The 144,179-nt window shown below is 40.9% G+C and overlaps 1 protein-coding gene across 7 annotated transcripts; it reads left to right on the top strand.

The window, feature by feature from the left end:
• Positions 1–27,057: 27,057 nt before the first annotated feature.
• LRRC8D (leucine rich repeat containing 8 VRAC subunit D) lies at positions 27,058–141,920 on the top strand. 7 transcript variants are annotated; one of them, XM_019028458.4, is made up of 3 exons: positions 27,072–27,174; positions 49,587–49,731; positions 138,987–141,920. In XM_019028458.4, the coding sequence occupies exon 3, from the start codon at positions 138,989–138,991 to the stop codon at positions 141,563–141,565; it is 2,577 nt and encodes an 858-aa protein (XP_018884003.1). In that variant the 5' UTR covers positions 27,072–27,174; positions 49,587–49,731; positions 138,987–138,988; the 3' UTR covers positions 141,566–141,920. The 7 variants fall into 7 exon arrangements, with proteins under 7 accessions (XP_063553201.1, XP_018884003.1, XP_018884066.1 ...); XM_019028521.4 differs by lacking the exon at positions 27,072–27,174 and adding an exon at positions 27,476–27,611; XM_055351932.2 differs by lacking the exon at positions 27,072–27,174 and adding an exon at positions 27,948–28,069.
• Positions 141,921–144,179: the final 2,259 nt, after the last annotated feature.

The following is a 144,179-nucleotide window of genomic DNA, read 5'->3' as shown; positions in this document are numbered from 1 at the left end:
GCCTATTGTCCCAGCACTTTGGGAGGCCGAGGCCGAGAAGGGTGGATCACTTAAAATCAGGAGTTCAAAACCAACCTGGGCAACATGGTAAGACCCCATCTCTACTGAAAAAACAAAAAAATTGGCCGAGTGTGGTGGTGGGTGCCTGTAATCCCAGTTACTCAGGAGGCTGAGGCAGGAGAATCACTTGAACCCAGGAGGCGGAAGTTGCAGTGAGCCAAGATCACACCACTGCACTCCAGCCTGGGTGACAGAGAGAGACTCCATCTCAAAAAAAAGAAAAAGAAAAAAAAATATATATAGGACTATTAGTCGGCTATAATAAAATATGTGAATCCTGCCATTTGCAACAACATGGATGAAATTGAAGGACATTATGCTAACTGAAATAAAAGAGACACAGATATACAAATACTCTATGATCTCATTTATATGTGGAATCTAAAAAATTTGAACTCATAGAGGCAGGGAATAGAATGGTAGCTACCAGGGGCTGGGCAGGGGCAGGTGGGGAGATGTTGATTAAAGAGTACAAATTTTTAGACATAAGATGAATAAGTGCTGGGTTTCTAATTTACAGCATGGTTATTATAGTTAATAATACTGTATTATTCACTTGAAATTTGCTAAATGAGTGGACCTTAAGTGTCTTCACCACACACACACACACACACACACACACACACACACACAGTGGTAACTAAGTGTGGTGATAGATGTGTTCATTAATTTGACAGTTGTAATCATTATACAATGTATACATATGTCAAGTCATCATGTTGCATACCTTGAACATATACAATTTTTGTCAATTATACAATTTGTAAAGATGGGGGTAAAAACCTAGCTAAGTCACTCCCAATTCCTGACCTACAGAAACTGTGCTATAATAAATTTTTGTTGTTTTAAGCCACTAAACTTTGGGTTAATTCATTATACAGCAAGAGATACCTCATACACTTTTTGAATGTGTTTGGCAGGTGACCTGATACAGAGCCTACTAGAAATGTTACATGCTAGAAATGTTGACCTACCTCACCTGGTGAATGGGTTAGTTCCATAGAAAATTTAGTTTATGCTGCCTAATTTTCTATAGGATTAGAGGTAATAATACCTATAAACATATCTCTTCTTAATGAATTTTGTGTATGTTATTTTTGTGGATAAGGGTGGGGATAGGTAATCTCACCGTGTATTACCCCAGAATCCAGACAAAAGAGACAAGTTGGCATCAAGTTATACAATTGATTTACATTTTAATTTTTTCTGATATTTAGGTGAAATTAAGTTGTAAGTGTAGAAGCCAATTCTTTCATTAATCATTTAAACAGCTGTTCAATGCACGTGACTAGTACCTGGTATAGTTTCTAGAAATCGTGGTAGAAGTCATGGACTCCTCCCTCTCCCTCAGTCAAAATCCAGCCAGTCACTGAGTCCTGTAAAGAGTAACTCCGGAATGCACAAGGAATTCCTCCTGCAGTGTGAGGCCCAGGCTTTCCTGGCAAGGTCTCAGGGAAGGCGCTGCCACGTTGCTTTTTCAGGGGGATGGAGTAGCACTTTCACTTGGGGCTCAAAGAGCACTTGAGCTGAGCACACCCCTTCCTGAAACAGTTACCATGATTTCGAACCCCCAAATCAGACCCTATTTTGGGGGGTGGGGGGTGGGGATGGAGTCTCACTCTGTTGCCAGGCTGGAGTGCAGTGGTGCTGTCTCAGCTTACTGCAAACTCCGCCTCCCAGATTCAAACAATTCTGCCTCAGCTTCCCAAGTAGCTGGGACTACAAGTGCGCACCACCACGCCCGGCTAATTTTTTGTATTTTTAGTAGAGACAGGGTTTCACCATGTTGGCTAGGATGGTCTGGATCTCCTCATCTCGTGATCTGCCCACCTCAGCCTCCCAAAGTGCTGGGATTACAGGTGTGAGCCACCGCACCCAGCCCATATTTTAATGTTCTGAAAAGTCCAGGACCCAGGAAGGAACATCATCAAAGAGAAATGGGCTGACCTGGCCGCTAGCATCCCAGTGACCAGTCATTCATCCTCTAGATATTCCATAAGTGTCTGCTATGTGCCAGACCTGGCCCAAGGTACTGAGCGAAAGGCCCAGTTCCTACCCTGGGCTCTTACAGTCTAACTGTCAGCGCTGCTTCCCACACCCCCAGGGCTCCCTCAGCTTCTCCCCACACCCCCCTGCAAGTTGGCAGGTGGAGGCAAGATTCCACCTGTCCTTTCCCTTCACCTCCTGGAGAGGGCTTTTGAGTACAGCTGGGGCAGGGGAGGTCAGGATGGTGGGCTCACTGGGAAACTGGATGACAAGGAGTATCACTCTCTGCTATGTCAAATAGCTGCAGAAGAACTCAGACTGACATGTTTTCTTTTATTATTATTATTATACTTTAAGTTCTAGGGTACATGTGCACAATGTGCAGGTTTGCTACATATGTATACATGTGCCATGTTGGTTTGCTGCACCCATTAACTCATCATTTACATTAGGTATTTCTCCTAATGCTATCCCTCCCCCATACCCCCACCCCACGACAGGCCCCGGTGTGTGATGTTCCCCACCCTATGTCCAAGTGTTCTCATTGTTCAATTCCCACCTATGAGTGAGAACATGCAGTGTTTGGTTTTCTGTCCTTGTGATAGTTTGCTCAGAATGATGGTTTCCAGCTTCACCCATCTCCCTACAAAGGACATGAACTCATCCTTGTTTATGCCTGCATAGTATTCCATGGTGTATATGTGCCACATTTTCTTAATCCAGTCTATCATTGATGGACATTTGAGTTGGTTCTAAGTCTTTGCTATTGTGAATAGTGCTGCAATAAACATACATGTGCATGTGTCTTTATAGCAGCATGATTTATAATCCTCTGGGTATATACCAGTAATGGGATCGCTGGGTCAAATGGTATTTCTAGTTCTAGATCCTTGAGGAATTGCCACACTGTCTTCTACAATGGTTGAACTAGTTTACACTCCCACCAACAGTGTAAAAGTATTCCTATTTCTCCACATCCTCTCCAGCACCTGTTGTTTCCTGACTTTTTAATGATCACCGTTCTAACTGGTATGAGATGGTATCTCATTGTGGTTTTGATTTGCATTTCTCTGATGGCCAGTGATGATGAGCATTTTTTCATGTGTCTGTTGGCTGCATAAATGTCTTCTTTTGAGAAGTGTCTGTTCGTATCCTTTGCCCACTTGTTGATGGGGTTGTTTGATTTTTTCTTGCAAATTTGTTTAAGTTCTTTGTAGATTCTGGATATTAGCCCTTTGTCAGATGGGTAGATTGCGAAAATTTTCTCCCATTCTGTAGGTTGCCTGTTCACTCTGATGGTAGTTTCTTTTGCTGTGCAGAAGCTCTTTAGTTTAATTAGATCCCATTTGTCAATTTTGGCTTTTGTTGCCATTGCTTATGGTGTTTTAGACATGAAGTCTTTGCCCATGGCTATGTCCTGAATGGTATTGCCTAGGTTTTCTTCTAGGCTTTTTATGGTTTTAGGTCTAACATTTAAGTCAGACAGATATGTTTTCAAACACGCAAGGAGCTTAGGGAACAAGAACTACATTTTCATTTTGTATCCAAAACAAATGTTTTGATATCCCAAATGCTGTAACAGTACCATAGTCCCAGAGAGTCCTGGGCTGGCCTCTGGAGACCTGTGTGCCATGCAGTGTGCACCGAGTACATAGGCCAGCTCAGATGGCAACTTGGTCTTTAATGCAGATGAAGCCAGGGTCCCCTACTGGTTACAAATTGGCCTTATTTTTCTTAAAGAGTATTTATCTGCTAAGACAATGCAAACCAATATTGGGATCCATTTTACAAAAGAGGTTTAGGGAAGTTTTTAGGGGAAAAGCTGTTTATCATTGTTTCCATTTGGGGATAACACTCCCTACCTCATTGGTTTGTCCCTGCTCTCCAATATCCTCGTACTGGGTTGAATAGCATCCCCCTCAAAATTCATGTCCTCCCAGGCTTCAGAATGTGATTTGTTTGGAAATACGGTCTTTGTAGATAGAATTAGTTAAGGTGACATCATACTGGATTAGGGTGGGCCCTAAATCCAATGACTGGCATTGTTAAAAGAAGGCCATGTGGACCAGGCACGATGGCTCATACCTGTAACCTCAGCACTTTGGGAGGCCAAGACAGGCAGATCACTTGAGGCCAGGAGTTCAAGATCAGCCTGGCCAATATGGTGAAACCCTGTCTGTACTAAAAATACAAAAAAATTAGCCGGGCGTGGTGGCACCCACCTGTGGTCCCAGCTACTTGAAAGGCTGACATGGAAGAATCCCCTGGGCCTGGGAGGTTGAGGCTGCAGTGAGATCGCACCACTGCACTCCAGCCTGGGCAACAAGAGTGAAACTCTGTCTCAAAAAAAAAAAAAAATTCACTTACTATACTACTAGATGCTGTGGTCAATGTCGATGTGCTATGGACATGATCCAAGACCTCGCGGAGATCACCTTTTAGTAGGGCGGGCAAACATTAATTACAAAGCAAGTGTAGCATTGCTACTATGGGAAGTACTGCTGCAGGACATTAACATGGGATTTCGACTGTGCTTTGGCTGAGGACACAAGACGGTAGTTGGCAAGTGCTCCCTTATCCCAGAGTGAATTACTAGCTCAGCTGTACAGGCCTTGCAAAGGAGGCTGTGAACTGATTTTGAGACCTTAGCTGACTGTCCTCTCCAGCCTAGGAAGGAGGTTGGAGTTTCTGAGAGGAAGGCTAGAAACACAGAAGGAGGATTTGATGGGTGGACAGTGTGTGGTTCACCCCACCTCCCTACAATGAAGAAGAGGCCATGGGCCTGCAGGAGACCTTCTGGAGCCATTGATTGTGTCACTGGAGGTGGAGTTTTGATTGGCATCTGTTTTGTGACTGGGAAATCTAAAGGCCAGGAGTCTGACTGAAGCTGCCCATGGCAACAGTGCAGAGGGTACAATTTGGGAAGTTTACTCCCCTGACAACAGGTCAGAGGTGCATTTTGCCATGAAACTGAAGTTCAGACATCCAAAGGATGAGCTGTGAGTTGACCAGGAGGCTCCTTAAAGGGGCTTTGCCCCAAAGGGCCACTTTTAAAGTTATCCCAACAGAAAGCATTAAATCCTTGAGAACAGGGGCTTCAGGGGAAGATTCAAATGGGCACCTGATCCCCTCTGAGATTTGGGTGAGGGATCACCCGAATCAGGGAAGTACAGGTGAGAGATCCCGGAAGCAGGGTCGCCAAAGAATCTCAGAGCAGCCCATGGGAGGATTCGGAACACCTGCCAGCCCAAAGAGCACAGAGCGCAAGCACCCAGCAGAAGATTTTCAGCCCCTTATCCTACCTCCCCTCTAACCCTGCAGGAGTCAGAAGTTGTACCTGGTGGCGGAACGGGTGTGGAGGTGGAAGGAGAAACTGGAGCAGTAGAGAGAGAAGCTGACCACATCCCCATTTCCTACTGCAGGTTTCCTGCCCACAACGGGCCAACATTGAATGATTCATAGTTTTTATTATTCCTCCAGACTGGACACAATTAACGACCAAGAGCTAAAGTGACAGAGCACTTTTCATGACCAGATAATCTATGGTGGCTGCTAGAGGAAACTGTCCCCTCAGGGTGGTTTACCGGGGTAATCATGGGAAAAAATAAATTTGTTTTATGACTGGGCTCTTCAAATTCTACACTTTCAATTACACCATGAAAGGGAGGCACGTGGCGCTGTAAGTGCATATGACAGAGGGTCTGACCTGAAAGGAGGAGGTGAGGGGAACACAGACAGGGCCTCGGGTAGTGGGGAATCTTGAAAGATTGCAGCAGCAGCAGCAAAGGGGGTGTGAAGAGCAAATAAGGAGAAGGGGTAAGAATTGAGTTCAGGGTGGGCTTTCTGAATTACCCTATGGGAGATGGAATGGTTTGGGGTGACTTTCAGGTAGAGACCATGGTCATACAAAGTGGTATGTGGGTGAAAGTGAGAAGAAGGTGAACTGGAGAGGGAGAACTAAAGAGGCCGGGGGTGGGGGCCACTCATGAGATGTGAACTCTAGCCAGGATGATGGCAGGGCTGGAGACAGACAGGAGGGCTGTGACTGTAGTCATCAATGAGCAGGGAGGAGCAGATCGGGAAGTCTGCATGAACCACAAAGGAACAGGGCTTCACAGACATGACCAAGAGTTGGGAAGACAGGAGATTCAGATGGCTCAGTGGAAGGGTTTGGGAAAGAGGAAGTGAGTGGGAAACTGGGAGGAGGAGAGGGAGCACCACGTTTTGATGGGGTTAGATCATGAAGTGGGGGTTACAGCTGTAGGTCAACCAATGAATATAGGAATGTGAGGAGAGATGATTGAGTCCCTGATGGTATTCTACAGCCTTGCTGCTCAAAGGGTGGTCTGAGGACCAGCAGCATCAACATCACCTGAGAACTTGATGTCAGGCCCCACTGTGGACAAATGGGATCTGATTCCGCATATGACAAGCCACTTAAGTAGTTCTGCGCTAGAGTTTGACAAACAATCCTGGGAGGAACACTGTGAGGTTACCATTTGTAGCTGGATATTCCTTATTTTTTAGTCCATAGGAGGCTGTTTCCTGGCCTCCTGGTGCAACATCTATAGGAAAATTGATTTTAGGAGGCATTACAAATAAGCCATTTGGCACATGGCCACTTACAGGCTGCTGTGATGGTTTCGGTTTTGGGTTTTGTTTTGTTTTGTTTTTGAGACGAAATCTCGCTCTGTCACTCAGGCTTGAGGGCAGTGGCGTGATCTCAGCACAGTGCAACCTCCGCCTCCTGGGTTCAAGCGATTCTCCCACCTCAGCCTCCCAAGTAACTGGGATTACAGGTGCCTACCACCATGCCTGGCTGATTTTTGTATTTTTAGTAAGAGACAGGATTTCACCATGTTGGCCAGGCTGGTCTTGAACTCCTGACCTCAGGTGATCTGCCCATCTCAGCCTCCCAAGGTGCTGAGATTACAGGCATGTGCCACCATGCCCAGCCCTGCTGTGATGGTTTTTAGAGACTGATCTATGGCCCAGTCTGTGGATGCTGTTTGGTGGGGATACTGTAGCTGAGTGGAATTGAAGTCAGTTTCACATATGAACAGAGTAAATGATTGGAGGGAGTAGGCAAAGATAAAGCCCCCATGTATCTCCCCATCAGCTTGCTTGCTTTAGGCCTGACATCCCACATCTCCCACTCCTGTAGCCAACTCCATAGGTATTTACTGGATGTGCACCAAGGGCCAGGCAGGCACTCTTAAACATCCCCTTCAATTTCCACAGCCTTTGCATAAACCAGCTCACATTTTAATTTTTATTCTCATAACCACCTTTTGAAGGTAGAAGATACTTTCTCTATTTACAGTCCTGGAGGATTTACCCTAAATCACAGAGCTGATCAGTGGCTGAGATGGGATTTGAATCTAGATTCTCTAACTTCAGCGGATTTCTGCAGAAAAGGCAGGTTTGTTTATGAAGGGGCTTATTATTTATGTCATAGATACTAGAGTTTGGTGGGCCTTGACCTGTTATAAAGTGTTTGGTTTCCTAATTACATAAGCAAGAGGATTTAAAATGCAGAAAGAGGCCCTTTCAGTGACAATCTCCTTTCTGGTCCTCTCTGACCCACCTCATGGGATATCACAAAGCAAGAAGCACGTCAGAAAGCAGAGAGGCCCATTTCGATGAGCTTGTTTGGGACAATGTGCAAAGAGGCCCTGATACCCTTTGTGGAGAGGGAGCACTTAGGAAAGCTTGGACATGACTTTTCTGCTTCCTCACCTGGTGGAGTGGCGGCTTGGCAGCTGCATGGCTGTAAAACACCACTGTCTGGTCACTCTGCTTCTAATTGAACGCACATCACACTAAACATATTGCTTGCAGGAGTCTTAATTTTAAAAACAAGGGAAATGTGGGAGGAATGAGCCGGCTTGTTCCATCACTTTCCAACTCTCTGCACCTGTTCTTCCACATGATTCTCATTGTCCTCCTCGAGGGACTCCTGTGTAGTCAGGGAGACCAGGCTAGGAAGGAAGTGGAGGGAGGCCCAGAGCTTCTTTTGTCTGTATTGTTTGGCAATCTGAGCTATCCCTTTCTGTTACACAGCTTGAACATGAGAGTTGTTTTTCAAAAGCCAGGGGAAATAGCACTGGACTATTGATATGGAAGTACCTCTGTTGATATGGAAGTACCTCTCCCATCAGCCCTCTAAATGCTTTTGAGATAAAGTGCCAGCTAGCTCCCATGGGGCATTTGCCTCAGTTGCTTACACAAGTCTAACAGAGATGGAAGGGATGGCTGTGAAATCAAAGTGAACAAGCCTATTTAAATCTTCATTACTCAGTCCCAGCAGCACCTACCAGAGCCCACAGTGCTAGCAATGGGCTCAGAGCATCTCACTGGGCTTCCAGCTGTGTTTTGTTTTTATTTTTAAATTATATGATGTGATGCCCTTAACCAGAGTTGAGGACCCAGTGACAAGGAGAGGCTGTCCTGCCACCGGTCCTAATGTTTAGTCTTCACTTGGCAGAGCACAGGGGCCTATGCTGGGTAAGCTGGTGCCAGATCTGTGAGCACCGTGGTCCAGCAGACAGAGAATTCCAAATCCAGAGAATCTAGATATAGGGAGCTTTTTGTATAATCACCCTGTTTTTGTAGCACTGGCCTCTTAAATCAATTAGGATATTGAATTTCCGAGTTGGCTATTTAAGTACATTACCAGAAAAACCTCTAAACAAAGCATGTACCTTAACCTGCCATTCTTACACAGTCTGAGGCCTTCTGATGATTTTCCCATTAACATAACACATTCCTAGAATTAAGGACATGAGATAAACAGCAGGTCTAAAAAGAATTCCAGGCCCGGCACAGTGACTCATGCCTGTAATCCCAGAGATCCGGGAGGCCAAAGCAGGAGGATGGCTTGAGGCCAAGAGTTTGAGACCAGCCTGGGAAACATAGCAAGACCCCATCTCTACAAAAAATTTTAAAAATCACCCTGCTATACAGATGCATACCTGTAGTCCCAGATACTCAGGAGGCAGAAGCAAGAGGATAGCTTGAACCCAGGAACTAGAGGCTACAGTGAGCTATGAATGTGCCACTGCACTCCAGCGTCGGTGCTGGAGCAAGACCTTGTTCCTAAATAAATAAATAAAATTCCACAAAAGGTTCTAGGAATGAGGTTTTGATTAAATGAAAAATCATTTAACTTTTTTCCTTAGCTACTTTACCCATTAAGAGCTAGAATAAAATTGATTAGAGAAAAATAATAGCACCCATATATTGATCTCTTACTATGTGCCACGCCGTGTGTTAAGCCCTTTCATATATTTCTTATTTAATCGCCACAACGTCGACTTCTCTTCCTGTTAATGGAAATATGGCTTAGATTTACCTAAATTTACAGAAGCCACTAACTGGTGGGACTAGGAATAAAACTCACATAAGTCTGTGTTTAAAGCCCTTAATTTCCGTGCATCATTTGTAAAAAGATGACTGGAAGGGGTCTTTATTTTATTTTGAGACAGAGTCTCGCTCTGTCACCCAGGCTGGAGTACAATGGCATGATCTCGGCTCACTGCAACCTCTGCCTCCCCAGCTCAAGCAATTCTCCTGCCTCAGCCTCCTCAGCAGCTGGAACTACAGGCATGTGCCACCATGCCCAACTAATTTTTGTATATTTAGTAGAGACAGGGTTTCACCATGTTGGCCAGGATGGTCTTGAACTCCTGACCTCAGCTGATCTGCCCGCCTCAGCATCCCAGAGTGCTGGGATTATCACAGGCATGAGCCACTGCAGTCGGCCAAGGTCTTTATTTTTGAAGCTTGCATTTTCTATAGCACTTTGTAATTTTCAAAGTATTTTGTGAACAGTATCTTTTTTTGAATCTCTTAATAATTCTGTGAATAAGGCCAAAAAGGCCTTTTTCCCATTTTGCAGATGAGGAAACTAAGGCCCAGACAGGTTAAATGATTGACCAAGTTTCCAGAACTAGTAAATATTGGAACACCAATAAAAATGTAGACCTTCTGACTCCTGTCCCAGTGTGAGATCCGTTCCTCTCACCACCTCTGCATATAAGCAAAGAACCATGTGCTGGAAGAGACCTGAGTGATCATGGAGTCTACAGATCTTATTTTTAATTTTCAGAAACTAAGATCCAGAATGGGGGCATTCCTTAACCAAGGTCACACAACTAGCCAATAACAGAACTGGCCCCAGAAATCAGACTCTCAATATTTGCCACTCTTTCAAAAAAAAAAAAGAAGAAGAAGAAGAAGAAATTTGTAAGCAAAATCATCATCATTAAAAAACATTTGAGGGAAACATTTTGCCAGTTGCTTTGGAAGCGTGAAAGAGGAAGCTTCAGGATGAAGCATCATCGTTGGTTCCTGAGTTCTATCCTCAACCTGCACAGTATTTACCAAAAGATTTTGTTTCAAGAATAAATTTGCTCATCAGTCATTAATATTATGCCTGTAAAGTCATAAAGTAATTTTTCCTCGGTGTTGATGTGTAACTTGCTATTAAAGATGTTTTTATGTAGGCTACAAGAGCGTTCAAAGGACAGTGTGCCTCGCATTAGAAACTTGAACTGTGCAGAGACGGAATGAGTCATTACAGCATCTGACACTAGAGGACGCTCCGTGAGAAGGCTGGCTACACAAACAGGAAGCCGTCTGGAGCAGCTGGAGACCCAAAAGGGAAGCCAAGAAGAGAAGAAATGAACAGTAAAAAGATACAGTAGTATCAATGGATCCGATGTCACAAGCCACAGGATGGGCAATGAAAATGGCTGTGTCTGTGTGTGTCTCTGTATTTTGGTTTTGGTTTTGTTTTTGTTTTAATATAGCCTTAGTCCAGAATAGGTTTTTCATGTGGATACCATTAAATCCTCACAACCTTGAAAAGTAGGTATTATTAATCTCCACTTTATAGGTTAAGAAATCAAGGTTCAGTGAAATTAAGTGATGTGCCCAGGGTCATAAATGCAAACGTAGTGTACTATTAACTCCTACCAATAGCATTTTCAAAGCAATAAGGCTTTGATTACTGAAGAATCTGTAATAACATCCTATTGTCTAATAAAATGCCTTTCAATTGCAGAATTCCTTAGAATTTCTTTAGTTAAAACTGTTATTCCAAAATAAATAAATAAATAATAAACTGTTATTCCACAACCTTGTCCTTCCATTTTAGCCAGCACAGTAATTTTTTTTTTGTCCATAAATATTTCATTCTGGGTTCTCTTAAGTGACTTTATTCCAACCTCACTTACTAGAAACATCCTCTTTTCTTCCTCCTCCTCTGAGACCACCTAACCTTCATGCCATAGGGTCTGCATTGACACCTCCTGTGGCCCTTACACCTCTCCTCTCTGATCCTGACTGTAGGGACTTCTTGAACCATAGTAGGTGCCAGATAAATACTGGCTGACAATGGTTCTCAAACCTTAATAGGCATCAGAATCACCAAGGGTGCTTGTCAAACTTGGAGATATTCAGAACTTACCCTAAGAAATTATGATCCTCAAAGTCTAGGATAGTATCCCTGCATATTTAACAAGCATCTTGTCTGATTCTGACATAGGTAGTCTGTGAACCTCATCTTGGCAAAATACTTCTTGTTGCATTCTTCTAATGATATGATTTGCCGTTTGTTACTACTACTTGAAACATTTTCTCAAGCTGCCACACTTCCATACATTTTGTTTCTGAAGGGTGGAAGCTCTTAGAGGGCAGAGACCTCATTTTCTGTTCTTTCCTATTCCTCCCTTTCATAGCCATCAGATCCCCACTGTGTTGGCAGTTCCCAGGCACTTCTCTTCACCTACACCATAAATCTCTCCCCATGCCCTTTACCTGTGTAGCTCCCACCCCACTTCATGGCTCAGTCTGGATGGCTCCAAGTGATCTTATTGCTCAAGTCCAGGAATGCACTGCTGCTACATGTTCCCAAGGCACCCTCCACCTCTCCCACCAGGGCATGACACACGATGCACACGTCTTTGCCTTCCCTTAGAAACTTTATTCCAACCTCACCCACTAGATACTTGCTGTACCCTCTTTGTGAGGACAGGACTTTTGGTTTTCTTATCCCAACTCTAGGAACAGAGTTCCTAGACATTATCTTATCCCAACTCTAGGAACAGAGTTCCTAGACATTATCTTATCCCAACTCTAGGAATAGAGTTCCTAGACATTATCTTATCCCAACTCTAAGAACAGAGCCTGATATTGGATAAGCCCTTAATGATTGTTTATAGATAAGTGAATGAACAAACTGAGAAGAATGATTAAAAAAGAGAGAAATGCAGGAGAAGAAACACTTTAAAAATTACCTTATTTCATAAAGGGCATGTGAAGTGTGGGGACAATGCCTTTGGGGTCAGAATGGGGCACCCAGGGATGGCCAAGGGGAGCTGAGGAGCCCTGTTTACTTCACTAACTTCATTTTTCCTGTGAATCTAATACAGCTCGACTTAATACATATTTACTGGGAGTCTTTGATGTGAAAGCCACTACGCTGGACACTGGGGAGTCAAAAATGTGTTAAGACACAGTCCCTGAACTTGAGGGTATGATAATTTAAAGTGAAACCATTTTGTGATCTATATGCCAGTGCGTTTAACTATTAATAGGAAACAAGAGATGACGCTATTCTGCTCGGAGGACAGTTCAAATGATTCTGGGTCTTATAATTGCTACATGATGTAAGGTGAGTCTTAAGAAGCAATGAAGCACAACGGAGAAAAAAAAGCCAGGCTTTAAAGACCCACGAACCCATGTTTAATCCTGTAGCTCCCTCCTCTTACTAGTTATGCTACCAGCAGCCTGGGCTGCCTGTGTAACGTAGGTCTAATAATAATAACACCACTTCTGGCACATATTAGCAGTGGTAAGCATGATTTAGCACTGTGCAAGGCACTCTGCTAAGCACTTTCCATGCGTTATCATATTTAATCCTCTCAGCTATCTAAGTGCCACTTTTATTCACATTTTATTACTGAGGAAACTGGCTTTCATAGACTGAAGGTTTGTGAACCCCCAAAATTCGTATGTTGAAGCTCTAACCCCTGCTGTGGCTGTATTTGCGGATGGGACCTCAAAGGACATATTTAAGGTTAAATGAGGTCATAAGAGTGGGGCCCTGAACAAATAGGTTTAGTGTCCTTATTAGAAGAGATACCAGAAGGCCAGGCACAGTGGCACACACCTATAATCCCAGCACTTTGGGAGGCTGAGGTGGGAGGATCACCTGAGCCCAGGAGTTTGAGACCAGCCTGGACACTATAGTGAGACCTCGTCTCTACAAAAAATTTAAAAATTAGTTGGGTGTGATGGTGCAACTGTAGTCCCACCTCCTCGAGAGGCTGGGGTGGGAGGATTGCTTGAGCCTGGGAGTAGAGATTGCAGAGTCATGATTGTGCCACTCACTCCAATCTGGGAGACAGGGCAAGACCCTGTCTCAAAAACAAAAAAAGAGACCCAGGGAAAACTCTCTCTCTTCACCCCCTCCCCTCCAAGAAAGAACATGTGAGGTTTTTGCACCAAAGAAAGGCCTCATGAAGACACAGTGAGAAGGCAGCCAGGTGCAACTTAAAGACAGACCGCTCACCAGACACCCAGACACCAACCCTGCTGACATCTTGATCCTAGACTTCCAGTCTTCAGAACTATGAGAAAATAAATTTCTGTTGTTCAAACCACCCTGTTTATGGTATTCTGTTATGGCAGCCCGAGTTGACTAATACAGCTCAGAGAGGTTAAGTAATTTGCCTAAAGTGACCCAGATATCAAATAGTACAGTCAGGATTTGAACCTGAACCTGGCTGATTAATAAATTAGATAGTGTAGGTAAAATTCCTGCATGGTGCTGGCAAATAATAATCCCTTAATAAATGGTTTATAATATTCATATTGCACTCCAGAAGTCAGGCCCACAGAATTATTGCTGTTAGTTAGGGTGAGTTACTAGGAGGACGGCTCAGCAAGAGAGCAAGGAGGGCTAGGCTCCAGAGCCTGTGGCATGAGCCAGACACAAGAAAAGAGACACCTCAGCCACCACCAGTGCTTGTGCAACTCCTCCTGCACTGAGCTTCCTTGGACTCAGGAGCTATCACCCAGATCTGTGGAACCCTAACATCATAGGGTTACAAAGGCCTCACACTCACAGGTCACCCAGGTCCACAATCTGGTGCCTGCATACCCCTACCACATCTCTGCCAAGTGACAGCTGCTGCTTTAATCTCTCACCTGATGGCCTCTCAGTATGGTTCTCAGGCAGGGAAGGTGGGGGATAGAGCCCAAGTCCCTGGATGACACTTTCAAGATCTTCTAAGTCAACCCCATGTGTTCCACATGGCCTGCTTGGAGGAGGAATAGCAGGGACTTAACCTAGGGAGAGGCTGGAGCTTTTCCTTCCCTCCTATAGAATGAGTCATTCCTTCCCAACCCACTTTTCTCATTGTCCTTCCAGGAGGCAGTGAAAAGGTTCACATATTTGGAAATCCAAATTAACACTGATGCAAAGAAAAGGGCCCCTAAGTCACTGGGAACCGGTGTGGTCGGCATCACCACGGAGACCTGGGAGGCGGTTGTCAGAGGAGAGCTGGCTCAGATGTCAGAGATGCACAAACTTGCATATGCTCAGTCCACAAGCAACACCCCCGTAGCTGGCATCTAAACCCTTGGTAAAGCTCTTGGCTACAGAGTGCTCGTTGATGACTACATTTCATCTCCAAGGCTCTCCTTGACTTTCCTTTCATTGACACAAGGTAATGCGGCTTGAAGCCTCCTACTTTAGCTTTCAGCACAGGGCGTCATTAGTGAGGGGTAATGCTGTATTCACATGCTGGTTACCTGTTTGTCTTGTCTTCTCTTTTCTGACAACACACAGCAGGCAAGGCCTTATCATCCTTTGAAGAGTAAGGACAGCTATCTTCTTCAAAGGGCTGGAGTCTCAAAATGAGATGGTCCTTTAGATTTTTCAGTCCCAACTCTTTCATGAAATTGTACCAAGATCCTGATTTCCTAAGCAGACATGGGTCAGGAACTTCATTATTGCCCTTTAATAGATTATATGTTAGTAGGTGCTTGATAAAATCCACATTGAACAGGACCTGAATGTGAGTCCATCCTTGGAGCCACTGCTCTGCCCCTGAAGCTTTCTCTGTCCTAGCCCTTCAGCTTTCCCTTCCTGCTGGAGTTCTGCCACTCTGCAGGGCTATGAAATTCAACTGTGAAAACATCTCTCCAGACCTCTTCATCAGTTCTTCCGAACAACTCTAAGCCTCTAATACTTGTGCTTAGACTATTTTTAACTTCTCCTTTCTTTTAAAAAATTACACCAGAGGAGCTTAATGAGCCCTACTTAACTTTTCGTAGAAAAAGAAAATTTGCAGACATTAACCAATAAGTGCGACTGAACACCATGGTTAGCTGGCACGCCTCTGAAAACCTGCCTTCTCCCTGTGCAATACAATAGTTTATTTTTGGACAGCAGCCTCCACACAACATCATGAACACACAACACTGGGGTTTATAATGAACTTAAAAGAAAGTGAAGATTTATGTGAGAGGTTTAGAGGAGGAACTCAGAGTTGCAGAGGGCAGGGTGTGGGAAGGAGGGACGAGTTCCTGGGCAATGAGAAGTCCTGGCTGCCCAAAGCTGCTTCCAGCATGTTGCACCTCCAGATTCTTTATCTTTGCTTTGAATCAGCCAGGAGTATGAATGATATGAAGCAAGTGGGAGAAAATAAGCAAGATTTCAGATTTTTGTTCATTATCATGTAAAACTAACACACACATAGACACACATACACCACCACCACCACCACGAAAATCAGCAACTAGCCAAACAAAAAAGAGCTTGAGCTCTTACAAAGAATAAAGCACTGTGGCAATAAACATTTTCATCATTCATCCATCCAAACTCAAGAGTCCCTTTGGGTCAAAGTTGATTCTAGGGAAAGGTTCTCAGCTGTCCTGCAAGGCAAGAGGTCCAAGTCACAAATTACAGGACTGCCCCCATTCATGTCATAGCAGTTAGGACATGACCATTTGCCCTCTGGATTTTAGCTGAAGTATCATGGAGGTCTTTCCAGGCATGAAAGTAAAGCCCTGTTCTTAATAGTGCTCGTACCCAACCGTGCTGGTTGTTCCAAAGTCGCCTGATTATGTTCCCTATTATCACTATGACCTTCTAAATTGGGGCTCAGCCATGCCTTTACCTAATGGGGTTACAATAAACCGTCTCTGACCTGGGGTTTGTGAACGCAGTGTGAGGCATGCAAACACAGCCTTATTTAAGTGCTACTGGTGTGTCTAAGGTCTGGGGACCAGAGAGGGAGGAAGTTAGACTTCAGCAGAGGAAGACCTTCCTCTCTGGATAATTAGCCCATTCTCTCTGAACAGTGTTAGTGTTATAATGTCCCATTCTTTAGAATTTTTCTTTAGAATCCATATTATTTCAAGCATTCCATGATAACTCAGAAGATAAAAGTGCTTTCTCAAAGCAGGACAAAGTACTGTCTGGCTGTGTTGGCTAAAAGAAAAGATTTTTAAGATGCTAAGAAATAAAGGAGAAATTTGTACATGACAGGAATAATTTTTAAGTTTATTACCATAACAAATTACTTGTGATCAAAATGAGTGTGAAGTATTTATTCATGATGTATACAACTTTGATTAATTAATCAAAAGGAGACAGGATAAGAAGAGCAATTCTTTTGAGTTGCCACTCAAGTCTAGTGCTCATAATGAAAAAGGCAAAGAGTTTCATGTTTAGACTCTTGATGAGAGGTTAAAAAGTCAACAAACCTCCATCAAAAAAAGCAATTTTCTGAGTTCTTTACTTGCATGTTTGCTAGTGAGGCAAAAGCAGCCAAGGCTTTTGTTTTATGCACAGTGTAAACTGAAATTGTGTAATCCTAATTCAATGGCTCATTGAATTTAGGTTTAGAATGGGCCTCATTGCTTGTCCCATGCTACCTGATAGAATGGAGATGAAGACAAGCTCTGTGCCGGTGCTCATACTGTTCCCTCTGTTGGTAGAACCTTCCCTGTTTTATCTGCTAGGTGAACTTCTGTTCATCTTTTGGGACCCAGCAAAAAACACCATCTCCTCTCTGAAGGTTCCCTTGATGTACCCAAGGTGAAGTATAATCTTTCTATCTGAATTTCTGTCTCGCCTCACAGACTGTGGGCTCATAAAGATGCAAGAATATGCTTTATTGATATGTGCATTTCGAGCACAATGGTTGGCTCACAGTAACCAAGTACTCAATAAAGGTTATTATTGATCATGTATATAAATAAATGCTTTTTGAAGGCATGCATATATGGCAATGACAAGGAGAACAAATAACAAAAAGAATCGAACATAGGCATTATTTCATAAATTAATAATCACTGATTCATCACTGTGCAAGGCAGTGGGGGAGACTGAAGAAACTTAAGACAGAGTCTAGGTCCTAGTTGGGAGAGTTAAATGAAACCTACATGAAATAGCAGGGAACACAAAAAGCAATATGTGATTGCATCTTACAGTTAATGGTTCAGAGTAGTGAGGGTAGGTGTCAGAGCTTTGAGTTCTACCCCTCTCCAAGAGGATTACCCCAATCCAATGTTTACCACTCAAACAGCTGTCAGAATCCTTTTCTGGGTTGTTCCTTACCCTACTTTGCACTTTGTTCTGGATGGTAAAAGGTGCTGGAAATCTAGGCATTTCTGTGAAATCTCCTGATTACTAAATATCAGCAACTAATTTTAAAAATCTTAGAACACTGTGTAGTGAAAACACATTTGTAGGCTTTGGGTCTACAGCTTGTCAGCCAGGTGTCACACAAGAAGAGAAGAAAGACTAACATAGTTAACTCATAAAACTCTTACTCCATTTAAAGAGAAGAAAGATCAGATTTTAGGAGATAGGTAAATGTTACTGAGGAAAGTGTCAGGAGAACTATCTGTTGATATGCTGGAGATAAACTTCCAGGGGATATAATAGAGGCTCAGGAATGGGAGGTAGCTGGTCAACTAGTCTCAAGAATGGATGATTTAGACTCATAGTCTCAGCTCCCTGTATGAGTAAGGATTTTCTCAAGAAATGGATCTAATAGTGTATTTATATAGACAGATATGTAAAAGAGGATTTATGATGGGAATTGGCTCATGTGATTACGGAGGCTAAGCAGTCCCACGATCTGCAAACTGGAGAACTGGGCAAACCAGCGGTGTAATTCAGTCTGAGGCCAGAGAACTGAGAACCAGGGGAGCCAATGGCATAATTCTCAGTCTGAGGCTGCAGGCCTGACATCCTAGGGGGGCCATTAGTGCAAGGCCGGGAGTCTGAAGGCCTGAGAGCCTGGAGTTCTGATGTCCAAGGACAGGAGAAGATGGCTGTCCCAGCTCCAGGAAGGAATTTGAATTTGCATTTCCTTTGCCTTTTTGTTCTATCTGGACTCTCAACTGATTGGATGGTGCTGGCTTTCATTGGTTGAAGATGGATCTTCCTTACTCAGTCCACTGATTCAAATGCCGGTGTCTGCTGGAAACACCCTCAGACATACCCAGAAATAATGCCTTACCAGCAATCTGGGTATCTCTTAACCTAATCAAATTGACACTTAAATGTAAGCATCACAACTCCGCTTTGGCTTAGGTTCCCTGCCTGAGCTGAGCAAGGGCACCAACTTCGAGAATGATCAGCAACAGGAGACAGGACTGCTGCCTTCTTCTGTGCGTCTGTGTTGCCCAAGGAGCCACTCACGTTAGGATAACACTGACTTTTAGTTCCGTGGCTACAACCTCTCAGTACGAACTTTATTTTCAAATCATCTCCAGGTTTTGCTGCTTTGAGAAGCTGTCAGGTGAAATTTCAAACAATGCTCAGATATATTAATCTTTTGAAGCCAGAATGCTAGAATTTCACTCATGAGTAAGAAAACCCCACAAGCTGGCTTCTCTCTTCCTGTTCCTACATTCCTCTCTCCAGCGCAGACACTGCTCAGCCTCATCTTGACATTTAAGGTTTCTGGCTGTGCTCATCTTCTCTTCCCACAGACAAGAGCTATGAGGAGACATACTAACAAAGTAATTTCCATGTGGATTTCTAAACATTCAACTCACCATTTAGAAACAGCAATTACTCTTCCTCTTTTCAAGTGACCATACAAATCAGTTTGCTTTGGGAGCTTTTTAATTTTTTAAGAATTGCTCAATTATTTTCTTATGGTGATTTTCTTGAGGATTTTTTTTTTTTTTTTTTTTTTGCCATTTCAACTTTCAATTAGAAAAACTTAGATTCCCACTTGCTATTTTATGTCACATCTGTGTTCTTTTATTCTCACTTAAACCTTTTATTTTAGCCAATTAGGATACACAGCAGCCTTACTGCACATGACAGTTTTAAAATAAATAATATGTTACAGGAAAATGAATGTTTAATCTGCTCTTATTCTTTTCACTATTGTGTTACTTTGTTTAAATGTTTTCCTTAATTAGAATATAATTTAGGACTTTGGAATTACTATTTAGCAATTTTGTTTATTTGTTAAGTCAGATCAGATTGTTTTTCCTTATAAGAGATTAGCAAAAATTAACTGGGCGTGGTGGCTCACGCCTGTAATCCCAGCACTTTGGGAGGCCGAGGGGGGTGGATCACCTGAGGTCAGGAGTTCGAGACCAGCCTGACCAACATGGAGAAACCCCATCTCTACCAAAAATACAAAATTAGCTGGGCATGGTGGCACATGCCTGTAATCCCAGCTACTCGGGAGGCAGAGGCAGGAGAATCTCTTGAACCCGGGGAGGCAAAGGTTGTGGTGAGCTGAGATTGCGCTATTGCATTCCAGCCTGGGCAATGAGAGTGAAACTCCATCTCAAAAAAAAAAAAAAAAAGAGATTAGCAAAAATGGTAATGTTTTCCACTAAGTTTCATCTCCTGCCGTGTAAACTACTAGGTGTTGTTTTAGTAATAGGTATGTATGATTTGGAAACTCTGAATATGAATGCCTTTTTTCAATTAACAAAACTCAGAGAACAGCATGATGTGGAAAAATCTCTTCCTGGGAAAAATTTTCTCCTGCATTTACTATTGATTAGAAATCTGAAATAAATTCATTAATTCATTATAAAATAATTATTCAGTGCGTACTATGTGCCAGACACTATTCTAAATACATGTGGGCAAAATAGATAAAATTTCCTATCCGCAAAAAGCTTATATTCTAGCAGGAAGAGATAGATAATAAACAAAAAATATAATAAGCCAGTGATAAGTGCCCAAGGGAAAGTAATGAAGCAGGGTGATGGGAACGGAAGCAGGCAGGGAGTGGATTCCAATTTTAGATATGGTTGTCTGGGTATGCTTCTCTGAGTGACGTTTGGGTATGTGGTACATAGATCATGTAAGAACCTCACAAGTCACCGTAACGACTTTGGCTTTACTCTGAGTAAAATGGGGAGTGATCACAGGGTTTGGGCAAAGGAGTGAGACAATCAAACATATGTTAAAATGATCACTCTGGCTGCTGCTGAGAATGGACTGTGGGGAGGAACAGGATAGAAGCAGAACTACATAGACTAATTAGATGACTAATGAGTTAATCAAGGAGAGAGATGATGGTGGATGGGACCAAGGTGGTAGCCATGGAAGTGCATGGTTAGAAAGGAGAGCCAACAGAATTTCCTATTTCAATATGAGTTGCATGAGATAAAGAGTCAAGGATAACTTGGGGCTTTTAGTCCAGGCAACTGGAAGAATGGAATTGCCATTTAGTAAGGGGGTAAAGCTGTGTGGGATGCACAAGTTTTGGGGAGAAATCAGGAGTTCAGTTTTGAACATGTGGAGTTTGAGGTGTCTATTAGACGTGAAAGTAGGAAACCCGACTAGGCAGTCAGAAACACAAGCTGGAGCTCAGGAAAGAGGACTGAGTAAGAGACATAAATGCAAAGTTGTTGGCATAGAAGGGGAATTCAAAGCTATATAACTGGATGAACTGATTGAAGGGAGTGAGTTTGGTGTCCTGAAAGGCAAGATAAGTCCACTTGAAGAGGCAGTAGTATTCAGTGGTGTCCAGTGCTGCTGAGAGGTCAAGTAAGGACCAAGAATTGTTGACTGTATTTAGCAGTGTGGAAGTCATTGTTTTCCTTGGCAAGATCAGTTTTACTGATGCTTTGGGAGTAAAACCCTGATTCAATTAAGTTTAAGATGGGGGTGGGGGATGAATTGGAGACAATGAGTAGAGACAATTATTTTGAGATCCATTCATAGTAGAAGCAGGCAGGAAGGTGGAGTATATGGGTACAAATTCATAGGCAGTTGAATTTGGTATATTTTCTTTTTTTACAGTTTATTGAAGGGAACACTTATTTCATGGTTACCTATTAAGATGCACCCACTCACTTAGATAGATAACCCTAATTTTACCACTCTCTCCGAATACATTTTTTATTTTTATTTAAATAGAGAAGGGGGTCTTGCTATGTTGACCAGTCTGGTCTCAAACTCCTAGCCTCAAGCGATCCTCCCATCTCAGCCTCTCAAAGTGCTGGGATTACAGGAGTGAGCCACCACACCCAGCCCTATGAATCCATTTTAGAAGGCGTAGATCCACTTCTTTCTTCTTTTTGTGGTTAAGACATGTACCCTTAGTTTTTCTAGTTTCAATTTCGCCATATTATTTCTAACTATAGCAGTCTGGCAATTTCCCTTCCTCTTTGGACTTGATGTTGTGTCATACTTGCGGAGGGTTATCCCCCACATCCCGTCCAGCTCCATTTCCTCCACAGTGCTTCTGCCCTTTCAACCTGCTCATTGCTAGTCTAGTCATTTCAATTTCCTTAGCTGTGAGGAATGGAGACAGTTTGCCTCTTTAGCTACCTATAAGGCTAAGAGTTTAAGCCTGGGCAACATAGTGAGGCCCTGTCTCTACAAAATTTTTTGTTTTAAAATAGCTGGGCATGATGGTGCATGCTGTGGTCCTAGCTCTTGGGAGGCTGAGGTGGGAGGATTGCTTGAGCCAAGAGGTTTAGGCTACAGAGAGTGGTGATGGTGCCACTGCACTCCAGGCTGGGTGACAGGGCAAGAACCTGTCTCGGAAAACAAACAAACAAACAAACAGAAAACAACCCGCAAGAGTTTAAATAAGTCTGAGAAGTGAAATGGGCTTAACCCATATAAAGAAAGTTTGAAATGGGTCTAACCCATATAAAGAACAGAAAGAACATTAAAGTAGTAGGTAGCGCAGGGGAGGAAAGAAAATGAGAAAACATTTGTTTTACCATTTACTTAGGCTGAACTCCTACCATGTAATTTTAAACCATCATATGTATTGAATTCCTGTCTTTTGAAAATAAAGTGCTCTAGATATCGCATATTATGTTAGTTATGTTATTAAGAGACACACTAGATTAAGAAATTTGATCACACTTATAATATGTGGTTGTACTTAGGTAATATTTACTGAGCAATGCCTATTAAGCACTTGGCTAAGCCCTTTCCACATATTATGTCATTTAACTCTTTCCCTCATAATCAACTGAGGTATGTATTAGTATTCCCATTTCAGAGATGAGGAAACTGAGAGAGGTGAGAGAGAGGCTCAAATAATTTGAAACTCTTCAGCATTACTACCACTTTCAAGCAAATATACTGTACATTTATTTGTGTGTGACTATGCAGGTATATCCATATTTAGCCCCTCCCACCAGGGCTATTTTTCATTTTCCAACGAATTCATCATGACATTACTCATAAGCCACCTCAGTGCATTTGAGATCAATTTATAAAGTTTGATTGCTGCACAATTTTTCAAAAACATGTTTACAGATTATTGAAACCCATATTGCCTACCATATGTTAGGCACTCTGCTAGGTGATAAAATGGAAGAATGCAAAATCACTCCTCCAAGGAGCTCAGATTCTTCTTTTGTAGGAAAGTCAATTATTCATTCCCTCATTCAAAAGTATTATTGAGTGTCTTGGAGCATGCTATAGTTTAGATAAGAACAAATCAAGTTAGAATCATCATACTTGGTAAGAGGAGATGCACAAATAATGCCCTTTATCTTACATGGTCCTTTTAGGCAGTACTGTGATTAAGTGCTTGGACCTCTAGAGCCAGGCCACCTGACTTAAAAAGGTAGCTCTGTCAGTTAAAGGCTATGTGGTATTGAGCTAGTCACAGAGCCTCTTTAAAGCCTTCTGTTTCCCATCTATTAGATGAGGATAGTATCTCATAGGGCTGCTGTGAAGACTTAAGGTATGTGTAAAGTATTTGGAAGAGGACCTACGTAAGTATTAGTTGTTATTGTTGATACAGATTTACCATGTGCTGAAACAGTTGCCAATTCTCATAACAAGTAGCAAAGGATAGTAAGTGCTCTATTAAGTTTCTGTTGAACAGAACTTCCTAGAAGCCGTGTGTTTCTCTGTAGATATGTCTAGAGTAGCCTCAGATTCCTTTTCCATCATATTTCTTCATTCTGAACCCAACATCAAATCAGTTATTGTCCTTTGCTGCCTCCGTTCTGTTTTTTTTGTGGAAAAGGGGAAACTGATGGGCTGATATTTTTGTTTCTGTTTTTACATCATAGATAATCACAGTTATTTTTCATTACTTATCATTGGTAGACTTCTTACTAGTTTGATCCATGCTATAGTCTGAATATTGTGTCCCCCGCCCCTCCATTTTATATGTTGAAATCCTAACCCCTAAACTGATGGTATTAGGAGGTCGTTCCTTTGGGAGGCGATTAGGTCATGATGGCAGAGTCTTCATGAATGGGATTAGTGGCCTTAAAAAGGAGGCCTGAGAGAGACCCTCACTCCTTCCACTATATGAAGACACAGCAAGAAGTCACCCTCTCTGAACTAGAAAGAAGACACACACACACAGACGTGGAATCTGCTGTTGCCTTGAACTTCCTAGCCCCCAGACTATAGGAAATAATTTTTTTTTTTTGAGACAGAGCCTCACTGTCACCCAGGCTGGAGTGCACTGGCATGATCTTGGCTGATTGCAACCTCCACCTCCTGGGTTCAAGTGATTCTCCTGCCTCAGCCTCCCGAGTAGCTGGGATTACAGGTGCCTGCCACCACTCATAGCTCATTTTTTTATTTTTAGTAGAGACAGGGTCCCACCATATTGGCCAGGCTGGTCTCGAACTCCTGACCTCAGGTGATCCTCCAGCCTAGGTCTCCCAAAGTGCTGGGATTACAGGCATAAGCCACCATGCCCAGCCAATTTCTGTTGCTTATAAGCCACCCAGCTTATGGTATTTTGTTATAATAGCCTGAATATACTTTAAAACAATCCTTTAAATTTTTAAAATTATTATTCTGATTATCAGAGTAATATGTGCTCAATATAAAAACAATTCAAACATACAGAACTTGATGAAAGGCCCTAGTAATTCCACACCCAGAGATAATCACCATTAACAGCTTGTTATACGCTTCCAGACTTCTTCTGAAGCATACATTTAATAACATGTATATCTTAATGCAAAAAAGTACAAAAAAATGGAATCATACTATTCATATTGTTCTGCAGCCTCCTTTTTTTTTTCACTTATAGATTTTGGACATCCTTCCATGTAGGTACAAATAGACCTAGCTTATTTTTGTTAATGGCTGCTTATGGTTTCCTTCTACAGATCTAGCAAAATTTGCTTAAACAGTTTCCTACTGGGACTTTATTATTTGATTTTTACACCATTACATGTTCCCACTATTACAAACAATGTTGCAATAAGACACGTATATATATATTTTTTGTACATGTGTAAATATTTCTGACATAATTTTTGCACAAATATGCTTAAAGCACAAACTCTTAGACATGGACTTACCTATTCAAAGGGAACACACCTATTTATCAAAAATTTCCAAATTGTCCTCCAAAGGGGTTTGTCCAATTTCCTCTTACTTTTACAGTGTGTGAGAGTGTCTATTTCTCCACATTTGACTGTTTTCTGAATATCACTTTTTTCTTTTCTCAATTTATACCAATCTTAAAATCATGTTTTTCAAGTCTAGAATCACAATTTAAAACCCAGGGAAGATCAAAAGAACAAAGTACAGAAGATTGGTTTTTTTGGTTTTTTGGTTTTGAGACGGAGTCTCACTCTGTCGCCCAGGCTGGAGTGTGGTGGCACCATCTCAGCTCACTGCAACCTCCGCCTCCCGGGTTCAAGCGATTCTCCTGCCTCAGGCTCCTGAGTAGCTTGGATTACAGGTGCGTGCCAACATGCCCAGCTAATTTTTGTGTCTTTAGTAGAGACGGGTTTTCACCATGTTGGTCAGGCTGGTCTCTAACTCCTGACCTCGTGATCCTCTTGCCTCGGCCTCCCAAGGTACCGGGACTACAGGCGTGAGCCACTGCACCCGGCCTATAATTTTTTTTTTTTTTTTTTTTTTTTACAAACAGCAAAACATTCCATATTCATTATAATAGTGGGCTGTTTTCAATAAAAATATCACACCACTAGTTGTTAAGTTTTAAAAGACCTCTCATCTCTTAGATCAGCAAATCTGACACTGATTAGATCACTTACACACACTCCCTGCCCACACACCTCCTTCTTGGCAGTGTGTGGAACAGGAGTGGCTGCTGGCAAGGAGGGTCGGGGAAGGAAAGTGAGAGCAAAAGGGCCGAGGGCTCAGAATCTGGTGTCATCTTGTAACGGGTCTCGGGCAGTCCCTTGAGTGTATTCTGGACCTCTCTGTTCATGTTCCTGTTTGGGCTGTTCTTCTTCACGTCCAATGCCTGAGGGCCAAGTGCTCACCATCCAAGGGTCAATTCTATCAGCTCCTCTCTGAATCCTTTTCTGAAACCCTGGACAATCATTCTCTTTAATGTCTCACTGTCTCTGAACCGACACCTTCCTGAGTACCTGTAACATTTGTGCAGCATGCTTATTAAGAATATTTAGATGCTGGGTAAACGTTGATTGAACATTTGCTGACATGGAGAGATATTGGTAGAAGACAGATTAGACTTCCGATGGTTTACAGAAACACATGGATTCAGATAAAAGAAGATATGAAAGCACTGGGTTGAACCACATATTTTATTACAACCAAATAACTCCAAATATCTCGCCTTAATTTATTTATTGGCCCCTGCCTCTGCTCACCCACAAAAAAGACTGCAAATGAACCCCGATCCTACAACAACAACAAAAAACGGTGACATTATCGGGCTGCAAAACCCTCTTAGCATAGAATAATCTTTTCATCTGCCTCTTTCAGATGTAACATATTTTTGACGAAAAGAATGGGATGAAAACGGCGGGCTCAGATTAAAAACAAGAACCGACTTTCCAATACGGCTTCAATTGCAGACGGAACACATGAAGCTGAGAAACTCTCCATGCCAAGTAGTAGTTGTGTGTGCCCCAAAGCTCAGATAAGTACTTCTCCTTAGAGTTGGAAGGCGCTTAAGTGACTTTTTAACGTAATTCAACTCCCCACCCCCAGCGCCAAGTCTTAATATCAGAGTTTTAGTCGACGGGACAGCCTCCTTCGCCCAGGACGGGTGAAGGCTCCTGACCATGCCTCGCAGCTAACTGGCAGCTGCGCCTGCCCGGCACCGAGCCCTGCCCAGGTGGACGCTTGCGAGAGCATTACGGCGATGGTTATGTAGGCTGCCGTTCTTCCCCTCCCAAGCACCTGCTCCGCATCTAGCAGTCGCTCGCCGCCAGTCTCCAACCCCGGGTCCCCTCCCTCGCCACACAGACCCCGTCCGGTCAGGCGCTGCAGGGCCACCGGAGAAAGCGCTCGCAATCACATGGAGGCCCGGGCCCGCCCCATTGGCTGCGGCCGGGCCAGTCGCGGCGCTCGCCGGCTGCGGTTGGTCCCAGAGCTGCAGCGCCTGCACGGGCCCGGAGTCCATGTTACGCTTTGTCTAATTCCCCTCGTTACAGAGTCATGTGCTGCTGCTCCCGTCGCCGCTGCTGCCGCTGCCGCCGCCCGTGGTGCCCCGGCTCCTCCGCCGCGCTTCGAGGTGGCAGCCGCGGGCGGGGCCGTGGGAGCAGGGTCCAGGGCGCAGCGCGCCTTCGCCGCCCCGGCGCGTCCCGGTGCAGCCGCCGCCCGCCGCGGGTGATGCCGCCACCTCCGGCCTCAGCATAAGCCGTGGCTTGGCGGCCGAGCTGCACCCCAAGGTTGGTGCGCACCTCTCCCGGCAGGGGCCGGGGGCTGCGAGGGAAGGCGACGCGCAGGTGGAGCCGCGCCGAGCCGGAGCGCGCAACCCTGGCGCAGGCGCCGCGGCCCGAGCTGCGGTTGCGGCCGGGAACTCATTCGGGGACGTCCGGGGGTCGGGAGGAGGTGGCGGCGAGCGGAGTGGGCTCCCGTTTGCTGCCGCCAGGGCCTGGGAGATTGTTCCGCTTTCTGCAGTCTGAGCGTCGGCCGCTTCGGCCCCGGGCGGCCGGCCCTGCGGGAGGGGAGTGCGGCTGCCTGGCTCCTGGACCCCTCGCGCGCGCTCCCTTCTCTCGCCTCCCTCCGCCCTATCGGAAAGGCGGGGAGAGCCGGTTTCGGCTCTGCTGGTTCCTCCCGGAGGTGGGTGTTTGGTGTCTGGCCTTGCTGGCCCGGCGTCCAAAAGGTGAGCCCTTTAACTTCTCCAGAATCGCCTCCTCTCCGCTTCCTTCCTGTGCAGGGTGGGCTGCGCTGGGAGCCCGGCGGACGGGGGCGGGGAGGTGAAGGCCCGCGCCCCGCCCCCCGCGCCTGTGGGAGGGAGCTGGGGGCCCGCAGGTGCACCCAGCCGGCCGCGGGCCATCTCCGGGTTGGGTACCGGTATAATCCGCTTCTAGCTTGTTTGGAGGCGTGGGCTCTTGGGAGCGGGACTTCTGCTCAAATCCTGTCCAGGGGCTTGAAAAGGAGGAGAGTTGGGGGTGGTTGCCGGGAGGACCAGCACCTCCAGTTACTGGAGGGTTGATAGGGGCCTTCTCCTTTCCGTCCCCCTTTACTAGGGGGTATCCCTTGCAGATAAATGAGATTTTTTGATTTCTTAAAAAGCCAGCTGCAGTGAAGAAGAACTGCTGCAGGTCGAGGGGAAGAGAGGTAGGTCCTTGCTGGAGAGGGAGAGGTGGGCTGTGAGGTTCCAGGAGCACGCAGTTGGGGTGTGTGTGGCCGAAAGTATGGAGGTAGGGTTGTGGGAAAGAAACAGCCGAGATGAGAGGGAGGGCGCACTCAGGATGTAGGCGGAGAGATGGGGAATAGGTACTGGGGAGTCCTAGCGGAATGTGGGGCCCAGCTGGAGCCGCTTGGCTTATATTTGGCTCCTCGTTGCCTCGCAGATTTCCTGCTCTTGGATCTTGAAAAATATTTTTTTGTTGGACAAAGAAAACTCTGAGGACATATTTTGGAAGAGCTGATTTCTGGAAACTTTCCTTGGCAGCTTTGATAGTAAAATTCCGTACAGGCAGCGTTTATTGAGCACCTATTACGTGGTTTGTACCGGACTTTGGAAGAGTCTGGACAGGCAGGGAATCCCCGTTTGCAGTAATGATGAGGGCTGTCTACCTTATAAACAAACAAGGGGCCCCTCCCAGTGCCAAGAATGAGAGTGATCAGACCTTCCTCGCCATAGCATCTGGGACCTCTGCTTCTTACAGACCTGTGGGAAGAACCCTGCACCATATCCTGTTAATGGGGTCTTCAGGCAGCATTTATTTTTGCAGTCCAAAAATAGTGACCAAACACCTACTGTCAGCTAGGCGAGAGTTGGGGTTCTTGCTTCATCTGTCTTGACACCAACTAACTAAATCCCTGTTAAAATCCAAGTGCAAGATGGGGAAGAATCTGAGATGAAAATTAGGTAGTTAAAACAGGGGTCACGAAAAGTTGATTTGGGGTGTTTGGTCTCTGTAGGTTACTTATAGAGCCCCCCATAAAATGATTAGGTAATCTATGGAGCCAGGGAAAAATTCCAAAATCTTGAATTGGCACAGTTTATTTATATAGTTGAACACTATGTTAGATTTGTCTCGTTTTTATTGAGGGTGTATGTGTGCGTGTTGATTAAAACCTAACAGATTAGAAGGTTGGAGAGGAAACTGTCCTTAGATGACCCAGCCTTCCATTACCATGTGGAGCAGCATATGATGCAACAGTTAAAGTATTGAGCCATATTCATATCATTTTCTCCCTGCTGTGTTTTCCAGCATTTAAAAAACGTGGTCAAAACTTGGCCCTTTTTTTCTCAAAATCGCTAAAGTTTAATGGAAAGAAAAAAGAAAAAAACTAGGCCCCTTTTCCCTTAATTTTTATATTATGCAGCATTTTTAAAAATTAATTTTAGAAAATTCTGATGTGTTTGTCATGTCCAAATAGTTAAATTGTTTTGGTAGCTATAGTTTGGAAATTAGATTGCGAACTGATTCTGTTCTCAGTACTGTAGACAAAATAGCTATTAAAGTCAAAAGTTTGTCAAAATTTTGTAATCATGATTATTATGTTGTTGAAGTGGTAGCTTGTAAGAGATTTCAGTTATTTTTAATTGGAGCTGGTGTTTGACATTCTAAGAAACACCAGTTAATATTTGTTGAGTGCCAACAGGAAGCAGAGAACTGGAGTGGGTGCTGTGGGATCTTAACAAGGCAGGAGAGGATTCTCGTAGTAATTGCAGAGAGCAGATAAGACAGGCACACATGAGGATGCCAGCAGAAGCAGACAGTTACAGTTGTCTAAGAATCCAGGGTGTGTGGAACCAGATAAAAGTGTATGAAGTATGCTGAGGGAGGAGTGGAAATCTGAATTGACTTTTGACAGTGGTCAGGGATGTGGAACAGAATATACGACTAATAAAGGAGGGCAGAGGGAACCTAGTTAGTGAAAAACTTCACCACAAGTCAGTGGTGTTAATCATTTGCCTCAAGACCAGTGGCTCTCAGAAGTAGGCAATTTTGCTTCTCAGCAGACATTGAGGAATGTCGGAGACATTTATGGTTATCATAGCGAGGCGGCAGGTGCTGCTGTCATCTAGTGGCTAGAGGACAGGGATGATACATAAGCATCCTACTGTGCACAGGACATCAACCCCCTTCCTCCTAAACAAAGAATGATCCTGTCCAAAATGGCGATAGTGCCTGCCCTTAGATCTCAGAATAGGTCTTGAAGGGAGGTGGAAACCCTGTCCTTAGATCTCAGAATAGGTCTTGAAGGGAGGTGGTTCTTGACATGGGAGGAGTAATAACATTGAGCTTAGGAAGCTGATGTAGGAGACTTTTGTGCTCAGGTCTGATGTGATTAGGGTCTGGGCAAATCCTTATTGAAAGAAAGGGGCAGTTTGGAGGGAGATCATAGCAGATGAGCACAGTATGATAGTGGAGTAAGTTGGGAATCATAGAAATCAGAATTGGCATTTTAGAGGGGCCCTATCCAATTTATTTATTTTAGTAAATTCTTACCCTTTTTAGGTAACTTTTGTTTAACCCCAGGAACCGTGAACTTCTCCTGAAGACAGGTTATTACACCTTTGGACTGTTTGTTGTATTTTTACTTGAGCTGAAGACTGTCTCCTTGAATTTTTTTTCCCAATGATTTTCTTCTTTTGGAGCTGCCTACTCTCTTTGAATGCACCAAGACAATATGATGTCCCCTTACCCCCAGTTGACTTTGCTGATGCAAACTAGTCCCAATTCTTTTCACAGTCTTTTATTGGGATGTGGTTTCTCGATGTCTTCTCAGTTTATCGGCATCTCACATGGAGAATCTGGAATTGAATATGTAATTGAGATGTGATCTGGCCAACAGAGAGTACGGTAAGACAGCTGTTTGCTGAGACCTAAGCATAAATGTCTACTTACTGCACCTTAAGCTTACAACTGCCTATGATTTTCTTAGGCAGTGCCGAGCACAAACTTCTTTATTAGATAATCATGTTTTGGATAGTCAAAACCCCCAGATACTTGCTCTGTGAGCTGCTGCATCCTGTATTTCTTGGGCAGATTTTTTTGGAGAAGTTTTTTTTGTTGTTGTTGTTCTCAATGTTATCCTATTTATTTTGATCCAGTCTTCTAGCCTTTGACATTTTTGAATTTGTCTTCTAATTATATCAGAGAGGAATGGAGGATGACTTTGTTGAAAACTGGAGTCAGTTAGTACTATGTAAAACTCAGTAGTTTGGGGGCTCTGTTGGTCCTATATGAGAGCTGAGATCACTGAGTGATGGAAGTGAGTTCTAGGGCTAATTAGCCCTTATTTTGGGGGCTTCTGAGAAATCTAAATGCCAAGCCACATGGCATTTAGCTCTTGAAATGTTTGCACCTGGGGTACCATTTTGAAATTGTTCGAGTCTGTTGCAAGCTTCTGAAATCTGAATTCCTTCCTCTGGGTCTTTGTAGTTCTGTTTATGTATCTGGAAGAGAGTTTGTAATGTTTTGTGCAAATCTGAAGCTTGCAGGGTTAGAGTTGCTTTTGAAATTTGTGAGAAGGTAGGATAACTGGCAAAAATCAACTATGGACTTGTTTCCCACTCAGGCTAAGCTTTGTTTTCTTTTTTGCTAATATGCCTCAAATATTTAGTGACAGCCTTATATTTAGGGAAGGAGAGAGGATTGAGGTTTAGAAGCAAACCTTTTTCTCAGAGCTTGGCTTTAACTTGCCGTTGATGTAAGTTCATACTTAACTTGAATTTTACAGTCTTCACTGAAAAGACATTAGGAAATTACCATTCCCAGATGTCTTCTGAAGCTGGCAGGTAAGAAATCCCAGGTACCTTAGTGCCAAGTTCTCCGAATACTCTAGATCTATCCAATGAACTAGATTTAATAAATTACTTGATTTGGGTGGTAGCTGTCTCACAGTGTTGAAGGAGAGCTAGAGGAAAATTTCAAATCTCATGGCCAAATGTGTGTGACCTCTTTGTGATGAGTGTCCATTGTGCCCCAATCCTTTGTTAGTGTGTTGGCTGTCCAGATGATGCAGTCTACTTGGTTTCCCTTCTTTACCAGTCCACGTGGGAAACCTCTTTATATCCTCTGGAGATGAAGGATATTCCAATGAAAAGAAGGGATGCCTTTTGAATATTTGAAATTTCTTGAGGGGAAAAGTGTTGCTGTCCTTTTATATCTTCAAAGGCTGTGTCGAAGTTGGAGTCTTAGAATTAAGGATGCAGTTGTGTCACTTTGAATAGAAAGAATATTATAGCTGGAAGGGATCAACCCTTAAATTTTATTTTATTTTATTTTATTTTTTTAGACGGAGTCTCGCTCTGTCGCCCAGTCTGGAGTGCAGTGGCGCGATCTCGGCTCACTGCAAGCTCCGCCTCCCGGATTCATGCCATTCTCCTGCCTCAGCCTCCCGAGTAGCTGGGACTACAGGCACCCGCCACTGCACGCAGCTAATTTTTTGTATTTTTAGTAGAGATGGGGTTTCACCATGGTCTCAATCTCCTGACCTCATGATCCGCCCGCCTCGGCCTCCCAAAGTGCTGGGATTACAGGCGTGAGCCACTGCGCCTGGCTACCCTTAAATTTTATAGTTGAGCGTATCCAGGCACAGGGAGGTGATGTGCTTAGTGTAAGTTTACACATGTAGTGACAGAGTAGGCATTAGAATCTGTCTGCCTTAAAGACCACAATAAAGGCTAAGGATCAGGATTTCTTCTCTGCTTAGAGGTGTGTAAACAGTGGGGTCCCTCGGGTCTTATTTACATAATTGATCTAAAAGAAGGAACACACGGTGGAATTTCTAGGTTTGCAGATGACAGCTTTTCTGGATTATGAAATGTCTAACCACTGGGGATTTGCTCCAGGGAAACCACACTAGGATGTATTAGTCATCAGAAGATTTGCAGGTGAGTTTCTTGTGGGCAAATAGGTGGTTGGGTATTAAGGGGAAATTACAGAATTTTCATAGGATGGTGTTTTGTTGGATAAACTCAGGGAAGGGCTCTGAAAATACCTTCATGTTGTTGTCCTGACTTGCTGTTGCAGAAAAACAAAAACCATGAAATGCTAGGCTTCATCAAAAAGATTTTGGGGCTGGGCATGATGGCTCAGGCCTGTAATCCCAGCAGTTTGGGAGGCCGAGGTGGGCGGATCACCTAAGGTCAGGAATTCGAGACCAGCCTGGCCAACCTGGTGAAACCCCGTCTCTACTAAAAATAAAAAAATTAGCCAGATGTGGTGGTGGTGCCTGTAATCCCAGCTACTAGGGAAGTTGAGGCAGGAGAATCACTTGAACTCAAGAGGCGGAGTTTGCAGTGAGCTGAGATCGCGCCATTGCACTCCAGCCTGGGCAACAGAGACTCTGTCTCAAAAAAAAAAAAAAAAAAAGATTTTGGGGAAAAAAAAACAAAATATAGTCTTAATTGAGTTTTCACTGTGTTTTTTCCCCCAAATTCGTGGGCACCTAACCTTCAGAAAGACACTAGAGCTGGAATGACCATTGTAATGATACCTAGAATGTTTGGACATTGCTGCTAGAATGTAAGCTTCATGAGGACAGGGTCCTTGCTCATCTGTTTCTTTGATAAAAGTATTAAGATTTCTAGCACCTGGAAAGAGTCATCTGAGAGGAGATGGCATGGAGGCCTATGAAACCACAAGGATAGGGCCATAGGCAGCCTTGATAGTTCACTTTATTCTAATAAGCCCAAGCGTGCTATTTTAATTGCCTCCTTGTCTTCCTGCTCCGGTAGTCTGTCAGTGTGGTGAGGGTAGGGATTTATCTCTCTTGTTCTCTACTGATTTTCTAGTGCCTTGCACATGGCAGGCCCTCTATTAGTATTTGTCACCCAGAGGAATGAATGAAGAGGTATACCTTAAAGCTTTACAAGATATAAATTCAGGATGAATGCCATGAAATATGGTTTTTCTCAACCCTGGCTGGCATCAGAATCAGTCTGGGGAATATTTTTTAAATACATATATTCAGACCCTTCCCCATGCCTATTGAATCAGAATCTCTGGATATGGAGTTTAGTTTTGAAGACAGCCCTTCCTGCCTCCAGGTAATTCTAATGTGCAGCTCAGCTCAGAACCACCATCTTAGTAGTTGTGCACGAAGGCTGGGTACTGACTGAAGACACCTTCAAATGGGTTTGAAACATTTGTGGCCAGCAAGCCCATCATTGGTTATTAAGACAAAAGAGAAGCTTTAAGGATATGTCAGTCTTCTTGGAAGGTATAGTGACCCAAACAGCACATGGTCCACCATGGCCCTTGTGCCTCCATGAGATAGTGCATCCTGGGCTGGATGGATGATGGGACCAACTCCCAGTCCGTCCTTGAGCAGTCATTTCCAGAGTGGGTCCCTGATGACAGTTTCACCAGCCCATGAAAAAATGAGAAGAGTGAAGACAATGCAACAAGCTTTTCTGTTCCAACTTTAGTGCTAAGTTTATTCAATTATAAGAGTCTGGTTTTTTGTTTTGTTTTTCTTTTTGTTTTGTTTAATCTTGGGTTGTCCTTCCTACTGGAGGGTTGGCTTGTTTTTTCATTTTATGAAAGGATGATGATGGTTTTTTGGTGTCATTTATAGGTCCAGCTTTAAGCTGGCAATTTTGTGATAGTCTTTCTTTTGACATTTTACTGGCCTGTGAAATCAAAAGTCTGGGAACTACCACTCCTCTGAGGTTTTCAAGGTGTGTGTGTCTACCCCTTGACACCTCCTATTGGGGAACGCTCATAAATATGGTGTTAGGTTCCATTACAAGCATTTTTTTTTCTTAAAACATTTTTTTCTTTCCTCTTATGCTTGCTGGTAATAGTTAGGAACATTGCCAGAGAAAGCTTCACTTCCCCAACAATGCATAAATCCCATTGCTACATCTTAGCATCGACAGATAGCCAGCACTGCAACGAGTTCTACAGAACGAGGAGAAGAAAGGATGTACAAGAAGACATCTTTTTCTCTGATGGTCATTGGCCGCCAGAAAGCTGTGTCTCAAAATCTCTCATGCTATAGGGATAGGACAGAACTCTTCAGATTGGGTATTAGATGCCGTCAGTCAAAATTCTCTTCACTGATTGCTTACAACCCAATTTTAAGAAATATTAGAAAATGAAAATGCTTGGAAAAATGGTCCCCATGATGCTTGCAATGGCACTCTACTGAGTAGGCTTTTAAAATCAGTGTATTCTCAGATATGGCTGCTTTTTTGTTTTCGTATTTAACTTAGCTGGTTAAGAAGTACTTGGACAATGTATGGAACACCTAAAGTTATTAATAATAACAGCTATTAGGCACTTAATGATTGTCCAAACCTATGCCCTGGAATTTACATGCATTCTCATATAATCCTCAAAACAATTCTGAGTGAAAGATAGACTTATTCCCACTCTACAGATGAGGTCATAAGGCTGGAGAGGTTATGTAATTTGCAACAACGTCAGATAGAAGTGGCGGAGGTGGAATTTGAAACCAGACTCATTTTATACCAGACTTTTGTATTTTAAACCAGACTTTTTAATATTTTATAATATATACCTATTCTCTTATCTACTGTACCCTTTCTCATTTCTGCACATTTCTTTGTATTTATTTTATAATACCTAGTAGTATTTCTGTTACATGAAAAAGAGAATCAGGTTTTGAGGTGTAAAGGTACCTGATAACTCCTCTGGTTCGTGCTGTGTGTTTGAAGAGTAGAGCCATAGCGGCATCCCGGCATTTAGGCTTCCAGGCCAGTGCTCTTGTCACCCCAAGTTGGTCTCAGAAGTATGAGCCTGTTGGTAAAACTACTTAAATGAAAATTTATCCTGGAATTGAGAGGGTAACTTTAAATCACTTAATTATTCTGGTGTTTTCTCTAGCCCTGTTCTCTTTTGTCACCCATATTGATGATAGAATGCCACTTGTAAAGTACATCTTAAGCACCCTCCTGCTAGTTAGATCTCAGCCAGAATAACTACTGTACATAAACAAATCATGTAAAGATATACCTAGTATTTGCTAAGGTGTTATGTCTTAGCTGAAAAAATGCTGTAACAAATGTTTGCTGAATAAATGCCATAAATATATTCAATATAAAAAAACTATATCCTCAAAGTAAATGAATGAATAAATAAATATCCATGTATCTACATCATATTCATAGGCTGTTTCATTTGTGCCTTTATTTTTTAAATACAAGAAAATTATACTTCATTATACTCAAGTATAATCTCTTTGCTGGAGTGAATTTATTCTGTTCAAGTTTTACTTTAACTATTGAATTATTTATCTTAACATTTAGCCAGTAATAAAGTACAAATTGGGAACTGGGCTGCAGTTTTATACATCTTGCACAAAACACCCCCTTCCTACAAACACACACACTCAGAGACAGAGAGAGATGCACTTGTTCTTTAACTTAGCTCTTTTAAGATATTTTTCAGTTCCAAAATAGTTTCTCTTTCACCTGTTCTAAATTCTTTTCCTTATAACTTATTTATACCTGCTAAGTTCTGTACCAAGCAGAAATTAGATCTGTATAATTTCTGTGCTAATCAGAGTTGGATACTAGCAGTAGCCTGGGGGTCTTGAGCAAATAGTGTGCCTCAGAGATGATTTGTGGCAGCAGGCACTCGCCCTCAGGGTGGGGTCATCAGGAGTGGGAGGCCCATCAGAAGTGGGCCTGTTGAGCAGTGCATTGTTGCCGCGTGGGAATGTGGGCCGGTGTTGCCAGATCTTCTGATTTTTCACTGTAAGCCAGAAATCTGGATTATTGTGTAAAATCTGATTTTAAAGGTTGGCTAATTCAGCATTTTAGAACTTCCTGTAAACCAAACAAAATAGCTTTGTGGGCTGGAAACCGCCTCTTTAGGCCCTTAGAGATAGCCCTTTAGTGGCCAGATAAATGGAAGCATAGGGTTTGAATAAAAAGCACAATACACTTTTTTTTTTTTTTTTTTTTTGAGATGGAGTCTCACTCTGTGGCCCAGGCTGGAGTGCAGTGCTGTGATCTTGGCTCACTGCAACCTCCGCCTCCCGGGTTCAAGCGATTCTCCTACCTCAGCCTCCTGAGTAGCTGGGATTACAGGTGCGCACCACCACACCCAGCTAATTTTTGTATTTTTAGGAGAGAGGGGGTTTAGCCATGTTGGCCAGGCTGGTCTCGAACTCCTAACCTCATGTAATCTGCCTGCCTCAGCCTCCCAAAGTGCTGGGATTACAGGCATGAGCCACCACGCCTGGCCCGAAATACACTTTTAAACATTAATTTAAATTGACATGAATTGAAACTTGATTTCATCCTTTTCTCTCCCAACCCCAGACACAAAGCAGAGCAAAGCAAACCGCAAGCCCCGTGCTTTTAATGATAACAATTTCTGACCTTTAAATGTGGTGTATTACATCTGGAGTGGTTGCATTTGAACAGGTTGTCTGGCCTGAGGAGGAATAGGTTTAGGGAGAAATAGGTAGAGTATGAATATAAAAGGGGAGAGGACCGGTGGGACACACACAGAGAGAGAAGGAAGGGTAAGAGCCACTTGGAGTTGAGTAAAGAGATCATCTACCCCAGGAGATAGGGGAAGATTTGTTCATATCTTAAAATTGATTTGGGGTAAATGGGGAAGAAAGAGGAAGAAAGAAAAAATGTCAATGTTTAGAAATAGTGCAGAATCTATGTTGGCAGGGGGCGAAGAGTGCTATTATTTTGCAATTCCTAGTGTATCATGTTAATGTGTACGGTGGCTTCTCCAAAAGGGGAATTGGAATGAAAAGGAAGGAAAAGAGTTTATGTCAGAAAGAAGACTAGGGAGTGAGATAAAGAAGAGGGGTCCAGAGAACAGCTGATAGCAAAAAGTAAACCAAGAATGCTGGAAAATGTTTGCATAGGGGAAAGTTGGCTATGTTAGAGTACAAAGCATCATTTTTTCCCCCCACCCAAACTACGACATTGAGGGGGTATACACAGCAGTCCCTAGGAAAAAGATGGTTTGGAACACCAGCTTGTTTTGCTTTTGAAGGGCCAGCCTCCAGGGTCCCTTTGTGTGAAGCAGTGTCAGCAGGGCTGCGTCTGCCCTGTCAGGGCACACTACCGGGAGGATATTGTCTACTGGGTTTTAGCCCCTCTCCACCATCTGGGTATCCTGGTGCAGGACAGGACCTCAGACCTTTACTGTGACCCCAATAGTGCTCCTGTCTTTAGTTTTATTTGCTTTTCTGGGGAAAATCTAACATCGTTTGTGTAATTTGTTGTACATACACCCTCTTTGAAAGAGAAGAGAGTAATAATTTGAACAGATTTCTGCTACTAGCAGAATCCTAGTCTGAGAGGATTTTTAAAAGCGTTTTGCTCTTAATCATCCCAAGTGTATAGTACCTTGTTCCTGGAATTTCAGCATTTTCTGTGGGGCGGGGAACAACGTCTTTTGATCATCTGCAGGTTTTATTCCAGTCCTGGGGCTATCATCCCTGTGTGATCTGAATTATGTCTTTCTAGACTGGAATAACTTTAAATTTCTAATACTTTGGTTGCTTTTTAGAATAAATTCATTTTAAAATGTCCCCTTCTATTTGTTACTTTAGTGCAGTAAGGATCTTTATGGATTTCTTTTCCCCCTTGTGGAAACCATTTGTAGTATTGAGAGAATGGGTTCAGGTTTTCTTGCACTGTTGGGAAGAACAAAAATTCTTCAAATTCCACTGCTCGGCCTTCTAGGGACTCTACTCTACAGATGGAAATCCTGGAAGATCCTATCAGGAAGTGAAACTTGTAAGTAATGTTTGTGCTCGTTTGGGGCATTATGCATTAACAAGTTGTACAAGAAGTCTTCTTTAACCTTCTTATAAAATACACTTAAAAAAGAATCCAGTCCTAGTGACGAATCTGGAAATAAGACTAGGAAACACTTCACCATGTGCCAGGCACTGTTTGCAGCACTTTACATATATTAGCTCATTTACTTCTGACAACAGCCCCATTTTGTAGCAGAGGAAACCAAGGCTGGGTTCTCTAGTCTGGCTGCTCCTCCCAATCACCATGAGCAGCCAGGGTCATTACAGGAAGTGGCAGAACTGTGATTTGAACCCAAGCTGCGATGGCTTCAGGATCTGTGCTTTTTAGGACTCCTTCATTGCCCCTTGAACTCTCTCACAACAATGACGAACATAAATTTGCTTTAGAAACTTCTTTTGCCTTCCACATTACCTCAGTCTTAAAGTCAGCATCAGAGTTTGGTTAAAAAAAGAAATAAAATTATATTCCTTCCCTGATACTGCCTCCCCAAGCCAAATGAACAAATGAAATCATGGAGACAGTTTTCCATCTAGGAGCAGAAACCTGACTAAAGGATCTTCCTGGAACACCGTACTAAAACGCTGGACTGATCATTACAAAGGCTGTGGTTGGAGCCTTGTTGCTGTGACAACCGGCATCCTTGGCACCAGACTTGTTTTTAACAGCACAAAACGCATCTTGTTTTACCTTTACCTTTGCAACTGGTAGATTTGGTGAGCTTCTGAGAGCACTTTTTAAATTGCTTTTTGCAACCTATTTGGAGGCAGTGGGAAGGACCTAGGATTTGGAGCTTAAAAGACTTGAGTTCTAGTCCCAGCACTCTCTTTTGTGGACTCGTGTGACCTTGGGTTTCATCTCCTGTAAATGGGGGAGGGGACAGTAACAACACTAGGATTGGTTTGGTGAGGATAAGAAGCTATTATATATGACAGTATTTTATTCACAATAGCCATGTGTGTCAGGCAGTGAGCTGACCAGCAAGTCCTTTGTGAGTCTTGGAATGCATTTTCCATGGGTGGGTGGTGAGGTAGGTGGTTGGGGAAGGTTTGTGTTGATCTGAACCCCTTTTCTTTCCTGTTCTCTCCTTACCTGTATTCCAGTGTGAATGATAGTGTGGGTGTCAACTCAGTTTTTGGCCCAAATTCCTTTTCCTTGGTTTTCCCCCCTCCTACTTTGGGCTCTCTTCCAGTTTGCCTACAAAGTGCTATTTGTTGCAAGGGTGAAGCAGGCAATTCTCTGGGCAGCGACACTGTGGCTGCAGGCAGTTACTGTAGTTCAAAGCAAACAGCCAAGCTAGAGTAGGAGGGACACTGACAGGGCTTGTTCATTAGAATTTTGAACATTAATTTTTGAAGGAAAGAAAGGGGAGTACAAATAGAATAGGAATAGAAATATTATGAAATTTTCTTTATAACAGAACAAAATTGGGTCAGGAGAAAGGACTTTAAGAAATCACTTAACATTTATCATTACTTTGAAAGCAAATGCCTTTTTTGAGTAAAAGCAAATGCTTTTTGAGCATTTACTTTGTCTGCAGTGCACTCTAGTGGGATGGGAAACGAAAGTTAGCACTAAATATTAACAACGGCTATCATGTTAGTGCATTTCAGGTAGTCCACAGTGGGCCACTTTTCTGTTTTATTCTTATATCAGCCATGAAGGTTGGTGTCATTGGTGTTCCATTTCAAAGATTACAAAACTGAGGCTCAGTGTGTTTAAATAACCCACTCAAGGATACAGTGCTAGTAACTAGCAGGGAGAGCTAAACTTCGACCTAGGTCTCTTTCTCATCCACAATATGAAAGATGAGTAAGATATGCCCCTGCTTTGAAGATAAGACCTGCATGTAAACAGTTTAGTACAATTCAGCACAGTTTGCAGTGTATGTTGTAATTCTTGTGAGAGCTACATTTTTTGGACATTTGCTCAGAAGGAGAGACTGATTTTGACTGGAAAGATCAGGGGAGGTCTCACAAGGAAAAATACCTTGAATAGGGCCTTGAAGGATGACAAAGATGGTGACAGGTAGAGAATTGATGGGAGAGCTGAGGGAACGTTGGAGCAGCAAAGCATGGAGTTGTAGAAGTACAGAATGTGTTTGGGGAATGCTGCTGGAATGGAGTGAGGGATGGAGGAGGAAAGGAAGCCAGAGAAGTAGTTTGGGACAGATTACAGAGGGCCTAGAGTGTCCTGCTGAGGAATTTAGACTTCACTTGGTTGCCTTTGAATAAAGGTTGTTCCATTGAAGGTTCTTGAGAAGGGAAATAATTTTGCCTTGATCTCTGCCTTCAGCAATTCTGGTGGTAGCATGGGCTTTCGCCAACTAGGCTGCATCTAAGGATCACTTGGGAGTTTCCTAAATGTGCAGATTCCAGGAGCACCCCTCCACCTCCATGATTTCAATGGTTCACATCTTGGGTAGGGCCTGGGAAAGTGTGTTTTGAAGGCTCTGCAGGTGGTTCTGAGGGCAGCCTGGTGAGGGAAGGGTTCTAGAGGGCATTGGGGCATTCTAGAGAAAGGTCTGAGCTGAAGCTAATTTTGAGTTTGTCATTGTATGGATGATTTTTTAAACCATGGGAGGGGGCCAGTCATCAAACTTTGTGGAAGTTCTGTCTGTGTAGGTTCTATGGTTTGCTTTTTGTCCTCTGTAAGTATTAAACAGTAATCTCTCAGAGCATTGTCATTTGGCTGAAATTTTTCACATGTATTTCCTGTTCAAATCTAGAATGTGGGATGGCTCTAATCCTTATGCCCCTGTGCTAGATTTCTCCTTTTTTGTTGCTGTTTCTTTTAGAAGGCAGAGGAATATATGGGATTTTATTGTGGGCTGTGCCTGTCTTCAATGACAATCTCTTGGAGAGCATGAGCTCTGTAGTTTACTGCCTAGGTTTTTACTCTGCCTTTCTAGCCATGGGAACATGGGAAAGTTACTTAACTTACTATAAAATGAAGATATAACAATATTTACCTCCTAGGGTTAGTTGTGAGGATAGTTTATATAAAATGCTTAGAACAGTTCCTGGCACATAGTTAACACTCACGTGTTAGCTGCTGTTGCTGTTATTATTGTCATTAATTCTGCAGATACCCAAAGGTATTCCTTGCCTGCATTGCTCACATATTGAGGGCTTCACCTTAAGAAATAACTGTACAAATTATGATTGAGAGTAGTAAGGGTGACATATTAGGAAGTTTTAATTATTCAGTGACCCTCTTTCCTTTCAGAGCCTTTTATTTTCTAGAAACATATGCTTTCCTCCCATGAACAAGCCTGCTAGGACATACTTAAAACCCATATCTGGTCAAGAATCTCTTCCTGCATATTGGCTACAGAGCTAATAGTGCAGTTCTTCAGTCTCTTAGGAGCTACATGAAATGATGCTCACTTTTACATTTCCTAGGACCCAGCCTGAATATAGGTCATTTTTTCTTCAAATGTTTCAGAGCTCTCTTACTCTCATTTGTTAGTTCTAAATCAACTGCTAACATTTAAAATACAATTTTTGCTGGGAGGACAGATAGTTCTACCAAGGGATAAGCTATTTCTCAACATTAAAGAAATTAGAAATTATAATTTATGCTTAAAAAAATAATGTTAGTTCAAGTTTTAGCTTGCTTCTCTCTCCCTTCTCTGCTGTTCTTTGTCCTGCCATGTGTTTGCAAACCATTCTCATGACCTTCTGCCTGTGCGGCATATTTGTAGTGGGGCCAGATTATACATACGCCACTGACTTTTTCGTCTGACCTCCTAAACTCAGCCTTTGAGCCCCTTCTTTTCTTTGGGTTTTCCTAACGAAGTCTTGTTGAAAGGAATATTATTTCCCATGGAACTTTACTGATAGTGTATGAAATAATATGATCATGCTCTGTGAAGTTCAGACCTGAAGTCTTAACATTTTAAACATGTATCTATTTGCTATTGCTTACTTAGTTCAGTCTTGGCATTTTAGGTTTAGAGGTGGTTACTACCCATTGGACATCCATAGCCACTCCCTGCAAATTAAAGGGGACACAAAAATGAAACTGAACTTCTGTTTTTCTTCACCTCTCTGCTAATTTAACTAAGTCAGTTGGCTCGCCCTCATTTGCCCTCTTCACACCTCCCAAATTAATGTTATGTGCAAATTTGATTAAAACAGCATGAGTAATTTCCAAGTTACTTTTGAATACGGATTGAATTCCGTTCCTTGTGGCCTTTTCTTCATCATACTAGTAGATATAGCCAGTGTTTTTCTTTCTAGCCTGCTTAACTTGTGTGGTTCTTGGAACAACATAAGTTTTGGTTGATTTAGGATCCTGATTTCACAGGATACTGTATCAACTGCTTTACCAAGATCAAAGTACATGGGTTCACTGCATTCCTTTCAGTTGCTAATTCAGTTGTGCTGTAGCCAGGCAATCCTGGAGGCTTGAAATCCAGGATTCTGGTCAAGGTGCGGAAGCAGCCCTTCCTCCTGGCTTTTTCATTCTGCAAATACCTTTTCTTTCCTTCTTAATATTTATTTATTCAGCAATGTGGCCCAGGCTCTGCATCCCTGACTTCCTAAAGCTTTCAGCCTAGTGCCCCTAGACAAGTGGTTACATTCTTGCTACAAACTGGAAAGTCTCTGAGCCCCTCACCCCACTCCTCCCCACTTCTTTTCTTCTGCTGTATTTATGGCACTGTACCTCATGAACTTTCACACTAGGGAAAGCAAACTCAATCCAATTGGGTCTTATGGGTAAGAAAATGTGTTGGTTAAAGTAGATTCTGGTCAGCCAGGCTATCAAAGTTTTAGTATTTACTAGCAGTGTGACTTTGGGCAAATTACTTAACATCTCCATGTCCATGTCTGTTTTCTCATCTGTAATATGAAGATAATGATAACTCCTACCTCATAGGGTTGTTGTCAGGAATCATTGAAGTGTTAATACATGTAAAGTGCTTGGCATTTATTAAACTAGGGTTAGTTAAAAAATTGATGAATAAGCTATTAAAAGTTCATAATAAAGTTTCTGGAGTTTTCAGGTACTCCATTTCTCTTTCGTGCTATTTGCCTTGGCTATTCCACTACAGGCAAAGGAAAGGAGATGAAATTTAAAGTATCTAATTTTGTAACCTTAAATTATTCATGAATTGTTTTTCTTCGTGTAGACTCCATTATAATGTATAATGGAGAATTGTATTCAAGATATGATGTGTGTGACTTATTCCTTATGAACTCTGAAAGTCATTTTTAAGAGCACTTCTTAATAATGAACATTATATTTATTTGACTTTTTAGGATCCTACCCTTTTACATTATTGGGCTTTTTAATATGTTATTTGAAAAACAAGATTGCCCAGGCCAGGCGTGGTGGCTCACGCCTGTAATCCCAGCACTTTGGGAGACCGAGGTGGGTGGATCATTTGAGTCCAGGAGTTTGAGACCAGCCTGGGCAACATGGCGAAACCCCTGTCCCTTAAAAAAAAAAAAAAAAAAAAAAAAAAGAGGGAAAAAAGAAAAATTAGCTGGATGTGGCAAGCTCCTGTAGTCCCAGCTACTGGGGAGGCTAAGGTAGGAGGATTAGTTGAGCCTGAGAGAACAAGGCTACAGTGAGCTGAGACTGTGCCACTGCACTCCAGCCCGGGAAACAGAGTGAGACTCTGTCTCAAAAATAAAAATAAGTTAAATAAGATTGCCCAGAGAGAATTAAAACAATGTTTCAAATAAGGAAGCAGATACTACCACAGAAGATTAACAGACAAAACATGCTTTCCAAAGAAGAATGAATTATAGGACAGTATTTCATCTATATAATACACATCAAAATTAACAGTCATTAAATAATCCGAGGCTATTCATTCCTAGCAGTCTGTGCTGGGAACATTTTGAACAGTCTTTTATACAGGTATTTGCATTTAGTCAGAATTTTGGGGTATCTTACCCTTCTTTCACAGTATTATGCTTAGTAAATCCCAGTACATCAACCATCATGTCCTACTTTACATGCATTTTTTTGCATACTAATTGAAGAATGAGAGAGGAAGCTTGGAAAAAATGTATTAAGATTTTGTTTATCACAGTTTGATCAGTGGATCAGTCTTATTATTTTATAAAATAATATCCAGCTGCAGCTCAAGTGCATATTTTACCTAATTTATATCTACTTATATTCCTATGGCTTAAAGTCAGTTGGCCTATTACAAAATACATGTTTATCCTTTACACTTTACCAAAATCTGGCGAGGTGATGAGGGTGTATGATGCACTTGAGAGAGAGCATTACAAGTTATGTTTTTAAAGTGGGATTTGTTTTCTGAGCAAAAGATATGTAGTGCAGAATAATATATCCACAGCCAAAATGCACCCACTCATTTCTATTCAATTAAAAGAAGGAAGAACAGACTCAGGGTGAGTTTTCGTTCCATTACCTAAGGCTTTGAGAATATCACTTAACATCTGTGAGCCCTGCTGCTGCTTCTGTAACACATTAATAATGACACCTCTCTGCAAAGGTAGTTCTGAGAATTCATTGAGGCAGGGCCTGTGAGGGTTCTATGTAATGTTAGTAATTTTGTGCAAGGTGTGTGGGTTCATTGTGTGTGTTTGGAAGCTGAGGAAATTGGAGCACTGAGCTTAGAGAGATACCAGCTCAGGCCTGTAGCCACCCTGGCCCTACCTGCCTTGTGGCTGGATCTTCTAAGTCATGCTGTGGGGTGCTTTAAATAGTGCTTTCCTTATTGCTTGCTCAAAATCAGGAGACTATCTTACAGGCATATTTTTTTTAAAGATGATTTGCGACCCCTTGCTGCATTTTGTCATGTGAAATGACATTTACTCTGGTTCCTTAAAGATGGCTAATAATCCTCTATGGGTAAATGCCAATCAGGCCAGCCAGTTGGCTCTGCGAAAGGCTTCCTTGAAAGCCATGGTTCAGGTTTTGCAGAGGCCAGGAAGTGAATGTGAGTGCCAGAGACCTCCTTCCCAGAAAATCCTGTTGCATGTGCTACACCGGAGGTGAAGACAAGGTAGGGACACTGCTGTGAAGGCTGATAGTGCAGAGAGGTCATCTCTTTGGTAACCAGGCAGCTTGTCATTTTTTATTTTCTTGTTTGTAAAATCCATGTGTAATAATCACCAGGAATCCTGATATTCACACAGAGAATTGCTTGTGGCAAACATTTTTAACCGCCAAACTAAGATCTTTCTTAAGATGAAGAAGGATAAGCAGCATTGTTTTTTAGAGATGAGTTTATCATCTCCTCCTCCACACCCATTAGTCCTCAGAAAAGCTATTTCTTGAAACTGAATTTGGAGCTTCTAAAATGGCTTTCACAGTGTTGGTCTCTTCATGTGGGGATTGTGGTACTTAGGGAGTGGAGACTTTCAAAGTGAACCTTCCACATTTTTCCAAAATCTTTTGTGGCATAATTTGTGCCTACCTGAGAGCGTATTTTTTCTTTTTATGAGGTTGTGATTTTAATATATATACATACACGTGCACACACACACGTGCGCATGCACACACACACAAAAGCATAACAGCGGCTATGAGAAAGAAACACTTCTGCATGAAACACAGAAGAAGCAGGCGAGTAGCTGACCAGGGGAAAGTATGAGATGGTGTTCCGGCCTCATGGTAGTTAGGATTAGGAAATGTCAGGGGCTGTGTTGTATTCTCCAAACTGTAAACTTTGGGAGTCGTACAGAGTGAATGTTAATAAATATTTTTGATAAGGAGGAGGGTTTGGGTTTATAGGGAGCCTAAGAAAGAGAAATGTGGCTGCCCTTCCCCCACAGCTGGCCACTGCTCTGGAGGGGAGAGTATTAGACATTTGGGTGTGGACATAGCAGCATAGGTGAATACCGTTGTTAGTCTCCCACCAAGTGCTCTTCTGTATTTTGTTACCTATTAAACCATACAAACTCTCCTATATATCATTAAATTATCACTCAGTACAGTACTTGGACAAAATAGGAATAGTCTACTGTTGACTGTTTTTAGATTAATGACTTTGAATTTTTCCTAAGAGAGATTTTAAGAAGTTAGATAGTCTAATCTCATGAGTCCCAAATATAAAAAACAAAGGCTCTGCAGGTTTAAGTTTTCCTTTGCCTTTTCTTAAGAATTTAAATATTTTTCTTCAGAGGTTTTCCTTTGGGCTCTTAGATAATGAGTAACAAAAATGAAGGAGGGATACCAAAAGATATTTCAAAACATAATTGTGTCCTTAAAAACATGGTAATAATTGACAGGGTTTTTAAAATGAGAGAAGTTTCTAGCTAAATGCCCTGCTTCACATCCCCACTCCCCACACTGAGTACTTTGTGGAAAATATGTGGTAGCTGTTTGGGAAGAAGTATTAAGTTTGTGAAAAGACATGAAGAGTTGCCAGGACCACGGTAAGCAAAGGATTGAGAGAAGGAAAAAGGTGAACAGAGCTAGACCCTAAAAGGATGCTAAGATCCCTTGAGAAGTCTTTTAGTAAGAAGCGCTCATTAGACTGCGAGTGCCTGGTGGACAGGAATGCATCTCACTGGTCCTTGCAGTCTTCTTCCCAGCCCCTGCCTTTGTACTTGAAGGCCATGGTCATCTGGGTGCACTACAATTCAAGTCTGTGAGGTGAGGAGAAAAGGGTGGGTGAGGTGTAGTTCATGGTCTGGAGGCCTCAGTATTGTCAAGACCACTCCCCCCCTTTTTTTTTTTGAGTGCCCAAGACTCTTAATCACCTTTTCATTTGGTTGCGTCAGGAGCCTCATAGCAGCGTGCTACTGACAGGTGATTGTGAACTAAGTGTTATAGCAGAAGGAAACAGAAAATGAGAGAATGTCAACTTGAAGCCGTGTGTGTTTTTGGGAACATCATTTGCCACTTTCTTAAAGAGCCCCAGTTAGAGAAAAAGTAATGCAGGAATCGAATTTTAGTCAGCTTGTTAGGTTCTGAACTGGACAGACTTTGTACCTTGGCATATGAGTAGCCATTCTAGAACCTTTTGAACTTTTGCCACCAAGTAATTCTGGAAAGGCTGACAGCCAGCAGTAGATAATGGAAAAAGCCAGTATCCTCTGCCCAAGAAATTAAGGTATGTATTATTCAGGTGGTTAGAGAAACTGCCTAGCACAACAGCAATAGCTGGTAAGTAGCAGGATCATTCAGAGATGAAGGGATGGATCACAGGATGGTTGCTGTGCTGGACTTTCTCGCTAGAATTCATGATCATTGGCCAGGAGTGGTGGTTTACGCCTGTAATCCCAGTACTTTGGGAGGCTGAGGCGGGTGGATCATGAGGTCAGGAGATCGAGACCATCCTGGCCAACATTGTGAAACCTCATCTGTACTAAAAATACAAAAAAATTAGCTGGGCGTGGTGGCGTGTGCCTGTAGTTTAAGCTTCTCGGGAGGCTGAGGCAGGAGAACCGTTTGAACCCGAGAGGCGGAGGTTGCAGTGAGCCGAGATCACGCCACTGCACTCCAGCCTGGGCGACAGAGCGAGACTCTGTCTCAGAAAAAAAAAAAAAAAAAAAGAATTCGTGATCATTGTAGGAATTCGCAGTGTAGGGGAAATGGTACAGATTTTATAATCAGGAAAGACCTGTATTCAGCTCTCCATTTGACCACTTTCTGGCAGAGCCATGGGAACAGTTTCTTAATTTCTCTGACCCTGTTTCCTCACTTGGGAATATGACTTTTGCAGATCTGTTGGAAAATATTAAGGCCAAGAGGGATTTAAAATGAGATGTTGTCTAGCACTGAGTAGGAGCTTAATATCTATCCGTTCCTTTCTGCTTCAGTCAAAACTGAGCTTTATATGTAGAATAATTATTGTTTGTATTCCATTCTCCATTTTGAGTATGGAACCATGAATGCCAACAGCTTGATAATAAAAGGAGCCGTTTGTCAAGAGACAGTCCTGTAAGCGCTTTGTAACCTGGTAGACTGTGCATGTAAGGGCAGGCAGGTTGCAAATGCGAATCCCCATAGCCAGCACACTCTACATACAGCAGATTCTTAAGCCATCTGTGTACTCTTTTTAACACTGTACTGAAGTCCACTTAAGTCAGAGTTCAACAAAATGAATGAATGTAATCCCAGGACTATGGAACTTCTCTGTGATTACATAGCACAGAGAACTACGGAATCATTTTCTGGAAGAATGCACCATGCGATTATGCTCCATGTGGAATTGGTATATATAAATGTTGGTAGACTCTGAGGATGAGGTTGACAGGTTGATCTGAGTGGAGACCCTAGGAGGAACCGAGGATACTATGTAGTTTTGTTGTTGTTACTGTTTTGCAGTTCCTGGCTGCTCTGTGTTGGCAGCTGTGTGCACGCTTTCTCTTTTGAGCCAGCGAGGCACAAGACAAGTAATTTCCCATCCTGAATCTCTCACAGCTGCTGAGCTGTAGTGGATATACTGGGATGTGGCTATGAACTTTAAAAATTTGCATAAATCCAGCCCCCACTCCCCTGCAAAGGCTCAGTCTTGTCTTTACACCTTCCCCGAGGTAATTATTTTCTGGGGGGTAGGGGTGGGGGTTGGGAGGGTGAAGAGAGGAAGAAAAAGAAGGCCGACCACTCTGGGCACCGGCGGAGGAAGCGTGGAGTCCATTGATCTAGGTACTTGTGGGGAGGGGAGAACCCGAGCAGCAGCTGCAAACGGAAGGGCTGTGAGCGAGTGAGCGAGCGGGCGGGCGGGCGGGCGGCTGGCAGCGAGGCCACCGGCAGGGGGGGCCCGGGCCGAGGCCGCGCCACCTCGGCACCACGCGGGCAGCCGGTGCGGCGGGGTCGCCAGGGCCAGAGGAGCGCTGGGTGCCCACCATGGCAGTTATGCAAGCGGTGACCCCCTGGTCTTGCCTCCCCGCCGCCCTGCACTCCTTCCTCCCCGCTGTCGACACTTGGATCTCTCTAGCTCTTTCTCTCCCCTGTGTTTTCAAACAGGAAGTGCACGGCTGTCTATAACGTGCTGCCGGGTCTCAGGATGGAGGAGTGAAGTCTCCTGTCGCCGTGGTTCCAGCCTCCGGAGCTCGCCCAAGCCGCGTCCCCAGAGAGCGCCCTGAGAGAACAGGGTGGCCGCTTGGTCCAGGTGCGCGGGGTCGGGTCTGGGTCCAGGGCGCGGGTCGGGAAGTCCGCGGCACAGAGCACTGCTAGTGTCGGATCTGCATCTCCAGCTCTGTGCTGCAGCTTCACTTGCCCGCCCCCCACCACTGGCTTCTCACCCGGGGTCTCTGCCAAACTCTGGCTGCTGCCGCCCTTGGGTTCGGGCCGGCGGAAGGCCCTGGGCGTGCGCTGCGGGACCGCCTGCGAGGACTCTACTAGGGCGCTTTCCAGGCTGGACTGCCCCGGGCTGCGCTGGGGCTGCCAGTGCCCGGGGAGTCTTCCTGGAGTCCCCAGCTGCCCTCTCCACCCTCTCCTCCAGCTGCTGCTGCCTGAAGCAGCAGCTCTTTGTTCCTCCCTTACTGGTCTGGGGTCATACACATAAATGTCCTGGGAGGCAGGGTGGTGGGAGGGTAAGGGGTTGGGACGTAGGGAAGAGGAAGAAGATGAGTTGTGGGTGAAGTGTAAGGTGGACAGGAGAAAAGAATCTTAGTGTCCATGCTCAGAAATCAGCTCTTCAGCTGCTGAAACAGAGGACCCCGGTTCCTTGGTTTCTGTTTTGGGAAAGCCAGGCCATGCCAAACGGAGGGAATTAATGATGCAGGCACACACCGGAAAGGTAGGGACCAGGAATGAGGCACAGCAGCGAGTTCTGAGATGTTTAGTCTGGTGTCTGGCTTGTTAACTCCACTGTGGTTTCTGAGCCAGGCCTCCTCGCTGAGACAGAAGGTACTTTAACATATGAGCCAGGCATCTTTATTAATTCCATTTGTCATCAAAGTAAAATTGAGAGTGACTTTTCTCAGATTCACCAGGTAGATTATAATTTCACTTCCACATCGTGTTCCATCTCAAATGTTCATAGAAGGAGAATAAAACACTAGGGTTGGTTTTATGCTACAGACGTTTTGCATCTTTATTTCCCTGGCAGGTCCTCTTTCTCCAGAATAACTCAGATTGACTTCTCCCCCCAGTGAAAGCCTAGCCTTGTTTTACCGGCTGTTTATCTACCTGGTGAAACTCTAGTCTTGGGGAGGACACTAAGGGGAGTGGGATGGCTGAGAATAATCAGTTTGATGGGATCATTATATGGCCTCAAATTAAATGTTTGAGCCCTGTTAAAGCCAGTAGCATCTTCTTAATTTTTATTATTTCCGAGGAAGGGATGTGAGCATATGACTAGAGGGGAGGAAAGTGAGACTCTGCCAAAGAAGATCTCTCCCTGTAGCACAGAGGAAAAGTGAATCTGTGTAGCACAGTATCACATACACTGCGTGCTTTCACTTTATCGGGTAGCCAAGCCATCTAAGGAGTCAGGGTTAGGTGTAGAATTTACATTCATGACGTGGGATGCTGACTATAGCATTCTGATGCTGAAAATTTTATCATAAAACATATTTACTACATAATTAAGTTTGCTTTGAAAGGAAAATTTACCAGGGTGGTACAAATTTACCAGCTTGAGTACAAAACATGTACTCAATAAGTACATGGCATTAAGTAGCCAAAATGCACTATGAAAACTGAACAATTAAACTTATCCTTCCTAGATAGACATGGACTTCTTAAGTTTGAATTTAATTGTGAGATGGCTGTGTTTATGCCTCTTCTTGCCAAATATGTCATGAAAAGTGAGAAAGTAATCGAGAGAGATTCTTTTTATTTTGAGACGGCTTTTCATTCTGTCACCCAGGCTGGAGTGCAGTGACGTGATCTCAGCTCACTGCAATCTCTGCCGCCTGGGTTCAAGCGATTCTCCTGCCTCAGCCTTCTGAGTAGCTGAGATTACAGGTGCACGCCACCACACCCAGCTAATTTTTGTATTTTTAGTAGAGACAGGGTTTCACCGTGTTGACCAGGCTGGTCTCGAACTCCTAACCTCAAGTGATCTGCCCACCTCAGCCTCCCAAAATACTGGGAGGCCACCACACTCAGCCAGTCAAGAGAGATTCTTGAAAGACCTGTACAACCATAGTGTTTTGCAGCTACTTTTTTTTTTTAATTTTTGAGACGGAGGAGTTTTGCTCTTGTTGCCCTGGCTGGAGTGCAATGGTGCGATCTTGGCTTACCACAACCTCCGTCTCCCGGGTTCAAGCGATTCTTCTGCTACAGCCTCCCGAGTAGCTGGGATTACAGGCACGCACCACCTCGCCCAGCTAATTTTGTATTTTTAGTATTGATGGGGTTTATCCATGTTGGTCAGACTGGTCTAGAACTCCTCACCCCATGATCCACCCGCCTCGGCCTCCCAAAGTGCTGGGATTACAGGAGTGAGCCACTGCACCCAGCCACTGCCTCTACTTTTATACCTATGTGTGTTCCTTGCCCCCCAGTTTATTAATTTATTTGGGGACTTTCTTTAGCATCTGTCACTCTGCTCTAAGATACAGTAGAACAGCTTTTGTGAGCCTCAAAATCTCCCATTTAAGAACAGAGTCTCCTTCTATTCTAGTGATATTTAAACTCAGAAATCATAACTGGCCTTTAGATTGTCATTTTCTGTTTACACAGTGTATATGATTTTTTTTTTTTTTTTTTTTTTTTTACTCCTTTCAACAGAGCTAAACTCTTCTTGCTCCTTTCAATGATGTAGTGAAGTAGGATTCATTTTCTCCAGTTTATGGAGAGAGGAAACAGGCTGATGAGATGGAACTTGTCAGTGGTCGTATTAGTAAATGGAGTTGTTGGGACCTGAACAAGGTCTTCTGATGTAATCCGTGGTTCTTTTGTAGTCTGGAAATCCGCTGCCTAAGGAAGAGGTGGCAGTGCTGATTCAGGTGGTCCTTTGCCATTCCAAAAGAAAGCTGGATTGCCTTACCAAATCTCCAGGTTTTTTGTTATACCTCTTCACTCAGGCTCTGCCCAGAACTCAAGGTTTGTTTTCATTTTTAAAGCAGTTTTTTTTTCATATTTGAAATTTACACTTCCTGTGTGTCTGTGACTAGATTTAGCTGTGTTTGCACCAGTGTGATTTGTATTCTGCCAAAATTCTAGTCATATATTTTAATTTACAGATACCTTTTGTCAGGTTTTAGTGAGCAAGTATCTTTCCAAGGGATCAGATTACCATATTTTAATTTTTTAGAATTAAAAAACCTCTTCTGGCTTACTCCTAGGGCAGTTTATATCCCAGAAAATTAATTAATTAGTAAATGATATATATGACTCTCCACTCGCCACTACTGCTGCCACTGTGCACATCCCCTACTCTTTCATTCCAGCTCACAGTAATCCACTGAGAGGCTCACATTACAGAACAACGTGAGCAAACCCATGTAACTTTAAATTATAGATTAAATATTTTTGTAACATTCCTTAGATGCAAGTAAGTTTATTTCCTTATCTTTGTAGCGCTTAAAGTTGAGGCTATTTTTAGTTACAGTTTTAATGTTGCACCATTAACTAAACTGTAAAATCATGGTTTAATTTGTTGTACTGCAAATTAAAATTTGGAGTACATTTTTCATAAGTGTTGGATAAAATATTTGTTTTCTCTTCAATAATTGGAATATTTGTAGTGGCCTATAACTTCCCCTCTGTAAAACTGTGGTCAAAACCCTCAGGGAGAGGAGAAGGTAAAGGAGGAGCAAAAGAGAGGAAATGAGAGCTCATTCTTTTGTAAGGGAGGAATGAAATGATACATGTATGGTTCCTTAATATGCAGTGCACTGCCTTTTCTGTCTGTCGGTGAGTTGCAGTGGCTTGTGAACCAGCCGTGTATCTCTTCCAACAGAAAGGCTAAAAATGAAAGGGTAACTAGCTTTGATGTTAAATGCCAAGGAAAAGTTAATGGCCAAGAGGGGACTAGGAGTGGAGATAAATGCAAGTTAAGATTTCATTTTTTCAAAACTTTTTTTCCCTTCATGTATATTATAAAGTAAAAAATGCCTTCTTAGTCAAATTGTAAACTGTAATGCAGTGGCTCCTGACACCAAAATGAGGAAGCTTTTATTTAATATTAAAAGATTTCAACGATCTTAACTGGTTCACTGTTTTACTTCGTATCTCTTATAATTGCAGATGTTTCGTGAGAGTTATTTAATATCAGCCGAGTATATATTGCAAATAATGACTTCAGCATCTTCCTGTATCTGTAAAATAGCACTGCATGTATATATGAGGAAGGGATTCAGCCTACAGACCTCTTGCAGTACCCTGAAGTCTATAGGTTGGGAATTGAGGCCAAAGCAAAACAACTGCTCCGGACTGAAAATGCTGAAATGGTGATGAAAAAATGCATAATATGTTAGCCATCAGATTATAAAGATTCCCAGGTGGAATTTTTCCTCTTTGTTGTACATTAAAAGGATGATGTGTTAAGCCCTGATTTTGGATCTGGTCATGTTTCCTGGCTAATCGTTTTTCATGGTCAGCTTTGAGATCTTTGCGGTTAGTCACGGATAACTGGATTTCTCTTAAGAGCACTTTCCCTACAATACTTCTGCGAATATCCCTTCCCTGTTTTTGTAGAGTCAGGACTCTGAGGCCAGTTTCAGAATCATGATGATCATAGCCGCTACCACCACCACCACCAGCCCTATATTCATTTCCCAGAAGCTAAAAGAGGCTTCCCAATCTTAACCTTTACAATTTGTGGTAAGTTTAAGGAAAGGGAGATAGGATTTATCCCTGTTCTGCAGTGGGAAAAACTGATGTGTGAGTTCATATTGAATTAGTCTCTCTGATATCTGTGTGTGTTGTATTGACATGAATGTAAGTCATTCTGCTTGAGATAGGTTGAGCAGGGCGTGGAAATCTAATAGGGTTATTTCATGAAGTTCCTTTATTTGTTAAAAGAAATTACTTCCTATCTATTGAACACCATATTTTTCAGGCATTGACAAATAGACATTGATTATCTCTAATCCTCCTGGTGTTATGCAGAGTGGGTAATAACCCTGTTTGTTTTTTTGGTTTTTTGGGTTTTTTTTTTGAGACTGAGTCTCGCCTTGTCACCCAGGCTGGAGTGCAGTGGCGCGATCTCGACTCACTGTAAGCTCTGCCTCCCAGGTTCATGCCATTCTCCTGTCTCAGCCTCCCGAGTAGCTGGGACTACAGGTGCCCACCACCACGCTGGCTAATTTTTTGTATTTTTAGTAGAGACGGGGTTTCACCGTGTTAGCCAGGATGATCTCGATCTCCTGACTTCTTGATCTGCCCGCTCCGCCTCCCAAAGTGCTGGGATTACAGGCGTGAGCCACCGTACCCAGCCAATAACCCTGTTTTATGTGAAGAAACTGAGGCAGGCAGAGACTCCAAGTCACACAGACAAGCTAAGGCCTGGACTCGGATCCAGATTTGTGCAGTCTCCAACACTAAAACATTTCCCTCACTGTATATCCTGCTTTCCTTGTTCTTAAACTAGACTATGTAAAGAAATGATCATGGTTTGTTTAGTCTTACCTACCCTTTCAGCAAAGGTTAAGTTAAAACTGTAGACAATATGGAGACAGTACAAATAGGGACATGAAAGGCTCAACATTTGTATGAATATTTTTGGCTTCCATGTAGTATGTATTAATTTTTTTCTAAGCAACCTAGGCATATGGAATTTATTGGCCTTCATGAGAATTTCTTGAGGCGATATTGACCACAAACAATATTGCTGGATCATAGGATATATGCGTACTACGAACTGCATAATTTTGCTGGGAACTGCACAGATAGTTGCCAACTTTATATCTCCACCAATACTGCATAATGCCTTTTTTTTTTTTTTTAACAAATTTCCTGATTGCTGCCAACCTGATAAATGTTGATTAAACCTAATGGTTTAATTTTGCCTTTTTCTGATTGCTAGTGAGGCTGAACATGTCTTCATTTACTTAATTTAATTTCCCTTTTCCATGAATTGTCTTTTTATGTCTTTAGCCTGCCCTTTATTTTCTGTTGGGTCTCTTGCCTTTTTCTTGCAAGAACTTCTTGAGAGAATTTTTGTAATGTTTCTTGTGTATTCTAGAAATTAATTCCTCTTTGTCTTTAGACATTGTAACTTTCTTCTAGTGTGTCACTTTCCTAATAACTTTGTCTATGGTGCCTTTCAGTAATAGCAACAATAAAATCTTTAATTTTAATATAGTTGTCTCATCACTTTATATTATTATTATGGTCTGTGCATTTTGAGTCATTTAAGAAATCCTCCCCTATTCTGGGCTCACAATGTTGTCTCTCCTCATTTTCTTTTATTAACTTCAAAGGTTACTCTTATTATTTGGGTTTTTAAACTCTTTGTAATTTGAGATACAAAGTATTAGCCCAATTTTTATTTTTAGAAATCTGGTCATATTGTGAGCCAGTTTTCCCAGCACTATTTGCCAACTAGTACATTCTTTCTCCACAGAGTTTTGGTGCTACCCCTAGGATGTCAGTGCATATATGTAGATGTCTCTTTCTGAGATCTCTATTTGGTTCCAGTTGACTTAATTGTATGTTCTTGGGCCTTTGATACACTGTTTTATTTATTTATTTTTCAACTTTTATTTTAAGTTTAGGGGTACGAGTGCAGGTTTACTACAAAGGTAAACTTGTGTCATGGGGGTTTGTTATACAGATTATTTTATCACCCAGGTATTAAGCCAAGTACCCATTAGTTATTTTTCCTGATCCTCTTCCTTCTCCACTTTCCAAAAGGCCCCACTGTGTGTTATTTTCCTCTATGTGTCCATGTGTTCTCATCATTTAGCTCCCACTTACAAGTGAGAACATGTGGTATTCGGTTTTCTGTTCCTGTGTTAGTTTGCAAAGGATAATGGCCTCCCACTCCATCCAAGTCCCTGCAAAGCACATGATCTTGTTCTTTTTTATGAATTTTTATGCTCTTTTTTATCAAGGAATACTACTCCTTGGTGTATATGTACCCCATTTCCTTTATCCAGCCTGTCATTGATGGACATTTAGGTTGACTCCATTTCTTTACTATAGGATACACTGTTTTAATTGTTGCATGTACCTTTATATAACATGATTTTATTAGCATGACTTCTTGTTACATGTACATTTATATAACTTGACCTTATTGTTATGATTGATACATTAATATAAATTTTAAAGTTCAAGACTTTAAGATTATTTTGAGGCAGATTCCTTGCCCTTATTTGTATGTGTTAACTTTTTGCAGCTACACATTTTCTAAAAACACATTTCTAAAAGACACATTTTTCTAGAAATGTGTCGACCTATCTAGGAATATTGTTTAATTTCCTTACTTGGTAACATAATTTTAATATTGCTTATGTCACATTTTCTTCTGTTTTTTTGTGGGTTTTTTTTTTTTTGTCTTTTCTTTTCTTCTTTTGTTAGCAGTTATGACTCCCTTTCATACTTAGTCATCTGTGTAGGGCAGTGGTGTGTCACTGCAAAGGCTTGTCCTCCTCTGTTGCTCTGTATGTGCTTGTAGAGCTATGATGTACATTCCTGGTACGGCTTTTGAATGAATGTTTTATGAGGTGTGATGCTTACTGACTGCATGGGTGAATACTCTTGAAAGTCTCTTAATTACAGATGTCTCTTTATTATTGGGACAACTTTGTCAATTTCAGCTTGATTTTCTCCAAGTTTACTTTGCTCTAGTCTTCTCAGTTTAGTGGGTCTTATTCTTCCCCCTGTCTGCAATTTATGTCACACTGAATGCTAGGTCACTTTATTTGGTAAGTGGGTGTTTGTGTGCCTGTGCAGAGTACAGTGTATTTTCCCCTTGTCTTTTTTTTTCTTTTTCTTTTTTTTTTTTTGAGACGAGAGTCTTGCTGTGTTGCCCAGGCTGGAGTGCAGTGGCACAATCTCAGCTCGCTGCAGCCTCTGCCTCCTGGGTTCAAGTGATTCTCCTGTCTCAGCCTCCTGAGTGGCTGGGATTACAGGTGCACATTGCCACATCTGGCTAATTTTTTGTATTTTAGTAGAGATGGGGTTTCACCATGTTGCCCAGGCTGGTCTCAAACTCCTGAGCTCAGGCAATCCACCTGCCTCGGCCTCCCAAAGTGCTAGGATTACAGGCATGAGCCACCGCGACTGGCACCACCTTGGTTTTTAAAATGTGATGAAACCATGTTGTGTACATAGCATGGCTTATTATTATAAGTAAATTTGAAATCATGATGGGGACAAATTTGGGTCTCAAAATAGATATTGTGTGACAAGGTTAGGCTAAGACAAAGATGTTAACCTTGGCCAATAGTTATAGGATTACGTAGATAATAGCTGTATTTTTTTTTTCTAGTGTCTGTAGTTCTTCAGGTGCTTTATGGACACAGGAGAGAGTTGCAGTCTTTTTAGTTAACTGCTGAGATTTACCAAGCTTGCACAAAGTCTGATAAAATCATAATATAGAATGTTCTAGGGTCTGAAACCTGCTGAGACGGATAAGACTGATATCTGTGGGTTGTTGGAATTGTTCTCGTATTGTGCTTTAAATGGGATTTATTAGCTATTCTCTTGTGTTTGATTATAACAGCCCTAGCTAGTGACCTGACTAAACTTACATGCTCATTAGAGGACTTTATCAGTATGGAAGTTCTCCATTTCTCATTCAGATTCCTCTGTGCTCCCCTTAGCAGCTGTCCTACCAGCCTTACCTCTTATTCAATTATTGTAATATAATTGGCAGCCAAACTACTTCATCCATTCAACAGGAGACATTTGCTGAGCTCCAAATTAGTAAATCTTAGTCCCCGCCCCTCCCCGTCATCCCCACCTCCTGTGTACTGGTCATTTTGTTAAGTTCTGAGGATGCAATGTGAGTATGAAATGGTGCCTAGCCTCTGAAGATAGACTCATAAACCACTAACTGGAACTTAACTTTTTTATAACTTAAGGCACTTTATAGCAATATATTGTGATGATAATGATAGAGAGTAGGGCACATAGAAGGGAGTGTTCTGTTCTTTCTTGTTTGTGAGGAAGGAATTCCTGAAGGAGGGGATTTTGGTGCTGAATTTTGAGAGGCTGAGATCATTTACCAGGCCGAGGTGGAGAAAGGACAGACTGAGGAAACAGCCCAGGTTCAGAGCCCCAGAGGGCTCAGTGAATGTGGAACATGGACTAGGAGTGGATGGAGCCAAGCGATGGTGGTACAGAGGGCAGAAGAGGCTGGAGGTGCCTACTGGCTTGGGTTCTTGGTCAAACCCATGTCTAGGGCCATGCATTTCATTTCTGAAAGTGTGAACTTTATCCTGACAGCATTGTGGAGTCATTAAAGGTAAAATAAGTGTTGCAATCTCTGTTTTCAGATATGTGAAAAGAAAGCAGGGAGCAGTTTAGTGGCTATGATCATAATCCAGGCAGACATCATGAGGACCCAAACTAAGGTGATGAAGGTGAGAAAGGAAAGGCGAGACTGGATTGAAGAAATGATTAGGAGAAATAATTAGTTATTGATTAGATGGAAAGTAGGAAGGGAGTAAGAGGAAGGAAAAAGATGATTCTTGGTTCTTCTGGTTTTGATGACTTACATCTGAAGGTGTCATTAGTAAGGATGGAAAACATAAGAAGTTTAGGGACAATTGTGAGTTCAAGTTGAAGTGGAGTTGGGGTGTCTGTGGGGCATTCTTTTGATCTTAAGAGGCCTGAGCCCCAGGAGAGAAGTGAGGGCTGGAGACAATTATTGAAGAGTGACTAGGATTGATCGTGGTAGCCATGCATGTCGTTGAAACTCCACAGGGATGGCCAAAGGATCAAAGACTGAGCAGACAAAAGAAGAGGAAAATCTGAAAACAAAAGTGACAACATTGAGTACCAGGTGTTTTTTGTTTGTTTGTTTTTATATATTATACAATTCTTACAACAATCTCCTGTGAAATAATTATGTTATTGTCTTTTACAGACAGGGTGTCTAAACCTCAGGTGAGCAACTTGCCACGCTGCCCAGAGAGTAAATAGGGAAAAGCTGTCAGGTCCTATCAGGGCACAGAAGGGTCCGGTAGAGTGAAGATTGAATATAGGAGATTGGATCTGACAGTTAGGTATTCAGTGGGTAGTCAGAAGGCCTCTAAAGCCTAACACTGGATTGTCACCAGTGAGGAAAGAGGAGGAGTTAAGAAGTGGGGGCATCAAATGGAGAGAGAGCGAGAGAGCACAGGCAGGAGAGCGAGCAGATGCACGTGGGTGTGTACACGTTTGCGAGGAGTTGTGTGTATGTGTGTGATAGTGATTAGAGCTTATAGTTTGGTTGAGAATAGTGGTGAGGAAGTGACTACAAGTAGAAGAGGAAATCATTAATGGAGTAAAGTTCCAGAAAAGATAGGGGGGCCAAGTTCTAGAGCACAAGCATACTCAAAGGGGTTGTTATAAAAGGGAATTGCAACGTTTATTCCATTGGGACAGGAGAAGACGAGGAAGAGATATGTGTGGCTGTAGGTGAATATGCAAGTGGATGGGAAAGAAGTTGAAAAAGTTTGTTCCTGATGGCTTGGATATTTTCAGTAAAGGAGGAGATGAAATCTGCTGAGAGTGTGGGGCCTTGAGGAGACAGCTGGAAGTTAGTAACAGTTACCTTTGTAAAAGGAGCCCAGTGCTTTAGTATGAGTGATAGCTGTGCATCATTGAAGGCCCAGTTGTAGTTTTGTCAGTGGTGGTTAGGTGCCGATGGAGGACTTTTTTTTTTTCTGTTTGATAGAGTACTGTAATATGAATAGCATGAATGACCTTTTAAAATAGAACGCACAGGCCCTGCCTGAAACATTAAGTTTGGATGGTGATTTAAAGATTGGACAGGAGGAGAGAAGGAGCAACAGACTTAACATTAGGGAAGTTGAGTTCTAGTCCTAGTTCTTCCATTTAATGGAAGACGGGGAGTTCATCCTCCTCATCTTTCAATGGGGGAAGTTGCATTTAATGTCCTCTCAAGTCTTCTGTAGCTCTCAGAACTTCTGTGAGATTTGCACATCATTAGACAAAAATAAGTGGAGAAGAGAGTAAGAGCAGCTAGAGTCCTATCACTTATCATTTATGGGTTCTTCTGATGGCAGCGCTAATCCCAGAGCCTTTGGGAAGTTGACAGCATGAACAGCAGGACAGCTGTTAGATAACCGTACCCAGGTGTCTGCAGTTATGTCTGTACATGGCAATGGGAGAGGGGTAGCAAGTCAGAAAAGGGGAAGGACAGGAGCATGAATCTGTGATGGGATTTGCACGTGGGGTAGACAGTTTGGATTTACCCTTTGCCCCTCCTGCTGAGTGCCACGGTTTCCTGAGGAATCACTGGTAGCAGATAATTTAGTCGTTTCATAACAGAAGGTGATGCTCTTTGCATTCATCTCTATATTGTTTCTCTCTCTCTCTCTCTCTCTGGTTGCATTTTCTTTTTTCTAGGCTCATTTCTCACTCTTAGTTAAAAGTGTAGTATTGTAGAAGAGAATCGAACAGTTGGAGAAGGCTAAGTATTCAGAGGATCTTACCTTAAGAGTCCTTTCTCCTTTCCGTTTCCATCACTGCACCTTGAATGTCTTTGCCTATAGATTTTGAAGGATTTCATCACTCTTCTGAGTTGGCTGTATTCTTCCTCTGGAAGGTGTACTTATTCTTCAAAGCCATTTAACTGTCTGAGCCCCCTTTTAAGAACAGGGATAACATCTTAAAGCCCTCAAGGTGTGGTTAGCATTAAAAAGTGAATCCAGTCAGATGAGTGGCTCCAGAGATTATTGTAATAATTTAACAAGCCTAAGCAGGTGATAGGACACTCCTTTGTAAATTAAGCCTCTAATCTTTCTTTATGCTCATGCCGATTTGAGAGAAACCTGGGAATTTCCTTTTCCCCCATTAAGCTATTACACAACTTAATGCTTGGAAAACTCTTCACAGGAAGAAACAGGGTGTAACAGTTTTTGTGAGGCATCTTTTAAAAATGCACCCTTTTAGCTGAAGTCTGAGAATACAATTGCCTCTCCACCCCTTTGCTCTAGTTTCTTTTTGAGAGTCTTAATTTCTCCACATAATTATATACTCTTCAAAGTGAAAATAGTTAAAATATTAAAACCACTTAAACTGAAAGTTAAAACATTGTTCATAAATGTGTTCTTCCATTTCCTGAGAAACAACAGGAAAGATTGTTTTCTCAAAATAAACTAAGTAGCCTGAGTATGAAGTCAGACCAATAGAGATCAAAGATTCACGCATCATCACACAATGGGAAATTTTTAGTCATTTTTCTAACCACAAAAATAAGTCTAATGCTAGTTCTGGGGGTTTGTTTTGTTGCCTGTGGCATCAAGATATGTATGTATAATTCAGAATGTACCTTTGGCATATTTGAAATTGTCTTAGCCTAATGTGACTATCTAGTGTGTCTGAAAGAGCCTATTTTCAAGATATATTTGATGAGTGTGAACATACTACATATGCAGCAGTGGAAAATAGCCTTCTTGGGCATTAAATTTAGGAAGAATGTAGAAAACCAGCTGACTTTTTGTATCTGTTTAGCATCTAAAATTAAAATTAAACTTGCTAGATCAGTAAATAATTGCATAGCTATGCTAGTAGCAAAAGTTTAGCAGCTCATGTTGAACACTGAACCATATTAAAAAAGGCATCTGCTACAGTAATCTCTCTCTCTCTCACACACACACTCTCAGGTAAGGATAACAGCATTTATTAGTATTTCTCTATTTCCAGAAATAAGATATGAGAGGTTATTTTAAAGAAAGAAAGTAAATGCTCTTATGATTGGCAGATTTTTATTTGTGGGATACAAGCAAGATGAGGGAGCAGTATATGCATGCAGTATTCATCTGTCATTAATTTGTGTCAAATAATGTGATTCTATATTCCTCAAATGTTGTAAAATAGGTAAACATTTTGTCTTTCACAGAAAGATAGAAAATCAGATCTCCAAGCAGTTTACTGCTATGATCTCAGCTTCCTTTTCAAATCCCTTAGGTATTTTAAACCTAAGTCTTTATATTTAAAATGGGTCTCTTGTAGACAGTATATATTTGGGTCTTGTTTTCTTTATCTACTCTGACACTCTGTGTCTTTCAATTGGTGTGTTTAGGTAATTTACATGTAAAGTGGTTATTGATATAGTTGGATTAATATCCACCATGCTTGTAACTGTTTTCTATTCATTGCATATGCTCTGTTTCTCCCCCCACATTTACTGCCTACTGTGGTTTTAAGTTAACAATTCATATAATTCCATTTTATCTCCTCTTTTAGAATGTCAATTATACTTTCTTTTTAAAAAGGTTTTAGTGATTACCCTAGAGTTTATAATTGATTTTAGTTTCTTAAAACAAAAAAATACCCCAAAACATATGTATGTGTATGCATAGAAAAAAATTTGAACGCTTTTCAACAAGACATTAAGAGTAATTATCGGGGTCAGGCACGGTGGCTCATGCCTGTAATCTCAGCATTTTGGGGTGAGGCAGGTGGATCACCTGAGGTTGAGAGTTCAAGACCAGCCTGACCAACATGGAGAAACCCCGTCTCTACTAAAAAATAGAAAATTAGCCGGGTGTGGTGGCGCATGCCTGTAATCCCAGTTACTCGGAGGCTGAGGCAGGAGAATTGCTTGAACCTGGGAGATGGAGGTTGCAGTGAGCTGAGATCACACCATTGCATTCCAGCCTGGGCAACAAGAGCGAAACTCCATCTCAAAAAAAAAAAGAAAAGTAATTATCTCTGAGTGGAGATTATAGGTGATTTTGACTTTTTATAATTTTCTGTATTATCTGATTTTTTAAAAAAATAAGAAGCAGGTATTTTATAATCAGAATCAAAGCTTTTTCCATTTTGGTGAGAAAGAAAGAGGTAAATCACAGCAAAATAAGCTGAAAATCTATGATTCTAAAATGTATACCCTCTCTCTGCTTCCACCTTGAGATAAGCACATTATCCCATAATTACCTGCACTCCACTAGTGGGAAAAAGGAAAGGGGTTTACTGCTTTTAAGCTTGCATTGGAAAGGTTGGCAGCCCCTGTCCTATACCTTCTGTGCCTACACAATGAAAATTGAATCCTCAGAATGACTTGGAATCAGTCCACCCTGTGGTTTGACATAAAGTTTTCTACATATGTAAAGTTAACCAGGCCCCACTATTTCTGCATTATTGAGGTTCTCCTCTAAGTATAATGTCTTTTTGCTCTTCACTATCTTTCAAAAAATAATGAGTAGGATTAGAGCACTTGAAAACCACTTTAAGGTATAGCCTTTGCCAGGCACCTTGGCACACGCCTGTAATCACAGCACTTTGGGAGGCCGAGGTGGGTGGATCACCTGAGGTCAGGAGTTCGAGACCAGCCTGGCCAACATGGTGAAACCCCGTCTCTACTAAAAATACAAAAATTAGCCGGGCGTGGTGGCAGGCACCTGTAGTCCCAGCTAGTCAGGAGGCTGAGGCAGGAGAATCGCTTGAACCCGGGAGGCAGAGGTTGCAGTGAGCTGAGATGTCACGCTACTGCACTCCAGCCTGAGCGACAAGAGTGAAACTCCATCTCAAAAAAAGTATAGCTTTTCATGACAATTTTGTAATACTTTTTTTGTTTGCTGTTATGAAATATCTCCTTTTGGGTGGGGTGGAGAGGGGGTGTCAGGTAGTATCTGTGGTAATAGGTGAAGAGATGATAGCTAATGTGAGGCTGTTGGTCCATCTGGATTTCAGGGAACTCACCTCCCCACCTTGTGAAATATTAGAGAAAATTACCATTACTGTCCTCATGATGTTAATTATATCTTCTGAAGTTTTAGAGGTTTACATATAAACCAAACCCAAATTAAGGTTTAAGAAAGTGGCATGACTTAGTGCAAACAGATGAAATGTTGATTTCTTTAAAAGTTGTCTTAATACTAATGGATCTTGCAGGTGTTTTCAAGAAAGTTATAAATTTTGTAAGTATAATTTTAGTAAATAAAATTTTGTAAATATAATTTTAATTTTGGACTTTTTTTTTTCTTCCTGACCTGCTGCATCAAAGTGAACAAATGACAAGTGAAATTTTTTTGAGTCTTCTGAGAGAAGGAAGTTTATAAAAGCAGATGCCTTTTTCTGTACTTCCAGGTCAAAAATTGTAGGCCTCCATTTTAATATAGCTTATTGTTAGAACAAGGAAATTTCATTTAAGACAAGAAATGAAGTCATAGTTACATTCTGTTTAAAACTAATAGAATTAAACATTTTGACATAAATAAAACAATTAGAAAACTTTACAAAATAAATGTAAAAAGAATTCATTCACAATACACTGATTATTACAGCTATGTTAAAGTCTACAATTGAACACAAATATAAACAATTGTTATTTAAGGGATTATAAGTAAATTTAATAAATTTTCTTTACAAAATTTTTAGGTGAGATATCTTATAAGAAGTAGAGGGGTCAGAAATCAAATTTCTGGGATGCTTATTAAGATAAGCTTGAAATGTAATTGAATTTTTAAATTTGCATTACAAGTCATAATAGTAGACTATTCGGTAGATGTAGGGAGTAATGGTAGGTAATAGCAAAGCTAGGTAATTTGACTCTTTTTTTTTTTTTAAGCTCATTTTCAAATGAGAGACTCCATACACGGAGATAGTAGTGTCAAACAATGATAAAAATTCTAGGAGTTGTTACTATCTTAACACATTTATCTAAGCATTTACCTATGTTGCCTTGGTGCCTTTGACTGCTGACGTTGGACCCTTTCGTCTGTTTTTAACTTGTGGAAATTGTTGTTATAACATTTATGTGCCTCTTTGTTCCTCAGGTATAGCTGTGAAAATACTTGAGTGAGAAATGGTTCGGGATTAAGGATTGTGAATGGGAGGAAGAAATAATCCTCTCATTATTTTCAATACAGGGAAAGAGTATTATTTGTAACCCTGAGCTTTTACCCCAAAAGAACATAAAGTATAATAGGTGATCTTTGCTTTTATAAATGTGAACCATAATAATTACTCTTGGGAAAAGATTGATAGGCCCTATTTTCTACTTGCTTTTTCATCCATTTATTTCGTGATAATTCCTCTATGTTTCCTAATCATTTGCTCTTTGAAAAAAGTGAGAGCTTGTGATCAGTCCTGCACGGAAGCCAGTACGCAATCTAGGTATTAGAGCAGTGCATTGACAGAGAGGCTACCTTCCATTTTGTGCTTCCAAGAGGTGGTTGTAAATAGGAAAGTGAAAATTGTTAAATGACAAAAATTACTTTGAAGTAAATTTCTCTGCCTGTTTTAGAACTTAACTCTAGATGAAGAATCAGTATATTTTGGGGGGCAGTAATAGTAAGACCAAAAAGCAACGTTTTTACAGCAGTCTCAGAATATCTATTTGCCAAGTATTATTTCCACTTTATGGATGGGGCCTAAAAGCCAGATAGTTTGTTTGACTTGAAGGTCACTGGTTAATGAGCCTCTTATTACTACGTAGGTTTTCACCAGTGCTGAGCAAGAAAGCTTACAAATCTCCTACCTAAGGCAGGCTTATATCTGAACCATTCCAAGATAAAGAAAATGTACAATTTAAGCTTTTCTGGAAGAAAGGAAAACCTCAACACTTTCTGATCTCTCTCAGATCAATAGCATTTTAAACTAAATCTTTTATGCGAAAAGTTAATTAAGGCAACTCCAATTCCTTTCTTAACAGAAATGGTTTTACATCATCCTCCATGAAGTAACTAACCAAAGACAGGCCCACCTTCATCTTTCTCCTTAGTAAGTTTATTGATCCCAGGGCTCTTTACTCTTACACGTCCAATTTTAAAATGTACACGTGGCCGGGCACAGTGCCTCACGCCTGTAATCCTAGCACTTTGTGAGGCCAGGGCGGGCAGATCATGAGGTCAAGAGATCAAGACCATCCTGGCCAACATGGTGAAACCCTGTCTCTACTAAAAATAAAAAAATTAGCTGAGCGTGGTGGTGCGCGGCTGTAACCAAAGCTACTTGGGAGTCTGAGGCAGGAGAATCACTTGAACCTGGGAGGTGGAGGTTGCAGTGAGCCGAGATCACGCCACTGCACTCCAGCCTGGCAACAGAGCAAGACTCTATCTCAAAAAAAAAAAAAAAAAAAAAAAAAATATATATATATATATATATATATAATATATACACACAGACGCATTTTGTACATATTTTTAAGATTTTCCTTGAAATTCTTTTTAACATTCTCCATTCCCCCTTTTAAAGTTGCTTAGAAGGGCTGTTATAGGAAACCTTATTTGCTGCAGATCTGATTATCTTCTGGGATAAAGATAGGTAGAAGTTGCAGGGAGACATACTTTAGGTTAATGCAAGGAGCAAATCAACTTCAAAGCCATGCAGAGCTGGGCTGAATTGCTGAGTGCTGTCCAGGGCCTTAGCATCAAGGGCACTTTTGGGAGTCTGTCCATTCTTGGCCAAGGGAGTAGAGAGATTTGAAACTTCATGGGAGGGTGGGGCAGAGATGCTCTCTAAGGTTACACAGTGTGTACATACCATTCAGTCACAAGCTTTGTGCTAGAAAAGCCCATGCTTAAATACCACCTCTGTCCCCTGCTAACTGTGTGACCCTAGGAAAGTAAGCTAAATTCACTAAGCCTCAGTTTCCCCCTCTTTAAAATGAGGTCAAAATGATAAGAGGATTATCATGTGACTTTAACATACATAAGGCACTTGGTTTAGTTATTCCTTCCCACTGACTTTGTGATTCTATAGTTTTTCATTCTGTGCCTTTTTTCCTTTCTTTCTTTCTTCTTTTCTTGCTCTCTAGTTCATTCATTGTAGAGCCATTAATGGTTTTTTCACCTTGTATTGTCCTCTTCTTTATTAATACCTGTGCCTTAGGGCCTACTAGTGGTGCCAGGGATTCCCTGAGCTCCTTTGGTAGCATCACTGTCCATGTCACATATCTGGACAAGTCAGCGAAGAGGTATTGGTCCTCTGTGTCCTTTGGACTTGGCATATGGGCATCCCTGTAGACTTTTACAAAGCCAAGATTCATTGCTACTTTAGCTTTCCTGTGTTGTGTACTATAACACGTTCTGCTTCATGAAAGCATCAGATAGCAGTTGGATATAGATGGAGAAAAAGGTTTTGTACAGGGACTTATGGATGTAGAAATCTATGCTGGTAACATTTATTTTTTCTTCATCTAAGTTTCTGTTTTTGGAGCCAGGCTTCTAATTACAAATAATTGTATTTGACAGAGAAGAAGAATATCAGATCCTGAAGGGCCAGAATGATTCATCCTCTTTAAGGGGAACATGTAACATAACTTTGGGGAATAGCTATAGATACTAAAGGGGCAACATAAAACATTTATTGATTACAAAGTGTATGAAGACCCACTTGCTTGGCAGAGTGATATCATTTAGAAAAGTGGTAGAATCTCATTCATACACACTTCATGACTAAAAGAGCTGGTTATACCGTTAGATTGTTAAAGCTAGAAGGAGCCTTTCAGGTCACTCTATGCAGCGATTTTTTTCTATTAATAATAAAATGGAGATCAGAAAAGTGAAGTGACTTTTTCCTTGAAACATAACTGTTAATACTAAAAAAGGCAAGTCAGGGAGATGTGGGCCCTAATTTTGTTGTTATTTTCTTACATCTAGTGTACCACCCTGACTCCAGCCTCTGGACCTGGGAGTCATTTCATTGTAGCTCAAAGAAGGCTATATATACCCTGTTAGCCCATACTGCTTACTAAGTTGTTAATGAAAAAATTCTTGTTCTTCATAAGAGATCCGTCTTTTGTCCATGTTAAATGATGTTATGAAATTTTTGGTTTATTTGGTTGTTCTAGGTTAGGAATAATTGAAGTAGGCCAGTCTTTGGACAGTTTAGTTCTCCTGTGTTTAGCACTTTTTGTATTTCTTCTCTGTGCTGGGTGTATTTATGTTTTTCAGTCTTTCTGTGAGTTAACTCTAGGAGATGGGTATAACTGTATCCATTTTTGTCAGATGATAAAAAGAGGCTTGAAATGCTTAAACAACTTGTTCCAGGTTATACAGCTTATAAACTGGAACTGGATCCCAGGTGAGTTTTCCAGAGCACATGTTCATAATTGCTGTCTTTTTTTTTACATTTCCTGCTTCCCTTACTACCTGAGTATTGGGGGAACAGGATGTGGAACTGAAGATTTTACTGTAACAAATGATCCAAGGAAGATCATCTGGCCTGACCCCTTGGCTTCCAGCAGGAAGGGTGTTTTCTCCCGTGGTTTCATGGATGAGATATTCAAGGCCTTGTTTTTATGTATTTTTTGGTTTGCTGTTTCAAAATAAAAAGGCTTTTAGTTCTTTGTTATTATAAAAGTAATAAATTCTCATGTAAGGAAAATATAGGAAATAAGGAGAATTAAAAATGACCTTTGTAGTTCCCTAGTCAGATGATGAAGGGTGGATTCAGATAGCTGTGTCCCCTCACTAGCCATTTGACTTTGGGCAAGTTTTATAGCCTTTTCATGCCTCAGTTCCCTGTATGTAAAACAAGAATAATAATAGTGCTTGCCTTATATAGTTGTTATGAGGATTACACGGGCTCTTATTTGTGAAGCATTTAGAACAGTGACTGGCACACAGCCAAGTGCAGCACAAGCGTTGGTTGGATAAAATAAAGGGCTGCCCATGTAGATAGTCTTCTGGTCTGTGGCCCCTGGAGGAAGAGGAAGAGGCAGACCCAAAATGTAGATCACGCAGTACACAAGTGGGTAATGGGCTGAGCTGTGTGTTGAAGCAGAGACAGGAAGAGGCGGCCTGGGAACCTCAGTTTCTTTTTGCCTCCTTAGTGATCCTAATAACCTGGAATATTAATAAACTTATGTCCCTCACTTTCAAGATGCTGAAAATGATGATGCTTCTTTTTTTTTCCTCCTAGCTTTCAGAGAGCTCATGGAAACCAAGCCTGTTTATTTGAGATTTTTCTGTTGCAGGGTAGGCCAGACATGAATTTCCTTTCATGTGATATTTTCTGTGGTCTGTGTTAGTTTAGTTCTTCCTTTGTTTTCTTGTGCTTTGGTGTGAAGAAAGAAGATGCCCTGTTTATAAAGCCTTGGTCTTTCATGTATCATGCATTCTTAAACTAATTCCAGTTGCTCTGACCCTTTGAGATTTTAAAATTGCTTTGTTCCGGTTTTTAAGTACTTTTGAAATATTAAAAATGTCCATGAGGGAGTGGGTCATGGGAAAAATTTCCCAGGGTTGTTTGTTCTTAGACAATTGTGAATTTGCATGGAGAGGTTTTATGCTGGGTTAAATTCTGCCAGGTGCATTGGTCACTTGAACTTGAGTCTGGTTCTTTTGATATTTAAATCCGTGTTGTTATGGCATAAAGTGCAGAGCTGGAACCTCTTAAAACTAAATGCCTGCTATGTTGAGCTCTTGCCCCATTGTCCCATCAAAGAAAGGTCTTAAGCAGTACTTGGGTTTGCATTGAGGCACCATGTCAATAGTGAGGATCAAAAGATTGGTCTGTTCTGTTTTTTGTCTTTGAACCAAGACTTTCCAAAAAGAACATAGACTTGTTTTGAATATTGCCGCCTCTGGGTGTGAGTGATTATGCAAGTCAGTAGCATTTTTGTTTTTTTGTTTTGAAAAAACTGTTCAACATAGATGCAGAGGTAAGAAATTGCAAGAAAAACAAAAACACTTTTTCAAACTTGTACAAAGCCATCTTTGAATGCAGGTGGTCCTCAGTTTACAAGGATTTGTAATTCTTCCTTCATCTGATGAAAGACACCACTATCCACCAGTTACCATTTGAACACTTTCCATAATGTATCCTTCTCATTTAACTCCCAGATGCAGTGAAGTGCCAAGCCCTCTCAATTCTATCTTAAATTTTATCTGGTATCTCTTGACTGTGCTGTGGGCTGCTGCAGTCCACAGCTCCAGTTGCGGCCTCCATCATGTCTTGCCTGGACTACTGCAGCTGCCTCTGAACTCCAGTGCTCTCTACACATTGGAACCTTATGTCAGTGACCTCCTTAACACCCTCCAGTGAATTCTCATTATCCTTGGAACTCCTTAATAAGGAGTTAAAAACCAGAGTCCTTAAGACGTCAAGACCTTGCCCCAGGAAACCTCAGCCTCCATCTCTAGTCTAGAGTACTAGCTTTACCTACCCCCGACCCCTCACCATCTTCCAGACACAAAAAACTTCTTCCTGTACTTCTTATTGGCTAAGTTTTCATGACAATAAGCTTCGACTACAGGGTATGTCTGATGCCTAGCACACTTTTTCCCCTTCTGCTCCTTCACTTTTGTTTGGCTAACTCCTGTGTCTTCTTTTGGTTTTAATGTCCTTCCAGAAGCTGTCTAACCCCTAAACTGGATTAGGTCCCCTTGCTGTTTCCATAGAACATTTTACATCTCCAACATTTCACTTATTACATTGATTTGCCTTTTCTAATAGATTTCAAGCCCCATAAGGCCATAAATATGTCTATCTTGTTTCCCACTGTATCCCAATACCCAGCACACAGCAGGATCTCCCGTGTTTTTGAATGAATGTGGTCCAGATCATTCCCTTATTATTACTTGTAGTAGTGCTTAGCACACAACCTGTGAATGAATTTCATTCCTTTAAAGGGAGTTTTCAAAAACCATTCTTGTGGATTACTTTGCTTAATTGTACTAAATGTGTATAAACATGAAATTATATTTATATATATATACTTTCTGTGCTTGTAGTTTTTATAAAACTATCAAAACATTTTAAAATCGCAAATACAAATAATATATTAAAACCTTTGAAATTTAAATTAATAAGATGAATGCTTTTTTGCCAACGCTACATCACTTATGTTGATTTTTTAAAATATGAAGTTGTTCCATTGGTTCCAAATATGTACTTAAGGCATATGAGTCTTTTGACTGATAGTAGTAATGTAGAGAATACTTATTTGCATAAATAAGTTATTCAGAAGCACATTATGAACTCGAAAGCCTTGCTTGCTAGCTCAGGACTATCAGAACTTATGAGACGGTAAATCTGCCAGTGAATAGTTCTTTAGTTACAATTTTAATGATTTTAATGACTTACAACTTTTTTGTTAGAGCTGTAAATGTCCTGTTCATTCAAAGATGATGTTACCATTTCAGAATTACTGACATCAACTCCAAATATATATCTAATTCAACTATTGGCAGAATCAGGAACAGGAATATGTTTGTAAATTTTAGTTCTTAGAGATATGGAAAATTTTTAAGGTTTTCAGCATGCAGCCAAGTGTCAGACTGTTGAAGGAAGTCAATAGATTATAGAAATGACTCATTCAGATTATTTTGAAAACAACTTGAACAGAACTCTTTGTTATCATTGCCTCCTCTTTATAATTTTTGAACTGCTGAAACAAAACCTTTGCTCTACAATACCTTCATGTGTAGCACATACCTTCATGTCATTTGACCTTTCCTTGGTGTGTTTCTGTGGATTATGTATCAAGTCTGCCTCTGTCCTTTCCTCATCAGCCTGAAGCAGTTACTATAGTACATTCCTTCACTGTTTGTCATTTTATGGTGCCATGAAATCAAAGTCTTGCTCAATGACAGTCTTAAATGACATTTTATCATTGCCGTGTGTGCTTATCAGCACCCCAGGAGTACTGATCACTGATGAGGAATGCTCGGTGATGTGGCAATTATAAATACACACTTGGGCATGGTATTGCTAAGGGGGTCATTCAGATGGTCCAGTGTGCATTTATATCAGTTTCCTTTAGATTAACATTAAGATGAAAACACAAATTGAAGATTATTCTGGAGAAGTCATAGACTCTTGAATGTGTCGGTAGTTTTTTAGAGATCCTTAGACCCCTGTTTGAGAACACTTGCTTACAGCATTCATAGACTGTGTACAAAAATACAGCCAGATTATTGTGTTTCTGGAAGTGTTCTGGCTTTTGTAGGCCATTCCTTTAGTTCTCTACTTTTGTTTAGCCTTTGAGCCTATCGCTACATCTTAGAAAACCCCTTCTTGGTGAGAGGAATGTCAAGCTTTGTTTTCTGGTCTCACGAAGGCCCGATAGGCTCTCTGTTGGGGTCTCTCTCTGGCTATTTCTGGTTACCTAGGTAACCCTGCAGCCCATCCCCTCAGGAGCATGGAGAATACACACCTGTTGAGGAAGGAATAGAGAGAGCAGGGCAGCAAGGAGAGTTAAGGGTGGCATGAGGATTTCAAGTGTATCAATCAGATAGATTACACTTAACATTAAAGGAAAAATCGGTGTGATGACCCCAAAGTTGAAGGTATTTTATTAAGCCAAACAACATCAGGGTAGCAAGTCACTTAGTATTTGTGTATTTTTTAACTGTTTTATTGAGATATAATTCATATACCATACAATTGGCCCACTTAGAGTGTATAATCCAACAGTGTTTATAGTATTTAGAATCATGTGACCATTACCACATCAATTTTAGAGCATTTTATCACCCGAAAAGAAACTCTGTCCCCAGTTAATATCATTCTCCATCCTTTTCAATCTCACCAGCCCCTGACCAACATTAATCTGTAGATTTGCCTATTAAGGACATTTAGAATAAATGAAATAATACAATATATACTTTTTCATAAATGATGTACTCACTTTTTGACTGGCTTCTCTCATATTTTTAAGGTTCAGCTACATTGCAGCGTGTGTCAGTATTTCATTTCTTTTTATTGCCAGATCATATCCCATTGTATAAATATGCCAGATTTTAAAGTGTACCATTCTGTAATGTTAAGTATATTCACGTTGTTTTGAAACAGATCTCTGGGACTTTTTCATCTTACAAAACTGAAACTATATACACCACATTTTATTTACCCATTCTCATAGATTGGGTTGTTTTCCACATTTGGGCAGTTGTGTATAATACTGCTGTGAACATTTGTATGCACGTTTTTAGGTGGAGATATATTTTCATTTTTCTCGCGTGTATTCTGCCTAGGAGTGGAATTGAAGGGCTAGTCATCTGGTTATTCTTTAACATTGTGAGGAACTGCCAAGCTGTTTTCCGAAGTGGCTGCACCATTTTGCATTCCCACCAGCAATGCCGTTTTTGATTTGTATTTTTCTAATAACTAAGGATGTAGAACATCTTTTCATGTGAAGACATTTAATTAAAATTTTTTCCTTAAAATAATGTTTTACTAGATTCTCAGGGTTATAACTTAGAAAGGAAACATCCTTTTAGAAGTCTTCAAGGATACTAATTGTAACCCAAATTATGAGGTTTGAAAGGCGAAGAGTAAATGGCTGCCCTCATTGTAAGGACTGACTGTTGGCAGGTTAGGTTTTAAGTAGAAATGGTTTAGCAGTCTCATTTTCAGGAACATACTAAATGGAGTCCTGAACTGGGTTATCTATGATAAGCAAAGGAGGAAAGAGAAAAAGAGGCAGATGGGCCAGTGTAAGCCATTCCCTTTCAAGATGCTCAATTACTAGCACAATCAAGCCAAAGAATGGCCTTCAAATGATGAGAAAATACATAAGCCATCTATACATTTTCTAGTACCTTGTTTGGTGTATGGCACAAAATATTTATTCTGGGTTTTGAAGAAGATAGAACCTTGAATGCAGCTGACACACCAAGATTTTGAATCATAAAATGTAAGGATTAGAAGCTAATGATTCCCGCAGGAAACATTACAATAAGTAAAAACAGGCTGCGCAAACCATCCCTGGGTTAAATTCTTAAAGCTACTGGGCTCCTTCAGGTTATGCAAATTTCTTCAAAACTACATCTGATCTCTCCCATGATTCCCTCAACACATGCATGAAAGGTATATGAGAATTCCATGACATGAATGAGATTTATGTAAATATACCTCAGCATATTCCCCCACCCCCCACCAAATAAGGCACATCAATTTTTTACAATAATAAAGAGCTAATTGTTGAGTTCTAACTATATGTCAGGCACGTGCTAAGCAGTGTATATTGTGTCATTTAATTGACATAGCAACTCGATGAAGTTGATCCTACTCTTATTCCTGTATTACAGAAAAGGAAATTTAGGTTCAGCAAGACCAAGTAATATGCCCAGTATCATACCAGCTCTAAAGAGGCTACCAGAGGATTCTAGGCTTCTGGTCGGTGCTCTCAACCACTGAACACAAAAATGTCTTTCTTATTCCTTTTAGTCTGCTGCAGTAATTGGGAGGATATAGAATGAGAACTTTTTAAGTATTGACACTGTATTTTTTGTTGTTGTTTTTTTGTTTTGTTTTGTTTTGTTTTTGAGACAGATTCTCACTCTGTCGCCCAGGCTGGAGTGCAGTGGTATGATCTTTGCTCATTGCAACCTCTGCCTTCTAGGTTCAAGTGATTCTGCTGCATCAGCCTCCCAAGTAGCTGGGAGTACACACGCTTGCCACCATGCCCGGCTAATTTTTGTACTTTTAGCAGAGATGCGGTTTCGCTATGTTGGCCAGGCTGGTCTCGAGCTCCTGACAGCAGGTGATCCGCCTACCTCGACCTCCCAAAGTGCTGAGATTACAGGCGTGAGCCACTGCACCCAGCCAACACTGCGTTATTTTGACTGAGATTTTGTGATTGCTACCTTGGCCTGTGCTAACTAGAATAACCAGTTTAGAGAAGAACGTAAATGACCTGATGGAGCTGAAAAACACAGCATGAGAACTTCGTGAAGCGTACGCAAGTATCAATAGCTGAATCGATCAGGATCAACTTAATGAAATAAAGCGAGAAGACAAGATTAGAGAAAAAAGAATAAAAAGGAGCAAACAAAGCCTCCAAGAAATATGGGACTATGTGAAAAGACCAAATCTATGTTTGATTGGTGTACATGAAAGTGATGGGGAGAGTGGAACCAAGTTGGAAGATACACTTCAGGATATTATCCAGGAGAACTTCCCCAACCTAGCAAGACATGCCAACATTCAAATTCAGGAAATACAGAGAACACCACAAAGATACTCCTCAAGAAGAGCAACCACAAGACACATAATCTTCAGATTCACCAAGGCGGAAATGAAGGAAAAAATGTTAAGGGCAACCAGAGAGAAAGGTCGGGTTACCCACAAAGGGAAGCCCATCAGACTCAGCAGATCTCTCGGCAGAAACCCTACAAGCCAGAAGAGAGTGGGGACCAATATTCAACATTCTTAAAGAAAAGAATTTTCACAGGGCGTGGTGGCTCAATCCTGTAATCCCAGCACTTTGGGAGGCTGAGGCAGGCGAATCACAAGGTCAGGAGTTTGAGACCAGCCTGACCAGTGTGGTGAAACCCTGTCTCTACTAAAAATACAAAAATTAGCTGGCCATGATGGTGCACACCTGTAGTCCCAGCTACTCAGGAGGCTGAGGCAGGAGAATTGCTTGAACCCAGGAGGCAGAGGTTGCAGTGAGCAAAGATTGCACCACTGCATTCCAGCCTGGGTGACAGAGCAAGACTCCATCTCAAAAAAAAGAAAAAGAATTTTCAACCCAGAATTTCATATCCAGCCAAAGTAAGCTGCCTTTTAGTTTTTCTAAAAACTGATAGAGATGCCAGGTGTGGTGGCTCACACCTGTAATCCCAGCACTTTGGGAGGCTGAGGCGGGTGGATCACGAGGTCAGGAGGTAGAGGCCATCCTGGCTAATGTGGTGAAACCCTGTCTCTACTAAAAATAGAAAAAATTAGCTAGGTGTGGTGGCACGTGCCTGTAGTCCCACCTACACGGGAAGCTGAGGCAGGAGAATCGCTTGAACCCGGGAGGCAGAGGTTGCAGTGAGCCAAGATCGTGTCACTGCACTCTAGCCTGGGCGACAAAGCGAGACTCTGTATCAAAAAAAAAAAAAAAAAAAAAAAAGATAGAAACTAAAGGTGTCTCCTGGCCTCAGTTTTCTAAGTCAAGAAGAGAGTCTAGTTAAATTTTGTGTACTTTTACTACAGATTTCCTATGTTTTTGCAAAATTTTCTCTTAAGTTGGTGCATTTAGAAGGGAAACTCAATAAATATTTTGTCACTGAAGAGATGAGAGACATTTGACACCCCCTCCCCACCTTCCCCTCAGAATTCAACCTGATAATGCAGAGGCTTTCACAGCCATCTAGTCCCAACATTGTCTATAAGATGCTTCAAGATAGAACTTTAAGGAAAACACATGTAGGAGGCAGTGACCCGGGGTACTTGGAAATAGGTACCCTTTCCGATTTAGCTTTGTGAACATTTGTTCAATTTGGTAGTTTTTAAGCTAACTAATAGCATTGTGGGTATTTTATTCTTGGATTTAAATTTGGGTAATTTCTATAGGACACTGAAATACCTTCTACCTAGACATAGAATTCAACTTTAAATAATTCTACTTTAAGTCGGTTCCTGGGATGAGGTACTTAGTAATACAGTATTGAAGTGGTAGATGGTGAAGTTACTTCCTGTGGTGGTGTTTCATTCATGTCTCAGGTTGCAAAGTTATGTAAGTTGTTTACAGCAAAATACTAGTGAGGAAGAGTTCATTTGCCACTGCTAGAAGGTACAGACTCCCCGCATTTAGTATGATGACTATCTTTGGTCTTTTCTTGCAGCTGTCTTGTTTATAGAGTCAAATTATCTTATGTCTATCTAGGGTTAAATGTCACAGTCTCATGGGTAATGTAACAAAGTTTGTATTTTGTGCTTTGTTAAAGAAAGCTAGTAGGTGATTACTTGCGGTTGAATCGGTATTTGGAGACTCATTAATGATTAATTGAAAACACACAGAAGCACTTTTTTGGTAACCGCCTGCGCATAGCGGTCTTTTGGGGTTCAGATATTTAGCAGATACCCCCTTCCCTCTCCTAAAAATATACATTTATTTTATATTGTGTTAGACTTAAAGTATATTTGAACAGAATATGAAGTTTATGATTCTTAAACTATTTGCATTTACATATGGTATAATTACTCTTAGGTCTCTGATGGTAATAGATGTCCATTTTTTTCCCTTAATACTCTTGTTTCTTTCTACTGTTTACAGTAATACTAACAAAATACCTTAACTATCATCTCAAAAGTTAATGATAAATGTTAATAAACTTCATTATAAAACTGTTCGGTGATTTACAATTTGAAAATATTGGCAACCCGTAGTACCTGGTATCTACGGTTTGGAACATATGGTGAATGGATTTATTTCAATACCTTCAGTGGCTCTTTTCTGAAAAAGTCCATTGAAAATCTTATGACGCCTTTTTTGTACTTTTGCCTTTTTTTTTTGTTGTTTGTTTGTTTGTTTTGTTTTGCTTTCTTACTCCTAAATACTACCTCATATTTGTCCACTTTTACCTTTGGGCACTTACAGCTTTTACCTTCATTTGGCATTGGGGCCATTCATTATGTTTCTATTGACCTAGTATTGTTCAGTTCCTTGGATGATCTCTTCCTCATTACCTGGCAATCTCTGGCAAAATTTCACACTTATATTTTATAAATTGGGATATCACTTTCCTGAGAGTGTATTCCGTCTGCAACGTAAATGCAAGTTCTTTTGGGACATGTGCCATAGTTTAAACGTAAATTATTCATTGACAGTAGCAAGCGTTGTGCAAACTATGCAGTGCTTTCTCAGTAAGTGCTCGTTGAGTTGCCCTGTGTGCATGATGGCCAGCTGTGTTATCTGGATGTGGAACATAGCGTTCTGCTATCTGTTTTCAGAAATGTCGCATATCCCTTCCAGGGCAGACCACTCATTGCCAAGGCATAAGGTCGAAAACTGCCCAGTGGGGTGGAAAGCAAAGGCAGTTGGTTAGCTGTTGGTGCTTTCTTTACTCTCTACGAGGATCTTTCAATGGCAGTGACCAGGACTTCATTCTGTTATTTGTTATAGAACAGGCAAGACATGAACCAACCCAGTCATATTCTGTACCAAACACATCTGTGGTCCATTCTGCTTTCCCCAGCTTTGGTTTCTTCATTTCACACGTCCAAGAGAATTTTCTTAAGGATAACCATCTTATTAGAAATATGTCTAATTGATAATGAAATGTCTGTATTTAGCTATTTAACTTTGTTCTGGGTTCTCTCTGCTTACTTAATGTGACTGCATTTCCCTGAGATGAATGCTGTGGGTTTTTGCAGTCTCTCCCCAACTTTGCCCCTCCCCTCTTAGATGAAGGTGCATCACTAGAGAACCTGCACCACTGTGTCTCCTACACTGTGTAAGGTAGACAGTACATGATTAGTAATGTGTGTGCAAAGCTTTCATGAATGCTTTTAAGAAGTTGAACTCTTAATATTTCGCTTAATTTCCACAAGTTTAGGATAGGATTAACGTAGAGTTGAAATTAAGATAGCATCTTGCGAATTTTAGATAGGAATCGTTTGTGACCCAAAATGAATAAAAATTGATATTACAACCAGGCTTTTAATCCAGAAAATTTACTTATTCTGTCCAGACTGTGAACAGTTGTTTTGTTCTCACCAAAGGCAATTTTGGTGGAATGTTCTTAGAAACAGTGTGTACAGGCTTCTGTAATTGTACAGGGGAGAGATCATAGAGATCTAGGGAACATCAAGATACTAATTCAACCTGTCCTCTTTGAAAAATTTGACCCCCTCCCCTGTAACTCAACAACCCCTCAAAGCTGCCGATGCAAAGTTGCAAAATAACAAAGGCTTCTATATTAATTTCTGTGTTACAGCCTTCTGGGAAGAGAATGCTGGGAGAAAAAATATTTCTAAATGTATAATTGCATATATACACTTTTTAGGTTCTCCTTGTATTTTTAATGACCTAATACTAGAATATTTTGATAAGTTTAGTTCTTAAACAGAACTACCAAACACAAAAGCCAGCTGGAGGCAGCAAATGACTAGGTGGATGTCGAAGCTCATGACTTCCTTTCAGTGGCCTCTTCTTTGTACACAGCTCCATGTTTATGTCCAGATGGACTGACTATATTGATAGGTTCCAGATAAACAATGGACACATTAGAAGAGGGGTGTTATCATCAAAAACTAACAACTGAAGAGTTAAAATATGAAATATATCTTTGTCATGTAGGATTGAAAACTATCATATTTTATTGAATCAAATTTATGGCATGTTTCTCGTAAACCTAAATTTTATAATCCTGTCTGTTAAGTTGGTTGGCAAAGCCCAAATGTTTTCCCTTACATTCCTGAAACAAATTTATAAAGTCAAAGAATCAGCCATATCATAGCAAATTTAGAGTGCCGTTTGATAATGAAAGACCTAGTAGGTTATTAATCTTCTCTATGGGCAGTGTTTTTTTCCTCATCAGCTGCCTAAAGTATTTGGGAAATTGTATCTTGTGGGAGTTGCCATTCATCAGGAAATGCTTGTTCATAGATGTAAGCCAGACCACATGTAGCAGTAAATGTTATTTATCACTATGGAAACCAAAAATCACAAATGGGATAGTCTAAGTGTTAAGCATTCTGCTTCCTATGGCAGTAAGTCATACCCAAATTTGGTTCACTTCACTCAAATATTTGTGGGGCACTTAACGATTAAAGGGTTTGTAGGTACTTTGTTTAATGAATAAATTTCTCCTACACAAAGCTGAAAACATCATAAAGGGAAAAACTAGGAGGAAGAGTTGCCAGTTTATGTGGCTTATCAAGCTCATAATTGTAGACCCCTAAATTGGGAGGCAGAGGACTAGAGTTTCAGCTGTGGTGCTGCCAGAAGCTAGCTGTGTAGCTTTGAACTAGTCCTCTAACTTCTTTGGAACTCAGTTTTCTCATCTATAATGAGAAGGAGTTGGATTCTATGACCTCGAAGTGTGAATCTGTTTTCCTTTATTATTCCTTGAGAAGTAAGAAACTATTTGTGTGTGTGTGTGTGTATGTGTGTGTGGTAAGTGGGGCATAATATTTGGATTCATTATCTCAGGAGTAATGAAGTTTACTATTACCCTTCAGTGACTTTATCACCTAAAAAAAGAACAAAAACCCATGCTTAGTAAGGATAGGGTCCACATGTTGCCATTTATCTATGGATTCTGCCTTCCTCTCCACTCAGTATGTATTGACAAAGGATGTCATTATTATCTAGCAATGATGAAGTATTGCAATAATCTGAATTGTAGATGTTGAATTGACTCGTAGCCAAAAGGTGGCATTTAAGGAGTATAATTGCTGTTCATAGATAAAAGTAAGAATAATGACTAATCCGAAAATGTTAAGAAGTTGGTGGAAGAAGAGGCTGGCTGAATTGATGAGTGAGAATGTTTATTCATAAATTCATTTAATTCTTAGTTCTACTGAGACTTTACCATGATTGTCATTGCAGTAGTTCCTATACAGTGGGAGTATGTTCCTATAATGGGAATTTGAATCATTCAGTGTTGCTGATCTGGTTGTATCTGGACGAGGCAACTTCTCTTACCTGTTGTCTCATTATTTAGTGGGGGGAATATCTATCCCATCCTTACTTCTCAAGAATAATATGAGGATAAAAAAAACCTGTATAAAGCTACAAACCAATATTATTTTGTACAGGTTAAGTAGCCCGGTAGAATCTTTTGGAATTGATTGAAAATACAAATGCCTTTTTGACAGACATTGCTGTTGGATTTTTTTTAACATGGGAGAAGTTTACTAGATTTCAAATTTTAAGATATGCATGGGATTGAAAGTTAGAAGCTCTGAAACATTTAACTATCTGGTCTTTACAAAATATCATAATAGGTGTCTATTAAATGTTCTTCATTCACTCATTCATTTATTTTCTAGTTTTTGATCATTTGCTGAATGCCAAGCAGTGTTTTAGAAGCTAGATTATACAGTTGTGAATATAACAAAATCCTTATCCTTATGAAGACCATATAGTAGATGAGTCTGATAAGCATGTGTTTCATGGATATCTATTAGATATCCTTTAATAAGTGCTAATAACAAAATTAAGCAAGATAAAGAGATAGGGCAATGAGAGAAGGGGGTGTTACATGGTCAGAGAAAGCCTTTCATATACAACAGTGTAACTTCTATCTCTTTTAAGGTCTTCTTTATTTCTATATGTTGTCATCTGACACTGTACTCAACACATAGAAGGTGCTTATTAAATGTTAAATGAAATTTTTATTTATTTAACAAACACTTATAGAGGACTTACTCTATGCCAAGCAGTGTTCTAAGTGCCTTGCAAATATTATTTTATTTGATTTTCACAAGAACGCTTTGTATATTGTTTCATTTTATGAGGAAACTGAGGCACCAGGATGTTGAGGAACTTCCGCAAGGTCACAGCTAATAATGAATGAATCAATTTATAAAGGAATTTAAAAAATAAAGATTCTTAAAGGTTCTTAGTGCCACCTCTTGCTTTCAGGAACACCAGATAGGGTGGGACTCCATATTTTGGGAGCATGTTGGTAGGGAGCATGTCAGCCCCTGAGGTCCTTTTGAAAAGCTCCTAATACTCCCACCTCCCAGGCCAGGCAGATACCACTCTACTCCAGGCTTCCATCCACTCAGAGCTCTTTCCTGCTGGACCCGTTGGAAGCTTCATCTGCTCTGCTGACACCTGGACTTTCCTGGGGCTGAGGTTAAGTGATAGCTTTTTCTCTGTGGTTGAGGAATTACAGCTACTAGAAAAGAATGTATCCTCTTCATCCATTCTCCTACCTACTATTTAAATGGCAATTAGTGTTTTTATACTGTGGTCCACGGACCCCCAGGATTAAAACCACCGTGGGGCTCATTTACCATACAGATTCCTGGGCTCCACCTCAGACCCACTAAATCAGGCTTTGCAGATGGGGCCCAAAAATCTCTATTTTAAGCTTCTTAAAAACTACTGGGTTAGAGGATGTGCACTTCCCATGTGAGGGGAAAGAGATGAAGAAAAGAGAGTTATATAAGACAGGTTTGTCTCCACAGAGAGTGCAGAGAGGTTCTGTAATTCTGATGGAATTCTTTCCCTGCCTGGTTAGAGCAGAGGGGTGGCAGGGTAGTGGGAGATCAGATATTAAGGGAAAATCTATGTGAAAACTCCAGAGTCATTTAGAATAAGGGTTAGTTAACCGTGGCCTACAGGACAGCTGCCTGTTTCTGCAATAAAGTTTCTTTGGAACATAGCCGCATTCATTGGTTTATGTATTGTCTGTGGATGCTTTGCACTACACTGATAGAGTCGAGTAGTTGTTACAAAGACTATACTGCCTCCAAAGCCTAAAATATTTAGCATTCGGTCCTTCGTAGACAAAGTTTGTTGGATAGCTGACCAAATAACTACATGAAGATTGAAAAGTTTCTATCTGCTCTCCAATTTGGTAGCCACTGGCCCTTGAAGTTTGGATAGTGAGCACATGAAGTGTGGAAAATGTGACCAGGTAACTGAAAGTTTCATATTATTTGGTTTTAATCAATTTTAAAAATTAATTTAAACCTCAATAGCCACATTTGGCTGATGGCTACCATGTTGGATAATGCAGAACTAAAGTGAAGCTTTCAGATTGGGATTGGCTGTAAAATGTCAACTATGACAAGGGTCTGCTTTAGGCCTCTGGAAAGAGGGAGTCTAAGGAAAGGAACATCTAGATAGGATATATTTTAGAAGAAACTTCAAACAGTTCTTTCTCTCTCTCTCTCTTTTTTTTTTTTTTTTTTAATTTGCGTTTATTAGGAGTTACTTGTGGGGATCCAGTTCTGCCACTTACAGCTTTTTGACCTTGGTCAAGTTACTTAGCTTCTCTCTGCCTCAATTTCCTCATTGGCAAAACAAGGATAATAACAGTACCTTTTAAAATTTTTATGAGCTTTAACTGTGTATGTGCTTTAAAAATACCTTGCACATAGTAAAAGCTTTGTGAGTGTTTGCTGTTCTTAATTATTGTTATTATTATTTCATGATTTTTTGTGGTCTAATCTAAGAAAATAATCCTTACATATTTGCCCCACTCCCCCTTTTCTGTTTTAAGGAAAGTGGATTCTGAATTCCAGAGTAATTTGTATATTAACCTGGCTAATGCAGCCTGTTCCTAAAACGTGGCTAATGCAGCCTGTTCCTAATTTAGGGACCAGCGGTGGTTCATCTCCTTCCATGCAGGTTCGTTACAGTTAACATGGTTGGGTCCAGCACGTGACATACATGGTATGGTATTGTCTAGGTTTTACTGATGGTCACTGTAAACTTTTATAGATAACTGAAACTCTTCAAAAATAAACTAGGCATTTTTATTTAGAAGCAGACTGTTTCTTAGTGTTAGTTCTTGTTCCTAAGCAGGAATCATAGTAATATTTGAAAGGAAGTATGTTTCTATTTTATCTTGAGACGTGTCAGAATCTCCTAACATGAGTATGCTTGGTGCCTTCCCTTTTATAGAAGCTGAGCAGGACTGGCAGGAACTGTTTGAGAGGTGCGAGTTCCCTTTGTTTGTGTAAATGATAGCAGTGATAGAAATTGAAAAATGAAAGAAAATTCAGAATCATGTCACTATGGGTTTTTAAAATCCAGTGGCTATTTCTTAACTCTTTCATCTTCAGTATTTTTTACTAATTAGTTCCATAGACTTGCAGTGGATAAACAATACCACTTAAAAACCTCCCAGAAGCCAGTGAGTACAGCTTCTTGAAAATCTGCTTTTAAGTTTTCTGAGACAGCAGTGATGTGAAAATACTTTATAGTGCCTAGATCTGTTATCCAAGGCTCGAACAGCAGAGTGTTCAGCAGGTATTATGTGCTCAACAGTTGCTCATCAAGCTGCCTTTTTGACCTGTAAGATGGTGTTGCCAACACCCGTTGATCAGCACATAATATAAGAAGAAAGCCCTTGGCTAGATGGCAAGAGGTATTTTCTTATGCAAGTAGTCCCATTCTCTAGGCCATATTGTTCTGTTGGTTGTCTTTTCTAATTCTGGATTGTGTTTGAATGTATCTGAGATGCATTGAACTTGCTTAGAGTTTCCATGGACTCATTGTACTCAGAGCAGAAGGAATGAGAACATGGTCAACTATTAATATCCTCTAGCTTGAAACTATCTACAGTCTGAAACTTTAGTCATCTTAGGGAAGGAGGCTATGGAAGTATAGAAGTCTCTGATGAGGGCCATGTGCAGTGTCTCACGCCTGTAATCCCAGCACTTTGGGAGGCTGAGGCGGGTGGATCACCTGAGGTTAAGAGTTCGAGACCAGCCTGGCCAACATGGTGAAACCCTGTCTTTACTAAAAATACAAAAATTTAGCAAGGCATGGTAGTGGGCACCTGTAATCCCAGCTACTTGGGAGACTGAGGCAGGAGAATCACTTGAACCCAGGAGGCAGAGATTGCAGTGAGCTGAGGTCACGCCATTGCACTCTAGCCTGGGCAACAAGAGCGAAAATCCGTCTCAAAAAAAAAAAAAAAAAAAAAGTCTCTAATGAGATGTGGCCCATGAAGGACTGGATTGCTCAGTAAGCACAGCTGTTTGGCTGCAGGCCCTATTTTTCTGTGCACATCCGTGCACCCCCCCGCTCTGTATCTCCCTGCTGCATTTGTCCGCTAGACTTTATCTATGCTTTTCTAGCACTCTTATCTACAGCCGTTGACACCCATTTGTATCTCTTTAGCTGAAAAAGAGTAAGCAATGAAAGAGTTTATCCTGCTATAAATTCAATGTGTGTTCTTCTCCTTTTGTTTGGGGATGCAGCTTGCAATTTAGAAGGTGGTTCCAATTATCAATTTCCTGGGGGTATAAACCTTATTAATATAAATTGCAGAGCTAGAATTAATGAGGAGAGCTTTTGAGCAGACCGACATCAGCTCACTGTAAGGAAACAATTGTTGAGAACTAGAGCCGTCCAGTAGTTTGCTACTGAAAGACCTTGGAAAAGCTCAGATGATTCTGGTAGGGATGTTGAAATGGATAGGAAGCTGGTGAGATGGTTCTTTATGTTGGGATATTGTATACTTCAAAAATATTATAACAAAAATACTTTCCTGGTAAATCTGTTGTGTTACCTTATGTATGATATTGTGTATAAGAAACAATTTCTTTTTTCTTAAATCATAGGTGAATGAGACTATCAAATGTGGCACACTAGTAGACACCGTTGTTCTAATGATGGATGTTGTATAATCATTTCTTCCCTACAAATTTATTTTAAAATTGATTAACAATTTACTAATTATAGTATACTTGGCTGTATTCAGTAGTTATTTGTTTGGGACCTGCTGTACCCATCACAGTGTGCTAGCTTCATGAGGGATAAAAACATAAATATGGTGCTGCTTTTGCATTCTAATTAGAAAAAGAGACATGTAGGTTAGCTAGAATATAAATGAAACTATGAAATGTATTAAAATTGAATTACAAAAAGGTAAGTAGAAGCCATTTAATTCTTCCTGGAGCAATCTAGAGTGATAGTGTGGACTGAACTTCAAAAGAAGTAAGGTTGAAAGAGGCAAGGATAATAATTATTAACATTTATTTGGTATTTAGTATGTGTGAGACATTTATCTATGTGCTTTGCATGTCTCTATGATGTTTGGTACTGTTACCCTCATATTACTGATTGGAAATTGGTTGGGGCAAGGAGGAAATTTGATATAGATGTGTAAGCAGGGAATGTTGAGTAGTCTCGTGTAGCTGACTATAGAATTTGTGGGGACAGGGAACTGCATAAGAGATGAGAAATGTAGACTAGAGTCAAATTATCTAATCCAAAAGAAAAATTTGACTTTCCAGATTCATTTCCAGGATCATCTGAGGCAAAGTGTTTAATGCAAAATACATTGGCATTGGAGTGATGAGCTTTAGATTCCAGTGCTAGACTGTAATAATGTAAAATCTCATTCGGTTGGACATTTGTCATAAATCAGAAAGAAGAGACCTAGGTTTGATTTTTTTTTTTTTTTTTTTTTGGCCTACCATTTACTTGCTGAGTGTTCTACATTCTGCAGAGATTTAGGTTCATTATCCATAACATGAGTAATAAAATTTCCCCATGAGTATGTGAAAGTTCCATACTTGGTGCCTTATATGTATATAGGAAGGATGTAATAAATATTAGTGGATCTAAATCAGAAAATAGAATTTAAAGCAGCAACTCTTGCCCAACCAGCTAGATACCCTTATGTATATTTCCTTTGTATCACTCTTCAACCTTTTGAATTCAACACCTTATTTCTTCTTGCATGGACTGTTGTGCTAGTCTTTGAACTGATCTATTCATTCTATTCCAAATACAGAATGTTAGATTAATTTTTTCAAGCACATGTTATTGCTAACATATGTATGTCACTGTATTACATAATACAGTGTACATATTACATAATATATTTATTACATAATACATGTCACTAGCACTGGAATCTAAAGCTCATCACTCTAATGCCAGTGTATTTTGCATAAAACACTTTGCCTCAGATGATCCTAGAAATGACTCTGGAAAGTGAAATTTTTGATGGCACTCCGTTTCCTGCAGAATGAAGAGCAAGTTCTTACCTATGGGCTCTTAACTATTCCATTATTAATCTCTTCTTTGTACTGGCCTATCTCATTTCCAGCTCCATTTCTATCCCTAATCCTCCCAGTCCAATGATTTCTCCTTTATGGTTCTTTACATCTTTGGACATTTTTCATCCAGTCATCTATTCAGCCAACAGGAAGGCTGGTGAAAGTGGGAGTATGTGGAAATTCTCCTTCGATTACATATTCTTTGGAAAATACAAAGTGCAAGGTTTTCCAGCTGAGGGTGGGGAGGAGATTTCTAAAGAAAGGAGAATGTATGAAATAGTCATCTAAAAAAGGAAAGAATGATGGACTTGGGAAATATGCTAGGATTGCTAGGCTAAACTAAGGACCCCCCTGAGATTAGTGGTCATAAGTTTAAGACAGTACTTGTCAGTCAGCATGGTGACTGATTTTCTCCAAACATGTTCAGCAGCCCAGGTACAGTTGCAGAGTAGGTGGAGATTTGGACTTAACAAAACTGTGGTTTGTCAGATGAGTAAGATGGAGAAAAGAAGAAGCAAGGGGAGCTGTGGTGTAAGGAAGGAAGGAAGTGTTTATAGTAATAAGGCAAGTGGAAGGGAGAACCTAAGGGGGCTCAAGACGTGAATGGCCTGAAAAGGCATGATCACACCTTTTCTTAGGCATGAATTGTGATTTCCATCCATTAACCTGGAACAGCCTCACTGAACTTCATTTTTAGCTTCTGTTTTTCATTTCCAAATTCATAGTTGAGTGGTCATTGGCCTGATGACCCTTGGCCCAGAACAGCAAGGCCATGCTGAGGGTGCCCCCTGGCTATGAAGTAAGAGATGGAGTTGGCCCTGTTAACTTTAACTCTGCGAGCTGTTCATGAGTCTTCATCTGGAAGTGGTTTATCCATGTCCACTGCCTTGGTGATGGAGTAAAGCACTGGGAGGGGCTGGGACTCCTGAGGCCCTGCTCAGCAGAGCAGCTGCCAGAGAGAGGAAGATAAGGCCTCACTGCCATCAGAGTTAGGACCAGGACCTATGTTTCTGGTTGTACGCTGCCTATGGAGCTTTTGGATGCACTCTGGGACAGGAGACTAGAAACTTTGGCAGTTGTTTGAGAAACAAGTTCCTGTAGAACAGTAGCTATGGCTATTTAGCATATGTTTGTTAGGTCCCCTTATGTGCTAAGCCCTGTGCTGGGCCCCAGGAACACAAAGGTGAATAAGGTAAAGCTATCCCTGCTGTCATGGTAATTTATTTCTTGCTTCCTACCGTTCATTTGTTTCATTAGCTTTGCTGTTTAAGTACTACGTGCCGTGCACTGGACTGGCTATTGGAATTTTAAAAATTAATATGAGTCTACTCAAGGGTAAGCAGATAAATTATAATACCTTTATATTTACTCTGTGAGATACACTGCAGGCGCTGTGAGTCCACAGATGGTAAATGCTGTGGGAGATAATGAATGCAGAAAAGGGCTCATCCCCTGCCCTCAGGGAGGTTATAGTCCATCTAGGAGAAGAAAACCACAGTACCTCCAGAAGCATATCCCGCTATTTAAATTTTTCACTGTTTCATTATTTGTATGTCAAACTCCAAGTGTTTTTGTATTCCCAGCAGAGTTCTGGCGCCAAAGTGCTAATAAATGTTGATTGAATTAATGGATAAATAACTGTGTATTGCAAGACAGAAATTGACATGTTGCTATAATAGAGAGTAGTTCTTTTAGAAAGAGTGACATTTGAGCCAGGCCTAGGAAACTAGATGGCCGTTCCATATGAGAAAAGAAGAGGCATGCCAAACACCAGAAATAGCCACTTGTTAGGCCCAGGAAACCACCTGGGGTTCTGGCTGGTAATGAGCCTAGGGCATATGGAGAAATGTGGAGAGATTAGGAGGGAGGACGAGGGCAGATAGTGGATGGGGCTTCAACTGCCAGTCAAGGGAGTTTAGACTTTATTTAGCAGGTAGTGGAGTTTTTAAAGAGGAATTCCAGAGCTGGGCATGGTGATGCCTGCTTGTAGTCCTGGCTACTGAGGAGGCTGGGACGGGAGGATCCCTTGAGGCCAGGAGTTTGAGGGTATAGTGCATGATCACGCCTGTGAATAGCCACTGCACTTTCACCTGGGCAGCTTAGTGAGACCCCCATCCCTTAAAATATGTGTGTATGCATGTGTGTGTGTGTGTGTGTGTGTGTGTGTGTGTGTGTGTGTGTTAAGGGGCAGTATTTTCAGAAACTTATTTCAGAGGGTACTTTGAGAAACTACTTTTGATAGCAATGTAGTGGGCAGATTGGAGCAGTTAGATCCAGTTGGATCAACTAAGATCCAATCTGATCTTCGTTGGATTAAAATAGGATTTTATTTTTGAGAATGGGGGATATCCAAGCATGACCAGAGGGTAAAGGGAAGGAACCCCTGGGTTTTCTGAGTGCAGGATCACGACCAGATGGTAAGGGAGGAGGAGATGAACAGCACATCTCATTGGGGGCCTGGTCAGCACTGGTATTGGAACCTCTCAGTAAAGTACCTGCTGAAGAGAGATGCCCTGGAGGAGGTGGCCTAGGCTGTGGATTCTGGGCCTTTAAGGCTGCTGTTAAAATCACTAACTGTGGGGTTTCAGCTAGGTAGGGAAACCAGAAAGAAAAAACAGGAGGGGCTAATGATAGACCCCTTGCATGCTCCAGAACATGTAACATGTTGTTCAAGTGGTATAATTGACATATTGATGATCAGACAGAAAATGCAGAGCACTGAACGTTCGTCTCTTAGGACCCTAATTACCTCCTTTGTAAAACAACCCTTCAGATTCTGTTCAGCACTAGCAGCCTGTGAATCTGTCAGTGTAGAAACATAGGGACTTTAGAAAAGCTGGATGCTTTCTGAAAACCCAAACAAACACCCACTGCCAGCATCCAACTCAGGAAGGGCATCCGATCCTGTCAGTGTGGGTACTTTGATCCATTTAGTTCTTATTCATTATTACTGATTCTTTGTAGGTAAAGTTTATAGGAAAGCAAACCAGCTAGGTTAGAGCGTGTTTCATGTTAACCTTTTTTTCCTTTCTCATTGCTGAAGAAAGTAGGGCACGTTGTTTGAACAGCATCTAGTCATGCTACAACCTGCACCTAAAATTGCAGATGGGCCTTTCTGCAAGAATCCTTAATGCGTGAACACAGATTCTTCATTTGTTCTTTATATCTGGTTATAAAAGAAAACGATCTCACAGTAAGCCTTAGGGTGGGCTGTAGATGAGGTAGACTTTGTGTGTAATGGAGCCCTATTTCCTGACATTAGTCACTGAAGGAAAACGCCCACATAATAATAAAAATAATACCTAACATCTGTTCAGCACTTTGGAGCTCCCACTTGCCATATATATTCACATCCAGATATCAGAAGTCATATATGCGATGTTACACTGTAACTAATGAAAGCAAAGATAAGTATTGAGTATTTAGGGGCATGCATTTATTTAGGTAAGGATTTATGGTGAAAAGCAGGTTCCTTCTGTTTTTTCAGGCATTGACATTGGGGAAGCGATAGAGTGGATAAGAACCATGGAGTTAGACAAACATGGGTTCAAACCCCAACTCTAGAAGCAGGGTGACCTTTAGCAAGCTGTTTAATGTCTCGAAGATCCCAGCTTTCTCATTGTAAACTAGAATTATAATTCCTCTCAGACTTGATGTGACAATGGAAAGAAATTAGGTTTATAAAACTCAGATACGCTTGGAACCAGAGAACGGCACAGTAACTGGTAATAACAATTACTTAAATGGTGTACTGTTGGATCTTGGCATCAGGAACCTTTCCTTGCCTTTGTGCCCTTATACCCAAACTATTACAGTTCCCACCTACATTTCTCCTTTTAAGATGCTATGTTTGCACTTTCTACCTCAGTCCCACTGATGTCAGGCTTGATGTTGCCTCCAGCTAAGTTATGACAGCAACCTCCCAGACAATTGCTAGTATCTCTCATCCTCCCATCTCCCCACAACCACACCACAGATCTCATATACCATGGTATGACTATACATTCTAAACCTATTTTATGTTATTGTGAATCTGTACCATCTGTCTGCTGCCTATTAAATAAAACTACACTCCCTTTAAATTTTGATGTCCTCTGAAATCTGGCAAAATCTTACCCTTTGACTTTATTTCTTATGACTACTCAGTACAAATTTTTGGCTTCATCCAGGGATCTTAACCTTAGACATAGAATGAACTCAGTTCTCCTCAGTGCCTTTGTTCATGGTGATCTTCCTGCCTAAAATGCTGCATATAGCATTGTTTATAAAGTATGGATGCATGGATGCATGTATTATGAGTCATAAAAGAAACATGAGGGCCCAGAAACACATTTTCCTTTTAAAGAATGATGAGGAAATTCATATCTAGACACATTCCTCTGCTTTCCATTTCATTTCCGCCTTGACAATTAATATCCTGACAGTGTTAGAATGCATTAACTTAATAATGGTGTGAATACATCCTAGTAAGGATAGTACCAGCGCATTTAACAGCCTGAAGAAAGAGATTTTTAAGTTAGGGTGTTTGGAAAGGGCAAAAAGGCAATAGTAAGTTTCCTATATATGTGCACTAAGAAATATCTGTCTGGACCCATCAGAGAACACTTATTCTACTGTTGCTGGTGTTTACTGTCTTCCTTAATGTTGTTTTCTTTGAGAGAATAAACACATTGTGCTTGGGCATCAGTGAAGACCTGGTGTGCAGAGAGTGCCCTGCTGTCTTTCTCTTACAAGATCCTCAGTTCCTCAAACCATGGCTTCAGGCTGCAGGCTGTGGAGGCAGAATGGGCAAGGAGTCATTTTAAGTTCACTCCCTGGTTTCCTTTACATCAGTTTTCATAAGATGTAACCTGATGTGTCTTGGACCTATAGACAAATGCTATTTTGCTTGGTCTTCACAATGTAAAATTATTCTGGTTTGTTGAGATGCTTTACCTCACTTACTTGCATTTTTCCTTCTATTCCTTTACTCCTTAAAGAAAAGTTAAGGGGTGAGAGTGGAGAGAGGAATAGTAATGGGAGAATCTGTTCCATATTATACCTCATCCATGATGAATCTCATTGCCTTCGAAATTTTTCCTCCCATTTTTAAGAGTGTAGTGCCTCATCCATGGCAGTTAGTGGAAACTTAAATATCCTAAGATTTATCCTTTGCCAATTCATTTAGTCTCTGAAGAGTGAGAGACTCTTCTCAAGTCTCAAGACAGGGAGGTGCTCTTCTCAAGAGCCCCAGACGGGGGAGGTCATTTGTAACTTCTTAAGGGATGGAAGTTACATTTAGGATTTTCTTTTACCTCCAAGTTTCTTCTTAGAAGTTTAAGTAGTGGAAGAAGGATCTAGTAGGTCTTATACTGTAGCTTACTCAGTAAAATTTTTCCTTATCCAATAAGGTAAGTACTTGTAAAATCATAGTAGCAATTAAGAGGCTGCTTCACTCTTTCTGTTGGCATTCATTTATTGTAAAGACAAGAACATCTTTTTAGAAACCTTAAAGCACTTAATAATAAGCAATTTAAATAAGGTGAGAAGGAAGAAACATTTTCCTCAGTTTTTATCTCAAAACATATGGTGTATTCGCAGCCCATAAGTTGGCAGTAACAGCAGCCTATTTAATAAAACGGAAATATGCACGTGAGGTTAATCAGGTCAAATACAAATATGCATATGTAGAATGATGACCTCAAAGAAAACTGCAAATTTATTCATAGCAAAGAGTGGAGGGGAATGCCATAAATATTAACAGTGGTCAGAAACTTACCTGATTTTTTATTCTTTTACTTGTATGTATTTATATTTTCCAAATTTTCCTTATTGAATGTCATTAACTTTATAATCAAAAAGTCAGTTTTTAAAAAGACATTTTTAAAATGGGGCATTTTAATGTTTTTAAAAATGTTTTAAAAAGACATTTTTAAAAAGTGATGCCAAATGATGGGTGTGTGCTGATTTGGTGATTTGTTATTTAAATTTTATTTCTTAGAAGAAAAAAATGGGAGAAAAGTGTAAAATGTGGGAGAATAAATGATTAAATATGACTTGTTGAATATACTAGTCGTTTACATGGGCATAAATCTGGAAACCTCAGATATCTTGAAGGGTCACAAAGGGCTGATTTATCTGATTAAGTTAATTAATATGTATGAAGTCCTTTGAGCAGTGCTTGGATATGATATGCTCTTTTTTATTTTTATTTTCGTCATTATCACCCTTGGCCACTAGCACATATTATAATACCTTATACGAATGGTAGCATTCACTAAATGCTTGTCGAGTGAATTTTTCTAGACTTTTCACAACTCTGGTTCATTTAGTAGTTGTGTCACATTTGGACTTTGATGCCTGGAACTGAACTGAACACAGAATGACACACATGATCTAATAAGCGCAGACTGACTGTCTCCTCCCCTGTCCTGGCCATTGTCCTGGTAATGGTTTTTTGATGAGCAAGTCCCTTTGTTGCCTCATACCAAGCTTTCAACCTGTGAAAACACTGAAGTATCTCATAGATGGAGTAACTAAACTAGTTCTCTTTCCCTGATGTGTACTCTTGAATTTTTTAATCAAATTATTAACTTCCCTGGTAATCTAACCTTTTTTTTTGGTTTGGCCCACCTTTCAACCTGTTAAGGTGTTTTCATTGCTAATTCTTTCTATCCTGTATAGTATCCTCTTAAGCCTTATGCAATCAAAATTTCTGCAGCAGTATCATGAATTTAAAATATGGGATAGGAGGAGAGCCCTATGGCATGGCATTCTTCTTATTATTTTCTTTATAATGTTACCACCTCAGTTATTTAGTTTGTTGGCTAATGACAGATTAGGGAGCCACAGGGAGGGAGGTTTCTTAGAAGAGGGGTGGACTGATCATATCCTGAGTTTATTATCTGATGCCACAGGAGAAAACAGAAAAGATGTAAAAAGGCACCAAGGGAGACGTGACACTGTGCATTTGTCAAAACCCATAAAACTTTACAGCACATATATTGAACATTAATGTATCCAGATTTTTAAAAGTCATTTAGGAAGTTGGAGGATCCCAGGATGAAATTCAGACTATGACAAAAGAATCCAACTGTGCTACAAAGTACAGAATAAACTCACTGAAGAAAGTGAATGGAAAAGGGTACCGACCTAAGTAACTTAGGAACTATATGCAAGCACTATACTCTATTCGATAAAGTTGTTTCCCATGAGGATATAAGTTAATGATTCTGAAACTATTATATATGTACACTGGAATTGAATAATAAGTAAATGGATAGTGGATGATGAGGGCCTTGGTTTCTCACTTTGGAATGGAAAGTTACAGATAAGCAAGGAGGGAAATGATCCATGTGGTAATGGATTTTAATTGGAGATACCGGTATGAATTCATGTTTAGCTTGATATAGATACAAAATACAAAGAAATATTTATAGATATGTATATATACACAAGTTAGTACGCACACAATTTCTTTGCTGTGTCAGCTGAGAGAGTCTAAAAGCAGCAATGTCCCAGCAGCAACAAGCATACCTGGCATCCAGATCTTGGTTTCTAATACCATTATCCTGTGAAAGCCACCAGGACTCCTGGCCGAATGACAGATTCCAGATTCTAGAGCGGGGGCAGGGAGTGTGCAAGATGAACTTGGAGCATCTTGTAGTGCTGGAAAGTAAGGAAGAGCTTAACAAACCCACAATGACGAAGGTTTATCAGAGGGACACAGGAGTTACTGAAATAGCTCACAGTGGCCAAAGATGAAACAATTTGAGCAACAAAATAAAGTAGTAATGAACTGTAACCCAAACTATGAAATATGTACCCATCCTGATATAAATAATTGAATCAATAAATAAATGAGGGAAATAGACAAATCTGTACAGAAAAATTCCAAATGATTTATGTAGGTATTCCACTCTCAAAGAAGTGGGTTATAATACTTGTCATTTCCTTAAGTGTGGGCTGTGCATGGTGACTTCCCTCCAAAGAGCAATGTGGGAAGGCAGAGAAACCTGACAAATACTGCTCTAGTCTGGTGAGCAAGGTTAACATCAATGGTGGTAAGTCAGGCTAGTGTTTATGCTTGATATGATGTGATGAGAATGGCACTTTACTTCTGGGGTCTTCCTCCCAGAAACCTATAATTTCAGGCTAATCATGAGAAAAGCATGAGACTAATTCCAGTTGATGGTCATTCTATAAAATACCTGACCAGTACTCCTCAAAACTGTCAAGGTTATCAAAAACAAGGAAAATCTGAGGAACTGTCTCAACCAAAAGGAACCTAAGGAGATATGAGTAATAAATGTAATATGGTATCCTGGATGGGATCCTGGAGCAGAAAAAGAACATTAGGTAAAGACCAAGGAAATCTGCAAAAAGTGTGGGCTTTAGTGGATAATATATTTTTATTGGTCTGTGAATTGTGACTAATGTATGATATTATTAATGGGTGGAGTATATTGTAACTCCTGGCAGTAACTTAAATTTCCTCTAAATCTAAAACTATATTGTTTAAATGTTTGTTTAAAAAAGAAAAAAAGGCAGCCTGGATGCACTGGCTCATGCCTGTAATCCCAGCACTTTGGGAGGCCGAGGCTGGTGGATCACTTGAAGTCAGGGGTTCGAGACCAGCCTGGCGAACATGGTGAAACCCCGTCTCTACTAAAAATACAAAAATTTAGTCAGCTCTCTTGGTGAGCGCCTGTGGTCCCAGCTACTTGGGAGGCTGAGGTAGGAGGATCGCTTGAGCCTGGGTGCTCGAGGCTGCAGTGAGCCGAGATTGTGCTCCTGCACTTCAGCCTGGGTAATAGAGTGAGACCCTGTCTGAAAAAAAAAACATAAAATAAAATAGGCCGGATGCGGTGGCTCACGCCTGTAATCCCAGCACTTTGGGAGGCCGAGGTGGGTGGATCACGAGATCAGGAGATTGAGACCATCCTGGCTAACACAGTGAAACTCCATCTCTAATAAAAATACAAAAAATTAGTTGAGCGTGTTGGCGGGCGCCTGTAGTCCTAGCTACTCAGGAGGCTGAGGCAGGAGAATGCCATGAACCTGGGAGGCGGAGCTTGGCAGTGAGCCAAGATCACGCCACTGCTCTCCAGCCTGGGCGACAGAGCAAGACTCCGTCTCAAGAAATAAATAAAATAAAATAAAATAAAAGCCTTGAGGATTCCAAAAACATTGTAGGAGAGAGCAGCATACCACACCCTAGGAGCCTGGGGGCTTCCGTGTTACAAAAGTGTTGATTGATGCTCTTGATAATGGAGCTGAGTCATCAAGAACAGGTTCAACTTTGTCCTGAGAACCACTAATTCAGGGATGTTCTCACTACATTTTCGTGGTTACAGCCAACTTTTTGGTATTTATAGCCCCAGGCTTTGTATGCTATATCATTCATTCAGTCTTTTTCCTGACATGGTTTAACCTAGGAGTCTCAATATGTAGAATTCATGTCTGAGTCCGCCTCTCCGTATCCCCTTTATCTCCTGGCAGAATCTCTGGTTCCTGGCTCAGGCACATCCGTGTTTTTGATTTTTGATTTTTGGTTTTGGAATTATCTTTTGACTTAAGAAGTCACAAAAATAATACAGAGTTCTCCAGTACCCTTCACTCACCTTCCCTTATGTTAATGCCTTACATACCGTAGAACAATTCTAGAAACCAGGAAATTAGCATTTATACAATACTGTTAACCAATCTAGAAACCTTATTCAAGTTTTGCCAGTTTTCCTACTAATGTCCTTTTTCTGGTCCAGGATCCAATTCAGAATCCCACATAGTACTTAGTCTCCTCCAAGCCATGATGATAGTTCCTCATTCTTTTTTTGTTTTTTATTTTTTTTAGAGACGGAATCTCGCTCTGTCATCACTCTGGAGTGCAGTGGGGCGATTTCGGCTCACTGCAAGCTCCGCCTCCCGGGTTCACACCATTCTGCTGCCTCAGCTTCCTGAGTAGCTGGGACTGCAGGCACCCACCACCATGCCCAGCTAATTTTTGTATTTTTAGTATAGACGGGGTTTCACCGTGTTAGCCAGGATGGTCTCGATCTCGTGACCTTGTGATCCGCCTGCCTCAGCCTCCCAAAGGGCTGGGATTACAGGCGTGAGCCACCGCGCCTGGCCTCAGTTTTTGTCTTTCATAACATCAACACTTTGGAAGCATACTGGCCAGTTGCTTTGTACCTTGTCTATCCATTTGGGTTTTCTGGTATTTTCTCATGATTAGATTGGGGTTATGCATTTTTGGCAAGAGTACCACATAAGTTATGTGTTCTTCCAAGTTCGTCATATCAAGATGCACGTGATGCTGATATGTTTTATTACTGGTGGTGATAACTGTGATCTGTTAGTAAGGATGATGTCTGCCACTCCATTATAGAATTATTGTTTTCTCTTTTGTAATAAATATCTTGTGGAGAGATACTTTGAGACTATGCAGATATCCTGTTTCTCATACTTCTGCTCACTACTTTTTAGTGTTTATCAGTGTCTTGTGCCTGCAACAGTTATTGCTGTAATGTTTGCCTAACAGTGATTTTTGTCTTTCCATCATTTCCTCTACATATATTATTTGGAATTCTACTTTAAGAAAGAGCTGTCAAGGTGCATTCATTTTTAGTAATAATGATAACCACAATAATGTTGATTATAATGGTACCCAACATTGTTATTATGACTTGCTTTGTGCCTGGCACAGTGCTGAGTTCTTGGTTTCACTTTTATAACACCTTCTTAATTAGCTCATCTGTCTGCAAGAGTTGTGTTTCCTGGAGCACCCTCTCCAGCCTTTCCTTTCCCTTTGTTCCTGTAACTTTCATTTGCCCCTCTGTCATCATCCCCCTGCCCTCTGTATTAACAACTCTGGGTTCTCTCACTCCATACTAGACTTTGGTCTCTTATCTGTGTATCTCCGGTTCCATGTATAATGTCCATCACATCATAAGTGCTCAGAAACTGTTATTGAATGAAATAATTTGTTTTGAGCCTGTGTAACCCCAGTTCATCCTACCTGAGCATGCTACATTGTTCCGTTTCACATTCTGATAATTGTTCTTTAGTGGTCAAGCCATATGTTTGCCCCATATGAAGCTCACAATGATAAAATGCTGGATATTTCACAGTGCTGCTGCTGTTAAGCCAGGTGTCCTGAACGCCCTCTCTCCATGTTTGAGTTTTTAAATTATGTACAAGGCTTTAGGCTGATCCCTGTTAAATATCATCTTGTTTGTTTTAGCCTGCCTTTTCAACCTATGGAGATCTTTTTGATACCTGATTCTGTTCCCCAGCCCATTTGCTATCCTTTTCAGCATTGTGTGATTTAAAATTTTTCATCTTCCAAATGATTGATAACAGGGTGGGATAAGGCAGGACCAAGTTCCCCGCTTGGCATTATTTAGCACTCTAGGTGCAGTGATTTGACCTGTAAGGAATCTACAGAACCGTCACTAGATGGATATTTCCTTTTTTTTTTCTTTTGAGACAGTCTCGCTCTGTCGCCCAGGCTGGAGTGCAGTGGCACCATTTCGGCTCACTGCAAGCTCCGCCTCCTGGGTTCACGCCGTTCTCTTGCCTCAGCCTCCTGAGTAGCTGGGGCTATAGGCGCCCGCCAACACGCCCAGCTAATTTTTTTGTATTTTTTAGTAGAGATGGAGTTTCACTGTGTTAGCCAGGATGGTCTCGATCTCCTGACCTCATGATCCACCCGCCTCGGCCTCCCAAAGTGCTGGGATTACAGGCGTGAGCCACTGTGCCTGGCCATAGATTGATATTTCTGTCAAATTCACAAGGTTATTATATGTAACTTTGTTAAAACTTTCTTGAAATCAAGTAAAATTCAATCAGACAAAGTTTGTTTGAAATTACATGTCCTCAGCTTTCAGTTGACATGTGGTTAATTTGTTCATTCATTCATTTATTTATTAAACAGATAATCTATAAACATCTATATGACAGGTACTGTCCTAGGTGCTGAGAATAGAGTGTGAACAAAATAGACAAGATCTCAGCTTGTGGATCCATAAGCAACCAAAAACATAAATAGGATAATATAAAATAGCTGTAAAAGCTATGAAGAAATGAAATGAGATGGGGACTAATCAGGAAAGGCCTCAATGAAGAGGTGCCAGCTGAGCTAGGGCAGGAGTGTTGAGAAGAAGGGAACAATGAGAAGATCTGGGGAATGAACAGTCCTGCAGAGGGATGAGCACGTGCAGAGGTCCTGAGATACAGGTGAACTTGGCATATTCAAAGAACTGAAGGGCAGCCAGTGGGCGAAAACATGGTTATAGCTTTCAGTTACTTGAAAAATATTCGTTATCACTTTTTTCCTAGAAAGCATCTAACTTCATGCTTAAAATTTGACTTTATTTGCTCATTTAACTAGGAAAAAAAAGGTAGACCAGAATTGCAAGGGAATTAGCATATTTCCCCAGGAACAAAGTATTCTGAAAACAAAACAACAGAAAATACTGGAAATTATGCATTTTCAAGATTGATAAGAATGCTCTTGTTTTCCCAAGCATACATTTTTTCCCTGAAGTAGATACAGTGGAACCCATTTATATTGTAATGGGACATACGTTGTTATTCTGGATGCTTTAATATCTAGTATTTTAGAATGTCTTTTATACTGGATAGTAGTGTCAAATGCCTTGAGACATGCAGTTGGTTTTTAGACTTAAGACCTCTTGATGATTGCAGACTTACTCTTTTTTCAGTAGAGCATAGTGGAAACTAAAGAGTTTTTTAGATGAATATCTGGAGTAATTTAATTACCATTTTAATTGTTCTGTATTTGCAGATAATTAGTGATGTGAGTTTTTGACTGACTTGAGATTAAAATGTGCTAAACCCTTACCTGATAACTCTCATTAGAGCAATATATGCTGGAAGCAGAGGGCTCTTGTTATGGACTAAGTGTTTATGTCCCCCACAAAATGTTGAAATCCTAACCCCAGTGTAATGGTATTAGGAGGTAGGGCCTTTGGGAAGTAATTAGGGCATGAGGGCTCTGCCCTCATGGATGGGATTCATGCTGTTATAAAAGGGACCCCAGAGAGTTCTCCTGCCCTTTTCTCACCATGTGAGGATAGACAGGGAAGTCAGCTGTCTGCAATCTGGAAGAAGGCCCTCACCAAACTCGGCTGTGTTGGTACCCTGATCTTAGATTTCCAGATTCCAGAACTGTGAGGAATAAATGTTTGTCATTTAAGGCACCCAGCCTGTGTAATTTGTAATAGCAGTTCAGACTAAGACAGCCCCATATTACTCACTCTCCATCTTAGAGTGAGCCGAGCACATAGCATTCTTGGCATCAGTAGCACAAGGGTATGAAGGGAAATGCTTGAAGATGACTGGAATGTATAGTAGAAATGTGATTCCTGTTTATCTCTGAGTGTTAACTTTCAGAACATAGGAAATTGAGATGCTCCCTTAAACATTCTTTTAGATAGCAATTTAGGGAGGCAAGTTGAACTTAAATCTTTTAGGAAATTGGACAGAGTCATAGCCCATTGGGTTTAGAGGTAGTATAAGAAAGGTTGCTGACATTAATTGGCTAAAATGAATGGAGAACAGAGTAAACCAAGAAGATAGTGTTCATGTACATCATCAGCACAATACTGAGTAAGCTGAAATATAGAAAAATAATGTATGCTTACTGTTATTGGAATGTGAGTGACATAAGTAAATTTCATAAAGGGAATATAAGTCACCACTCAAATAGTTGTTTCTTTCCTTAAGATACAAGTGTTCCATATCTTATGGGTGAGTACAGTATTGGCCGATGTGATATGGAAAATTCTGTCAAGTTCGGAGACAGCCATAGTGTTGAAAGTTCTTAGTGCTTTCAACACTATCAAATAGTGCTCATATTCTTTCATTGTCAGATTCCATGACCCAAGTGTGTCTGTAGGTGAAGGTCTCCCACCCCCACCCCACCCACTGATCACTCAGTAAGCAAGCAGGCTGATGTCTCAGTGCCTACAGTGAGCAGTGTTAACTGACTCCTGTACTTGCTTGTCTGAGGACAGATAGGTGTGCTAGATAATTAACATTTTTTGGAAACAAAATTATTACATTATCCTAAAAATAAATCAACGTACTGGGAACACATGCAGGACTTTTATATTACTACCCAAGAAAAGATAAGCCTACTATATTCATATAATATATTATGAAGTCTGTTAGATGACCTTAAATTTGTTCATTTTTCTTATTTGACAAGAGTTTTAAATCCCTATGTATTTACAGATTTGGCAGACTTGGTATGTTTTCTTCAAGCTATCATAAACAAGCAAATGGCTCAGAAAAATTCCCAGCTAGGTAATTTTATCTCAAATATCTGCTTAATTTCAAAGGCAACTTGAGTTAGCCCTGTGCAAACTCAAAACACTGTGTGTAAATATATGTGTAATAATTTTTTTTCTATGTACCACATGTATCTTCTAAGTAGCATAATGTTGCTTTTAAAGATGTACCTGTTTGTTTTTTTACTTTTAATTTTCTATGTGAACAAATTTGACATGTACTTTTAAAAATTAAAATATCTTCAAGTTTCTATTCATATATTTCATTTTAGGCAACAATTGAACTTCTGAAAAGTTGATGAGACGTTGAACTTCTGTAAGCTAAATTATTTTTAGATGTCTTGAAAGAACTCTAAGAAGATGAATAATCATACCAATTTTTTCATGATTTTAGTAATCTCTTTATCATGTTTCTTAAAGCAGTTTACATCTATGTATAATTTGTGAGGCCCAGGATAGAATGTCTCTGAGTCTGATACTCCAGAGTAGCATACTCAGCTCTACAGGGAAAACTTTTCCATAGGAAACATCAGAAAAGGAAAGGTATGACAGCACATGTTTATTAAACATATTACATAATATATATGTCTCCTCCTAACAGGCAAGCGTTAGAACCTTTATTAGACATTGTCATCTTAATATAATGTAATGTCCACAAATACATTCTCTAATAGACAAGAAATGATACATGAGTTTTAGGTTTCCAGACTAACAACCCAAAATCTATGGCTTAAGTGGCTTTGTATAAATACATGGCCAATAACGGCATATTGCCGGGACTTGGAGCAGAGGTAAGAGTGTGGGGAGAGGATCAGCCTTGAAGACTCCCTTGTGGGTGAGTGGGAGGGTAGAGGGGTGGATGAAGGTGGTAAAGGATAGATGGGAAGAGGCCAGGAGGTGGGGAAGGGAGGGGTCATAAATTTTGGTTCTGGAGGAGCCCTTAGAGATCGTGTCGTCTGACATCATCATTGCACAGAAGGGGAAGCAAGATAAAAATGTTTATGTGCCTGGCTCGTGGTCACGTAGCTAGTGGCCAAGCAGGACCTAGAATGCAGGTTTCTGACTCCCAGCACACTTTACACACTGGGAGTTTGCTAAGAGTAGCTGAGAAATACACACAGTGGCTTGGCAGGGAGAGAGAGGCTGTGAAGACTTAACACAGGTGAGGGGTGTTCAGGCCGAGGGTAGGGCAAGCTCCTGTATGAAGATCAGGGATTACCACCCCTGGAGGACAAAGGTGGTAAGAACCCAGCACAGAGGTCAGGACTGTAGTCAAATAGATTAGCATTCAGGACAGAGTCCAGTCTAAGAGCGGGAAATCGCCATACCACACTAGTGATGATAATAATTACTCTTTCTTTCTCCCTTTCTCTCTCTCTCTCCTCTCTTTTCTTGTGAATCATAGTTGTTAATAAACAAGCTAAATCTATATAGTGCGAAATAAACATATTCACATATTCTCAAAAAAAATTACTACTTGTTGGATACCTATTGTGCATTAGACATTAGGCTAGACACTTTATTGCAGCATAATCATTTAATTTTCATAATAATCCCTTTGGAAAGGTGTGGTGGTTCAGTTTTTGCAGATGGGGGTGCTGATTGATATTCAGAGAGTTAAATAATTTACTTGAAGTCAGCAGAGTGTATTAGAACCTATTCATTACTTTGGGACCAGAGGGGCAGAAGGAAATCCAAAGGAAGAGAAGTATGCAGATGTGTTCAGATACACATTTTGATGATAACTATTGATGTATGTACATCTCTCTTGGCTATGCTATAGGAATACCTTAAGTAATTCAGTGGCAATATACCTTCTTGCTAGTATTTTAATAGTATAGATCTGTTAATGAATTATCTTAGAAACATTATACTTGGTGTATTCTGTTGCTTTATGGTTTCATTTTAGGTTGAGTATTAAGGGAACACAGTATTTTAATCAGGACTCTGCCAGTGCTTTTATCTACAGGCCTGTTGCCATTTTTGTCTTCTGTGAAATTTTTGTCACAAGAAAGGAGGGATTATGTGTTTTCCTAGCAGATTGAGTTGGTGTGGTATATTCTTGGTTATCAAAATACTTACATAGATTTGAGATTTTGAATTGGTAAATATTCATGTGGTGTTTAAAAGCATGATACATATTGCACAGTCTTAATCCCATTAAATTGGATGCTGTGTCTATGCACATGCAGGACCTAGGAGGACACGTCAAACTGTAAACTGCTTGTGATTGTGGATAACTTTGTTCTTTGCTTCTTGTGTTTTTCAGTTTCCTATCAGGCATATATTAACTTTTTTTAAAAAAGGTTATTTTTAATAACCTGAAAAAAAAACTGATTTGCTGAAAGTCAATAGTTTGCTCTGAGAGAGGACACCATGATTTGAACTGGTCTGCCTTAGCCAAATCTCATTTGATTTCTGCAGTGCTATGTTGCCCTCCCAGAATCACAGATAAAAGTGGTGGGCAGCCGAGATGCAGTGGAGGTAGAGGCTGGGACAAGGTGCATCCCGGTGAGTGCCTGGTACAGGGAAGGAGCAGCATGGTCATGGTGTAATAATTGGGGGCCACCTCTCCTAGCACAGCAGATAACAGAAGGAATTCCCACCTAACCGCCATACTCGCTCCTAAGCAGCTGAATAAAGATGTCTCTGATATGTGGCTGAACCTCTGTACGTGGTTTAGTGCTCACAGGCAGCCGATACTGAGAGGAAAAATCTTGGGTTCCTAAAACTTTTAAAACATTGAATATGAGCCAGTAAGCAGTCATTGGTATACTGCAGTTATTGTACCAGAGTTAACTGATGCTGTAGAAGTGAGGCCACCACATTTATCAAATCTAAAAGCAATTCATGGGAGGATGGTGAAAAATGGAAAACCGCAACCTGATGAGGAATCGTGAAATATCTACGTGTGGATGTTTAGCCTTGTACTCCACCTCTATGGGGAAGGGAAGGAAAGCATTATTCATTGAACATCTCACAGTGTTCCAGATATTAGATGCTTGCCAATCCTCGCAAATTCTACAAAGGAAATACTCTCACTTCCTGTGGATCAGGACATTGAAGCTCAGAAAGAGCTCATTTGCTGTGGATCACATAGCTAGTAAATGGATTCACACCCAGATATGCCTGAATTCAGAGTCAAGTGGAAGAGGAATTAGACTTAAATCTGAGTGGCCCCAGCAGCAAGGCTAGGATCAGTGAGTGTAAAGGAGAGATCGGTTAATTTCATAGAATGATCCAAAAGCACTTTCTTGTAATAAGTGCTGTTCCCGAAATCAAGCAAAGTACCTTAAACACAGATATACATACACAAACAGCTTTACTAAGATTTAATTTACATACTGTAATATTCACCTGTTCTAAGCATACAACTACAAAGTACCTTTTAAGGTAGTACATTTCCTGTCATTAGAAATGTTTGTTCAGAAAGGGCTGGAAAATCTCCCAGATAGAGTAGAGGAATGTTGTGTTTCCATCTCTATGAAAGCCAGTGTTGAGTAACTCAAAAGCAGTGTCCATACTGTGATGTGCTGAGTGGCTGTTTACTTAAGTGTTTTAAATGTCGTTGGATGTAAAGGAAAGGAAAGTTCCAAAAGGTGTTCCAGTTGTGCTTTTCATCTTAAATTTAGATCAACGAGATGAGCTCTTCAGCTTCGGAAACACCCAGGCCTTTCATTCTGGCTGCACACTACAGTTGCAGAGGAACTTTTCAACAATTCAGATGTAGATTCAAGGGCCTACCCTAGGTCCACTAAGTTGGTACCTCCGGGGGTGTGGCCTAGCATTACATTAGTTTCTGAGGCCACCCCGCATTATTCTAGGGTGCAGCTGTGCTGAAAACCACTTTCTTTGGCTGAGGAGAGGCTCAAGTGTGCCAGAGGGTCATGGAGGGTCAAAGTTACAAACCAATCCCATTCTGCCGGTGACCTGTCTTTTCTGCCTGGTCAAATCAGCCACATCCAAGTTACTTCTAGTTCGCCAGCCATTGCTGCTGTGCCATGTCTGGCTCTTTGAAGATGTCTGACAGTGTTGGCAGTTAACCAGAGACAGTTTTGTGACTTAATAACCAGATCAACTTTGTATGTAATTCATGTCCACCAGACATTTTTGCAGAGCTTTAGGATGGAGAGGACCTTGAGGAAAGAATTAATGTAAACTGCATCACCTTAGCTGATCATCATTCCTGCTTTTAGAACAATTTGAACAATTACACTCACATTTGAAAATTTTGTGCATCTGTTCTTCAGTTGTGCAGGTCACAATGTATAGGCCCACATCAAAGGATCAATGGTTTCAGATTTGTCTTCTATGTGGAACTTGTATGGTTAAATGATTATAATGTAGTAAAGTGAAAATCTAGTCTGGGAGCTAGAGGGTGTCAGAACTGATGGTCCTGGGGATCCTTTGAAACCTTTCTGAGCTTGTTTCTTTGTCTGTAAAATGTGACCAACAATTCCTGCCTTGCAGTATCACTCTAAGAATTCAGCTAAAGAATACGTGTGATAATGTCTTACTACTATGTATTTATTGCACCCCTTCCATGTGCTGGGTAGTATACTAGTCCCTGGGGAAACAAACGTGAATGAATTATGATCCCTGCCCTGGAGAAACTTACAGCTTTAGTGAAGGAGATAGACTCAAAACCAGATAATTGTACGAGAGTGTAGAGGGGCAAAAATGCACAGGATACTCTGGGAGCATCAAGGGAGGATTAAAAGGACTGGGTTATTGGTGTAGAGATTTCCAGGAAGGCTTACCATAGGCACTGATGGCAGGCAAAGACAGGTAATTAACAAGGTAAATTGGAGAAAACTGGATACTTTAGGCAGAGGAAATGCAATGGGCAAAAGCCTGTGGATGAGAACCTGGTAGAGGGACGATGTGTTACAAATGCTGATGGTGTTTTATCCAATTCTTGCTTTCCCCTGGGAGAAATGACTTTTGGGTACAGTGCATCAGGGAAGATTCAAAAGGTAAAGGTGGTGAGAGATGTAGGTTAAAAGTCATCGTCTGTTTTCTTAGTTTGCCTGATTTTGTGTAGGTATTTGGAATATACCTACACAAAATGAAGCAGAATGCAGTTGAGTGATTTATGTCCATCATAAAAAAAAACTGTGACTAAAAAGAAATCTTAGTTCAGGCCAGATGTAGTATATGTTTACCACTTGAGGTGAACATTGAAGCATAGTGGCACTTACTGGAAGTATCTCTCAGAGAAAGGAGGCTGATTTTATAAAGAAAGTCTTTGGAGCTCAGGAAGTCTGAAAGCTAAGAGTTGGTCCACAGAGCACTGAAGATAAGCTTGTTGAGCCTCACAGTAATTTTTGTCTGTCCCAATTTTTAGGTAGCAAAACCACAGCAGCATCTCATCAAGACTGTTGTTAGTGCAGCTGTCTCCATTGGTTTATGTGTCTTATCCTTACCCTGTTTCCTTCACAACTGTACCATCTTAGGAATCAGGAATCACAAAGCCAGGTATCCAATGGTGATTTCAGTTCTTTGCCATGGCGAGTGGAGGCCAGAGGGGTCAGGGAATGTAAGGGGTGCATAATTCTTATGCTGTAGGCTTTCCTGCCATATGTTATCAAGTGTACTCTACAGCATCCTGATAACAGCCTCTGCCCTGGGAAACAGACTGTGACCATGCATTTCTAGTCCAGCAAATCCTATCAGAAGACCAAATGGCTTCATCAAAAACAGAGTGACAACCTCTTCTCTTTGCCTCTTCTGCTGACTCTGTTAACAGGCAGCATTGGGGCAGGAGAGCCTGCAGGCCTTTCACGGCTGCTTGAATTCTCACCTGTTTGTCTGAGCTCTGATTCCTGTGCCCTGTAAGCGTAAAGGAGATGTGCTGAGTGGAAAGAGCTCTAAACAGGCAGCCAGGAAGCCAGATTTCAGGTCCATCTCTGCCTCTAACTGGCAGCCTTGCCTTGGGTAAATCATCAATGGGCAGTAGTTTCTCTCCTGTAAAAGGAAAAGATTGGGTTTAGATTGTTTCTGAAGTTCTCTGTAGATTTAACCTGGCACGAGTTGAAATTGCTAACCTTACTCTTAACTGCACCATTGCCCAGTCCCCAGCTGTCCTCACCTCTGCCCCACCCTTTCATTGCCACTGTCTCCTGCATACTTCCCTTTCCACCTGACCTGTCCCTGCCAACTCCATTCTTTCATGCCTGCCTCTCTGTATCTGTAGGGAATCCTTTGGTGCCCAAGCAGGGTTAGATTACCAGATACGCAGACTAAACATGTGTTTGGGGCACCAGAAAAGCAGACACCGTGCTCAAATATTTTTTTAAAAAAATAATTTGATATTTGCTGCTTAAAGAAATAAAGCCGTGATCACGAGAAAAAGCAGACCTTAGCTGGACTTTCTTATACTTATTTTATGGTTTATTATTTAAATTTGATTTCTGTTTGGAGGAACGCTGTAATCTTTGCAGTACTTCGTGCCTCTGAAGGCTTCATCTTCTTCCTCCTCCTAAACTTGTTGAACTCAGCCTTTCCACCGAAGCCTCACAGAGGTAGGGAGATGCTGCTTTGCTCTACCCTTTTCTCTGTACTGGCCTCATGTGTGCTGCTTTTAGTATAGTAACACATTTCTCTATAGCACTTTCTAGGTGAGCATCTCCATGCTGGGGGCTAGGCCCTGGGGCAGAAGTAGGCCAGGGAGAGAGGCACAAGGTGTGAGACACACTCTTCCTCCTCCAGAGTTTATAATTGAAACATGTGTTTTCTCCACAACAATTAAATGCCAGAAATGGCCATACGTATTTGAAGGCGTGCAGAGCAGTCTCTGGAAGATGCTCCTGCAGCAGGGACCTTGAAGAGAAGATGGAGGAAAGTTTAACCGTATTAACAAAGTGTGCATATCTGAATAGCCTGCTACTTTATTTCTAAGCCCTAAATCCCATGATTGTGGACTGTTGGCTGTTTCCCATTTTCAGAGCTGCCCCAAACCAGTTTCTCCCAGACTCAGGCATTCTCTCTGTGTCTTCATATCTCTTCTGAACTGACTTTTGTCCTTTGAGCCTGCCCTCTCTGATAAGCTGCCGTAGCCACTGAGAAGAATGACCAAGTTGAGTCCCTGAGCCCACAGAATAATAAAAGGATGTTTTCTTTTTCTTTTTTTCTTTTTTTTGAGACTGAGTCTCACTCTGTTGCCCTGGCTGGAGTGCAGTGACACCATCTTGGCTCACTGCAAGCTCCGCCTCCTAGGTCCACGCCATTCTCCTGCCTCAGCCTCCCGAGTAGCTGGGACTACAGGGCCCAGCTAATTTTTTGTATTTTTAGTAGAGATGGGGTTTCATCGTGTTAGCCAGGATGGTCTTGATCTCCTGACCTCGTGATCCACCCGCCTCAGCCTCCCAAAGTGCTGGGATTACAGGCGTGAGCCACCGTGCCCAGCCAATAAAAGGATGTTTTCTAATGGGTTCAGTCTGGTTGCCTAGGGGGAACATTTGGCTTTCGCATAGACTGTAATAATCCGCATTTCTTTATTTTCATAGTCTGGTTAATCCCATGTCATTGCCTTTGAAGTTAAATAAATTGATTGCTTAATGTGCACTGGGCACTGTGCTAAGTGCGGACATGTATGGGCTCACTAAATCCCCACCACAACCTCTGAGGTGAGTGCTGTTGTTTCCCACTTATTGAGAAAGAGGGAAACAGAGATGTTAGGTAACACACCTGACATCACACAGCTAATAAATGGCAGAGCCAGGATTCTTGGCTCTGGCAGTGTGACTCCTGTGTCTCTTCTCTTAATCATTGCACTGTATGTTCTCTGAGTGCAAAGGCAGAGAGGGTAGAGTTGTGGGTGTGCTGGAGACAGCATGGGGAAAGTAGTAGCACTCTCCATTTGAGTTATTGAACTGATTTTGAGTTTCTTTCTTTCACAGTGAAAGTTGTTTGAATTGTTAATAAGAGGAAATTTTACAAAATGCTTCACCTTTAATATATTAGGTTATATCTCTTCTCTGTAATGGCATCTTTTCGATTCTCTTCATCACTTTTTTTGTTTGCCTAGTATGTGATCAAAATTAAAGTTGTCTGCTGTGGCTGCCTTTTCAATGAGGTACACAGTATCACATTGCCACATGTAATTTCCACTCAGGTGACACTGTTCTCACTGCTGAGAGAAACGGCAGGATTAGCAGAAAGGGTGGTATTAGATATTTTATCTCCCTTAATCTACAAGCAAACATGGTTACACATATTGGAATATGTCTTTTCAGGATTCTCGTGGACTCGGTTGGTTTATTTTAAGGATGAGAGTTTCCTCCAGAAGGTTAAGCATTATTACATCTGCTGCTTTACCGCACCTACTTTTGGGGTGTTTGCTGATGTTCATAACTAGTAATAACTGTGATTCATAAAAAGGAATCTCTTATTTTTACGAACATTTCAATCTGGTGTCTTGAGTTGAGCCCAGAAACTTTATAGCTGGCTCTGAATTTATTTCTCCCAAAACATAAATGTATTTTTGAGATCCTCTTAATACCTCTGGTATCTGATATTCACACATCATTTTATTTAATGATTCTAGAGGCTTGGAAGGCTGCTAAAAGTCATTGTTTTCGCCTTTGAGAATAATTACCATCCTGGAATCCCCAGTTTAGCCTGAGACCACCTAACTTCCCCCTACTCAGGATTCAAGCCAGTTCTGTCCAAGGACAAACCAGAGAGGGCCTAAAGAATTAAAGTGGGTGGGGCAGGATGAAAACACTAATAGTAGAGAGAGCTTTCTGAGCTATCTGGAAGGATCGTCCTCACCCTCTCCCAATACTTCTGTCAAAGTTAAAAACATTTCCCCCTTAGTTTGGCTCCTTCGGGAATCCCCAGGCTCAGTTGCAGTTTTCATTGCAGCTGTAAGTGACCATCTGACCACTGGTGAATTCAAGAAAGTTGGACCTTCAGGCTCTTTTTGGAGTTAATGGAGCATCCTGTAGTTTAACAGATGTGAAACTGTTTTTAGAGATATCAGCTGCCTGCTGGTCTGGTTCCTGGGCTGTGCCTTTTCGGTTCAGCCCAGGGGAGAGGGAGGAAGGAAATAAAATGAAATGAGTTCATTCACTTTTCTTCCTTAAAAGGACTGCAGGAATACAGGAGAAGGACAGGGGCATCTGAACTCAGTGAATTAACTTGTTCTTCTGTCTGCTCCAGGTTATTTCCTTTGGTTCTTGCTGACATGCTTTACCTGGAGCTCTATTGGCCACTCCTGCACTGCACAGGTATTAGGACCAGACTCTGTAAAGCTGCAGGGAGGGATGTAAACACCTTAGCATCCAGAGTCATGACTTAGTAGAAAACACGTCGGTTTTATTATGAGACCTAAGTTTGAGTCCCAGTGCCACTACTATTAATTAGCTGGGTAATATTGGGCAATCTTGGAGTTGAACTTTTTGAACAGTTTTTCCCCTAACTTGAAGTTGGTAATAACATTTACTTTACAGGATTGTTGAATGGTTGTGAGGATGAATTAAAATGTTGACCATGTTAAAGTCATTTTGTAAGCCATCCAGTATCCTTGCTGTTACAGTTCTATGCACAGCTGATTTTTTAGTTGCAGGCAAACGAATTTTTACATGGAAGTACTTGATTTTGGAGGTTTTAAATAACCCTTTTATAAAGGACTGATAGTTTAAAATAGTTGGTCGTAAAAATGAAAAGGAACTTGGAAAGAAATGTCATGCTGCCCTTCAGATTTATTTCAGCACACATAAAAGAAGCCTCTTAAGAGTTAAGTTTTCACCTGTGTCATTTGGCTTAGAAAATAGTTTGAAGAAACTTTCCATGGGGTTAATGCTCTACAAGGGTCAAAAACCTATTTCCGTGTGCTAAGACATCAATAATATTTTTAATAGGGCTGTTTCTCTTTTGAATATATGTTAATTGTTTCCCTCTAAGAATTCACACAGAAATTGGATATCATATTTTGGACTGCCTCCCAAGACTTTTGTGGGATGGAATATGGTCAAATACTCATGCATGAACAAATAAAACCAAACAGATTTGTTTCCCTCTCACCACATTTTTGCACATATATCTTTAATAAATATTCACTGAAAGCTGTAAGCTATACAAAGCAAGGAAAACTACCCACTATTGAAGTTTGAGGGAGCCAAGTGAATAACCCCTCTTTCCACACCAGTTAGAAAGATAAAGGAGTCAGGCTGGTAGATAGCAAAATATCATCTTTATTACTGATGATGCATTTTGGAGAATATGGCTTTGGGTCTGCAGCCAAGTAGGCCTCCAGAAATTTTATCCCTGAATTAGATAAAACTACCCACCTTTTCTTGGCATGCCAGAATAATGGAAGCTGGTACCCTGCAGGGGAAAGCTGCCTTCCCCCAGCAGGAGAGGAGTCCAGAATTCGTGACCTTTGCAGACAGGCAAATCTCAAAGAGAATGAAGAGGAGGAATTAGTGAGGGGGCAGCAAGGAAGGCCTGGTGTATTATTGTAAGGAATTCTCTCTTGGCGATGTAACATGAAGAGAGTGAGTAAGTGTCCTCTTACCTCAACACCTGCAGTAGGGTCTTCAAAGGTAGCTGAGACCTGGCCCCTGCTTACCAGGGACATTGAATGGGGGAGGAAGAGAAGACCTCTCTACAATTGTATTTGAACAGTTGTCCTTCTTCGCAGCTTTAGCTAAGGCTCTAAATGCAAGTGGGAGCACATTTTTATGGGGCAGCTGCATTGTTCCCTGGTGTTTTAACTGCCCCCCAACTGCTGTTTACTTCTCACATCTGAATCTTCTTTCAAGCATCACTTTTAGGCTTAAAAAAATCCCTATTTGACTAAAGAAAATGAGCGGAACGATTCCTCTTTATAAAATGCTAAACAGAACAAGACATCTGGTACCGTACACACTGTAGCCCAAAGGTGAATTTTACCCTCAATATAAGCAGAGTATGCTGTATGGCAACAGTCAGCTCAAACAGAAGCTCGAGCATCGCTGTAGAGCCGCTATCATCACTGAAGGGAATTCATCATTATCCCTGTTAGTAATTTCATAGCTTTGGAAACTGGTTTATAGTACTTAACTGACACAACCCCAAAATCCCACCCCTGACTCTGCCTTTTCTATTTTCCCCAACTTCTGTTCCCTTTCTAAAGAACAAGGTTTTGTGGAATTTAAAGTAGACTGTGACTGGCCAGGTTGCTGCTTGCTCACAATGCCTGTCCTGTGTGTTGGCTTTCTCAGCCAAACTTTTGGGAGCCAGTTGTCACCCAGGACCCAAGGCTGGCATTCTTTGGAAAAACCTGCCTGTGTGTTGTGCCAAGTTGTGTTAGCCACTCCATGTTATTCTTAGATGGGCTCTGGAGTACGACCAGCCTGTGTGCATGCATTTGTAGTAGGCACTGGATAAGAACTGGAGTAAAGACTCCAGAAGTGAACGGTCACAGCTCTAACCTGCTGAGTCATCTCAGCTCAGCCTTGCTGGCAAGGCCTTCCAGGCTGCATATAGTTTGCTTTTCCTGTTCATTGCATTCCAACCTGTCAACGGCTATTTTCTGAAGGTCTGTGGGGGCTCATGTAGAAAAGGAATAGGTCTGGGTGGAGGCCAAGAATCTGAATTTGTATCATGTACCCTAGCTCATCTTAATTCAAGTATTAGTCTATAAGAAACACAAGAACGGGTAACTCAACTCCTCCAAACAAATCTGTCAGCGTTTACTCATGCAGGAAGGCTATTTTCATGTATCACGTTCAGAACACAAAGGGTCCCAAAGGGCTTCCCATCTATCTTTCAGGTGCTGGGCTTCCTGTCTTCCACTGTGTCTTTTTTTTTTTTTTTTTTTTTGAGACTGAGTCTCACTCAGTTGCCCAGGCTGGAGTGCAGTGGTGTGATCTTGGCTCACTGCAACCTCCGCCTCCCGGGTTCAGGCGATTCTTCTGCCTAGCCTCCTGAGTAGCTGGGATTACAGGCACAGACCACCACACCTGGCTAATTTTTGTATATTTAGTAGAGACGGGGTTTTGCCATGTTGGCCAGGCTGGTCTTGAACTCCTGACCTCAGGTGATCCACCCACCTAGCCTCACAAAGTGCTGGGATTACAAGTGCGAACCACCATGCCAGGCCACTCAGTTGTTTAAATCATGTATTGCCTATGAGCAGATGAGGAAGAGGAATCACACTGTGTATTGAGATTACTGACTACCTTTCTAAGCCTCATTTTCTCAGAGTTTTAGCTTCAAAAGGGACATTGATCAATTTGTAGTCTGATTTCCTTCTTTTCTCAGTTTACAAAGAAATTAGAGGAATTATTTCATGAGTCCCCCAAAATTAGTCATTTCCTGCTTTGTGACCCCACAGCATTTTGTTCATACTCCATATTTTAAGTAAACACTGTTTTGTAATTAATGTGTGTATATGTCACTTCTTTCCACCATCACCACCAGCCCCCTTGCGCCAACTGATTTCTTCAAGAGATTGAACCAGGTCTAATTTATGTTTGTCTCCCACCAACCCAGTGACAGATAGATGAATCATGTTGCCTGGAGAGGTTAAGGGATTTGCCTAGAATAGCAGCCCTGAAATGTGAGTGGCTTTCATAACTCCCAGCCATGTACTTATCACTCGTATGTTGCCAGAAATGTTTTTAAAAGATGTGAATTCATGCAAATGAGTTAGGACACAACTTTCCCATTATGTTCCTCTACACTAGCTCATTTATAAAACATTCATAATAGTGATGATGATGATGATGATGTCATCACCACCCACCCAACTGTATCATTTTAAGGATCAACCTAAATAATATTTGTGAAAGCTTTGAAACTGGCAAAGCTGCCTTATGCAGGTATATAGATTGCTATTACTCTAGTCTGTTATTATTTCTGTGTAATTTACAAAGTATTTCATATTCATCATCTCACTTCTCATTACACCTCTGTGAAATAGGTGGTCTCGTTGTCATTTCATAGACACAAGAACTGAGGCTGAGTGAGACTAAGTATTTCAACCATAATCACAAATGGATGAAAGAAGACTAGAACCCAGCCAGCCCTCTTGCTTTCTTCCAGTACAGCCACCAGATCAAGGCTGCAGAGTCCCTCAGGGGTGCTGTTATCATCATCATCTGTTGAATCTGTTGCATCTTCTGTTGTGTGTTTAGGTCCTCAGGTCCCTAAAGCCCTCCTGGTTGAGCCCAGGAAAGAGACAACTTCATGAGAAATGAGAGTGAGGCCCTTCTAAGACCAGTTATGTATGTGTGTTGAAATGCTAGTCAGGTTTTTCGTTTTATCAAAACGCAGGGCTTAGACACAGAATGCTTTATAAGACAAAGCAAGTTTGATTTTGAAGTGGCCGACCATTGACCATGTTGGACCAGCAGCAGCAGCATGTGGATATGTGGGTCCAGGCAGGAGGGGCTAACCTCTCCATGGCTTCTGTCCCAATGGGGAGTTCCTTACTGTGACTCTCAGAGGAAATGAAGGATGATAAATCCAGCTGCTGCTTCCTGTTTCTATAATTTGGGGATTTATTTTTTTAAAGGGTAGAATGCTTTATTTTTAAACCAGTGGAAAATACCCTCAGCGTGTTCCTTGTTAGTATTTCCTTGAAATCTAGATGCACTCATTTGAGCTTTAAAGGAGTGGGTGTGTTTGCATGTGTGTGTGTGTGTCTGTGTGTCTGTGTGTGTGTCTGAAATTCCCATGATGCTGCCTGAGATGGCTCGCTCTCTCTCAGTTTTTCAACAACAATAACAACAGAAGGAAAACCAATTAAGGCAGATTTCACTGGGCAGGAAGCTCTATATGAGATTGATGACAGTATCTGACTTAGAGGAGGCCTGTAATTTATATCTGTGGTATTACTATCTCTCCGGGTATGCTTGTGCAATTCAGGTCTGGTTTTTCTTCTGCTTGTGATTGTGTCATTAGTAATAAAGTCCCGAGTCATTTAGGAAACACACTGCCTTCTCACATGTCATTGTTTACAGACAGTAGCTGTTTGGTATAGATGATTAGGATGCCATTTTTGGAGTTTGATTATGTATCCCCTGACTCCATAACTAAAACCAATAGGTAGAAATATATTTTACCAGTGCCATTTTTTTTTCATTTCCTAATTTAAGAGACAGAGGATGTATATGGGGTTCCAGTGGTACATCGTTCAGGAGCAGCATAGGAAATTTATGTGGCAAAATAGAATTATAAGAATTTAGTAGGGCCAGGCACGGTGGCTCACGCCTGTAATCCCAGCACTTTGGGAGGCCGAGGCGGGCGGATCATGAGGTCAGGAGATCGAGACCATCCTGGCTAACACGGTGAAACCCCGTCTCTACTAAAAATACAAAAACTTAGCCGAGCGTGGTGGCGGGCGCCTGTAGTCCCAGCTACTTAGGAGGCTGAGGCAAGAGAATGGCGTGAACCCAGGAGGCGGAGCTTGCAGTGAGCCGAGATCACGCCACTGCACTTCAGTCTGGGCAACAGAGCAAGACTCCGTCTCAAAAAAAAAAAAAGAATTTAGTAAATATACCAAATCCCCTCACTGAGTAAGAATCTTGGCTCTAATTTAAGTCCCTTAGCCCCTCCTTTCATGTTCTTAAAATCATAGCTAAGGTACTATTCTTATAGTGGGTGATCAGTACATATTTTGTACTTATGAACCAGTAGGCCTAAGTGAGTTGTTTATTCTTTTAAGAATTATGGTTACACTTTAATGAATTCAGAATAAAAAATAAATCTTCACAGCCTAAATTTAGTGAAGAGATTATACCGAATATTTGGTCTGACTTTGTTAACAACTTTTTGAAGGTAAGATTTAAAAACTTTGAGACTATGACACTTACTGGAGGACTGTTCCAGCACACTGGATGTTGTAGAAGTCTGGAATTCTCATCTCCATTCTGCCATTTCCTTGTAACAAGTTTCTTGGCTATAAAATAAAGTTGATATTATTTGTTTGTCTCATAGTAGTTTATGAGGATCAGATTAGTTGGAATCCATGGAATTGTCTTTTAAAAAGTGAGATTATGATAAAGACCTTAGGTAATATTGTTATTAAATGACAGTTGGGTTGTTGTTTCATTTTTTAAGACTTTACTCCTTGTGCCCTTAGGCAGCCTTTGACTACCAGCATTTTGTCACCTTCACTTTAAGGGTTCCTTCTAATGATTTTTTTTAATTTGTAGAAGCAAATTTAATTTAATTTGAGTTAATCTCTAGGTTAAAATAAGCTGAGGGGGCAGGTATGGGCTTCATAGTGTCAGATCTGGGTTTGAATCCTGGTCCACCTTGTATTAGCTGTGTGATCTCGGTCGAATAACTCAAACTTTCAAAACCTGTTTTCTCTCAGTAAAACTGAAGCAGTAATACCACTGCTCAGGATGGATAGGACAATTTAATAAGCTCAAGTATGTAAGTGCTTGGTTATTCAGGAGGGGTAATTTTCTTCCTGTCTTCCCCTGCCTATTAGCAGTAGCCTCAGTGTTGAATGGCAAGATACAGCCCAAGATTTTCCTGTAAATATGCCAGCAGTGCACAGCTCCTCCCCTCTCTGCCTCATCTTTGTCCCTGTATACCATGGTCAAGGAAATGAGAAGTAAACTAGCCGCTGTAGGTCACTGACACTCTCCTTAGAAATACTAAATATTTCTTTTCCCACCTTCTTTTCAGTGTAATCTGACCTGAGTTCTCTGAATGCTTGACCTTCCCAGGCAGTTTCAGCGGGTGAGAAAGCCTGACACTGCTTGGATTACTTGAATATATACAGAGCTACTCACTCGTATGTCCATGCATTTTGGGGTTTTTTTTTTTTTAGTTGTATAGTTTGTGGAATTATTTTGTAAGTTACCTTTTTTCCCTTTAGACTTTTCAAAAAAGAACCTTTTAAAATTTTATGACGGGATAAGCAATATGGTGGTTAGCAAGGTTAATGTTTACCAGTTTGCTGAAGGGAAAATCAAACAACATATGTCCAAACTCTGTTTAAGAATTTCCATGGGATTCTGAATTCCTTAATCTCTGTAGTTTTATGAAGTCATAGCAACATGCCGCATACTTGAGTTATAGCTCCTTGTCGAAATGTGTTTGTATAATTTGACTTTATGTTCAAAATAAGAAACAAGTAGCCGTAAGAAAAACATCTCGGTACTCTCTCACCCTGCTATTTCCAACTTTTACCTCTCTACTCCTTTCCTATCCTGAAAAATACACCCTCCCGTCATACCTGCCTCCCCCCCATGCTGTTGTACCAGCCTTTTGTTTCGTCCCCAGCTGAGATTTGAGAAGTGAGGTGAATATTCACTTTCCCACATACCCTTGCACACTGTGAGCCAGACTTTTTCACCGAAAGTGCTCAGGCCAAAGTGTCAGGTGACTCTCAGCTGCCAGATCCAGCAGTCACTTTTGCCCCTTAACGTGCGTGACTTGCTTTTGACACCTGCAATACTGCTTACCACTCTCTTCCTGAAGGGGTTGCCTCTTTTGGCTTCTAGGCCAACATTCTCTTCATAGTTCTTGTTCTCTGACCCACCCTTCTTCCTCTCCTCTGCTGAATGCTTTTCTTCTCCCAGTTCCCTAAATGCTAGTGATCCCCTGGATTCTGCCATTGGCCTTTTTTCTCTGTCTATGCTCTCCTTGGATTATCTCATCCTGCATATGTGGATTAGTCACAAATGTGTAAATCCCAGATCTTTCTCTTAGGATTCAGAACAACCAACTACTAGATACCTTGACTTAAATTTATTATACCACTACCAGCTATTCCAACTGAAAAATTGAATTGACTGGAAATCATGTTGACTATAGAGTAGTTTTCTCCTTCATCTCCCTGCCTCCAGTCTTTCCTCCCTTCAATCTTGCTTCTACATTCCTGGTAGAGTTCTTTTTAAAACGGAATGTGACCTCATTGCCTCACTTGTTAAAACCCTTCAGGGGTTCCTTACTGTCCCTTTCTAATTAGGATCTTACAATATTGAACTTTCCCTGAGTTGTACCCTGGAAAATCTCCCCATCCTTCAATTTTCCAACCCTCACCCCCCACCCCCACCCTTTGGTGTTCTGGGAAACCACAAAGGACTATCTTGTTCTCCAGTATTCTGAGATTAGACCCATCTCTGTCCTTCCTGACTCTCAGATGACTCCCTTGTTTACCTGCCTCTATAAAACTCCAGACCCCTTCCTTTTCTTTGAGACAGCCCTCATTCGTGTTTTATTCCAATAGCTTGAAGAAAATCACCTCCTTAATTGTCTGGTGCATTTTGGCTCTCACAAGTCTTACCCTGTTAATTTATTACAGTTATCATTATATCATGTTATGTTTGTTTATAATATAATCTGTACATTATATTATTTATAATAAATTACAATATATTGTTCATAAATTGTTAGTATAAAATACTATTTTATGTTTATACTTCCACTTTAAGTCCTTAGTGTTTATAAAATACTTGTATTTATAAACAAGGATCAATTATAAAATAAGTCTGTCCAAATCTATTTCTAGATGCTTTTAAGCGGTGTTTTTTAGTAGTTGGAGGTTTTATTAATTATGTTACCAACTAAACTGCTGAGACACCCAAATAGAATGACTTAAATAAGATAGATGTTTATTTCCTCCTTACAGAACAGTCCAGATACGAGCAGCCAGCAACTGGCAGGATAGCACTCCTGTGCTACACACATGATTTCTAAGGTTGTCCTGCTGTCCCCATTTCTAGCCCGCAGGAAAAAAGGAAAAGGAAGGCCAAGTCAAGTAGCCTTGTCTTGTAGCCTTGTCTTTATGAAGGTTACCAGGAAATTAGTTGAACTGCTTCTTACATCCTGTTGGTCCCTCCTCATTAGGTGGCCACATCTGGCTGCAAATGAGGCTGGGAAATGTTATCTCTAGATGGGCACCTTTGCACCTAGCTAAACTGGGTGGTGATGGTGGCAGGTGTATGTTACTAAATAATGGTTTTGGGGGCACACTTAGTAGTTATCATAGAAATGGAAGACTATTTTGATTAAAAAGTCAACTTGGGAGGAAATGAGTGATTAAAATAAAAAACATCTGGGCCTACCCTATAAGCTTCAGTACTTGCCATATGTAAGTAACAGGGCTCAATACTTCTTTCTTTTTTCCTTCTAGAAAAGTATGCCATGAAGAGTTAAGAGTATGTAAAATTAAAAGACAGTTTGTAGCTCTTACCCTCAACCAGTGCATTTGTGGTGAAAATGGGTGGCATAGGATACATGTGCATATTACAGACAAATGCTTGCAACATGGAATTCCCTCTACACTTTTTTGTCTCATTACTTATATTTTCAGATTCAGTACAACTTGTGGTATCAGTTTATCACCATCTTCGAAATATTTTCTGAAAGATAATATTGATATATTTTCTAAGTGGAAGAATTATTCCTTTCCTGCTCTCTTGTATTCCTCACTCTCAAATGTCTTCCATAATTTGGGTCAATTTCCTGGCTGATGTCCCCTGGCATACTAGTAATGGAATGAATACATGCTTGCCGACATGCACATCCTCTTAGGCCATGGTACAGGGCAGTCTCTAACCATGAGCAGCTTCAGCTGTTTCCTGCTTTATGCGGTACGGATACTGTCATGTTGTACATATATTCCGATATGGAAAAGTGTGGGAAATGCCGTTTTAATGGTTTATGCCAATTTCATCTCTTTGTACTCCAAATTTTTTACTAGAAAATAATTGTAATATGTAACATCCTACCATGGTAAAAGGTCAGTCCCCTTGGTAAAGAAGTAAAAATTATCTTGCTATGTTATCCACTTTGGATGGACTGTAACTGTAAAATATCTAAGATATGATGTTGTGTCCGGAATTGGTGGGTTCTTGGTCTTACATCAAGAATGAAGGGCTGGCCAACTGCTCCGAGTGCGGGGCCCACCAAGCCCACGCCCACCCGGAACTCCAGCTGGCCTGCAAGCGCAGCACGCAGCCTTGGTTCCCGGTCGCGCCTCTCCCTCCACACCTCCCTGCAAGCTGAGGGAGTGGGCTCCAGCCTTGGCCAGCCCAGAAAGGGGCTCCCACAGTGCAGTGGTGGGCTGAAGTGCTCCTCAAGTGCCACCAAAGTGGGAACCCAGGCAGAGGAGGTGCCGAGAGCAAGCGAGGGCTTTGAGGACTGCCAGCACGCTGTCACCTCTCAATGTGACTACAGATTATTTGCCTAAAAATATCTATACTTATGTTTATATGTCAGCCATATATAATGGCATCAGACCTTTCTAGCCCATGTGGCCTATAATTAGGGTGACAGTAACACTTGGTTTTCCTGGAAAAGTCCCTGGTTTTTGTTTACTATTATTGCTTGTTGCTGGTCTCAGTTATCACAGTTTTTTTTTTTTTTCCATTTATACACTTTATTGTCTTTTTAAAAATTTTTTACATATAGTGAAGATGGGGTCTTACTATGTTCCCAGGCTAGTCTCGAACTCCTGGGCTCAAGCAATTCTCCCAAAGTGCTAGGATTACAGGCGTGAGTCACTGCACAGGGCTGTGTCATTTTAGATATTAGCACTGCTTACCCTAAATAATTCTGGGCAGAATGGTGGTAGTGGTCCATTCTCCGTCTTTTCCAAACTACTTAAGATAAGTATGGGTGGATCTTTAAGCTCTTGGAGGGCAAGGACTCTATCTATCTTGCTCTACTGTGTGTGTGTGTGTGTGTGTGTGTGTGTGTGTGGTGTGTGTGTGTATGTGTGTGGTGTGTTCAGCACCTAGCACATTACCTAAGCTGAACATTTGAAAATGTAAATGATTATGAGCTTGATGGCTTCATGACAACACAGGTTTGGTAAAGTCTATGATGGGCAAGATACGTTGTTGCCAACTACAAATCCTAAATACCTAACACAGTGTGTAGCGTTTAGGAATGAATAGATTAATGATTGGTCACCTCAGTCTTATATATTTCTTAGCATTTGCAGTCTCTATCTAAAGATATTGTGGTCCATCAACACATTAGACAATCCTACAATTACAGTTGTAACGTGTTGTATATAAAGTCACACAAACAAGCAACTGTTTCTTGGGCATAATGATCCGTGTTTACTGTTTTTTGATTTTATGAGGAAAAAAGATGGCATTTAATTACTCCAATAATGATCACATCGTAGATAGATAAATTCTATCACTTGTAAGATTTAGACCTTAATTTATAACCAATGTATGATATTTTAGGCTGGACTTCCCAGTGGATGTGCCAGGAATGGCTACCGGATGGCTGAAATATTCACTCCTTTGGGCAGGGCCAGAGACCCTTTGCCTGATTGTATTCGCCCTCTTCAGTTTACCCCAGGGCATATATAAATGTCCTTTCCTCTGTGGGCCATAAAGTGAAACAGATTGGGAAACACTGTTAATGACCTCTACAACCAAAATAGCAGGTGCTTAAATAAATGCATTGGCACCCTTGACATTTGAGTATGCAAAATAATTTTTCAAAAATGTTATCTTGGGCCATTTTTTGAGAGTTAAATAGATGTGCTTTATCAGAAAGTAAATATCCAAGATTATCAAAGTCAAAGACCATAATCTTCAAAGAAGCAATTCATCTAAAATAAGTAACAACATACTGAATTAGAAAGCATGTTCTCACATGAAGTTCACAAAAAAGTCTCACAAAAAAAGAGAGAAAGATAGTATGTTTGTTTATATTTTGGATCTTCCCACCACAGGAAGGTTTAAGCGTGTTTATGAATTGCAGGCTGCTCAATTGCGATTCAGTCCTACATCTCTACTAATGCTTTATTGCAGGGGGAAATGTTAGAAATTATAGCATCATAACAGTGGCTCTCTACTAAAATTCTGCCAGTTAAGATAATTTGGGGAAAGGGAAGAGACCATTAATTCCAAGCACACCTTAGTTTGTGAAGGGCTTCCAGTTAAATGTCCTATCAGATCTGCTTTTCTAAAGATCATTTGTTATTTTCATAAGAGCTGCACAAATAGATGCTAAGTACTTAGAAACAGAATTAAATAAATCAAATATGAATAAAACATTTGTTTTATCAAATCCTTTGAAATAGAACAAAAGTTATATTTAGCCAAGTTTACCAATTTATCACTAAATCAAAAATAAGGACTTGTTTGTATTACTTCGAAAGGCCAACCCTTTAGGGGAATTTTTATTTAGCTCTAAAATGTTTTTTAATGTCAATAATGAATTCCACTGCAATAGCGATTATATTGTCAAAGGTCATTAATGATTTTTAAGTCTTCATTACGCTTTAATGAGATTGAGATTAAGATCTCTGTAATATTTGACTGATGTATAGTTTAACTGTGTCTCCTCATCTTTTGATTTTCTTGCTTTTCTGTTCTCTCTTTTCTTCGTTGATTTTTTTTTTTCTTCTCAAAGCCTTCATGATCTTTATTTTTCCCCTGTCACCACCACATTTCAAATCCTGGGTTTTCCTCAGGGGCCGCCACCTTCCCCAAATTTTTCTGGACATTTAAATCCAATTTTGTGGAATTTTTAGGGTGGGAACATTCAATGAGCAGGCCTACCATGTGTTCAACATTACGCTGGGTGGTGTATGTACCTTGTCACAGTGGGGTTTTATTTCCATTTCGTTGATAAGGAAAATGAAGGCCCAAGTTTACACAGTGATGTGAAACATTATCTGTGTTCCTATTTTACGGGTAAAAGGTGGAAATAGGGGTGAAAACTCAAGCAAGCTGACTCCTTAAGCCACATTCTTATCCAGTATACTACCAACTTAAGAACTGAATTTCTAGTTTAAATTAGCTCTATAATAGAGACTCTAGGCTATTTGTGTTTAAATTATTCCATCTGTTAGATGTCTTTATACAGGTGCAAACTATTTGCCCTAATTAGCCTATTAATCTATCCATTTTATTCAATACCTTTTCTACCACTCAACCTAGTTTTAACTAGCTACATATATGCTTTGCCTGGAGTCATGCAATAGCTGCTTTCCTGATCTTATATCTTCCCTCACTAATCTATGCTAAGCCCAGAGTAATCTTTAAAAGGCACAAATTTAATTTTCATCAACCTCCAATCTGCAGCTGAAAACACACCAGTGACTTAAAACTGCCCTTAGTTTGATGACATCAAACTATGCTTCTAAGCATCATCTCACACTGCATGTTCCTGTGACTCTTCAAGCTTTGGGCACTAGCCTTCTTTCAGTTCTCTGGTCATTCTTTGTTCCCCTCTCTCCACAGGGCCTTTGCACATTCTGGGCCACCATACCCCTATACTCTTTCTTCACACCTCCCTTCCATCATGATTTCCTCAGAAAATTCCTCCCTGGTCTTACCAACCGGAGGAAACACCCCATTATGCACTTTCATAGTACCATGCAACCAGGGGAAGGTCCAAGCTTCCTGGGATCTGAAATTTATGTAATTTGAGGGGCTGTCTTTAAGAAAAATAAAATTAGAGATACAAATATGAGTATAGGGCCTTGGAAGTGGTCAGTGCGAGGATAGGGTCCTGACCCTTAACCTTTCACTGCATGGCAAATCTACCTCAGCCTGTACCTCTTGTTGGTAGCTCTTCACATTGACAATTTAATTTATATACACAACTAGGTGAATATTTCTTTCCCCTACACTATGCACTGTGTGAGAGAGGAAATATGTCTGAATTTACTCCCCAAGCTTTCTCCAGGAATTTGCATAGTGTTAACACTTGAGTATACAGTATATATTTCTTGGGTAAAGGAATAAATGAGCAAATGAATAATTAAAAGAAGACTTAAGAGTTAATGCTTATAATGTCCGTATAAAATTGTCTGAATTTTTTGGAACCCAAAGCCAAGTGGAGAACATCTGGGTTCCATGGCTCATACCATTTCATCATGAAAGACAAACTTCTCAGTACCAGGTGGTAAAGATGAATGTTGATAGGTTTATTTATATAAAGCACCTTATTCCACACAATGAATAATAACCAGCAGCTGTTATTCAGTGCTTACCATGTGCTGGGCACTTGCCCAACACTTGCACATGGTATTCTGCCTTAACACATATGGCATTCACCACTAACTCCAGGGTTACTCTCAGTCAGAATTTCTGCCTCCATTGTCCATGCAATGCAGAAGGGCAGAAAACCCCATGCGGGACAAGGAAAAGGAGGCCTGAGGTGCTGGCACCTTCACTGTCTCAAGGGTCCTCCCTCTCTGGAGCTTCTTCCTCTCTGCCGTTTTATATCACCTTTTATGTGCTAAAATGGTGTTTGTTTGCCACTGCCCCAGAGATGATACTGGCTTATCACCTGCCCTCTGCTTAGTTCTTGGTATTATCTCCTAGTGAGGGTATGCCCAAGCTTACCTTTGTCTTTGTTTTCCTGTAGAGTGCTTAATTATGAGTCAAACTACATGCAGGTGGTCTATCTGAATGAGTTAGCATCAGAATGACCTGTTAAAAAGAGTTCTAATATGTTGCCCAGCTGGACATTGAAAAATGCCTGTTAGAGTTGATCATTTTGACTTTGGTATAATTAATAGTGACCTTTTCTCACTGCCAGTATTTGGTTCAGGTTGGGTGCCTTCTGAGCACCCTTCTGGAATGCTGTACAGTTGTGAGTGATTCATTCTGTTAACAAATCTTTATTAAGTGCCTAATCTGTGCTGTGCCCTGAGGATATGCAGATAAAAGAAACTGTCCTCCCATTAGGTGGAGGCATTGAAACCCAAGTGGAGGAAGACAGGGAGACAGAACTGACAGTTCTGCAAGTGTCATGAGCAGCCATTGTCTGACTTTGCATTCATTTCTGGTCCTACTGGCTAGAATCTCCTAATAAACTACCAAGTAATCCTTTTAACTGAATAAGCTACCTATCCAAGGATTAGAATTTGTATCTGAGTATTTTTCTCTCATACTAACTTTGAGAACTTTTTGAGGGTTAGTGAGGTAAACACCAGAGCAAGACACTCAGGTACTTTTCCAGCAATCTGTACCAAACCAGGAATAAGGACTGACAGGCTCCCAGCTGTCTGTCACCAGAGCAGATATTTATGGGTTTATGATCAGAGGGTCTTTTGGTCCCAAAAAGTAACTGGAAAAGAATGTGGCAACTTCCTGGGACCATGGAAAGCTGCTTGGGTGTCAGGGATATGCTATGCCAGGTATATGCTAGAAGAAATACTATTAAATGTCAGTCAACTTAAAAGGAAAATGGTCAAGTTTAATCTAAGATGTCCATTTTGCAGATGGAAAGAAGCAGGGAATTTAAAAATGCAAGCAAAGCTCCCATTACAAATCCTACTAACTGTCTCATAAACTGGATGAAGTTAGGCGATAAAGTTGAACCAAATTCTTCACTCAGTTTGGGATGACTTTCTCTGGAGCCTTTATTAAGGTCTCTTAGCTGCCAGACTGTTTTAGGGACTAACGAAACTATTGTCATTATCCCTTGCTCCTTTTATGTTTCCTCTAAGTTGCTTTCTCAGTAAGGACAGCTTTTAATTTTTTAAAAAATTATTTCCCTTTTTAATCCCCAGAACCCTATAGTAAAAACTCCATAATTATTTGTTAAAGTTTCTAGTAGAGGGTACACTAAGTGGGGTCTATAGATACTGAAGCTCTTGTGAAATTCTGCTGGCCTGAGTTCATGATTTAAGGGAATGCTGGTGATAGCTTGTAGAAGAAACTGAGATTGTATGGAATAAAATGTGGAAGCCATTGATTTTAGAGCCTCTTTTTTATTGTTCTATGAATAAAATCTCATTTGTAAGCCCTCAAATGTGGGCCTTGACTTTTAGAATTGAGAGCTAGAAGTAAAAACAAATTCACAGCAGTGTACTAACACATTTTTGTTAATTCCTAAGATATTTTGCTTTAGACCTATTAACATATTTAGAGTTATGTTCCTTAGTTCTGAGGCAAATTTGCTCTGTGAATAGCACTACACTAGGAAGAAATCCTAAAAGAGACACTAACATGTAATTTGTGTAAAGTTCTTTTTATATCTCACAAGTTATGAATTTTCTATAGCCCTTTTAAGTGTTAAATGGATTTATAAAAAGCTTTTGGTGGTTAGCAAAATGGGTGGTTTTTGCCCAATGCGAAATCTGAGATTGATAAGTTTTATATAAGGAGTGTTTTTTAAAATCTTGAGATTTTTTCTGTAAAAAAATTGTTTCAGTTATTTTTGAGATATCTAAACCAAAATAGCATTAGAAAGGAACTATTTTAAAAGTTTAATTTCTTATCATAATCTTTTAAGAGGGAGTGACACCAGTGACTTACATTTCGTTTCTATATAGAATTATATCAGCTATAGAGTATATTGTATACTTGTAATACCCATAACTATTAACACTTAAATAATACAGTAATACAGAGGCCTACTGGGGAAAAAAAAAAAACTAAATCATTCCTTTTTCCCCTATTGCTTCTGAAGCATTTGTTATTTTCTTTAACTGTATAAATTTTTGATAACTGATTTGGGTGTGCTGTGTGAGTATCTGTGTGTACATACACATATGTGCTTACGTGTCTGTTGAGTGTTAGGGAAGGCTTGTTGTAGAGATGGTGTAGCTCATTATAAACTTTGGTTTGTTCTCATTTGATTTATTTCAATGAAAGATTTGAGAATTTGATCCTCGTAAGTCTCTTGCATGTTCTCCCATTTGCCCAGGTTTACCAAGAGGGCTAACTTTTTTCCCTGAAGAAAGAAAGTGAAAGTTGATATTTGATTGGGTAGTTAATTCATGCCTACATGAAAAATTACAGACCAGATGTGGTGGCTCATGCCTGTAATCCCAACACTTTGGGAGGCCAAGGCGGATGAATCACTTGAGTCCAGGAGTTCAAGACTAGCCTAGGCAACATGGTGAAACCCTGTCCCTACAAAAAATACAAAAAATTAGCTGGGCTACTCGGGAGGCTGAGGTGGGAGAATCACCTGAGCCCAGGAGGTCAAGGCTGCAGTGAGCCAAGATCACGCCACTGCACTCTAGCCTGGACAACTGGAGTGAGACCCTATTTCAAAAAAAACAACAAAAAAGAAAAACTAAGTATAATTGAGTGTTATATTGATTACATTAATCAAGCCATTTGCTTCTTTATACATTAAATTCTTATTTAAATAATATTTCAAAGCCATTTGGCTTCCATCTTTTAATAGGGGTACTAAGACCTCCTAGTGCAGATAAACTTTTAAAGGTTTTTTTTGTTTGTTTGTTTTGTTTTGTTTTGTTTTGTTTTGTTTTTGAAAGAGAGAGAGTCTTGCTCTGTTGCCCAGGTTGGAGTGCAATGGCACAATCTCAGCTCACTACGGCCTCCGCCTCCCAGGTTCAAGCGATTCTTCTTCCTCAGCCTCCTGAGCAGCTGGGATTCCAGGCATCTGCCACCAAGCCCGGCTAATTTTTAAATTTTTAGTAGAGTCATGGTTTCACATGTTGGTCAGGCTGGTCTCGAACTCCTGACCTCAGGTGATCTGTCCTTCTCAGCCTCCCAAAGTGCTGGGATTACAAGCGTGAGCCACTGCACCTGGCCAACTTTTAAAGTTTTAATTTAGGTGATTATATTTTTCTGTTTTAATGCTAGGGTTTCCTTTATTGCTTATAACAATCTCATGAATATATGTTTTCCAGGAGTCACCAAGCTACCCACATTTACTCTGGCTAACAAATGGGAACAAAGAGCAAGATTTGAATCCAGGTCTCTTGGGCATCGGAGTTGTGCTCTTTCTAGTATCATTTGCCACCTCTTCATATAATTTTTTTGGGGGGGGAGATGGAGTTTTGCTCTTGTTACCCAGGCCAGGGTGCAGTGGGGCGATCTTGGCTCGCTGAATCCTCCACCTCTCAGGTTCAAGCTATGCTCGTGCTTCAGCCTCCCAAGTAGCTGGGATTACAGGTGCTCGCCACCACACCTGGCTAATTTTTTGTATTTTTAGTAGGGACCGGGTTTCATCATGTTGGCCAGGCTGGTCTCGAGCTCCTGACCTCAGGTGATCCACCTGTCTTGACCTCCCAAAGTGCTGGGATTACAGACATGAGCCACTGCGTCTGGCCAATAATTTTGATTTAAATACATCTAAAAGAATAAATAAAATTAAATGCCAAATATTTATCATTAGTCATTTATTCCAGGATTACTCTATGTGCATGGTGCTACATGCTAGTTCAAAATTCAACGAATTGGTCTAGTCATCTTCAGTAAAGACTAAGACAGACTTTTCTCCTCAATGATTCTTTTTTTCTTTTTTAAATTCAGATTCAGCAAACATCTTTGGGGGCTTACTTTGTGCCAGACCCTAAACCAGGTGTTCCTAATACGTTACACTGTGAGGTGGTTTTTATTATTAAGATTTTACCAATGAGGCATGAATGTTAGAGAGGTAATAATATAAGCAATCATTTAAAAACATACTTGAACTTAGAATGTAGTATAGCATGAATAGTTACAATAGGCTACAATCATATCTACCTTCACTATCCTATTTCTGTTGAAAGGCAGTTTAGGCAGTAAAATAAACAAAGGTTGAGATCTGGTTTCTTTATTTTAACAGCTTTATGGAGATAAAATTTACATACCATACAATTTACTCATTTGAAGTATATAATTCAGTGTTTTTTAGTGTAATCACAGAATTGTCCAACAACCATGTCTTCTGATTTTTGAACTGTTACTGATTTTTTTTCATTACTACTAACCATACATTTGAATAAGAAAACAGGATCATAATTCTAAAAGGATTTAGATTCAACCCTGTTGTTTTCAGATTTAGTTTTGTTCAACCAAAGTCCAATAACTTTCCCTTTTCAGTTCTAGTACAAAAAGCTTCCTTGACTTCCATGAGAAATGTTTGCTTACAGGAATGTTAAGCTGATTTTCATGTGTGCCATTGACAAGGAGAGGCTTTGGAATGTGAAATCCACTTCCGCATAATGTAATTATTTAAGTCTTTTGCAATAGATGTACTATAAAAATCAAAGAATATATGCAATTAATACTTACTAAATATACATTTTTCAAGTTAAAAAACAAAAATCCCTTGATAACCATTTATAGCCGTTCTGAGTCCTGATTCACTAAGGAGATCAAACCTCAAGATATGGATAGGATGCAGAGAAACCAGGTGCTGATCTCTTCTCTCATTGGCTTAAGTTCACATTAGAAAGAATCGTATTGTTAATGATGGCCATACTTCCCAAAGCAATATGTAGATACAGTGCTATTCCTATCAAACTACCAGTGTCATTTTTCACAGAATTAGAAAAAACGATTCTAAAATTCATATGGAACCCAAAAAAAGCCAAATCACCAAAGCAATCCTAAACAAAAAGAACAAAGCTGGAGACATCACATTATGTGACTTCAAACTATACTACAAGACTACAGTAACCAAAACAGCATGGTACTGATACAAAAGCAGACACACAGACCACTGGAACAGGACAGAGAGTCCACAAAATTACACACATACAACCACTTGATCTTTGTGACAAAGTTGACAGTAACAAACAATGGGGAATGGACTCCCTATTCAATAAATTGTGCTGGAATAACTGGCTAGCCTTATGCAGAAGATTGAAACTGGACCCCTTCCTTTCACCATATACAAAAACTAACTCAAGATGGATTAAAGGACTTAAAGGTAAGACCTAAAACAATAAAAACTCTGAAGAAAACCTAAAAAATACTATTCTGGATGTTGGCCTTGGCAAAGAATTTATGACTAAGTCCCCAAAGGCAATTGCAACAAAAACAAAAATTGACAAGTGGGACCTAATTAAACTAAAGAGCTTCTGCACAGCAAATTAAACTATCAACAGTAAACAGACAGCATACAGAATGGGAGAAAATATTTGCAAACTATGCATCTGACAAAGGTCTAATATCTAGAATCTATAAGGAACTTAAATCAGCAAGCAAAAAACAGTCCCATTAAGAAATGGGCAAAGGACATGAACAAACACTTCTCAAAAGAAGACATACATGCAGCCAACAAATATATGAAAAAATGCTCAGCATCACTAATCATTAGAGAAATGCAAATCAAAAAGTCAGTGAGATACCCTCTCACACTAGAATGGCTATTATTAAAAAGTCAAAAAACACCAGATGCTGGCAAGGTTGCAGAGAAAAGAAAACACTTATGCACTGCTGGTGGGGATGTAAATTAGTTCAGCCACTGTGGAAAGCAGTGTGTAGACTTCTCAAGAAAGTTAAAACAGAGCTATAATTCAACCCAGCAATCTCTATTGTGTATATACCCAAAGGAAAACAAATCATTCTACAAAAAAGATGTGTACTTGTATGTTCATTGCAGCACTATTCACAATAGCAAAGACATGTAATCAACCAAGATGCCCATTGACAGTAGACTGGATTTTTTTTTTTAATATGGTACATATACACCATGGAATATTATGCAACCATAGAAAAGAATATATAATGTTTTTTGCAGCAACATGGATGCAGCTGCAGGCCATTATCCTAGGCATAGTAATACAGGAACATAAAACCAAATACCACATGTTCTCACTTGTAAGTGGGAGCTAAACACTGAATACACATGGATACAAAGAAGGGAACAATAGACACAGGGGCCTGCTTAATGGGGGAGAGAAAGGAGGGGAGTTGGGTTGGAAGGCTCCCTATTAGGTACTATGCTCATTACCTTGATTGGGGGTCCCCAACCCCTGGGCCACAGACTGCTGCTGATTCATGGCCTGTTAGGAACCGGGTCGCACAGCACCAGGTGAGCAGTGGGAGAGTGAGCAAAGCTTCATCTGTACTTACAGCCACTCCCCATTGCTGACATTACTGCCTGAGCTCTGCCTCCTGTCAGATCAGCAGCAGCATTAGATTCTCGTAGGAGTGTGAACCCTATTGTGAACTGTGAATTCAAGGGATCTAGGTTCTGCTATCCTTGTGAGAATCTAATGTCCGATGATTTGTCACTGTCTTCCATCACTCCCAGATGGGACCGTCTAGTTGCAGGAAAAGCTCAGGGATCGCACTGATTCTACATGGTGAGTTGTATAATTATTTCATTATATATTACAGTGTAATAATAACAGAAATAAAGTGCATAACAAATGTGATGCACTTGAGTTAGCCCGAAACCATCCCCCTCCCCCGTCCATGGAAAAATTGCCTTCCATGAAACCAGTCCTTGGTGCCAAAAAGGTTGGGGACTGCTGACCTTGGTGATGGGATCATTCGTACATCAAGCCTTAGCAACTAGTTTACCCATGTTACAAACCTGCACATGTACGCCCTGAACCTAAAATAAGTCACTAGAGGATCATAATGTACTTAATATACTATATTATATAAATATGTGTTAAATATGCTTTATACACATACACACTCAGTATATATGAAAAGCTACTTTTGTTTTCAAAGTGCTTGTGCATCTTTAATTCAGTTGATGGTTGAAATACCCCCCTGGTAGGAAGGGCATACATATGTCATTATCCCCATTTTTTGGTGGGTAAAATGGTATAACAGATGCATTAATTCAAGTCCTGTGGCTGACATTGCTGGAAAGTACTGGCTTTCTGCCTTATGGCCTGGGCACTTTCTTAAGCCTATACTTAACATCCATGCTTTGGTTTCCATACTTTGGCTTACCCATGAGATGTGATATCTGTACAGGGGTATACCAGACCACTAACTGGGATAGCATTAAAGTTATTTGTAGTTTCTCTAACGCATCATTTATCTCATGCTATGCCTTTGCCCTTGCTATTTCTTCAGTCAAAATTGTTTTCCCTCTCCCCACCACCTCGTGTCTTACCCTTCCTTCATCTCTCAGCTCAAAACCACACCTCTGTGAAGTTCTCCCAGTTACCACATGCAGACTTGGGCTTGCCCCGTTCTGTGCATCTGCTATACTTTGTGTTAACTTCATATTACTTTGTATTAAGGTGTAGCAATGCCCTTACTATTAGGTTGGTGCAACTTTTGCCATTAAAAGTAGTGGCAAAAACTGCAATCACTTTCACACCAAACTAATACGTTGTAATTGTACACTTAACTGCTTATCATCCTGCATTAGACTGGGATCTCCTTGAGGGCAAGGATCTATATTAGATCATCTCTGCATTCCCTTCCATGGTGCTTGGCACGGTGCTGGTGGCTTTCTTGAATTCCTAGTGAATGTCAGGAAGGGATGGTGGTGATTACATAATGTCATTGCTTTGTCACCTCTAAGCCAAGGACAACAGTGAGGAGTTGCCTCCTTCAATAGCCAACCCTTAGCCAATAACACAGGCATTGGATGATGCGTGGTAGAGAAAAAGATTTAGAGATGAAAGATTCTGTTAGCACTCTCACTTAATTAGCTCAGAGAGGTCATTTAAGCTTTTTGAGCCTCAGGTTTCCTCATACTGTTGGGCAGTAGTAATGCCTAGACCACTGGGTTATTATGAAAATAAATAGAGATCTTGTATAGGAAAGTAGCTTGCAAACCAAAAAGCACTGCAAACATGAGAAATAAAGAAGAAAAGGTAATCTGGTAGGAAGAACATGTGCTTTGGCCTTAGGTGGGATTTTAAATCCAGACTCTGCTACTAATTATTTAACGTCCACAACTTCTGTGAGTCTATTTCTTCCCCTCTCAAGGGTAAATAACACTTTGGCTGCTTAGAGTAATGTTGTGAAGGTTAAATAGGATTCAGGCAGTGTTCCACTGTGTTCCACCTGTGTTCAACTTTTTCCACCCAGAGCTTTCAGATATTGTATGTTCCTACCTCTGCACCTTCTTTTCTATGGCAGAATCAGTCCTTTGTACTCCAGAGAAAGCAGGCACCTACTCTCAGGCCGGGGAAATAAATAGTGAGGGGAGACCACCAGAGGAAGAGACAGGCTTCCCTGGCATGTAATCCCAGCCAGCCGGGATGTGCCTTGGGACAGGGCGGAGGCGCAGCCTCAATGTCATGTCACTGCACATTCCTAGGACAGCTGTTTCTGTGGCAGCTTCTTTTACCATTTCCTTTGAAACTTTTTATTGAAGTGGAAGCCTGAGTGTACAGATCACATTTTATAAATTCAACACACCCATGTAACCAGATCATTCATTCTTGTTGCTGCCTAGTATTCTATTTTGTAAATATACCACATCTTTTATTCTACAGTTGATAGGCATTTGGATAGCTTACAATTTAGAGCTAATACAAATGGTGCTGCTATGAGCATTCTCATACATGTTTTTGGATGAATATATACCCGTGTTTCTTACAGGTATATATCTAGCAGTGGAATTGCAGGGTCATAAAGTGTGCTTATGCTCAATTTTAGTAGATAATACTAAAACATTTCCCAGAATTTCCCAACATTGACACACTTACCAGAAGTATTTGCATTCCAGTTGCTCCAGCATCCCTACCGGCACTTAGTATTATCTGTCATTTTAATTTTAGGAATTCTGGTGGATTTTATAATTTCATACATTTGGAAATAGAGCCATTCTCTTAGCCCCCAAAAGCTTAAACTAAACTTTTGTACATTCATTTTCAGGAATGTGCTCTCTATAAAACTGGGAAGTTGTATCAGATGTAAAGCCCCTAGTACAGTGCTTGCCACGTGGAAGGAAAATGACAAGTGATAGCCACTATTACTGTCACCATTATCATCATCACTAAATGCCATCTGTGTTCTTCAAGGGTGAGAGTAGGGCATGGTGGATTACAAAGGTGAATAAGACATATTCTCTGCCTACAAGGAGCTCAAGATCTAGTGGAAGAGACCAAGATTAGAAACAGATTTTGTTTTTGTTTTTGAGACGGGAGTCTTGCTCTGTTGCCCAGGCTGGAGTGCCGTGGCATGATCTCGCCTCACTGCAACCTCCGCCATTGGTTTTGAGCAATTCTTCCTGCCTTAGCCTCCTGAGTAGCTGGGATTACAGGCGCCTGGCACCAAGCCCTGCTAATTTTTGTATTTTTGGTAGAGACGGGGTTTCACCATGTTGGCCAGGCTGGTCTCAAACTCCTGACCTCAGGTGATCTGCCCACCTCGGCCTCCCAAAGTGCTGGGATTACAGACGTGAGCCACCATGCCCGGCCTACAAACAGACTATTATTAGACAACATGATAGCAATTTGAAGGAAAAGGTAGTGCTTGAGCTGGGACTTAATAAGGAAAAGTTCAATAGAAAGAAAAAAGAAAAATGGGCTGGAGAAAACAGCAAGGGCACAAAACTTCTGGTGGGGGGTGGCAGAGTAGACAATGTGCTGGAAGAGAGGAGCTCATCTGAGGTTGGAGTGGTCATGTGCTGTCTGTTATTCAGTGTTACCATTCTTGCGGGGAGTCTGGGGCTGGAGCTGGTGACTGTGTGTGAAGTTACAGTACTCTGTACTCTGTTACTATGCCCACTGCCACTACCTTTGAACTTTTCTTTTCCCACTGGGAAGGTGGACAGCCTCTTCTATTTCCTGGGATCAAAGCCTGTCCTGAGTACAAGGTGCTTGAAAACTACCATTGACACTTCAACAGCTGCAAAATAACACTGGTTGCAAGAATCCAACAATGTCTCTGCTGTGTGGTCCTTTAACTATTTATTTTTATGCTGAGACCTGGCTTAGAGTGTTCATTCTTGCATAGATCCAGGTTGCTTTGTGGTAGCAATTCAGGTTAATAAAATGCTCCTCTGCCCAATACCATCTGTAGATGTTAATAAATGTTCTCAAGGAATTTTTAGGATGCTGAAGATGATGATCAAGATCTCAAAATCATTTCATTGATTGAGCACCTACTATGTGTCAGGCATTGGATACATAGGACAAAGAAGGAAGTGGGCATAGTGCATATCTTCATTGAATTGGTAATCCAATGGGAGATCAGACAAGTAAATACAGTGTGATAAGGGCTGTGATGGGCGGAGGTACAGAGTTCTGTGGGAACACATCGAAGAAGCACCTCACCCATACTAGGAGGTCAGGGAAGGCTTTCTGGAAAAGGCTGCAGAAACCTGATAGCCTAGTGAAGAGGAGTAGGGAGAAGTAATCAAGGCAGAGGAAACAAAGTGTTGGAGAGGCTGAACACAAGGGAGAGAATGGCTTGTTAGAGAAACTGGCAGAAGTTACTGGCCTGGAACAGAGAGAGCCTGAAGAGTTTTTACCAAGGGACCCATGGCAAGATGGAAAAGGGATTAAAGGAGGTAAAGACTGGCAGCAGAAAGACCAGTTGTAATAATAATGGTGTAAAAGACAAATAACCAATGTCCTCAGTACACTGACTTTCAAAATTCACTTATCTCTCAATCTGCCAAGCCAGACATCCTGGCCTCCCTAGAACCAGATACAATTACAGTCACATGTCTCTTCATGGGGATACCTTCTGAGAAATGTGTTGTTAGGCAATTTCATTGTTGTGTAAATATCAGAGTGTACTTACACAAAGCTAGATGGTGTGTGTGTGTATATGCATGTATGTATGTATTCATATGGAAAACCAAATTCCCAACATCATTACTGAATATCAGTCCTTTCCCCTACTTCAGGAGTCCCCGGGCCCCAGGCTGCAGACTGGTACCTGTTGAGAGCTGTTAGGAACTGGGCTTCACGGCAGTAGGTGAGCAGCGGGAGAGTGAGCATTACTGCCTGAGCTCCGCTTTGTGTCAGATCAGCAGCAGCATTAGATTCTCATAGTAGCGTGAACCCTATCATGAACTGCGCATGTGAGGGATCTAGGTTGTGCACACCTTGTGAGAATCTAATGCCTGATGATCCAACCGAGATGAAACAGTTTCATCCCAAAACCATCCCTCCCCCCAACCCCCATTTGTGGAAAAATTGTCTTCTACAAAACTTGTCTGTGGTGCCAAAAAGGTTGAGGACCGCTGCCCTACTTGATCTGTAATGCCAGTGATTAGTGCTCTGTATCAGGTTTCTATGTACTTCATTATAAAATGGAGTCTCACTCTGTCACCCAGGCTGGAGTGCAGTGGTGTGATCTTGGCTCACTGCAACCTCCTCCTCCCGGGTTCAAGCAATTCTTCTGTCTCAGCCTCCCAAGTAGCTGGGATTAAAGTGTGAACCACTATGCCTGGCTAATTTTTGTATTTTTAGTAGAGATGGGGTTTCACCATATTCGCCAGACTGGTCTCAAACTCCTGGCCTCAAATGATCCACCCACCTCGGCCTCCCAAAGTGCTGGGATTATAGGCGTGAGCCACCATCTCGTATCTTATGGGACCACCATCATATATGCAGTCCATTGTTGACCAAAACACCATTATGCAGTTCATGACTCTTTTTAAAAAGTAAAGAAAAATCCTATTTGAAAGAACTATTACATGCAAAAAAATCTATTGTTCGTATTACTCATGCAGATGGCCCTTTAAAGCCATGGTCCCCAGGTATGACTGTTACGTTCCTTGCCAGAAATAAACCTGTGCAAGGTGTACTCTCTAGTCTCTGTACGTGAAGTAAGAGTCATTCTGTGCTTGATGCTGTGTTTTGTGCATTCTGGATAGGAACTGAAGAGCTCAAAATGACATGAGGTTGAGCTGTTTCTCATTTAGGTTAGCTTGCTATGATTCCAGTAGCCTTTCTTCCTGCTTATCCAAGCCATTCATGAAAGCAAAACCCACACAAGATACAGGAGCTCAGAATAAAAGGGGTTCAAGTGGGCGTGTTATCTCCCACTTCCCCTACTAAGGTACAAACAGTTATTTTTCTTTTTTTCACTTCCTTGGTAATATATATATATATATATATATAATTTTTTTTTTTTTTTTTTTTATTTACAAAGACTGGATACCAGGCATTTCATACTTAAGCCCTGAAGTCTGGGAATGTGATTTCTAACAATTTTATGTTTGGAGTTCTTAGGCTTGTGTTTACCTGCTTACATAAGAGATAATTTTGCTTACAAAACTAACTACAGATGTGATCATTGCTGTAGTATTCATTGTATTTTATTAAGAAATATTATGAACCTACTCTGTACAGTACTAGGTGTGTGGAAGGGTTTCCGAAAAAAAAAAAAAACCTGGTCCCTGCCTTCAGAAACTTAATTTAAAACAGAGCAGAATCAAAGTACTAATGCCACCTTTCTTCATTGTGTCATCCAAGGAAGACACAAGTAATCAGTCACAGCACTGTTTCCTACTGAAACCAGAATCAGCCTCAGAATCCTCCTCAACACAGCATTCCAGACAACCCATGAATAGATAATTCATCTTCCTGGTTGGGTGTGGTGGCTCACACCTGTAATCCCAGCACTTTGGGAGGCCAAGGTGGGCAGATCACAAGGTCAGGAGTTCGAGACCAGCCTGGCCAATATGGTGAAACCCTGTCTCTACTAAAAATACAAAAATTAGGTGGGTGTGGTGGTGGATGCCTGTAGTCCCACCTACTCGGGAGACTGAGGCAGGAGAATCACTTGAACCAAGGAGGCAGAGGTTGCAGTGAGCTGAGATCGCGCCACTGCACTCTAGCCTGGGTGACAGAGTGAGGCTCTGTCTCAAAAATAAATAAATAAAAATAAAACATTAAAAATTCATCTTCCATCCTTAATTAAAAAAATACATGCATTCCCAAAACTCTTGGGTACTTGCCTTGGTTTTTATTGCTTGGTCTTTTGCTAGTTTTTAAAGAAATAACATGATTTATTTCTTTAAAAAAGAGAAAGCAATATGATATGGAAACCCAAGAACCTCCCAAGAAATGAAAATATGGTCATGTGGTTTTTCAAGAAGTTGAAACATTCAGTTCATGCACATAATTAGAGAAGCCCATTCCCATTACTTGCCACTATAAACACTGTTTTTCTTGGTTACTTCCAGGATGATTGTCCTCGTCCTTTATTATTTGTATAAACTAGTTCCAGTGCTATAAAGCTGTCAGCTGATAGTGAATAATAACCACATTTTCAAGTTTCCTGGCACCGGGGCTTCATTCATGGCTGCTCGGGTCACCTGCTTTGGTAGAGATCATATGTCTTCCTGGTGCTGACTTATTCAGCATCACCATCATTGATTATTTCATGGCCACCTGAGTCTTGAGCTGTCTTCTCAATCCACATGCTTTCCATAGGACTGCATCAAAGGCCAGAGTTTCAGCTATATATATTGATAAATCCCAAGTGTGTATAGTAAGATTCCTCCTAAATGCTAGACCCTTAATTTCAACTGTTCATGGACACTTCCACCAGAGTGATTGGAGCTAACGTAAACAGCTAACAAACACTTGTGGCCAGAGGGTGTGCTAAGAGTGTTACAATCATTACTTAATTTAACCTTTCCAACAACCCTTAGAAGTTTTCATCCCTATTATACAGGTGGGAAATACACAAGGCTTAAGGAATCGACCATTAGTAAGTGTTAGAACTAAGTCTGGAACATAAGACTATCCAAAGTTTAATGATATTTAATGGTATACACAGACCCTTCAATTTTGGCTTATATAAAATAAGAGTCATCCCACTCCTCGACCTCCAGATTTCAGTCTTAACCTTTAATGAGTCCACAACAAATGCCATCCTGCTGTCATATCCTCCTTCAAGGTCCACTAAGTAACCACTATGGACTTGGTGCAGTCTGTCATAATTTCTTACCTAGAATGCAGTTCTTACTCATTCTTTCCCTCTTCCCTTGCACTAGGAGAGAAAAGCTGTATATTTCCCTTTTAGTTTATTTTCTACTACATTTATATTGGATAAAAAGATGGGACCTGAATGAGAAGACTTTAGTTAGGAGCAGGCATAGGGTTTTTCTCATTTACTCTTTTCACTTGCATCTCTAGAATAATGTCTTTTGTCTTCTTGTTTTCTAGGAATGTTTACCCTTGCAGAAGTTGCATCACTTAATGACATTCAGCCAACTTACCGAATCCTGAAACCATGGTGGGATGTGTTTATGGATTACCTAGCTGTTGTTATGTTAATGGTAGCCATCTTTGCAGGAACCATGCAACTTACCAAAGATCAGGTGGTCTGTTTGCCAGTATTGCCATCTCCTGTAAATTCAAAGGCACATACACCACCAGGAAATGCCGAGGTCACCACCAACATCCCGAAGATGGAAGCAGCCCCCAACCAAGACCAAGATGGGCGGACGACAAATGACATTTCCTTTGGGACATCTGCTGTGACACCTGACATACCTCTCAGAGCCACATATCCTCGCACAGATTTCGCACTTCCAAATCAGGAGGCAAAGAAAGAGAAGAAAGATCCAACAGGTCGAAAAACAAACTTGGATTTTCAGCAATATGTATTTATTAATCAAATGTGTTACCATCTGGCCCTTCCGTGGTATTCTAAGTACTTTCCATACCTAGCTCTTATACATACTATTATTCTCATGGTCAGTAGCAACTTTTGGTTCAAATATCCCAAAACATGCTCAAAAGTAGAACATTTTGTTTCAATATTAGGAAAGTGCTTTGAATCCCCTTGGACGACAAAAGCGTTGTCTGAGACAGCATGCGAAGACTCAGAGGAAAACAAGCAGAGAATAACAGGTGCCCAGACTCTACCAAAGCATGTTTCTACCAGCAGTGATGAAGGGAGCCCCAGTGCCAGTACACCAATGATCAATAAAACTGGCTTTAAATTTTCAGCTGAGAAGCCTGTGATTGAAGTTCCCAGCATGACAATCCTGGATAAAAAGGATGGAGAGCAGGCCAAAGCCCTGTTTGAGAAAGTGAGGAAGTTCCGTGCCCATGTGGAAGATAGTGACTTGATCTATAAACTCTATGTGGTCCAAACAGTTATCAAAACAGCCAAGTTCATTTTTATTCTCTGCTATACAGCGAACTTTGTCAACGCAATCAGCTTTGAACATGTCTGCAAGCCCAAAGTTGAGCATCTGACTGGTTATGAGGTATTTGAGTGCACCCACAATATGGCTTACATGTTGAAAAAGCTTCTCATCAGTTACATATCCATTATTTGTGTTTATGGCTTTATCTGCCTCTACACTCTCTTCTGGTTATTCAGGATACCTTTGAAGGAGTATTCTTTTGAAAAAGTCAGAGAAGAGAGCAGTTTTAGTGACATTCCAGATGTCAAAAACGATTTTGCGTTCCTTCTTCACATGGTAGACCAGTATGACCAGCTATATTCCAAGCGTTTTGGTGTGTTCTTGTCAGAAGTTAGTGAAAATAAACTTAGGGAAATTAGTTTGAACCATGAGTGGACATTTGAAAAACTCAGGCAGCACGTTTCACGCAACGCCCAGGACAAGCAGGAGTTGCATCTGTTCATGCTGTCGGGGGTGCCCGATGCTGTCTTTGACCTCACAGACCTGGATGTGCTAAAGCTTGAACTAATTCCAGAAGCTAAAATTCCTGCTAAGATTTCTCAAATGACTAACCTCCAAGAGCTCCACCTCTGCCACTGCCCTGCAAAAGTTGAACAGACTGCTTTTAGCTTTCTTCGCGATCACTTGAGATGCCTTCACGTGAAGTTCACCGATGTGGCTGAAATTCCTGCCTGGGTGTATTTGCTCAAAAACCTTCGAGAGTTGTACTTAGTAGGCAATTTGAACTCTGAAAACAATAAGATGATAGGACTTGAATCTCTCCGAGAGTTGCGGCACCTTAAGATTCTCCACGTGAAGAGCAATTTGACCAAAGTTCCCTCCAACATTACAGATGTGGCTCCACATCTTACAAAGTTAGTCATTCATAATGACGGCACTAAACTCTTGGTACTGAACAGCCTTAAGAAAATGATGAATGTCGCTGAGCTGGAACTCCAGAACTGTGAGCTAGAGAGAATTCCACATGCTATTTTCAGCCTCTCTAATTTACAGGAACTGGATTTAAAGTCAAATAACATTCGCACAATTGAGGAAATCATCAGTTTCCAGCATTTAAAACGACTGACTTGTTTAAAATTATGGCATAACAAAATTGTTACTATTCCTCCCTCTATTACCCATGTCAAAAACTTGGAGTCACTTTATTTCTCTAACAACAAGCTCGAATCCTTACCAGTGGCAGTATTTAGTTTACAGAAACTCAGATGCTTAGATGTAAGCTACAACAACATTTCAATGATTCCAATAGAAATAGGATTGCTTCAGAACCTGCAGCATTTGCATATCACTGGCAACAAAGTGGACATTCTGCCAAAACAATTGTTTAAATGCATAAAGTTGAGGACTTTGAATCTGGGACAGAACTGCATCACCTCACTCCCAGAGAAAGTTGGTCAGCTCTCCCAGCTCACTCAGCTGGAGCTGAAGGGGAACTGCTTGGACCGCCTGCCAGCCCAGCTGGGCTTGTGTCGGATGCTCAAGAAAAGCGGGCTTGTTGTGGAAGATCACCTTTTTGACACCCTGCCACTCGAAGTCAAAGAGGCATTGAATCAAGACATAAATATTCCCTTTGCAAATGGGATTTAAACTAAGATAATATATGCACAGTGATGTGCAGGAACAACTTCCTAGATTGCAAGTGCTCACATACAAGTTATTACAAGATAATGCATTTTAGGAGTAGATACATCTTTTAAAATAAAACAGAGAGGATGCATAGAAGGCTGATAGAAGACATAACTGAATGTTCAATGTTTGTAGGGTTTTAAGTCATTCATTTCCAAATCTTTTTTTTTTTCTTTTGGGGAAAGGGAAGGAAAAATTATAATCACTAATCTTGGTTCTTTTTAAATTGTTTGTAACTTGGATGCTGCCGCTACTGAATGTTTACAAATTGCTTGCCTGCTAAAGTAAATGATTAAATTGACATTTTCTTACTATATCACCTTTTTTGAGGGGTCTTAATTTACTTTGCTTAATTGGTGCAATATTGCTTTAACTCAGTTCACTAAAGACAGACACATCAAGTCCAAACTTGTAAATTTAGATTTGCTAAAATACTGATTTATTTCCTGTTTTAATTTAAAGTGCCTCAAGTAAGCACCTCTCACAATAGTTGACTGGTACTGCTGCTCCTGAGCACCTCGTGTCATAGATTTTATACTCTTACAGACTTGGAATGCAGTAGAGGTATGTGGATTGTTAGGGGTTTTGTTTTTTAAGAATAAGTAACAAGAAATAACACATTTCTTAATAATAGCTTTTTTGACATAGTTTGGAGTTCTGATTATATGGTACATTTTTCTACCAGTAATATAGGGTTGCCAATAAATAGAAAATGTTTTCTAAAAATAAATTTTATTACAACAAAATAAAAATTTTAATGACTTATTAACACAGCCTCCAGTATCACCACCATTTGGAAGATAACACAGAATCACAAGTATCATTTAATTTCTTGCCCTTTTCAGTGTTGTTCTGGTGTTGGTGGGAAAATAATAGGAAATGTAGTTCATTGGGTAGGGAAACTCTTACCTTTCCCTATCTTAATGACAAGCTGTGTTTTCTGTGTTTTTGTGCAGCTAGGCGTCATAGCCAGACAAATGCTAGGAGAATACACTTTTTAGATAATGATTTCCTTCTTTATCTAACTGACCAGTGTCTAATCAATCTCAGAAAAATCCAAAAAATTCCCTGCCACCTGTTTAGGTATTAGTTGGCAGATGTTTCATAGGCCTTCTACAGGACTCTTCAAGAGAATAGAACAGTTTGGCACTCTGACAAAGTAGTGTCCTCTCGCTACAAAACTGGACTCACTTAAACACTGGACTTTTGTCACTTCTAAGCACAGCTTGAAGGATTTTGCAGATAATGGGCAAAGATGGACTCATATCTTTGCTTTCCTCCCCAGAACTGAACTCTGGGAGTCCTGGTCTGTGGCCAATGGAGGTGAATCTTTGCCTGCCATAGAGCCTGTGAATGCTCTGAGAAGTATTATCACAAATAGAAAAGGCTGCATCCCCTGTAGCTGAGTCAGGAATTGACGCTGGCTCTGGCACCCTGGCCATTCCTTCTCCTCCTCAAAGGCTTGAGGTAGGGGACTAGCGTATTAAACATTTTTTAACCTTAAGTTTGAATAATCAGACAAAAAGCAGTGGCATATTTTCAGTACAGCAAATTCTTTTCTATGCATCTTCCAGTTGTCTCAGCATTCATTAATGTATTCACTAGTGTTAATGATGTACCCTGGTGCCTATCTAATACAAAGAAGTAGGGATTCAGTGTTGGAATAAGTTCTGGCTACATGGAGGTTTATATAGCAAAGTAGAGAGATAAATATTAATTACATAAATAATAGAAGTGTTTAATTACAATTGTAGATGGTGTAGGTCAGGTGCAGTGGCTCACACCTATAATCCCAGCACTTTGAGAGGCTGAGGCAGGAGGATGGCTTGAGCCTGGGAGTTTGAGACCAGCCTGGGCAACATAGCAAGACCCCATCTCTACAAAAAATTTTAAAAATTAGCTGGGCATGTTAGCATGCACTTGTAGTCCCAGCTACTTGGGAAGCTGAGGTGGGAGGATCACTTGGGCTCAGGAGTTTGAGGCTGCAGTGAGTTATGATCGTGCCATTGTACTCCAGCCTGGTGACAGAGCAAGACCTTGCCTCAAACAAACAAAAAGTGTACAAAATCTGTATAAATGAATAATGGCAGGGGTGAAGTGAACTTAAAGAAGAGCTTCAGGGAAGTTTTGTAGTTGTAAACAGTCCTGAACATTTCCCTTCCACCAGCCATGTAGGGCACTGTTTTCCCTGCTTGGTAATGCCACCACCTGAAATTAGCACAGTATTTTTAGAAGGATGCCACTCCATCTTAGTTGTGAGATAAGGAGTCCAGATCTTAGGATCTTTGCTTTTAGGACTGGAAAACTTGTCTTCCCTTTTTTAAACAAAACAAAACAAAACACCTTATTGAAGTATAATTGGCATATAGAAGGCCCTACATCTGTAAGGCCTTTACATATGTACCTTAAATATGGTAGCAAACTACATCTCAATGAGCTGCCTTTCTTAAAACAAGTGTATGTTGTTTTTGAAGGGCAGGGGTGGCAGGATGCCACAGTTCACTTTGCTTTTCAGAGAAGAGCCATTCTGTAGGAACCACAACCTATGAGATAATCCCTAAGTTTGGCCACTGGC

This window comes from Gorilla gorilla, chromosome 1 (genome assembly GCF_029281585.2).
Source record: "Gorilla gorilla gorilla isolate KB3781 chromosome 1, NHGRI_mGorGor1-v2.1_pri, whole genome shotgun sequence".
NCBI classification, from domain to species: domain Eukaryota; kingdom Metazoa; phylum Chordata; class Mammalia; order Primates; family Hominidae; genus Gorilla; species Gorilla gorilla.
Note: the sequence above shows the minus strand (reverse complement) of the source record. Positions and strands in the feature narration are given on the sequence as shown.

Bases quoted from the DNA above. Each gene is read 5' to 3' on its own strand.
- LRRC8D (XM_063697131.1), top strand. From the start codon at position 138,989: ATGTTTACCCTTGCAGAAGTTGCATCACTTAATGACATTCAGCCAACT.